Genomic DNA, 135,999 nt, shown 5'->3' with positions numbered 1-135,999 from the left:
AGTTATGGAGAGTATTATTGACCTCCAAGCTAGTGAAGTGTGGGTTAGTCAAACATTCTTCGGAGAACAGTGTACTGGACATTTGGATTTAGCAAAAATACATTCTCTTAGATGAGTTTATGTCACTTTCTCTGTTTATAGCCATGAGTATGATTTGTGCTTTTCTCCAAAGAGATTTAGAGTTTGGACTGAATTAATCTCTAAAGACTGTCCTCAAGGTGAACTGCATGATTGGAGACACTCGTAGTTTGCTGTTTCAGATTGAAGTAAAATAACCCCCTGATCTAGTGGCCACTCTCAGCAAGAGGCCAGCCCAGCCTTCTTGGTGCCCACACCTGAGGTGGTGAGTCTCTCAGACTACAGGGGGAAGTTGGAGAACTAACTCGGAGTGGACAGCAAGTGCCCAGTGACCTGGAAGAGCCCCAGCCCTGTAGATGGGCTGCCTTTGGAGAACAAGAAATTCTCTTATTCTCTCTTTGGAGAATAAGAAATTTGCAGCAGACATGGCCTACCACTGTACAAAGGATCTTAATTCTGGGTTGTGCTAAGCATGCTGCTAACAAGCACTAATGGATGCAATGGATATGGAATGGGAACCTGGTGATGCTCAGAATGCTCCCATGAATGCAACTGGTCACTCACTGCAGTGGCTGTCACAGCTGTGGGTGCTGAAAACAGGAATGACCATGAGCTGCTACCTGTCCTGAGACTCCTATGGCACTCCTGCCTTTTAGGAGACAGGTATCAGCATTTATGACTCATTTGGAGCTAAAATTTAGAGCTAAAATTCCTCATGACTTAATTCCCCTATGTCTGGGAGGCACTGTCTCAGTAACTTTGTGATTCTATGCTGTACAGAAACAGAGTATGGTGAGATAACATAATGAGTTTCCTTGCTGTTTGTGTAAGGGCAGCAATATGGACTGTAAATATTAAATGTTTCTCATTGCATTTCTGTTTTAATCAAAAATTTACAATATGGATGACAGGTTAGCAAAAAGTAATTTTGGATGTTTCTGTCACATAAACGTTAGCAAAAAGATTTCAAGCATCAGAGAGACCTTGATTAAAAAAAATAATAAAAAAACAAACAGTAGGATGAATTCACACTAGCTGGAAATGATATAGTGGAAAGGTGGGTAAGGCAGAATGAATGCTCCTGTCATTTATCTGCTTGGCTCTAGTGTGTTTGCTACCACTAAGTGCAGCAAAAGGAATTTGTGGGTAGAGATGGGTATTCTTCATTTTCCTGTTTCTGATCCAGTAATTAGGGCCATGGTGTATCAGATGCCAAAAGGTCACATCTGCACATCTTACTATCAGTTTTGTTCTACCTGCTTTAAGTAAGCATTATTCCCCACACCAGAGCTATCTTTAGGCTGCTAGACTGGACTGAACTTTCCTGCCACCCAACTCATTGGTATTGCATGGGAATCCCTGTTTGGAATCTCCTGAACTGTACTCCTGCTCCACCTGTGGGCAAGTGGGCAGGATCCTGACCAGCACTGGTCACAGCAAAGGGCTCTCTCTGGGGTCCCCAGCTTCCTGGGAGCCCCAGGTGACTACATCTGCTAGAGCTGTGAGAAATTTACAGGCTCTTCAATCCAACTACTTGGCTATTTCAATCCAGCTGCCTGGAACCAAGTAGATTTTTTGCTTCAGGATAGGATATGTCTGATAATTTATTTTTCAGAATATTGCATAAGTTTTATTTACTCTGTTTTCTTTTGCATGCATTACCCTTTACAAAAAAAGGGGTGCAAATCAGTCATCATTGTTGAGGATTATTCCCTTTCCCCTGTGATTCAAGAATACGCCAAGATTTCTGCTGGCTTTTGAAATGAGTTTTATAAAAAACCTCCAATTTATGCTCATTTCCATAACTAGGAAAATTCTCTAGCTAATCTATTATGTTACTAATTACATTTTTATCAGTGCTGGACAAGGAAAAAACAGTAATCTTCTTTTGCCAAAATTATTTCTGTTTCAAATCCTCACTTCCAGTTTCCTATTGATCTTGAAACAAATATTAATTTTACAAAGAAAATATTTATTATTTGTTATAAAGAATCTTTTGGAAGATTTTCAGAGATCTAGTAAATATAATGTATGATAAATATACCTAAAGTAAAAAGTAATATGTAAGCTTAGTCCAAGTACTTCCAATCCTATTGATTGTAGAAGTACAAAGATGCAAAACAAATTTAGTAGGAAGGAAAGAACTTCAACTTACATTTTAGAAAACAAATCCATGATGTTGATTACTTAAAGTATAAAAGAGGAGGCAAATAAAAAATAATTGTGGAATTGAAAACCATCAATATCATGCTGGTTTATGAAAATATGACAAAGGCATGTCCTCTCCTTAGGATGGGTAATGTTTCCAATAGTTTACACCCCTTTTAAAATTTTAGTTTCAAATCCAGGTAAAGCAAATGGTGTGATAACTGCATAATTTTTAACATAGCCAAAATTGGGATTTTAAATGGGCTGTGACTGGATAAAATGGATGCAAATGCAAATGGTTGCTGTATGCTAAGTGGGTGCCAAAGACATATCATATTTTGGTTATGAATTTCAGCTACTTTCATGACAGCAGAATGGCTACCTGCTTTAACCCTTCCTCATCAGCCTTTACTTAGGATGAAACAACTTTGCATCCTCTGGGATTCCAGTGCAACAGCACAATCCTCCAACACTGATGGCAAAAAGCTACATGAAAAAATGAATTCACACTTCTCTCAGTCATTGTCTTCTCATCCCCATCCCAAACACTATAATCCCAGTGGATGCAGAGAGGGAACAAGCAATAAGGTAAAGAAGGTGCAGGAGCCTCTTGGGTTTTTTTGGTCCAGACATGTGTATGACCAAATTGCAGAAAATTTGCTCTTCCTAAAGCAGTAAGTCCAGGTGAAGAACAGGAGATACTTCCTGACCCTCCCCAAAATTGTGCCGTGTTAGCTTGTTAGTAAAAAACCACATTTTCTGCTCCATCAATAAATGGAGCAGCATTTCACATATTTTGTTTCTCTGTGAATTGTTGAGTGTCACAAATGGACAATGTATCCTTGTACGTGAGCAGTGACACTTTTGACTCATTTATTCAGGCTTTGTCAATGTAAGTAATTTTAATCTGTAGCCAAAATAAATTTTTTAATCTACCTCCTTGGTTTCCACATGCAGCTTTTAAGCAAACCACGAACTTTGTAAGTGTTAATCCAGCTAGTAGATAATTAGTAATGCAACATGCTTTTCGAAGGGTGGTAGCCTCTTCAAATTCAACTTCTTTCATTGGTAGCTTAAATGTTAGTCCAAATAAGAAACTGACAGGGAAATTAGTTGATAGATGTTCAAGCAGATATATATCCTAGTAGTTGCTTTTACTTAAATGAAAGTTTTGTCCCTAGAAATGTTTGTGTGATAATTTCCTGTGTTTAAAATGGAGGAAAGGCTTCTCATTCTGCTTTCTCATCTATTTCAAATCACTCAGCTATGTGTCCTAAACCATCACTTATTCCTGTACTGCAGAGACCAAAAGTATTCTTATCACTATCACTGTACTTCCTGCTCCTGTTAAGCAATCTTCTTCTGGAAGAAAATAATGCATTTATTTCTAAACCTCTGGTATTTTCTGTACTTAATGCTTGTTTTCTGCCTAATGTTGACCTTTCTACCCTGAGTCAACATCTCTGTTTCTTCGTGAAGTGTGTATTGGTTGTTCTTCAATGCCCTTGCCTTATTTCAATGTAGGTGCAATAGCTGAGGAGAAGAGCTCTTTCTGTAGTAACCACAAATGGGGCTTGGGTACGGAAACACCTCTCTTCTTGATAAATACTTCAATTTTTATGAATAATACTTGTGGTTTTCTTCCTTTCTTCTGGAAATTGATTTTTCTAAATGAGTTGTTCTTTACACTGATCTTTCCTGATTACAAGTTTTAATCTTATAAAACTTGGATAATATTTTTGATTTTTATTGAACAACTAGGTTTCATTATTAAACTACACTTAGAAAGGATAACAATTATAGGATTTTAGAATTATAGAATGGTTTGTGTTGGAAGGCATCTCTAAAGATCACCTAGTCAAAACCTCTTACTGTGTGTGGCAGGGACACCCTTTGCTAGACTAGATTGCTCAAAGCCCTGTCCAACCTGGCCTTGAACACTTCCAGCAATGGGTCATCCACAGCTTCTCTGGGCAACTTGTTCCAGGGTCTTACCACTCCTACCGTAAGAAATTCCTTCCAGTTTAAACCTACTCTCAGTTTAAAACTGTTTGCCTTTATATTGTCTTTATAGGCTCTGCTGTAAAGTCTTTCTCTGCCTTTCTTATAAGCCTCCTTCAAGCATGGAAATGCCACAGTGAAATCTCCTTAGAGCCTTTTCTTCTCCAGACTGAAATACTCCAACCCTCTCAGACTTTCTTCATAAATTCAATGTTCCAGTCCTCTGATAATTTTATTGATTCTCCTTTGACCCTGCCCTAACAGGTACATATCTTGCAAAAAAATTCTTTATGGACTTGTTGTCACATAGACTTATTTTTTGTCAGCATTTTTCCTTGTAAGGAGTTCAAAGTTTTTATTCTGTTTGTTGGTTTTATTTTTTTTATTTTTTTTTCACATTTATATATGTAAAATAGACTACACAGTCATTCATGGAACATCATTCCTTCCTTCTGCTGTTGTTACAACCCAGATCTCCAATGCATTCCACTATAGGTACTCATTTTTATGCACAAAATTTTGTCCTGAAAGAGGAGAAATTTCTATGCATCTTTAATTTCACTGAGGCTGGTCCCTACTTATAAAAAACCTCAGCTTCATGGGACTGGAGGGTGAGATAACAATGTTTTCAGAATCCTATCTTTTGATCTTCCAGCCTTAGGAACCTGGTCAGTTTTAGTGATCTTGTGCTATGTACAGAGTGCCTACAGTTCAGTAGGTATCAAACTGCATCACTAGTTTTTTGACAAAATTAAGAAAACTAAATGTCACCTGTATCTTTCTTTCTGTTTCTTTTAATGGCTTTTAAAGTTATTGACCAATTTTAACCCAGTTTGTTAAAGGATTTATCAAAAGTACTTAATTAATGAGTTACATTTGGTAAAGTTGAGTGGTTGGATGGCAAAGAGAGGGAACATGAGGAGCCCCATAAGAGGCAGAGGCTAAAGAAGAGGGTTTAAAAAAGCACAGGAATTATTCAAGTACTTCTAGGACAGCTGACTTTATTTTTTAAGCATTTATGGTTCTTAAAAGTCTCCATGATGATCACTGACCTGGCTTGCTTTAGGTTAGCACTGGGGCACAGTGCACTATTTTATTATTTATATCAGGAAAGTAGAAACCAACAGAATTGATGTACACATAATTTCTTCTAACCAAGTACACTTAGAAATGTACTATACGATGAAGTGTTTCATAAATTTGTGTTTTCCAAATGCCAGTTTGAGCACCACTTGTCCACTAGGAACAGTGCATTTTTGACAATCTTTTAGTGTCTCTAAGTCTGGATTGAGTGGTTCTCTGGGAATAGCACACTGATTAACTTCAGAAACAACATATTCTTCTACATTTTTCTCTAGACTGAAAGAATGTAATCTCTGCAAAACATATTTAAACTAGATAAAATGTATACAAACTAGATAGACTGTATGTAAACTATGTAGACAATTATGTTAGATTATAGCTTTGCATTCCAGAGTAGCCATGAAGATTGTGTTGGTGTCATAGCAAAACCAGTATTTGTTACTTGTATATTTTCTCTAAAATTAAATATGCCTCTTGATATCCCTCCTTCATGACCCTTTCAAATATTAAATACTTTATTTAATTATGTTCATAATCAAAACCAGTTTGAAAAACTGCTTTCATACTAAATTACTATTATTTTTCTTAGACACTTATTTGTGGTAGTTTTATGTAGGTTTAATTAGAAGCACTCACATGAAAACATAACTGTTCTTTCAAGTAGGCTTTTTAAATTATTTAACAGCAAAGAGGCAGCTCAACAAATTTTTCTTACAAAAGCACATGCGAAGTTTTCCACATAAGAACTAAACAGAAATCTGCAGCTAGGAAGAATTCAGTGTACAAAAATTCCATCTTTCCTGCACCCAAAATTTACTTTACTATGTTTTCTAAAAGCCATAAACACTGTAAATGTCAGATGCAGTCATAATGATGAAGAAATCAGTGATTGTTATTCTGTAATTATTCTGGAAAATGCTCAGGATTTTCCCTCTATTTTTAGTTTAGCTTTTATTTCCTCAGATTTACAACTAGTCCTATCGGAAGTATCAAAGTGGTTTGTGAGATAGTGTCTCCTTTTTTTCTGTAAATACATTCTTGGATCAAAGACTACAGGATTTTGAAGGGGAAAGACTAGAATGCAAAGGCAGAGAAATGGGGAATAAGACTTCAACCCAGGGTAGATTTCCTGCTGTTTTGAACACATCTTTTGTTTTTTGGATTCCAAAAATAGAAGTTAATTTCACAGTGGTGGAGGTGAAGGCAACAAATATTTATCAGCTGATGGGCCTGCCTGAGTCTGCTCTCGTGGCTCTAGAAGGTTCTCTATATCAGACTACAGAACAGCAGGTAATAAAAGAGTCTAAAAAAGAATGACCTCACCACCTGCAGTGCTGAGTACCTGCAGACATCAAGCAGTGAAATCATAGAACTTCAGACAATCTGTTTTTTTTTTTTCCCAAGTCTAGCTTCAATTTATTTGGGTGATTAACTTCAAAGCATTTTTAAAAAACAAGCTTAAAGAATGTGATTGCAAAGGAGGTTAATTTTCACATCCACCTTTCAATTCCATGGAAAATAAGTAATTTTATGGTATTTCCTAGGGACTTCTGGAGTAAAAAGGCAACATGGAGGAATGCATGAACATAGTGACTGAATGTTGGAAGCTTGGAAGATGCTCTGCTGAACATGGCTTGTCAAAGAAAAGGATGAGCAGTAAAATAAACTGTAAAATGGTAACAGTAGTAATTCCCCCTGCACTAGTAATTCCCCTTAATCTGACTTGGAGAGCCTTAAGTTTTGTGTTTGCTGCAGGCCAGAAAAATCAAAGCTTCTGAATGTTACTGCTCTGTAGCTCTATTGTGGAAAAACATGCAGAGATATCACTCAAACCTTTGTATTTTCAGCTTCTTTTATTCTATGTCATTCAAAGATTTGTGTGCTGATGGGAAATGTTATGGAAAAAAATGTTAAAGTGGAACAGGTAGAAAAAAACTATTCAAGTGCTCAGAATTATGTTTACTGTCTCAGTTCAGAAGCTAAAAAATAATCACAGACTATTTTCTTAGACTGGACTCTCTCTACCTTATGATTTTTTTTTTCTATGTAGTTTCTACAGTTATTATGTTTTTGTCTAAAGGCAGAAGGCAAACAGCCATCTGCTTTTGTTTGTCTCTGCCTCTTTCTTTGTCCGGCCTCCCAGCCTTATAATATTCTTCTTTGTCCTTTCCCTCTGTGTATCCTTTTCTTTTCTTCTTTACCAATTTGTCTCAAAATCAATAAACTAAAAGCTGAAAATTAACATGAAGAAAAAAAATTCAAGCAGATCTAGTATTAAAAGTGTGCCTAAAAACTGAAAAATTGTGTCTCAGAGAGGACAACATTTGAGCATCCTCCTACTGCAGCAGTAACTTAAAGGCTGATTTTAAACCCTCTGGGGATAGTCCTTCACTTGAGAATATGAGAAGGGGCAGGGGAAGACTTTCTTTGCTTATTGTAGGTGGAGGTCACTCATTTTTCTCCAGGGATTGCTGGTGGTGCTTTTCTGTTTGGCTGCTGTGGGGCAAGGCAGTTGGGGCCACAATCTTTTTCTTATCTTGCTGAACTTGGTGATTTGACAAACTGGCTTACTCCCAACTACTTGTAGCCATCTAAGCCATTAGGAACATTTTTCAAAGGAAGCATATTTTCTTAATATTTATTCTGGTTTTACAGTTTTCAGTGGTAATATATTTAGGACAGGGTAGGTTAAGCAAGCTTTGCAAATATTATTCATTCTGGAACTGTTTTCCTTGTTAGTCAGGCATAACCTGTCTTTGTAGAGTCTGATGATTTTTGACTACTGGCAATTTGACTTTACATGAAAAGGGGAATGATAGTATTGGTAAAACTGTACAACTCTCAGAAGATGTTCAATACCATCTGTGATTTTCTTTCTTTTCATATAACTGTCTTTATGCTGCTTAAATGAAATACTTGATGGGTGTAGAACAATTTTTTTTTAAATTGAGGAAGAATCACTAAGCTCATCAGGATAGAACAAATTTGATACTTCAGAAGATAAAAAAGCCTAAATTTGAATGAGGGAAGCTGTCTTATTTTATCTTACATTGCATTATCTTACATGTATATGTCTGTGTCTCAAAATGCAAATAGGTATATAGTGAAAATGAAGTTTAGATCTCATAGTGAAGAGATCAATAGTTATGTATTCAGAATGTAGCTGCAGCAGATTTGACTGTAAAGGAAATATGTCTTTCCTGTTGAAGAAAAAAATTCTGAAAAATAACAATAAAAATATTGTTAAAAATAATAATGAGAAAGGTTTAGTACCTTAATTATTTTTCTAGGCGAATGTCCATGTATAGTATTTTAGAAGCAAAAATACATTCATATTCTATGGTAGAAAAATACTGTGGAGTCAAGTATTTAGTGGAATAAATTACTTTGGGGCTATTTCTGAAATGTAGTAGAATTTTAAAGCCCCCAAAATTGAAACCTCCACAAGAGGAGAAAATTATAACTTGGCAGATATATTTCATATCTATGGTGGCTGCACCTATAGATAAATTTGCATCAGAATTAAATAAATCATTGGAACAGGCTGCCAAGGAAGTGGTAGAATCACCAGCTTGGGAAGTGTTTTAAAAATGTGTAGATCAGGTTCTTAGGGATGTGGTTTAATGATTGATCTGGTGTTAGGTTAGTGTTAGGCTAATGGTTGGATTTAAAGTTCTCAGAAGTTTTTTCTAGCTTTAATGATACTATGTTCTATGACTTTCTATACTTTCTTATTTTTTCTTTTCCTTATTTCTCATTTGTATTTAAAAGATCATAATGCTACACCACTTTGAAGATCCATGTATCAATTCATACTTCTTAAGAGATCTTTTTCAAATCTCAGAGATGTACAAAGCTAACTGAAATTATAAGATCATGTGCAGTTCATTTACCTTCTGGATACATAATTATAATTCAAACTGTTTAAGTGTAGTGTACCCAAAAATCCATTTGTACATTACTCTAAAGCAACATGAGGCAAACACAGAGAGAAAAAGAAAGCAGTAGCTGTGAATATATATGGTACATGGGTTCAAAAATGTTGAACCTGGATCCTTTTTCAGGTGCACTTTCTCTCCAGGAAAAATTATTAATCTGGAAATGGTGAAGTCTTACTTACCCTTTCAAGTGTTCTGTAAAAGAACAATATTCATGAGCATAGTCTGCAAAATAATAAATAAAACTGGTGTTCAATTTGTTGAAATAAGTTGCTGCAGAAATGATGCCTGTAGAAAGCTCACAGGATTTAGACAAGGTTACTATTTCACATGATTAACACCATCTTAATAGTAATTGGGTTGCAAAAGTTGATCATTAAATATTTGCTCTATTTCTTTATGATTTTTTTCCTAATATATATTTGGTAAAATATACTAAACCATGGATTAAATGAGCAGCTATGGAGTAGGAATTGCAGGGAGAATGGGTGACCAGGAAAACCAGCAGTTTGAGTGGAGGTCTAACAATACGAGTGTCAGCTCAAACACATCACAGGTCTCAGATTAATCACAGTGCCAAGGGACTGGAGGCTCTCTGAGCCAAGCCACCAGCTGGTAATTGCACAGCACAGGCTTATCAGTGCCGAGTTACTAAGAAGGTTCCATGGCAACATCCCTGAAAGAGGACCTTCACATAAAAACCTGGTGTGCCTGCATGAAGCGCTTCCAGGAGCAGTGGGACTGATTTTTTTTTTGTGGGGTTTGGCTCAGCAGCAGGGATGCCCGTGAACTCTAAAGACACATCATTACTTTGTTGCCATGGACATTAAAGGAAGAGAAAATCTAATTATAGGGAGAGATTATCTGCTTTTTCCCCTCATGACACCTATAGAAAGCCAGGAATGTGACTCTTTGCAGCAGCCTTAGGATCATTCAATTTTTTGTTTCAGTGGCAACAAAGGTACAAGAGCAGTAGCCTCAAATGCTTCATTCTTCTGTTGTCCAGGCTACATATAAAATTCAGTGTTGCTTCTCCTGTAGAATAGCTTTTGTCTCTTTTATTCTCTTCAGTACCTAGAAGCATTCCTGATAATGGAGGGAAAGTTAATTGCCAGAGGTATCCTTCATTGTTATGAAGAATATAAAGAGGAACACCTCATCATGATTCTTTGCACTCAGTGGGCCTGTCTATATAAGCCAGAGCCTCAATTTCTTGGAATGAGAATTCATCCCTGAAAATGTCTAAGGTGATCTTTGAAACACTCCTCTGAGATGACATGTACCCTGTGGTTTATGAAACAATACTCTGTGGGTCACTGATAGGCATCATGAGAAGGTTTCAGCATTTGTCTAACTCTATTGCTGACTTGCTGAAAAAATAAATCTTGTCTGAATAGTTTTTGACACTTTCCTAACTCTTCATTAATTTAAGAGGTGTATCAAACATTCTACAAGTACCACATCACTTTAAAATATGCAGTGTTGTATAAACACTTGGTAAAATCAAGGTAAAAATAAATCAAAATCAACAGTTGAAAGTTCAGATTTGAACGAGCTAAGTAAGACACTCAGATTCACACCTAAAAATACAATGAGATGATTTTATCACTTACATTGAAATATGTAAGTTTTATTACTATAATTTGCAGCTTAAAATACTATTGGAAACTTATATATGAATATTCTGGATGAAATTAGAAACATTACAGTGGAACAGGCTCATTTGGTCAGTGTGGGGGAGATCAAGGCAGTAATAGTATCTGGTTTGGAGCAAGGAGGTGAGTCTGGGCTCTCCACCTGTATCGCAAGAGATTTGCTTAATAGTCTACAGCAGCAATCTGTCTGTCTCTGAATACTTGCTTTTCTAGAATGGGCTGGCTCCAAGAGAAAAGGCTCAAGCCCACAAATGCCATTTGCCAGCCTCAGCTGCTGGAGCTCCCTCTTCATCAATCTCCCTGTAAACGCGAATGCATCCATTTTCCATCTTTGGTAGCAAAAAGGTGCCATTGAAATAAATGGCTATTTTGTTCAGGGATGAGTTATTTGCAGATCTTAAAACCACAGAATACTTTGATTTCAAGAGACTTTTAAAGGTCATCTAGCCCTGCAATAAGCAAGGACATTCTGAACTAGATCAGAGTACTCAGAACCTTGTCCATCCTGAACTTGAATGTTTTCAGGGATGGGGAATTTATCATCTCTCTGGGCAACCTGGTTTTTTCTGGCTTGATGAAAACCTGCTGTACAAGACAGAGTTTTGCCAGCTGATCACAGAACAGTCTTAGGGAATTTGTCTGTTTTTTTTTTTGTGCAAAATTACTGAGAGGTGCACCTTTTAAAAAGTGTTTACATTCTGGTAAAATTTAGGCATGACATTGGTTTTAATTATGAAGCAGATTTTCTTAAAAATTGCATAAGAAACTGGCAGCCTGATTCAGTTCTGCTAAGGTGAGTATTTTCTAGGAGCATTTCTGTCTGTAGTATGAAAATAAAGCCATGGGTTACATGCCAGGAGCATGACTAGCTACATGCATGTCTTCTAAAGCTCATCAGTGACTGTTTTTTTCTTTTTTGTCATAGGACTTAAGCATTTTTATTAAGTATGTTTAATACATTGTCCTTCAATAGTGTTCATGGACAAGCCTCAGATTATTTCGCTTTCTTTAACAGCCATCTGTGTACGATGCCTGACTGCCCATCTCTCTCTACTGGTAGAAAGCAGCAGTTTCTGTCATTGTGCAGCAGAGCAAGTATGAACTCTCAGGCAGTTAAGACACACTTGTGTCTTCACTTAAGTCATACTATTAAAACAGTGAAAATAAAGTCATTGGGTAATAAAATACTTTCTATTTTTGAGACTTCAAAGGATGTACTAATTTTTTTGTTTCTGTACTAAAAATGTACTAAAAATATCCTTTGGCACATAGAGCATTTACCAACCTAAAGCATTTAGTAATCCTCTTTCACCACAATTGAACGGTACTTTGGAAAATTAGCTGGTATGAGATTCTAGTTTATTAAAATAAAAAGGGACTGCCTCGGTGCCATTTACTTTATGGATACATTGAAAATTTGTAATAATAGTCACTTGTATCAATAAAAGAGGTGAAATCACAAAAAAGGTCAAGACAACCCAGCTACAGGTCATACTTCAGTGTAATGATTAAGTCTTTGATGATTTTCTTTATTCTTCCAAATTGTTATTTCTCACTTGATATTTCTTCTTGATGCCACTTGGTTGCACTAGTCAACACTTTCTCCTGTAGGTTTTGTTCAGCCTGTGTTGCTTTTGTAATTTTCTCTTATACTTCTATTGATTTTCTTTTCCTTCCCCTCCTCCTTGTCTTTTAGAAATTAAATTTTTAGCCTAGTATTTTTATTCCATGAGCAGTATCACTGAATTTAATAGTGCTACACACAGCAAGTAATGACAATAAAATTTGACTTAGTATTTTATGCATCCCACTAAGTACCTTTCCAAGTGGAGCCTGAGTTTTCCAGCTTTACACACAGTTCAGATTTAAACAATTGACAAATTGATCCCAGGCTGATTTTGTGCTTGCATCACTTATTTAAACAAATGTCTCAAAAGGAGCACTTCCATATGCTGACAATGTTGGCAAGGGTTTTCAGATTCATTTTCACACTTTGTAATCTACGGTTTATTAACATCAAACAAGATAGCATAAAATGGCCATTTGTTCTCTTTGTGACATATATACATCAGTTTAAATGTTATTTTTTACTTTATCAAACATGTTGAAGCATAACTGCAAAAGGCTTAAATTATGTACCTTGCTTGACCCTACTAGGTAGTTGTGAACATGGCTGCTCATCTTGAATGAATCTACTCCTTGCTAAGTAAAATCTGGCCAGCCCCAGAGAGTGGTGGTGAATTACATCTACCTGGTCCCCAGTCACAAGTGGTGTTCCCCAGGGCATAGTTTTGGGAACATTCCTGTTCAATACCTTTATCAGTGATGTGGAAGAGGGGATTGAGTCCCCTCTGTCAGTTTGCAGCCGATACCAAAGTGGACAGGAGGGTTGGTCTGCTGGAGGGTAGGAATGCCCTGCAGAGGGATCCAGACAGGCTGGATCCATGAGCTGAGGCCAATTGCCTGAGGTTCAAAAAAGTGAAGTGCTGGATTCTGCATTCGAGTCGCAACAACCTCAGGCAGTGCTAAAGGCTTGGGGACAAGTGCCTAGGAAACTGCCTAGCAGAAAATGACCTGGGGATGCTGGTTGAAAGCTGGCTGAATGCAAGCCAGACTGTGCCCAGGTGGAAAAGAAGGTCAATGGCATCCTTGGCTTGGATCAGCAATGGGAACCAGCAGGACGAGGGCAGGGATTGTCCTCTGGACTTGGCACTGGTAAGGCCACACTTGGAATCCTGCATGCAGTTTTGGGCCCCTTGCTGAAATAAAGACTCTGAGTGGCTGGAGAATATCCAGAGAAGGGCAGTGGAAGTGATGAAGTAGCTGAGGGGTTGTTAAGCCTGGAGAAAAGAAGGCTCACAGGAGACCTTATCATTCCCTACTACTACCCAAAATAAGGCTGTAGCCAGGTGGGAGTCAGTATCTTCTCCCAGGTAACAAATGCAGAACCCAAGGAAATGTCCTCAAGCTGCACAAGGGGAGGTTTAGATTGGATATTAGGAAAAATTTCTAAAGGGTTATCAGACACTGGAACAGACTTCACAGAGAAGTGGTGGGGCCACTATCCCTGGAAGTATTTATAAAAGCATGTAGATGTGGCACCCGGGTACATAGTTTAATGATAGGCTTGGCAAAGCTCAGTTACCTGTTGGAATGCATAATCTTACAGGTCTTTCCCACCCTTAATCAAATTCTGTGAAATTCTATGAAATATATTCTATGAAAAATAACCAGGCAGAGTAGTGGGGAAGCTGGCTGTGCAAAGCTACCTCAGTCCCACTGCTGGGAGCCTCACTGGGGCTCATCCCCCATCATGTACAGGCCACATGTATTCTTTGTGGGTGTGCTGTGGCTAAATGGGCTTTCTGGGCAGTTTGACAAATTTTGGCCTTCACCCCAACCCTTGACTTAGAGTTTGAGCTTGCCAGTTTTTAGTCCTTTGTTCAGTGTGACTTAAATAAACCCAAACAAATTTAAGAATTTGAGGGCATCTTTTGGAAGCTTTACTGGTACATGTTTAAGTAAGATCAGTCCTCCTGTACTGAGGAAAACTGTGGCATCCACACCATCTTTTACTTGATACTCCCCACTCTTAGCATCACTGTTACTGCACTGTTCCGCAGTTCCAAGTTCTCTGTAATGTTCAGTGAGTTACTAAAAGGACTTGATTAGCTGAAAAAAGGGAAGGGGGAACGACTAAGTTCCCCCATCTTGGAGTCAGCAGCCACTCTGTCCCCGAGACAGCAGAGAATGTACTAGTCAGCTGGTGCAGTCACAACTCTTACTCAGAGAGCTAAATTCACCCATCTTCCATCACAATACTTGTCTTTAAGCCATTAATTATGTACAAATGAAGGTCCCAAAAACAGGAGGTAGAGGAGGTGGGACGGGCAAGGTTTAGGGGCTGTATGAAAAATTCACTTTTCTCTTCTTTCAGCTACATCATTTTTCACTCTTCTGGCAGGCACTAGAATAAGTCAACAAACCATTCTAAGTATGAAACAAAGAAGATTAAGATTTAGGTATCATTGGCATATAATCAACAGAGTTCTTACCCTTCCTGGAAATGAATCATCCTCCTTTTCTTGTTAAAAAGGTAAAGATTCTGCAGGATCTTGAGCTCTTTGGGGAAAAGTCGGTATTTTTTCCACACAATCCACTGGGATCATCCTAAAAAGAAACGACCAGGCTAATCTTAAAGTGGATTTTATTTATTCCCATAAATTTTTGAATCTCATTATCATCTCCTGTCTCAGAACCAAAGTTGGAGGGAAGTTCAGGTTTTGTTAGCTGATCCCCTTTCCCTCTCTGGAACTGTGTAACCACTTACCAACAGAGCTGTGCTTCCACATGTTGGGAAGTCAACTTGCTGTGAAAGATGGTTGAATGTTAATGCCCACAGAAGTAGTTGTAAATAATAGAGAGATGTAATTGTTTTGTTCTGTCATTGCTTCTATTTGTTTGCTTGGTTTGTGTGTTTTTTTTTTTTTTTTTTTGATAAAAAATTTGTCTCAGGTGAGGTGGCCTGTAGATCAGATATATGTATCTTTATATAGATATCTGAAGAATACCACAATTTTCTCTTTAAAGAGAAGTCTTAAAAGTTGTTCTGTAGCTCAAATTTATGGGCTTTAATCATCCTTCTGTTTCCTCTGGAGTCAGAGCTTTAGCCTGTTACATAAAAGTGAGAAGTTATAAAACTTCCAGCTGAGGATCTTGATGAAATGAAATGCAGGGAAGATGGCAAAGTGGTGACCTGTTTTGACAATTCTGCCTCTGATCCAGGGACCTGGCATGAGTGCCATGGCCAGCTGTGGACAGAAGGGCTGCTGGGGGGAGGCAGGGTGACAGCAGAACAAGGCAGATGATCTCCTGCTGGGGTTTTCTGAACTCCTTAAACCCAGCCACTGAGCTCTGCTCTGTCAGTTAGCTCTTCTCTGTGTAACTCCCCTTGTTTTTAAAGTCCTAGAGTCAGAAACCTTTCGACACCTGCTCCAGTCCCTCCCTGCAGCTGGCGGTTTGAGCATGGCTGGTCTCTCCATGACCACCCAGGGACTTTTCTGTGGAAGGAGGACTTGCCTTGGGACAGAAGCTATCCCAGTGCTCAGCACTTTATTGGGCTGGTGTCTGAAGGTCACAGTGGAGGTCTGTACCAGTAATTTATTTCTATATGTAACATGAACTTCTGTTATTGACAAGTAAAAGCAAAGCACAAATTTCATGATGAATGTTTAGTCTGCTGTGAGCAAAAAATGTGTACAAAAGCTGTTTGAGTAGCATTGCATATACTTTCTCATCTCTCTTTTGCCTGTTCCCCTCTCTTGCAGGTCTTTTGAAGAGCATAGAACACACCATCTCCCAGAAGCTGTGTTCACACAGAGAGCTAACATTTGTGGATGCAGAGAGACAAGAGAACTTTGTTTCCTTGGCAACTGGAGCCACCAGAAAGTGTTTCCAGCATCTCCTACCTTTACACAGGCTCACTAGCATTGTAACCTTTGGTTAATCGTGTAGTAAAAACAAATATTAGCTGAAGAAGCATCTTGATAGTGTGCTCCACTTAACTCATGTGTTCTCTTCTCCAGCCTCTAAAATAGGAGATGATCTCTGGAAATGATCTGTTCCAAAGTGTCCAGCATTACAGTTCATGGCTGAACCTTGAGGTCTGCCCTACCTGTGCATTTGACTGAAACCCATAAAGTGTCATGGTTTTCTAGAAAACAATGTCAGGAACTTAACAGCTTTCACTCAAAGCCTGAGTGTGCTGAGGTGATGGAGCTGGGTCTGTGCTGCAGCACACTGAGCAGATGGCACAGTGCTGCATAGAGTCATGCCTGTGATTCAAGGTGGTTCATTCTTACCTCTGAGTCAGGGCTGAATTAATGTCCCACCACATCTTTAAGGTTTTAAAACACTGTGCTGATGGGGGCAGCCTTTTAGCTTTTGGTAAGAAAAAAGACAGTGCTGAAGCTCTTCCTACCTGCTATTGTTAAATATCACATATTTCCCTCCCCCCAGGTTTCTTATTCATTCAAATAATTTCACTAGGATGGTAAAAGAATACAAAATTCCCAGTTTATGTTTTCCCTTCCACTTACATTAAGCAATATTGTGTAGCTGATTTTTGATTGAGGTAGAGAGCCTGGAGAAAGTAAAAATTTGTGTAAATGCACATGTTGTAGTTCCTAGGTATCAGGCAACTGAATGTGATATTTTTTTCACTTTGAGAGCTGGAATTTATAACTTAAATAATTTTCTATAATTATGGATTTTGATATATAGCTTTATATTCTTAATTTTAAAAGTCCAAGTGGTTTCTGTTGTGTTTCCCAAAGTCCAGTAAGGTGAACACTATCGGGTCTAAAGTATTACAGCAAAAAGTTGGGGAGCATGCAAGCCACGTGTTTCTAAGAACATTACTGGAGGAAAATGGCAGCTGAGCAGTGAGACAATGGGTTTTTTTATGCTGTCTTTCTTCTCTAAATATTTCCTTACTTTCCTTTGAAAGGAGGGCCTTTTGTCTGATGTAAGCCCTTAGAGGGAACAGGGGTTTCTGGCATTGGTGTGTGGGCAGTCTGGGTTAGGTCACCCTGCCTTTCTCTGCCCAGGACTCCGGGAGACTCTGCCCTTTTCCACAGGACTGCTGGGAAGGGTGCAGAGGCACTGTGCAGGCAGGTGTTGAAGGAGAGGAGGATGCACACTTGTTCCCCCTCTGCCTTTAATTTTCCTTTCTATATTGTGGCGGTTGTTCCTGGTACCTGCAGCGACACCAGTTGTTGCTGATAATCCTGATATTCAGGTTTTCATTTGCAAAGCCAACGCAAGAAAGGAAAATATTATTTTTTAACAGTGCATATGATTTTGATTTGACTTTCAGAAGACAACCCAACAACTTAGCTAAGTACTTTCTTTCTACTGTTTCACAAGGTCCTACAGCAACCAGGAGCCAAAACTGGGTCTCCAACATGGAACACACATAAACAAAAAGCATACAGCAAGTTAAACATTGCCTCTGTCTCAACCTGTGATTTGTAGTGTTGTGGTCAAACTCCACCTCCTTCCAGTCCCATGTAGTTACATGGCAAACTCCATGAAGGGCCAGTGACTATAACTGTAAGCACATCTTTTTTTGGTGCTAACTCTAAGATCCATGGAGAGTTTCAGCACAGAATTTACTTAGAGAATGAGCAGATTACTGTCCAATCATTGGTGCTTCAAAAAGCTGAGAGTTTGCTATTTATCTTACTTTTTTGTATTATCTGTGCTGTAGATTTACTCAGAGCAATAATAAGTTTCCTTCCGCATATAGAAGTTTTGGATCCACCTGTAGCAATTGCAGAGTGACAAAATGATTGCTCATAAGAGCTAAATTATCAATGTGTGCTGAAACATTGCTATTTTAAATCTGTCCTGTATATTTTAATTGCAGAATGTGGAAAATTCTGGGGAAGATGCTAATAAGAAGTTGAAAATCGACAGTAAAATTATTTATGAGATGACACAGCAACAGTAGCTTCCTTCAGTACATGGGCAGGAGACCATGGATTGCAGAGGATAAAGCCAGAATTGGAGTACATTTTATGTTAGCATCTACTTCATCTTCAAAAAAATGATTACTTCTTAGATTTGTGTCCCTGTTGCAGGGACATTTCTGTCACGCATTAGTTATTTTGCATTTTTATTCATCGCCATTAAAAGTGAAACTTTTAGACAGCTCTATACACATGATCATGAGAAGTTACTGAAGTTCTAGAGAAAACAGTGACCAGAGTCAAAGCCATTATCACATTTGAACAAGCCTTTTCCTCTAAGAGAGGGGGGGTTCTGTACCTTTTAAGCCTCCTACATGATTTCTCACTCAGCTGACATAATTTAGTCTCTTGATTATAGGTTTAGAAAGAAAATTGGTTTAGAATAGAAAACTCAATCTATCACAGACACTCAACAAGAAGGAGTGTGAAGTAAAGTTTCAAGACTGAAAAGCTTGAAGGAAACCCACAGCTTCTGTCTTTCTCCAGAGACTGGTTTTTCTGCTGCACACTTTGAGATGCAGCCAGTCTGGCTGTTCCCAGCCTCTTCCAAAGAACTAGGAATAACTCAGGGTCTTGCTTCTTCTCTTCCAATTTGCCATTTATAGAGAGTTCTGGTGGGGATTTCAAGGTCTGTGTGTAAGTTAAAGAACACACATATTGGTGCCTTGACAGCTCCTGCTTGAGAGAGTATATTAGGGATAAGCTCTGAGGGATGTGATTTCTGTACACACCGCTTCCCCATTTCTGGCTGCAGCTGGGAGAATGAAGTGCTACAGGGAATTCTGGGCTTCTCACATGGTCTGGGACAGATTGAAAAAATCTGTACAGTAATTAGGGTGCCCCTCTTTTCTTTGGTAGCCAGCTTCTGACTTTGGAGTTGCAGGTGCAAAGGAACAGGGGCACAGCTACCCAGTGAGAAATATTTTGGACACACAGTTGTGGAGTCAAGGTATGAAAGAGCTGATGGACCAGGCAAGATATCTAAACTTAAAATTCCTCTTTTATTCAGTGTCTACTAGTCTGAAATTCTGTGGGATTCAATAAAGCAAAGCAGATTATTTCTTGAGGCCTGGGAGTGTAGGAGAATTGAGGAAAGAAAACTTGGAGAAGTGTATTAAAATAAGCATTCGTTCATAACAGAACTTATTTCTTGCTTTTTAAAAAATTTATCTGCATCTCAGTGTTTAGAAAGAAGTCATGTGAGCGTCTGAGCTGCGGGGACAGAGACAGTGGAGAACGTGTGCATCAGTGCAGAGCGCTGCCGGAGCCCTGGCAGAGCGAGAGGGAGGCAGAGGGAGCCTGAGAGAGAAAAGGCGAAGTGGTGGGAGCTGGAACAGCAGCAGCTGCCGCTGCACGGTGCGGCTCCAGCCTGGAGCCGGCTCTGCTGCCAGCACGCCTCTCTGAGGGCGCAGCTGCCTCACACTCAAAAGTCCTAGGTGGTCAGTGGCACTCCCAGGAGCCAAGCGCAGCGGCTTTATTCTTTTCCTTTCCCGCAAAAGAGCACCTGTTTGAGGACTCCGCTTCTTTTCCTGGACTGAAAGGTATTTTTTGTCATTAATGTGTCTTTTCTATGAAAGCAGGTATGGGATCAGGGAAAAATAACTCAGGGCAGGATGATAAAGCAGATGCACAGAGGTTGTGGTTTCTCTGTCTCCTTCCCCTTTATAGCAGAGCTTAGGCAATGAGGAGCCCTTGTTAGGATAGAGTTTGACTTAAAATATGGAAGATGGGAAAGACAGGGTTAAAGTGTGGGAGTGGATCTGAGCTGTTCCCATCTGGTTTGTTTCTCTATGCAACCTTTGAAAGTAGAGGAAAACTTTCCTTGTGCACTTGGAGAAGCAGCATTACATAGCAAGATGTAAAACTTGAAATCATTTAATATGAATGTGATTTATTTAAAACTCTGCTTGGCAAATTACAGTCCCCATCATAGCAGAGCTCCCCTTAACACATAAAAGTTTCAGAGGTCTTAATGTTCTGTGTCTGTAAAAATACTTTCTTTCTCTCTCTTCCCTCTTTCCAGCATACTTGCTTCCTGCTGTGTGCACCCCTCCTGGTCTCCCTCCCTCCCTCCTGGGGACTGTACCCCTATGGATGCCCCCATACAGATTTTCCGTGAGGAGCCAGACTCCACCTGCTCCCCAGGGCCCTGCCGGCCGCCCAGCACCAGCAGCAGCTGGCTCCCGGGCTGGGCAGACTATGACAGCAATGCCACTGGGGTCTTTGGGGACGGCCAGCACAACCACACCAGCATCTCCCCCGCCATTCCCATCATCATCACTGCTGTCTACTCGGTGGTCTTCGTTGTCGGCTTGGTGGGAAACTCCCTGGTCATGTTTGTCATCATAAGGTAAGAGGTTTTGGGTACCGGTTGGAAGAGGTGCAAAAGACTGTCCCTAAGTTTGGTGGGGTGGGGGAGGGGGTGGATTATGCTTCCATACCCCTACCGTGAGGAGCTGGAAAAAAGCAACTGAAATGACCCAAAGTTTGTCAGTCACAGTGGTTTTCCTGCACCTGTGTTAGAGACAGAAGGGACAAGCTGGTTAAATGTGATAAATCCTGCAGCCTGAGAGAAAGCGCTTGTGCCTGGAGCTGTGTTCATTGGCTGCCCTCTAGGGATGAGACGCTGCTGGCATCCGAGGGAAAACAGCTCGAGTGAAAGAAGGAAACTTCTACAAGGCAGCTTTTATTTCTATTGTAAGGAGACCCCGAGGGACAGCTGATGTGTCATGTGGACACTGATATATCTCTGCCTGGGCACCTAATGTTTTCTTTAACAAGAGAGGAGGGAAAGCCAGGAAATTATAAAGAACAGCTTAATGTAAAGCAAGGGATGCTTTTTCTCTGTTCAGCAGTGTTTAACTCCAGTTGTTGGTGTTGAATTGAAAAAAAGTTAAGAAAGTGCTGAAATATCTTTTCCACTGTTTTTCAGGAAAGAGGAGAAAGCTCTGTGTCTGTGTTAGTGAAGGTTTCAAACTAAACCACTTGGTGAAATGCACTGATACTTATGCTTGCACTTACACTTGTGTATTGGTGAATATTTTAGTTTGCATTGTGCTTCCTCTCTCTCTTTGTTATTTTCATCTGCAATCTGTAAGCATGCTTGGACAGTGCTGTTTAGCAGGGTAATAATGAACAATCCAGGGCACTGAAATCATGCAACTTTTTGGACTATTTCTCCACAGCCTATTTGAATTCTGATAAAGTTTCTGGGAAAACAAAAATCCCAGAACTATGGAGTATTCATTGCTCCAATGAAATCAGCTTGCACGTGGAAAAGAATGGAGGTATTGGAAGGAATTCTCTTTTGTAAGGGATGCATCATAAGGGTCAAGCAATTGCAGAATGATGAAGTAACTGTCAGACTTGTTATGAGGGGAAATTATGAGAACTACTGAAGCTGTTGATGAGGTATTTCAAAAATTTGAGTTATAATCAGGTGAATACTCTTGAATAATGAAAGTAAAATTACTATTCAGTGCAATAAAAAAGAGATGACTGTAGTCAGTTTAGAAAAAGTGGTTTGCTCCAGTTTTGTAATGTTGTGATTTTTATACCCCTACATGCCCTTTTGTCCTTCATTCAGGGTAGAGATTTAATTTCTTTTTGTATTTCTCTTTCAAAAAAAGAGACTCCATACTTGACAGTCACACAGCTGCAAAGGCCGAGATTTTCTAAGCCATCAATCAGTAACAAAGACAGCTGATTAACTGGCCTGGGCAGTGGAAATAAATCCAAACTTAGCTCTAGAAGTTAGCATGTATGGATTATACTGGTGCATATATATTTGCTTTTTTCTCTCCTTCTGCTACCCTCCTAAGACTATTTTTGTAAGCCTTTAGATAGCTATTGCTCACTTTCCTTCTAGTTCCTACATTAGCCTTTCCTTGAATTTTCTCTTGGCCCATCTCTTGATTACATGGTAAAAAAATAAATAAATATGACAAATCACCCATTGGTATTTTATTTTTTTTCCTTTTATTTCTCTCCTAGGTTTTCTGTGTGGCAAATGCTTTAAACACTGATAGAATCATTAGCTGAAGTGCAGACATGCACAAGCCAACAGTTTTAAATTTTCTTATGGTCTTGAAATATTTCAAATGTTTGTGCAAGAGATTTATTTTCTTCATTCTTTCCAAACCTTTCATGTCCCTTAACTTTTTCTTCACATATACTCTCTGCATGATTGTGTCTCAGGACACAATGCATGAACAATGCACCCTGCAGTGATGTCCTTTTATGAGGAAAGACAAGGTCCATGGGAGGTTTGTGAAAGAAGATGGTAAGGGAGGGGCAGATCCTGTCCCCCAGCCATCCCACAATACCCTCCCTTCATGTGCCACAACTCTAAGTGGGATGGGGTTATACTGAGGCTCTTTTTTACCTTCCAGCTGAGTACAGGCTTTGTCTGAGGCCCTTTGCTGCTGCTTCTCAACTCAGAATTCCAGATCTGCTCTCCTCCTCCTAACCCCCTCTGGACAGGCAGGCAAGGCAGGCATGACTCCATATCCTTTTGGTCATTTTAGGTCAATTTTTGGGTCACAAAAAAAAGGGACTTCCCTGTGTTCTAAGACTTTCAATCAAAGTGTTGAAATGTCAATACTCTGGTAGATTTAGGAGACTTGAGAATATTGAAATGCCTCAGAGACAGGCTCAAATTCAGCCATAGCCTGTAGTATCAGCAGGCCTTGGCCAATTCTTTGCTTTAATACCACTACAGGACTGGTTTTGCCACTTCTGCATAAGGGCTGCTAAAGAAGCTCATGGACACCAGTGAGTCAGCAGCTCAGCAGCTTGTGCATGGAGTGCTGGGTGAATGAAATCTCTTACACGTCTGGTGGGGTGTTTTTCTGCTGAGAGGGAAAACTCAGAGTTTCCTCAGAGGAAAAAAATAACAAGAGAATGCCACTTCAATCACATGTACAACTCCTGACTCAGTATCTGAGTTTGATACAGCTCCTGTGAGGAGAGATTTGTGCTGAAGTCTGACTGGGAATGGTCCTTTAGTACAGTGTTGACAGCATGGCTTCTTAAACCATTTATCAGTAGAGCCGGATTCTTCTCTTGGTTTCACTATCAAGATTCAACATTTTTTCCTGTCCTGATGAGGTCACTTTATGGTTTTCTCACATGTGAAATAGAGATGCTGGCATTCTCTGTCTTTAAACACACAGCAAAAGCTAGATTTAAAAGCCAAGTCTAACCACTAAAGCTTACAACAGAGCAGGACCAGGTCTATTGTAAACACCCTGGGCTCCTCAGACACACTTGAGTGATCCTTTTTAATGTGCAGAAAAAGCTCTGTGTTAAGTAGACAGTGGACTGGCAGTCTGTTCCTGCCCATGGCACTTGGCTGTCCCAGTGTGGGTGGTTTGCAGGAAATCTCCCCGAGTTTGGATCAGCTGTGCAGCACGTGCCCCATCCCGAGGGGCTCTGCTGTCAGCTGGGAGGAGGGACACTCCCTGCCAAGCCATGGCACCTGGGCTGTAATGCTGGCCCGTGGCTGCTGCCTGTCCTGGGGAGACAGTAAGAGAAAAAGAAGAGGAAAAAAAGGTTCACATTGCCTCTTGTAGTGGTGGGAAATACAGGCACTGTGCGGGAAGAGCAGTCCTCCCCTACGGAGGAGGAGGGGAAACATGAAATGGGTTTGCAGATACCTGCTCAAGTTGTCTGGCCTCACCTGAGGAAAGCCCTACAGTTGTGTGGTTCTTGTCATTACCAGAATCTACCTCAACCCCAAAATTTTTCTTGTGAGACTATCTTTACCTTGGAGGTATCATAAGATATTTCTGGAGGTAAAATAGTTGGCTGAAGGGGATAAAAACCCCTGTTTATCCTTGGAAGTAAAAAGGCTTTTTTCTCCATTCCTCTCACCTCATGACTTTTTTCTTTCAAATGTAGTGCTGGCTGTAAGCAAGATGGTAGGTTCTTGTAACAGCTGCAGGGGAGAATATCTCCTGACTAAAATTACAGCTTTAACTAGGATTTGCACCTATCAAAACCATAAACATACTCTGACAAACCTCTGGGAGATGCTCTCTCTTACCCCCTCAAGATGCACTTTTTGCATGTATTTGTCTTACTGCCATTGTTCCTGAAGTAATTTACTGAGACCAGCTGATATCAGCAGGATCCCAAAAAGCCAATCCTGTATTTCTTTCAAAATTATCTTTCAAGCTTTCAGTGAACTGAATAATTTTCTACATTCAAGAATTTTTAAGAAGACGTTGTGTTACAGATATGTAGATTGATTCCTAAGGGGAAAGAGAAACCTTATAATTCTCTGCTTAGTCTAATGTTGAAGAAAATGTTTTACCACTGATACATTTTTGTTCTTATATTAATTGAACTGAACAGCATTTTACATAATGGGAAGAGTGTATTAAGAAATGCCATATAAAATTGACTCCTTTCCAGATTATTGTTAAAATTTCTTCATCATTCATTCCAAACAAAATGAAAATATATTTTTTATAAAGTACATAACAATGAAATTGATTAAATCCATTGGTTTAAACTAATAATAGATTTTGATACCATCAAAAGATCACTTGTTAAATTGCTTTAAATTATTGTCCGAATTTTATTAAATTATATTTGGAAAAAATATTGTTCTGAAATGAAAACTTAAGCTCCAGAAGAGTCGACCTAACTGAATTACCTGCTCCCTCTTGCTGGCAGTTTGAATGATTTCTTTCTTTTATGAAATCAAGGCTTTGGCTGCTAACGGCAAAGGGTGAACTGCACTATATTTTGTGAAGTTTAGGACTTTTAACCTTTCCTTTGCTAATCAAAAATCTGACAGCTTACTACTACCAGCAGAGAGACATCAAATGAATTGATAGCAATTCATCACAGATTTCAAAGAGCATTTAGCCTTACCCCACTGAATGGGGGGAATTTTGATCAGTTCTGCAGTGTTAGTTCAAACATGACATATCCATCATAACTTTGAAGAGTGATCATTACCAAAAGCTTTTGCAGATGGCACAGAGAACAAAGCAACAGGAAACATGAAAGAGCACAGGCTTATAGAAGAGTATCGATAGTTTTGAAAACACAGACCATTTAAACAAAATGTTACTATTTCTAATACTTTTAAAACCCAGCTAGACAGTGACTAAGTGAGACCTGGGATTTATAAGCTGACAAGAAACCAAATTCATGGTCATGCTGCAATAACAAGGTCTGATAATGAAAATAGGCAGGGAGAGCAGAGGAAAGGCTTGAAAGGAATATTTACCACAGACAGTATTAAAGAGAAGCTATAGCTTGTAGTGAATAATGTGTTTGGCTTCTGAAAAGTAATTTGGTATCCATCCAGACATTTCCGCTGGGCTAACAGCCAGGTAATCATTTAGTTCAGAGAAAGGCATAACTGGAATCAGTGTCTGGAAGCAAGATGAATTACAGAGAACCTTTTTGAACTGCAAGAAAGTGAAAACTTAGAAGAATTTTCAAGTTTGGCTGCTGACAAGGCAAAAAGCTTTAGATAACTTTCCTGTGTCAGATGGGAGAGTGATGGGTAGGCAGCTCCTGATCCTAGAGGAAGCACAAGGAGGAGGGTGCACAGTGAAGAGGTGGTGCTGGGGCCACAGACTGGCTAAGCCCCTCTGGTAAAGAAGAAGAAATGAGGGAAGAGCGGGGACCTTTCAGTTAGTTTTTTTTCTGAGAGAGGATTTTGAATTTTCTAAAAGAGTATTGTAACAGAAAATTTTTAACTGGGTGATTTGGATTCCGGAGACACATTAAGGACAAGGGAAGATAATTTTCCTGTCTTACCCACTCTCACTATCTAAGCTGTGATTAATTTGTCCCTTAAAGTTAAATTCTCTGAAGCAGATGGGTTTCCAAGATGAGTTATGATTCCAGGTATATTCATTTCTGAAGAAAAAGCAGCTACACTTAACTTCCAGGAAGTATACTTCAGGTCTCCATTTTGGTCCCCTCATCTCTAAATATCAGATAATTCTCTCAAAGTGAGGAATCTGTGCTCTTCTCCTTAAGGAAGACTTTGTGGACTTTGTGATTTGCTTATTGATATCTTCTTTTGTGAATTTAGAGAGATATGAGGAAAAGGCAGCAGGAATATAATTTTGTCTACAGACAGGCATGAGTGCACAAACTGGATTAGTTGTAGGGAAAGGGTGTGTACAGTACAAAAAGAATATTGGAAGAGGGATGTCTGATCATGCTGGCATTCCACAAAATGTAAAAATGATATAAACAAAGAATATGTAAAAGTGCAAAGCACTTTTTTAAAAAAAAGTACACAAAAATGAATTGATTTAAGATGTTGGTTGAACTTAATACTACATTTTGATAACATCAAAATATTACCTGTTTATTTGCTTTAAATTGGCATGGTTCTATTGGGAAATTGTCATGCCAGGCTTGAATTACCTTTGAAATATTTATTTCTCCCTAATCCAGAGGGTTCAGCTCATTAGATTCACCTTCTAATCATCATGGAAGTAAAAATTAATTTTAGGCAGTTTCCTGTTTTCAATTCTGATACATTATTTTCAATGAAACCTCTGTGTTATTTTCATGAGTATGAGAAGACAATTTTCTTCAGCCTATGAATTGCAGAATTCTAACCATGAATTCTGCAAATTCATGGTAAGAAAGTGAGAAGAACTTTCGTGTTTTCTTAATTTCTTATACCAATCCACCTTTGTAACATGCAGCTGCTCATCTCTGCTCCAGAAGTCAGAAACACATTAAAAGTGCATGTCTAGAGTTCCTAAATTTATCTGTGCTGCATGTGGAACACAGAGGATTTTATGTTTGCTAAATGCACTTCCCACTGCATTGTTGGTAGTCCAGCCACTGTGGCTATTGTTGGGCAACTGGCAAAAGCCTCCTTGAGTAGTGACAGATGAGAAGCTGCATGGTAGGATTAGTTCAGACAATCTGCTCAATGTTCATTTAATGTTCACACTCAGAAAAGTTTTGTTTTACCATGCCTCTGGATGATGGACTTCATCAGGACTTACTGTTAGACTCACCTTTCAGAATGACTGCTTTGTCAAAGTGGGCAGGAGAAGAATATTTTCACCATGGAAGATACAAGCTGTGCTCTTCTGTTGACGGTGACTTAAAGTTTTGTGCATTTCACTTGAATCATCTCCTTTGGGAATGTATGTGTTCAGCTGGTCAGTGCTGTGGGCTTCCCTAAGGCAGGTGAGGAAAACAGATAAATGGGAGGAGTCCAGAGAAAGCCTCTCAGCTGCCTCCTAAGAGGGACTGATGACTTTTCCCTGAGCTGGCTCACTACTGATATGTGCATTTGCTGCCTTACCACATAATGCTATACTTGTTATAGAGACAAGTCCCTTGTCTCCCATTGAACTTTATTATGGGACTGTTGACCAGAAATTTGGGTCTCCACACATCTGAGTGTGTAGTTGTCCTATAAAACACTCCCAGCTGTGTCAGTTGTTATTCATCCCTGTGGCAAGATGGACACCAGGTGCATTGTTTTGGGAAGTGGAGTGATATCCATACCCCAAGAGCCCCGACTGAATGGTTTCTGAGCTCTTTCCTTTTTTCTGTCCTGCAGAAACATCTAGGGGAAGCAAACATTCAATAACTGTTGTCTGCTTCCAACAAGGAAAGAAAAACACAGAAATCTTTTCCTGGGGCTATTATCCCTGTTACCTTTAGCAATGAGGTTTGTTCTCCTTGCCAGACAACCTCTGTTCTACTCGATTCCCTCTCCCATAAACCCATGGGAAGCACTTTGCATAAAGGAAGCATAAAGGAGCTCATGCCCTTTATTAAAAAAAAAAATTCTTCCAAGAAAAAAGAGTAACAGGAAAGGTGGATGTTACCAGAGACAGAGATTCAATGTTCACTACAGCAATGTACTTGTGACAACTAAAAAGGATTAGAACGTTCTGTATAACACCCTGGGAGCTCCCCATGGCATGACTGGTCACTGGGAAACATCTGCAGCAGCATGAAGTTTTTCAAGGGATAATAATCAATAAGTTTGTCAACAATAAGTTGACAATCAACTTATAGTCAAGCAATAAGTTGCTTGACAAGGTCAGTATTCATCTCTACTGACAAATAGAGAGCAAAAAAATCAGGTACATAGTCTAAGCTCATTGTCCGGGCTCTTTCATAATATTATTAAACATAATGGTTTTAGATAAAGTACCAGTTTTGTGAAATTTTGCACTCTCATGGATTCTTTTTAAGCCTCAGTGATTCACAGCACCTTGACCTCTGACCTCTCCTATCAAAGTCATGGAAGCAAAAATTTCACAGTATTTTTTTTTCTACCATTTTACAGTTTCTTGCAAGAGAGACTCTTGAGCTCACATAAAAATATTAAAAGCCTTTATCATAGAAGGAGAAAGATTAGTTCATTTTTGTTGAGTGAATTTTCTTCTATATTGACCACTATAGACTTGAAATAATTCAGAGCCTGGTTATTTAGCTAAGAAAAAACCAATCTAAATCGACAAGATCTTGTTCACATTCAGTTTATGGCTAGTGCAGAGAAGAAATGGTAGTGGAAAATGGTAAGGATTTTAACTATACCTTCTGACATTCACATAGATTATGCTCTCTGGGGGAAGAATAAAAGACAAATTTATGCTTTTCATTTTTGAGCTGCTTTAAAATTGGTGTCTTTAGATGCTTATTAGTAAAGAGAATTCCACTTTATGATATAGTTTTGTAGACAACAATTTTTTGTCATGTCTTAAAAGATTTGATGATTAAGACAGGTAACCATTAAATATGTGCAGTTACAAGGTTTTCCTTTATTTAATGTGTCATCTGAGGTTCTCTATTGCTAAAATGTGGCAATTTAAAATATGAAATTGTCATATAACCCAATACAAACATAAAAACTACAGCATATTCATTTTCATATTCTTTAAATTACCTTAGACTTAGTTTCATATTGGCATAAGATTTTATGTTGGATTACAAATATCCAAGAGAGAGCTGAGCCATCCTTTAGACATGGTAGGGGTTTGAAATAGATCCTCCTGGACTGTTTTTTTTTGTTTTTTTTTCTTCCTGTTCTGACGCAGTATTATAGTGAGTGTACTCAGAATATAGCCTTGAGATTTAGAGCTTTCCTGACTAAGCTTTCCAGCTGCTTGATCTCCATATACATCATTTAGAGGAACCTAGTGGAACAGAGCCTGCATCCTGCTGATAGGTATTTTTGCAATTTGCTTTAGGTGTGCTTTAGCTTTAATTTTCATTCACTTACCCAGGTATCTGTGAAAAACCTCTGTTTGCTATTTCTCATTGTATTTTATGCCTTTGTACTTTCCCTCTGCAACTGGAGAATGTTGTAGTATATTTGTTAGTTTTGCTCTCTCCTCCATCCCTCATTTCACACTTCAGGGAACATTTCATTACTTCATCCTATTACAGTTACATGAAAAAAGTTTGACCAGAGCCTCTTTCTCACCTTTTATCATCTTTTTTTAATGTTACAGTGTACTTTAGAATCACAATCCTCTCCTCTGTTTGAGATAATAACTATAAGGGGCATTACTTGCCGATTTTTTTCTGAAAGCACACCAGAATCTTAGTAGCATGCTTCCTTCTTCTGTTACCACAATTTCATTGATAGCATAGGCTGGAGGTGTGATTGCTTCTTATTTACTGTCTTAAAAGCTTGTCTTAAAAGCATGTTCTGCTCCAGAAGGAAAAGAACAGTAATGATGAGTCAACTGAAAGAAAGAAAATTTCTAGTGGTCAGTCTAATGTCAACCTCAAAGAACTTTCCATTTTTTGGAAAGTGAACAATGCCTAATATTTTCAGAATTTTACTTTTGACACGTAAATAGACATAATTTAAAACTTGCTCCTTAAAAATTTCATCACATACCCATAAAAAAAAAAAAATAGCATCCATATGAAAGTGTTGTGTTTCATCTTGACTGTTTTTCTGCAGTTTTGATATATCTTCTAGTTTTTAGTTTACAGAGGCTTGAGGCCTGCTTATAACTTTACAGTCTTGAGATCCACCAGCTGAAGTGATTAGAGTTTTTACTGCTGCTTGAAATTAGATTCTAGCACCTGGTTTAAAAGAGAGATTTTCCATTCCCATGTAGTATCAGAAATGTTCCCATTCTCTTAAGAAGTCCCTGTATTTAACAAGTCATTTTTTAGACATGGGATTTCCCATGAGCACTTTATACAGCCATAGGTTATAAATATTATAATAGTCTTTGAAACTTGTACTTCAGACACTAAGAAAATGTCACTAATTGCTACTGTGCCACCTATGCTGCAATTATGTCCAGGTTTACATTATCTGTCCTGCTAAACTAATTAAAGCAGATAGAATTTTTTTAACTTAAATGAATTCAGATATTTGATCAAGAATTTTAATTTTGCAAAGGAAGACAAGATTCCATTAGACAATCACTGTTTTGACCTTGTTCAAGTGAGTGGAGAGCATGGTGAGAAAACCCCAGACCACAAAAACATATTTCCTTCTATGTTTTGGTGCAATAGAATGAGTTGTAGGAAAGCAGGCAAATCCCTCATCTTGTGGACTTTATCAGGTCCACTTGAAAGGGTCTGAGCAACAGCAGTCACTCTGTTACGTTATCTGGACTTTTGATTGAATCTGAAAGCACATGTCTTCAGAAGCATGTAGGCATTTAATAATTTTTAGGTATTTAATTTAAAATATTCAAAGCAGTTTGGAAGATTGAGTCCAGATTCTCAAAGGCATTTCTGAATTTTATAAACTTCTAAATGTATGACTTTATCTATACTGCCTGATAACTTTAAGGGCCAATACCACATTTATACACAGGCCAATGTTTCCAGGCAAAAGTAATCAAGCTGTTTATGAGCCCTGCTTTACAGCATTTGTTTGCTACTCTTCCACTGTAAGGCTAGGAAGGAGAAAAGGGAAAGGGGTGCTGGGAAAATATGGCATATAGAGTTGTAATGGTACACATATTAAAGAATAGAATTAAGGTTGCAAGGAATGGGAAATGTGAGATATAAAGACTTTTGGATATTTGCTTTTTCAAGGCTAATAAAATCTTCTTAGATATTTTTTCCCAGTTTTCTGATTTTCTTAAAGGAAAAAAAGGTCAAGCTAATACTTTTGTATTTTACTTTGAAAGCAAACTTTCCTTATCCAAACCCTTGGTGAAGCTTTTAAAGATCTACAGATATAAGGATTCAGGAGAATGATTACTTGTGTCACCTCTGCTTATCAAAGGTCATTGCATTTCTTCTGAATGTTTCTGTGTTAAGTCTACTAACTTGTATTTGACTGAAGCAAACCCTTTGTAAAGCAACAGATCTTGATTTGCAGGCACCAGTGGATAGAAAAATTACTCCTTTCTTTTTCCCTATAATAATCACCTTAGCTGTTAAGAAACAGCTGTCATTGTTTCTAAGATGAATTTGTCTCAAGAGTTTTATGTATTTGTTTTTGCTATGCTTTTCTGTGTAGTCTGAAAGAACTCTTCAGTACCTGCTATTTTCTCCCTGTGAAGGTCTTAAGACACTGTAATCAAGTCACCTCTTGGTGTTCTTGTTGATAAACTAAATGTGCTCAGCTCTTTAATTTAGTCAAAGAATTTTCTCCAGTCCCTTCTTTTATTTTTAGTGCTTTTCATGCAACCATTCCAACTTTCCACAGTCTTTTTATTGCAATATGAACATGACAGCAATTCCAAATACCATCAGTGATGTCTGTAGATTTGTTCTTCTACTATTCTATGTAATTTAATGGAAAATAGTCCATTTTAGTAGAGAGTTTTGAGTGTTTAGTGAACTTTTGTTTGGTCTTACAGCTGAGATACACTTGAAGATGGTATTTTTTATTTTATTTTTTTTAACCAAGAGGGGAATTTTTGTCTGTTAATATGTCCTATATTTGCTTTTTTCCTAGATGTAAGGACTCATATTTGTGCTTAAACAGTGTCTTAAGGGCTATATTATGACGTACAGGACAAAATGCCTCTTCTCCTGAAGGTTCTGTTGAGGAGATTGATCTAGTGGGGGACAGAAGCCCATCTCTGACTTGTGGTTCAGTATGTGGGGGAGAAGGATGTATTCTCTCTTCCTTTGCAGTTTTTTTCTCATTGCTTCAAACCACCATTTGGCTTTATTTCCTTGATAAGTCTTGATTAGAATGTTTTAAAAAAAAAGCTATTTTTAACATTTCATATTGGTCATAAAATGAAATTCCTGCCCACTTTTTTTTAATAGCTAGTTTACATATTAGGTGCAACTTGAGAGCACCGCTTAATTTCTTTTTAAAATATTTTTTTATTCTACACATCAAAGTTTTGAAGGCAATACACACATTGTGCTATATGTTCATTGACTAAAGTGGTTGAATCTTATATTTCCACTGTAAATTATTAGCAACATATAGCAAAATGTAGCTATGTGTGTTTCTATGTGTGTTACATGTACACATTCTAGTTTGGACACGCACTCAAAATATGGGACTGAAGCAGTTTTGAGAAAGAGAATCTCATTAAATCCAATGATAAATTAAGAGCAATGAAGAAACACAAGTATTGGGGCGAAGCATTTCAGAAAGGAGTGATAAGTAAATTCCCATGTCAGCAGGCTCTCCAACATCCTTTGTGTCCATCACAAAGAGGGAGGCAGTCCTCCACAGGCTGTCTTCCAAAACTGTCATTGGGGTTGAACAAAGCAGGATGTCACCTCAAAAAACAGATCCTATTTTTCTATGTAGGCTGAGGTTCCTATTAGCTGGACAAAAAAAGGGCTTACTTTTGATGAAATTAAAGAATGCAGGAAAAAATACTGCTATGACAGTTTTTTCCCCCACTGTGGTATGCTACTTAAACAATTGTGATCTTTTACATTATCAGTCATAAAAGAGAGTACTGGGAAAAATTGATGGCAAGAAAGGAGAAGAAATTGGCAAGGCAGGTAAATGACTACAACTGTGTCAGCTGGCACTGTAGTGACTTCAAGGAAGACAAACTATCATATATGAAGCAGTCTGGCTCAGTAGACATAGCAATTAACTCATTTTCTTACTGAAGAATGGGATAAGAGTTTATTCCACAAACCTAACCCAGAAATACCACAATCACTGACAGAGCTATAAAAAAAGGAAACAAAAACCATGCTGATCAGTTCCAAATTTAAGAGTGATATTTTCTTGTAGCGGGATTTGAGAAAATAGAATTGAAATTTGTTTAACTGGATTAAATGTATTCATATACCTGTTTTGCCTGTGGGAAATAGCTCTAACTGCTAACATAGGGGCTGAGAGATTGAATAAACTATGTTAACTTTTAGCCCAAGGGTCTTGCATTTTTGTGCATTTCTATCACAGACGAGAAAAGACATTAAAAACCCCAACCATAGAAAAGCCTGACTGATGAACTGTTACTTATCTGCATGGATATAATCATATCTTGTAGTAATAAAGCCTTACTTTTTTGTTCTGCAGGTACACAAAGATGAAGACAGCGACCAACATCTACATCTTCAACCTGGCTATGGCAGATGCCCTTGTTACCACAACCATGCCTTTCCAAAGCACCGAGTACCTGATGAACTCCTGGCCCTTTGGTGATGTGCTGTGTAAAATAGTTATTTCTATTGACTATTATAACATGTTTACCAGCATTTTCACACTCACCATGATGAGTGTTGATCGATACATTGCTGTGTGCCACCCTGTGAAGGCTCTGGACTTTCGTACACCTCTCAAAGCGAAGATAATCAACATCTGTATCTGGCTGCTGTCCTCATCTGTTGGTATATCAGCAATAGTTCTTGGAGGCACCAAAGTCAGGGAAGGTGAGTATGAGCATTAAAAAGTCAGCCTTTTTATTTCTCAACTAACAATAGATTGTAGGTTCAAATATTGATCAAACCTTATTTATTCCTTCTTGAAAATTACATTCAAATTCCTGATATTTTGAAATATATAATGGAGCATTGCAGTACAACATATAAATCATTATAGGCCACATGCCCATACCAAAAAAAAACAAAATATACTTTGGAGCACTGCCTGTGCTAGAATGAGACCATCAAAAACTACAAGCAGACAGCAGGGGGAAATTATGAGGAGTTTAATCACAATGGACAAATCTAGAATCAGTTTAGGTTGAAACTTGAAATATGGGTTTAAGGTTCTTTTTGTAGGCGTTGTGAGAGTAATTCCAATGAAGTCCCAAGAGCAGAAACTAGAATTCTTGGAAGTTTATTGTCATCAGCCATTTCAAAGAACTTGAAGGCATGGTGAAGAAAGGAAAAATCAGTAGCTGGAGAGAGAAAATTAAGGTAAATTATATATGATAATATCTCAAGATCATATTTTAAAAAGAATGGGAATCTATATGGAAACCTGGAAAAGCTGAGAACAAGGATTGTCACAGGAAATGGAAATTCAGGCTATGGCTGGGAAAAAGCTACAAGAACACAAAGTCAATGAAAACTGTATGCAGGCCATGTATAGGCTTTGCTCGAAATGTCTGTTCCATGGACTGTGGATTTAGCCCCCATAGCCCCTGACTCATTACCCTGCTATGGGTTTAATCTGATTTTGAGATCCTCCTTGAGAAGGAAGAGGGAGAAGCATTTTCTCACACGTGTTTCATACTCACAGGTGTAAGTGCAGTGCAGGGGCATCTTGGTGTCTTCAAAAAGCTGGAGACTTCTAATAGTGTCCTTGGGTTGGGTTCATCCCATTACTAGATGGCTGGATAAAATACAAGACATTTATTTGGTAGGAGTCTTGTTTGAGATGTAAACAACCTTGGGAAAATGTATTCATAAATTCCTGCACTATCAATGTTTTCTATTTAGAAAGGTTTCTCTCCAGAGACAAATGTTTACCTAAGGGCACTGTTTCATCTGGCAGACAATAAATGCAGTAAGTTAAGCTGTTTGACATAGACCAATGTGAAAAATCATTTCCGTAACAGCTGCTCAAGGGTTGATAGATTTGGCTGAAGATATGTAGATTTTGTTCTTGCTGTTAGTCTTCTGTTATGCAGGTGACAGTGAAGTCCTCTGGAAGCTCTTCTTTCAGTGTTTTGGGGGGATCACATGTCTTGGTCTGCTGTGCTGTAGCTCTTCTCCCCAGTAAAGTTTTGACAGGCTCTATAAAACAAGGTCTACCTGGGGAAACATTAACTTCAGGCATATTTGGAAGAATGTCTTGCTACATACGAAATCTTGAAGGCCATGGGACACTGGCTCAGGCAGGTGTTTTGTTGGAGCATGCTCAACTAATGGAATATTCCTGTCATTCAGTGTCAGCAGCACGTTTAGATCAAGGGGATCCTCTGAGGCCAGCAATGATTATATGTCTTTTCCACATCATATAGAATGCAGCCCTTTTTATAAATTATGAAACAGAGACTGGTAATACAAAACACAGCTGGGCTAAATGAGGTTGGAAATATTGGCAGCTGCTTGTCAGCTGCTACTGTTCCTCCCTGCTTGTCTGATCTAAAGTTTCTCTTGAGCATTTAGTGTCAATTACCTTGTCTGGTGGGCTCATGAATTGCACTGATAACTGCTGAAGTGGAAAGGCGAGGATGCTCCCCTTGCCTGACAGCTGGAGCTCAGGCCTGAAACTTTATGTTATGTTGGTTAAAACAGTTGCTGTTTATAAGCTTCAGGGCCTCTGTTGGATTCACATTTAAGCAACAACTGAAGAGCAAATGGAAAGTGATTATACTTGAGGTTCCCTCACTGTGCTCAGTTAATCCATTTTGTTATCCAGCTCAGAATTGCTCCCAGGTGTGTCCTTTTAGATACATTTTTCCAGCAGAATAAATTTTACATCTGTGTAAATTTTCTTGCTCTGGCCTTAATGGAGCTTTTCTTGCTGAAGATTTGTTTAGCTACCAAAAAAAAAAAAAAAAAAAAAGGTATAAAATTAACTATTCATATTACCAGTAAGGATATGATGAAGGGTATGAAAGTGACACAATCAATATTATATATATAATATGTATGTTTCCTAGATCAATATTAAGATTAATCTTAAATGGTAGTTTATCAAGCACATTTAAAAATATACCAAATACCATATAGAACTCAGTGTTTTGCCTTAAATATATCAATGTATTTGGAATATTTGGCTTTCAAAGTGGAAAATGTCAGTACAAAATCTGAAGATTATGACACTATTCATAGGTTCTTCAACTTTTCAGGCAGTAAAAATAGAATATAAATTGGATTTTATTATGCTCCACTTCCAAAGTTCCAGAAAATTATTATAGTGTTGTGCATTATGATTAGATTTTCTACTAACTGTTTTCTACTTGTAAATGTAAATGGATTCCATAAAGTACTATGATATGGCATTACATGTATCAAATGCAATACATTAATATTAATGATTTTAGAATAAGATTTTCCATAGAAAGTAAACTGCAATGAGATGCAAGATAATAATTAAGTTTGTATTCGATAATTTGGAATTCTAAAATAACATTGCCAACCACAAATTATAGCAAAATACAGGGAGGATGACCTAATAATTTTGATAAATATGCGAAATTATGTCAGAAGCTCTGAAGAGGCCATTTCTTCTGGGAGTGGTTTTCATTGAGTAGCTGGATATAGTCTGGAGCAACTATCCCTGATCACACTTCATTTTCATCCCACACGTCTGGAAGAAGCTTTACTAATTTAGATAATACAGTTGCATCCTGATTTTATGTCATGGCTGCTAAGCTATGATCTACTACGAACAACAGTAATAATTGACAGGAAAACTTTGAAGATGATTATTGGCATTTATAGATTGAAATTAAATGAAAGCAAGTATGTTTATTAAAACCTCCATCACAAAGGATTTAGATGAGTTCACTGAGTGTCAAGTCACACTTGTGCTGTCATGTGACTATCCTGCATCAGCCTAGAAAAATATGCCTTTTCTATTTTCAGCTTTCAGAATCTAACATATTATTTAAAACAAAACCTCAAAATATTTAGCTTTTTTTCTGTAAATATTTTCTATTAAAATGTTTCCATATTCAATATTGCCCCATAACAGCTTTCTGATATCTAACCATGGAAATGTGTGTATGGACTAAATTATAATTTTCTCCCTTAATTGTTTTTCAAAACAAATTCTCTGCAATATCTTTTTTATTTGGGAAGCATTTTTACAGCAGGGAAATATGGCCTGATTTTTTTTTTCTGATGTGTCCTGATGGAGACAGATATGAAAAATGATGTGCAGGAGTATACTGAATCATTCCAGTCTTAGATCTGAATCAATGAAAAACAATACATAATAACTTGTAGACGACTGACAACTCAGTAGGGAAAATGATAAAAAATCCATAGAACTTTATAGGATAAAATCTAAGCTACAATTCAGAGTCAAAAATCCTTATGTTACTCTGACTTATCTTCAGCAGAGCTGAACTACTGACAGGAATTGTAAATTTACCTCTTCTCTTGCCTTATCATTTATCTTATTGCTTATTTTTCCATGTGTTTTATATTCTAGAAGGCTCTTATGAGGTCAGCAAATGAAACCTCAAGTATTTCATTCCTTAGCCGCCTCCTGTCAGATATATTTCTGCTAAATACATTGAAGTGACAGCCTGTGGCTCTGAATTCTGGCATGGGTGATGGGAAAGGGAGTGGGCAGATCTCTGTGCCCCAGATCCTGCAGTCGCTGCACAGGCTGCATTTTCAATGGCATGATCTGCAAAAAGAGTAGCTTCCATTTGATTCCATGCACACATGTATTTAATTTGCTTCTATTTAACATGAGAGTGAAAAGAAGATGTTTCCAGGGGTTTTTCTGAATGTAAGCATTTGTGTGTACTCTATTTGTGCTGTAAAAGGCATATGGGAAAAGATTATTACACAATTATCATATATTGGCAAAATTTTCTTAGTATCAAAACCACCTTCAACTTCTACCATACATGTTATCAAAAATCTTTCTCTACCCACAGACAAAAACATATATAGTTAGATAATAATGATGAGATTTCTACTTTGCTGAACATAGTATTCAATCTGGTTTTAAATCTCAGTGATATTCAAATAGAAACAACTTGGCAAATTTTGTTTTTGTGCTCTACTTTTTTAGATCCTCCCATGGGAAAGAAATTTCATGCAATATTTTGCATTTAAAAAAGCTCCAAACTCAGTAATTTCTAGACACAGCTGTATAAAACCAGTTTCAGTGCTAACTGAAAACTTCCTTGGAGTGATTTAATGATAACTCCATTTATTAATATTGTAGTACATGCTAATCACTTTTCCTAGGTTACGCTATGATAATGACATTGTTTAGATTATCTAATAACAAAGCAATTTTCTTCTTGCTTTTTTCATTTTTAGATACTGCTAGCACTGAATGCTCCTTGCAATTTCCAGACAGAGATTATGTGTGGTGGGACATCTTCATGAAAATCTGTGTCTTTGTTTTTGCGTTTGTTATTCCGGTTCTCATTATAATTGTTTGCTATACTCTGATGATTCTGCGCCTGAAAAGCGTACGGCTTCTCTCCGGGTCTCGAGAAAAAGATCGAAACCTGCGTCGCATCACCAGGTTGGTGCTTGTGGTTGTGGCAGTTTTTATCATCTGCTGGACTCCTATTCACATTTTTGTTTTGGTTGAGGCCTTAGGGGACGTGTCCCACAGCACTGCTGCCATATCCAGCTATTACTTCTGCATTGCTTTGGGTTACACCAACAGCAGCCTCAACCCAATCCTTTATGCCTTTTTGGATGAAAACTTCAAGAGATGCTTCAAAGACTTCTGCTTCCCCTTCAAGATGAGGATGGACAGGCAAAGCACCAGCAGAGTCAGAAACACTGTGCAAGACCCAGCTTACATGAGGGAAGCAGGTGGGGCAAACAAACCTGTATGACTAGTCGTGGAAATGTCATCTTACTGTCCTCAGGAGAGAGAGGAGTCCAATGACCTAGGACTTACACAGATTACGACTGCAGTTTGAAATTGATTCACCCAGACAGACATTTCTGGAATATTTCAGGAATCCTGGCAGTTTGAACTAAAGCAAGTTTATTATTGATAAACAAGAATCTCCTCAAAATCGGCTCAAATGAAAAGGACCTGGATGATGGTCAGGTTTTGGCACCATATCTGCTGTACTCGAGCCAGCACTAAAACACACTTTTGCAGAGCAAAGAGGTAGTGTGGCACCAGGTGATTCCGGATAAGCAGATAAGCAGACTCTTCTCTTTACAATATGTAACATTGTAAAAGGCAACATTTGGTCATAAAACTGAGCTGTGCCATAAACTTCTACCCCAACAGTGATTGATTCTAAAGTAAGGACTTTGACAACTTGATCCTCTTAAAAGTCAAGAGTGTTAGATTTCTGTGAACAATTCCAGAGCTATAATCAATATTATCCTCAATTAATAAATCTGTAACCCTTGTTTGTGCTGTGAAAAACCAATTTAAGCATGATCTGCCTACACACCAAAGTGATTTTATTGTGTCTATATATAGTAAAGCCTTTTGGCATTCAAAAATACTGGAATTTAATGGGAATTCTTATCACATGTTTCATCATCTATGTGTAATGTTTTGTATGTGTGATTTTCCAAGGTGGTTGTTTCTTTATTGAGTCTGAATAATATAGTATGCATTTTCAGAGTGTATATTGAACAAGAGGCTAGACAACTTCAAATGCTTCACTTGCTACAAAATTGATGAAAAGTCATGTTACATTCATTACATGGAGGAAACACTCTCATGTGTAACTTGTTTTCCTGGACAATATGTAATCAGACTGAAATAAATATTTGACAAGTTAGAATCAAGGGAAGTAGCACATGAACTAACTGGATTGATACAATGGAAATTAAATAATGGATGCTTTAATGGCATCTGATGGAAAAAATTTCTGGTTTATTGAGGCTGATATATTTTCTTTGATACAGTCTTATGACTTCAGTAATTTTCTCTGTTTTCCTGTGAAGACAGAGGTGTCAAGGCACAGATAAATAAGTCACTAGCTTGCTGAAGATAAGTTTATGGTAAAACGGAGCCTAACTTTCAGTTTGTAGACTTTTGTCTTCCTGATGTTATATATTACGACTCCCACTACTGCTGTTGCTGAAATTTGGAGGAATGCTCTCATTATCTTCACCCTGAATGCATACACCATATATCTTCTTGTTAATTTTGTTCTTTTATACAAAAGAATTACCTGGGTGCCTTCATTTCATGGAAAATTTTCTCAGAAACACAATCTGATTTGGTCCTATGAGACCAAAAATGCACACCAGTATAAAGAATGAGTTTTTTTCTTGGACTAGCTGGCAGTCCAGTTCCTGTGGAAGTGATGTAGAAAGTCAGCCTTTTGCAGGACTTCCATATGCTTTATTATTAATACAGTCATGTATGTCAAATATTTTTTATACCATGTTGATAAATGCTGTTGCTGCAATATTCAAGATAACTCTTTCTTGACAAGTCTAGCACTTTCTGATTGTTTCTACATGAAGAATGATTATCTGACCTCAGGATTCTTGCTTTACCTGGGGAAGTGAATTTAAGTTGCTCACACAACTGCTGAATCTCACCTCCCATTCTGTCATTCATTCGTTTTTTTAACATTCATCCATCTTTCAAAATTAAGTTCTGACCTTTAAATGGCCATAAAAAGAGAATGCTTAAGGCAAAAGTCGAAAATCCAATGTATTTTTCAAGTTAGGAGCAAGTGAAATAGGAAAGAACTAGAATCTAATGAACTAATTTAATTCAAAATAACCTATGTTCCTGTTCATGACTTACCATTTGCATATGTAAGTCTGTACTTGAATAGGGTTTTTGTTCTACACATTATGTGAAAAGCTTTGCTTTGTAATGAAAAATCAATGTTTTTAATTTGCAAAAAGGAGGCTTCTAATAATACTTTTGAGGTTTATGTTTTTCAGAAGATGATCATCATTCCCATCACAGTGGGAGGAAATTATAACTTCCTAACAATTAATCTTGCAAAATGTTATAAGAATGTGTCCTAAAGGTTTTTTTCTATCATGGAACATTAACAGCCAAATTAGTCTGAATGCAGTAGAAAGGTGTCTCGGAAGTTTTCTTGTCAAATTGAGCAGCTTGCTACACTTCACTGAAAAACAGCAGAAAACTGGCCAAGATATCTTTAACACATGAGAAAGTACATTAAAAATGATACTATGCTCACAGAATCTGCTTCTAGAAGACTGAATTCCCATTGCAAAGCGCTTCACTTTCTTTGTAGCTCCAGGCAATGACTTGCCCTCTCTCTTGTGCTGGCTCCAGGAGGCAGCAAGAGGTGAAGGCAGGGTAGGAGCTGCCTGGCCCAGGAGTAGGTCTGGATGGGGAATGGGGCAGCAGGGACAGGCTGTGCTGTCCCATGGGCCCTGGAGCATGGCAACGTGGGGCAGACACAGGCAGGCAGCCTGGGAATTGGTTGTACTTGCTGCAACCACTCTTACTTGCCTTTCTTTTTGGAGGTTCTGAAAATTCAATACTGCAAAAGCATGGTCACGGACCTGCTTGTGGGGCTAAATTCCAATCAATCAAGTGTGGATAGCTAATATGTCGCTTTCTGTGTTTCTGCTTTTAACTGTGAGAGATTTTATTTGGAAAATATACTTGGTGTTCTGGTTCAGGGCAGACCAACACATGGCAGAGAAATTATGTTCAGAGAAACCCCAAGTTTAGTTAATAAACAATACCTCAACATGATGAGAAATTCAGAGGAAAACTGAAAATGAAATTTTTGTCCTGTGAAAAGCAAAGGGAAAACACCATTCTGAGCCAGAATTCCTCTTGGTTCTGCTAAATTAATATAGTCTTTGCAAAGAAGAGAGAGAGTTTGTGCTGAGGTTTTTTTTCCTTAATTGCTTATCAATTCTTAATCAAACATAATAATTGTAAATATGGCTGTTTTCTTCCCACTTAAGTTTTTTCTTCAGAAAAAAATGTGGATTCAGCAAAATTGATTGAGTTTGTGATAACTTATGTGATCTGTCAGATAAAAAAATGAATTGTGCCTGGATAATTTTTAGCTGTATCTTACAGGTGTGCAATACAATATAGTGAGTACATCTATTCAATGCTAGAATGATAGACTGAAAGATATTTAATCTGACTGAATCAAAGTATTTTAGGTTGGGTTTTTCTTTTTGCTGGATTGCATATGGCTTGGGAACTGTTGATGCATAAAATCCTGACATGCAAAGTGGAATGATCTCAGTCTGCAGATTTTGATCACTTAGTTAAAAGTGTTTTTATGTCCAGCTGTGTGGCTAATGCAAGAGAGTGTGAAAGCACTGGGAGCTGCTTGCTGGAGGGAATCAGCTGAGAGCAAGATCTGCTTTTCTTGCTGTGTTGGGCAAAACCTGTCTCACACCGTGCAAGGGCTGCTCAGCTTTAGGTTACCTCACTGTGATTTAACCCCAGCTGGCAACAAAGAGCAATGGAGTTGCTTTCTCTCTGCCCCTCCAAAAAGCTTGTGGGTTAGGGTAAAAACAGTTTAATAATAGAAACAAAGTAAAATATACTAATATTAATACTAATGCTAATACTATTAGTAATAAAAAGAAGACAGAAAAATAAAACCCAAGACAGACACCTAAAAAGCCCAATCCAATCACTCAGCATCCACTGGCCAATGCCCAGCCCATCCCACACAGTGCCTGGCTCCTTTTGTCCAGCTCCTCCCATTTTATACACTGAACATGAAATCCTGTGGCATGGAATTCTCTTTTGGCAAGATTGGGTCAGCTGTTCTGACTGTGTTCCCTCCTGTCCTCTTGTGCACCTGCTTACCAGCAGAGCATGGGAAAATGGAAAGTTCTTGACTCAGGGTAAGCCTTGCTTTTTTAACTAAATCATCAGTGTGTTATCAACATATTCTCTTACTAAATCCAAAACACAGTACCTGCTGCTCGGAAGAAAATTAACAATAACCCAGCTGAAATCAGGACAAGCATTTCTGGAAAATAATTATGGACGTTACCAGCCTGTTCAGTCTGCTTTCCCTCCAGTGTTGATTTTTAGTTGGCAGCAAATACAAGTTCTCTTATTCAGTTTCCAAATCTGTTAATCCAAATGGCAACATCTCAGATAGGCTTAGGGATCTACAGAAGGGAAATACACATCTCCTTCATCAGTAAACAAGCCCTGGAACAGGGCTGTACTTTCCTGTTAAAAGGAATACCAAAAATAACTACAGCTTTGTACTCCACTCCAAATGTGCAGCAAACTCTCTAGTAAACCTCCTGGAGGTGTTATTGTCCATTAATTATTTAATGGTGTGAAGGCTTAATAGTGGGTACATAGTATGAGAAAATTGTATTGACAGTGAGAGCAGTTGCTTAGGAAAAGTGTATAGAAGCTAGGGGACATGAAAAATAGAGGTTGTGAGCACTTATGTACCTATGTATGGGTGTACAAGAGCTCTTTTTGCTTTTAATTGGTAAACTCGAATTTACTAAATTTAATTAGTAAACTCTAAAATGTTATATATTTATAATTCTATATATTATAAAGCAATCAATTTATTGTAAAATTGGCTGAAATGTGTTCTAAAGGCTTTGAAAACACAAACAAGATTTAGAAAATCTTGATATATAAAGTAGTCAACCCTGGTACTGAAGTACAAAATATTTGGCAGAGTGGGAGAATGATGCAAGGTAAAAGGAGAGTATGGAAACTACTGTGAAATACTGCAGACTCTCTTGGTAGAGGCCATCATGTCCTGAAGAAAAGTACTTATTAATGCTGATGCATTTCTTCCCAAACTGTCTCTCATTAAAGTAAATACTTAGCTGTCAGTTTCCAAAACAGCCACTATCATTTTTAAAATACTTTCCTGTACAAGAAGCTTTTCAGAAAGCAGCACCAGGAAGCAGTCATGAAGGCAGACTAATGATAGACCTGCAACTAAATCTTTCACTTCAATAAATGCTTGGTATGGGCAAAAAAATCAGTTGACTATATTTGTCTTTTTTCCAGATATCTGAAAGACAGCTTTGAAAGTCTGCATCTGTTGGAAAAATATTTGATTGATCAGTGAAAATACTCTTATACTGTGAAGTTGTAATTTACTTGGCAAAACCACTGTTAATTAGCCCTGGGAATGCACTTTAGGGATATGTACCTTCTTCTGTCTTCCTTGAACAAGAATTTTTTATGGCCAAAACTGCCCTGATTGAAAAATTCAGCAGAAAACTAGCATTAATATACCATTTGTTGCAGGTAAGCTGGTATTTTATGCTCTTGGAGCTATTTTTTCCTCAGTCTGATGTTTCTTACCTCTGTTTTGTGGACAGTTTTTTTTTTTCCTTCCATTTTATTAACTCCTATATATGCCTACAATTCAGAGATTACCTCCAGCTATACGAATCACATTAAAATATGGTGGTTTTGCCTTGTGGGAGCTGTCAGGTGTTACAATTCTGCCCCATATATAAGTATGCATATACAGTACTCCATGGTATGGAGTTTTTCTTTTCTTGTCTGACAGGGCAAAGTGACATTTAGCCACTGTACTGCACTTTGCAGTTAGTTCTTAATTGTGTTGTGCATTTTAAAAGTGCTTTGTTGCTGATAGTGCCATAACCCAGATGTACATACAAATTGGTTCCTCAGAGTGGCAGCCATAAAAGTGAGAAGTAATTATAATGATAATAATTATTTTCTTCACAAAATAAGACCTTTGTGTCATTTCATTCACTTAATGAAAATAAAAGCATGTACTGTCTCTGGGATCATGGGGAGGACAGAAGAATTCTCATCCCAGGAGAACACTTCAGTTACAGCCATGGGCTTTTTTTGGTTTTATACAGTGAAAAACAAAAGCCTTTCCATTTGAAACTGCAAATTCCATATTGAAAAAACCTACTGCAATACAGAGAATTTTCCATGTGCATTTTCACAGTGTTTTCAGCTGAGCATTTGATACAAATTTGAGATTTATGTTGTAGGACTCCACTCAGGATTTGAGCATGGTGTATGTGTACTGTGTCCTCAAGTTAATGCTTTTACTCCAATGCTATTTTCATCTGCTTGAACACCAAATGATAACAGCAGCAACTGGCTTGATGTTGAAGCCCAAGAAACTTATGGGAGAGGTTTCCAGACCACAACTCTCAGGCAAAAGAATGACCTAAGCAAGGAGTTGTTTGGGTTTGGCACAAGCTTGGCATAAAAAAAAGGCAACCAATTTGGGAATGTATAAGCCTATAGGTTTCTGTAGTACTGAATGTCACCTGGGCAAAACACAGAAAGTGTGCTACTGCTATAAAAGCTTTTGTTAAATTCTACCTATTCTTTAAAGAAAGCAGACCTTTCTCTCCACAGGCTTTGTACTAAGGGTAATTGTTCTATATATGACAGAAACCACATTTCTGATTTCACTCTGATAGATGGATTTTAAACAGAGAATAAAATACAGTTAAGTCACATAGGCCTAATGACAGCCCCATGAAGAACACAGCTGCAACTCAAATCCCATTAGCATCAGATGAGTAATACAGAGCTCTTTTCATGACCTCACCTGCTTAACTCTTCATATCAATTCTGGACAGAGCAAACAAATTTGGAATCCTACCTAGGATATATATGTAATGTACCAGAGTAGGTTCCTTCATACAAGCACTGTATAACACTATTTTTTGTTTCTTAATTTGTATAGGAAAATGTAGTATGGTTTTATAGCGTGATATTTCTCATCTATGTTGCTTAAAAAAAAATGGACAAGCATTATGTTGTTCTGTAGCAAATATTTCTCATTATCTTACTCAGATTTGATTGGTAATATAATTAATTCCCCTGAGTCAAATCTGTTTTGTCCATGCCAATAATTGCTGAGTGTTTTTTCCCTGTCCTTATCTTGACCCACAAGCCTTTTGTTATATTTTGTCTGCCCTGCCCAGTAGGTGAGAATGATAGAGTAGCTTTGGTGGACACCTGGTGTCCTGCCAGGGTCAACCCACCATGGGAGATTCGGCTGTTTGCTCTTGTTTGGGAGCACATGCCATGCCAGAAGATGCTATAAGAAAGTTTGGAATAGGACACTGACTTTGCATATCTCTTCTGTTGATGCATATCCACTATATGCTAGACTGTTTTTTTTTTTTTTTTTAGAAGAAAACACAAAATATGTTTTATTTTAGCTCTACAACCTACTTTTATTGCTCTTAAAGGCTTGGAAAAACCCCAGGCAAGGCCTGGAGTGTAATTTTTTTAAGGGATTGCTTGGGGAAAGAGGTCTTCATGAGATGAGCACTGTGGAATTAATTTCCTCTTCCCTACATATAGAAGCATGGGTCAAAATCTGTCAGAGACAAAAGTATTTATGGATTACTATGATATTAGCAGCTTGTTATGAATTAGTGAGCTGTCTTGTGTCTTGATTTGATATGAGCATTTCACACATCCTGGATGTTTCAGCCTTGCAAGAACCCTCTGAGTAATTGCTTTAACAAATGGAAGAAAGGAATGGAAATTTGCTGCTTAACTGTGAAGGAGTAGATAGCTGGGGAAACTTGTCCTGTTTATTAATAGAGCTGATCTGAATGTGGATTTCCTTCCAGAAAAACATTATGATGGATGGCGTGGAAAAAAAGAGGATAAGAAAACACAGTCTTTTTCTCTTATTTTTTGGAGGAAAATGGCATTTTGCTGGTGGCCTGACATACTGGCAGTCAGCCTCTGAGATGAGGATCCTTGATGTGGCTTCGGAAACCTCAATATTATCTGTCTCTTAAAAGATATATCTGAAAACCATTCAATCTAGCCTCTGAGGAATCACAATATTTTTTTGCAAGGACAGAGAAGAGCTCATATATTAGTAGGGTAAGATAACCAGTCTTTTCCCTGTTGGTGTTTTCCACAGATTGCATCCAAACTGCAAACTGAATGCACTACTTAGGACATTCCTGCTTTATGGTGTTAGTCTGGCATGAATTTGCCAGATGGTTCCTTCCTTACTTTCTGGCTGCATTTACAGCCCAGAAAGCCAGATGTACCCAGGGCTGCATCAGAAGGAGAGAGGTCAGCAGGTTGAGGGAGGTGACTCTCCCTCTCTGGAGAGTGGTTCTAACCCCTCTTCCCCACTTGGAGTGCTGCATCCTGCTCTAGGATCCCCAGCATAAGAAGGATATGGACCTGATGGAGCTACTCCAGAAGAGAGTCATGACTCTGATGAAGGGCTGGAACACCTTTCCTATGAGAAAAAGCTGAGAGAGCTGGGACTGTTCAGCCTGGGGAAAAGTCTCTGGGGCAGCTTTCCAGTACCTAAAGTGAGCCTACTAGAAAGCTGAGGAGGGATTTCTTACAAGGACGCGGGGAATGGCTACTGAAAGGGAGTTGGTTTATATTAGGTATTGGGAAGAAGTTCTCTGTGGGGGTGGTGAGGCATTGGAACATGTTGTTTAGAGAAACTGTGGATGCCCCATCCCTGGAAGTGTTCAAGGCCAGGTTGGATGGGGCTCTGAGCAACCTGGTCTAGTAGAAGGTGTCCTTGCCCATGGCAGAAGAGTTGAACCTAGATGATCTCTTAAGGTTCCTTCCAACCCTGATCATTCTAAGATACTGTGTTTCTATAAAATTAAAGGATTCATATGGAAATAAAATCATTTCTCCTTAAGTGGTCCTAGATTCCTTTAATCTGGATTGTCATTTGTAAACCTTGCATATATTCATAACATATCCTACGATTTCAGTGTGAAGGCTCTTTATATCTGTTTTCCTCAGTATGTGTTCCTGCTAGTTACCAGAGATAGTAAGCTATTATCTGATGTCATGCTTCAAAATGCACCTGGTGTTTAAGGTCAGTAAGAAGTTAGGAGGTTAAATGTGCTGTTTGAGATGCATGACGGGCTCAGAAGTGTGGTGATCTTCTGCAGTCACTGACTCTGTGGTAGAAAGACATTGATTTTGCTAGAGCAACACTCCAATTTGACATGATGAATACTACAAACTTTTGTGGGTTTTGATTAAATCTTTTTCAGCTCAACATTCTACATTGCCCTCAGTGGAGAAAAATACACTGGTGTAGCAAGTGTAAGATGAATTTCCTTGTAGATATGCAAAAAAAGGCAGATAAAAAAAGGGCTTTGACTGGGATCTATATCCAGAATTTCCCAACTTAATAAACAATTTAAACAATTTAGACCTTCTGCAAATTCCCTCAGCACTTCCTCCTTGTCAGCTAATCTCTTCCTTTTCTCCCAAGCAGATCCTAGTTTCTGTTTGCATCCACTCTACATAGAAGAGCTCAATGCAGTGAAACAAATCCTTCCATTAAGCATGTGCTTAAATGTTACACTTGTTTTTCACATCTGATAAATGTTCTCTTTCTGATTTTCAATTTTCTGGTTGACAGCTTGACAGAAACTTTCTTCACTGAAAACTAGCTTACTGCTAATTTTGACAGCTGACAGAAAAAAGCTCCTGCCTGTGTTTTTATTTTTGTAAACAGCAAACAGCTCACCACGTTCCAGTAACTAGGATATAATGATGCCCTAGGATGCCACTGTGAGAGTTGTACTCATGACTGGGAAGTATTGTTTTGTCAAAACTGAAATTCTTCTTCAATGACTTTGCTTTAATAAAACTTTTCCAAAGGGAGGTTCCTCAGGGTGGATTTTTAGTGGAAACAAACACAACAACCTCCAAAAGGGCTGCAGTGTGGGTGCTTACCACAGAAAGAGGAGGAGGAGAGAGAGTTTAGTATGGCTGAAAAGGGGTGTTCTCAGAGTGTAATGTGGGTCTCCCATGTTCTAGATAGTGGCTTCATCTCTAGTCGAAACAAAATATTTTGGCACTCACTTTTGAGTTGTACAGACCTCACCTCTAGAGAGATGTGAGACCCAGGAATGGCTCATGCCATGGTAGAGATGATCTGCATGGAGAGCTTGAGGCAAATATGCTATTGCAAGAGTCTGTGAAGGCAGGACAACCTCTGAGAAACCCAACCTTAGCTGGGTTCCTCAAAAAATGGGCCGAGCCCTGGCAGCATCAGAGCTGCTGTGTTAGATCCAAAACCTAGGGACAAATGGTACAAAGCAGGAGAGGGGCCATGACAGCCCTGCCAAAAAGTGTGCTACAGCTCTGCTGGAGGAGGAACTCAAGTAGGGAACCAGCTGGATGAGTGTCTCTCCAAGCATGAGAAGCTTTTCAAGTTTACATTTGAAGATTTTTCCTTACCTCCCTGAACATTTTCAAGTGGTCTTGGTTTTGTTGTTACAAATTGAATTATTGTTTTTCAGGTAGCGAGCAACTGCTCTCAGTTGAAAAGAGCTATCCTCTTTTTGCAGTTCTTCATTTCCTTACGCTCTGTTTTGTTAATAAGAGTTCATGTAGGCAATAGTTTGATTGATCTGAGGCTTGGTGTAAGAGTTCATGTTTCAACATATCATATGACAAACCTCAGGGTGTTAGGCATAAGTGAATGTGCAGATGCTAGCTCTGTTCCATACCATACTGTTAATTTGATTTAACAAATTTAAGTGAAGATGAATAGTATCCATGGGAAACTGCATTGGTGGAAACTGGATGTGAAAAGAATAAAAATCTGGTAAGCTTCTGCTCCCTGACAGAGTTTACAGTATAAATCTTCAATTAACAGCTCTGAGTAAAGATGGTCCTGCAGGTACCCTGAATAAGCATTTGGAAAACTGGAGCTTGCTCGCAGAAAGTATCCCAAGTATTTGTTTTGAGATCAAAGAGATCAGGTGGGCAAAATTTGCAAGGTAGTTTCAAGCAAGATTAATGTGGAAATGCTAAGGCAGCTGACTCCCTGAAGGAGTTGGGTGCTGGTATGTTTTAAAAGCAGCACTGAAGACATATCTGCTTCTTCAGATGCCTTTACAGAGAGGGTCTATAGGACTAAAGTAATTTCACAGCTGTAGTTGTGGCTGAAGAGGCTGCCTTAGTCTGGCAGGTCTGAGCAGGTTGGAGCCAGTAACAGAACCAGGACCTAATATGAGAGAGATGTAGAGAAAAAGTGTGATAAAGCTCCTTTCTACACATGACAATTGTGTGTGACTTAGGTACTGCAGTGATGGGGTGCAGGTAAGTGGGCTCCTAGAACACAGATCTGATGATTTAAAGTCTGATGGTTCTTTTGCAAGCAATCCAAGTAATTACTTTTGTTAGTGCTAGAAGTGAGTGTAAGGATATATCTATCATATGATGGGAGAAAATATGGTGAATGATGTGTTTACATAACCTTAATTCTGCTCAGAAATCTTATGGAGCATATATTTCTGTGTTGGACTGTGATACAAAAAAATTTGAAAAAAACAACTGAAATTCACTTCCATAATTCATGTTTGAGACTGAAATGGTGTTTGAAAATAACACGACATCTTATGCAATTTTGGTAATTGAGATAAACAAATATGGTTTTGTTAATTTAATAAATTTCTGAAATCAAATTGCAGTGTGTTTCTCATGCAAGTTACCTACCTTGATATTTGTTTAAAATGCAATAAGACAAATCTCCTTCAGGGCTCCTTCTGGTGTTTATGCTTCCAAATGCTGATGAGTTATTTACTTTGCCATACTCCTTTTTTCTTAAAGACCTTCAAAACTGCATAATTTTGTTGAGATTTTTGGCTCCTCTGCAGGCATTTCTGCCATATATTGCAGGTGCATGCAACAGTTTAGAAGGGCCATATGTGTGAGCTTTGACCTTTCTGAGCATTGAGGTGTCTGGAGAAATATGTTGGGCAACCCTGAAGTCTTCTGTTGGCAGGCTGTAGACCTTCATTTTTTAGTTTAATATCATCTCTCCCATGTGGCTTACACTTCATCCAGTATATGAGAATTCTGGGGGAAGAATTAGAAGGCAGCCATTAGAAATTGGACATTTTTGTTGAGAAATCTTCCTTAGGAATGCAGGACTTAAAACACATCTTTATTCCTTACCTCACTGTCAGATGGGCAGATGCAAATGTGGAGACAAGGATATAGGTAAGCTGATGGAAATCATAGTTTTGATGTATTGTAGATTATTGAAAATCACAGAAACACCTGTATTTGCAGTTGAATATAAATATTCTTTCCTTTAGAAGAATATTCTCTGTAGGCTCTATAGAACTTTATTGATCTTTATTGAACTTTAAGAGGATAGGGATGAATGCTTTTTAAACAAGGATACTGAGACTATATTGAAAATACTGAGGTTTATAATGAGCAGTTCAAAGTATCTCATGCAGAAACTATTCTGCCATCTTTTACATTGATCTCTTTGCTCTTGTGACCAGTGACAGGACTCAGGGAAATGGTGTGAAGCTGAGTAAGGAGAGGTTTAGGCTGGATATCTGGGAAAGGATTTTCACCCTGAGGGTGGCTGGGAACAGGCTCCCCAGGGAAGTGGTCACAGCACCAAACTGAACAGAGTTCAAGAAGCATTTGGACAATGCTCTCAGGCACGTGGTGTAATTCTTGGGGATGTCCTGGGCAGGGCAGGGAGCTGGAGTCAATGATCCTGTTGGGTCTCTTTCAACTCAGTATATTCTATGATTCTATGATTATTTGATCTTAAAAATTTACCTGATCAGGGAACCAAAAGATTATCAAAGAATGACTGACAAAGTCTCAGGAGCTCAACATAGCAAAACAAGAGCTAGTAAGAAACAGCTGCTGAGAAACATCTTAAACACAAACCTGGGGTTCAGTACCAGAACAGAGATATTGAGACTGAGGGTCTTCAATTTTTTCTGTACCCACTTAAACCATCATGAATCTCCAGTCATGAAACTATGTTAAAGTAGTATATGACATGTCAATAAACTAATTCAAAACCACTTTTAACTTTCTTGATTTTTTTTGGTGCTGGTTTTTATGTATGCCTGAGATGTAACAAAATTAAAGGTACCTCAAAAGTGACCTCAAGATAGTGACAAAATGGCTGTTTATTGTTTCAGTTTTGCCACCCAGATTTTACATTTGCCAATAGCTTATCCAGAACACTAGAAAAATAATTATCCTGTTTTTTTTTCCCCTGGCTTATATCTTTCAAATTATATTTCATGCTGAATTATAGGTATTATAACTGTAATGACATTGACTCATATCTTTATTCAGCTTCTATGCTAGAATGTTTTTTTCATTTTTATCCATTATGATAATTTCTATCTCCTGACAAGTATTTCTTGCTCAAACATTTATTTATACTTTGATGTAGGATTTTTTTCTGCTAAGGCTTGGCACTGTTAGCTACAACCTTTTCTGCCTGTTCCTTGCTCCTTACTTGAGCACTTCCATCCATGATCCACACCATCAGTGTTCTTGAGTTATTGGTTTCATGGAAGCAATAGTTAAGTTTCTCTTAACCCTTTCATGCTTTTTAATTATAAATTTCCTACTCTACTCAAGGACAAATGTAAAACCTCACCAAAGCCAAAATGAGGACTCCAAATGGGCAAAGAGAGTGGAATATGAGAGAGCACTATGATTGACATATTTTGAAGTCCTGGGCTGAAAAGAAAACAAATTCACAGACTTGTGAGAACATTTCCAATATAATTCAACCTCTAAAATGTTTCTTCAGGATTTGAAAACTTTGCTGATTTTTTTTTTCTAAGTAGAATATGGAATCTAGATGAATTTATGATTTCTCAAGTATAGTTGAATTTAATCTCTGTTCTACTGAGTAGTTCATCTTAGATTTCTCTAATTCAGTACTGTAAGTTGCTAATTTTGACTTATGTTGAATTTTTCTTGACTATTTGCAATGAATACTAAAGACAAACATAACTACTTATACTGGAGTTTCTTTTTCCATACTTATCTCTTGGTGTTTTTTATATCACACTTAAAATATTAGGATGCTACTTTTTCTTCTGGAAAAATTCTAAATATCCAAATGCACTACATTCCTACTGAAAAAAGGTTATGACTGTGCAACTAAAAAGACTTTTAAATCAAGGCCACACTGAAGACCAAGGTGTTTTGTCATTAAAATTGGTACCAGGGTGTGGTAAACCAGCCACTGCTCAAATCTACCTCTACCTGACCACACATGTGTGGCCTTTAATTCAACTTGACTCAGCTTCACTTGGGTGGCTATTTGTTTTTGTCAGCCACATGATTTTCAGGTAGATTAACTTTTGGAGTAGAATTTAAAATTTTGTTAAGAATTAGATGAAAACAAAACAAGTTGATTTATTTGTGCTTACATATAGGGCTAAAAATCAGAGGAATATAACTTGTCAAGTAACTAATCAATATGAAAAATATTGCATCATGGTAATGTCAATTTTCAGAAAGAAATATGTAATTTAAGGTTATACAAACAAACTAATCTGATGGTTTTCTTACCAGCAGTTTCCCTCAGAACAGACCTGGGGAAGGGCTTAATCTGGAAAGGAAAACTCCCAAATGCTTTCCCCATACTGAACAAGCCATTGAAGTAAGAGACACATACGGTGGGCTCGTCATAATTTGTTGGAGTGGAAGCTGGGGCATATTCATTCTGTTTGGGATCACTGGCTCAGATTTCCTCAGGGGGAAACAGAGGCAGAGGCACTCTCACCTATCCGTGGGAGGCTTGCATATCCCACCTCTGCCTGCAAGAGCAGCCTAAAGGGCCACAGCTCCTAAGGCCAGTACCAGCCTTGTGTACTGAAGCTGAAGCAGGGTACCACAGGGATGCAAGGATCTCTGCTGCTCATGCCTAAAGAAGTGATTATGTGCAAGCTGGCAGAGCCAGAGAACTTCTCACATCTTGCATAGTTATGCAGGTTGCCTAGGCAATTTGCAATTATTACATATGTAAGAACAGCTGGCACTTCAATGCAATAAAATGTTTCAGTTTAAATTATGTGGTTCCTTTTATTAATAGCATGAAATCATGGGTGAGAAAACGTGCATTTATGAAGGTCTAAGTAAAAATAGGATGTTATGAAAAAAATAAACATGAGAGGGAAAAATCTGAGTGCACCTTTTTCAGCCAAATTATTTAGCAATATGTTTTTGTGGGTTTTGCAATGAAGAACTTTGTAAGAAGAGAATGTAACAAGGGGAAAAGCTTCCTGTTCTTAAGATAAGGCAGACCTGAGTACCAAATAATTCTGAAAACTTCCAGCTGCCAGGTTGTAAAAATACCATGGTTTAACTTCTAAGGCTGACACATGGTACTGCAGATATGTCAAGAGAGGGATATGATTAAAAGGCCTTTAACAGAGATGTTAATGACTTTTTGATCCCTCTCATATCAGCAAAGATGATATCGATGTTACTGTGACTGAATTGCTGAAGTACTGCTTCACTCCTTGTGATAGAGTGAATGCAGTATATTTTGCTGGGAGGAAATATTTAATTTTTCAATTTTACAATTGTCACCTATGAATACAGGCTGAGAGAGTTGGGGTTTTTCAACTTGGAGGAGAGAAGCCTTCTGGGAGAGCTCAGAAGGGGTCTTACATGAAAGCTGGGAAGGGGCTTTTGATGAGGGTATTCTAGCCTATAACAGTAGGGAATGGCTTTAAACGCAAAGAAAGTAGGTTTAGGTTAGATATTAGGAAGGAATTCTACACTATGGGAGTGGTGAGGCACTGGAACAGGTTGCCAGAGAAGCTATGGATGCCTCCCTGGAAGTGCTCAAGACCAGATTAGATGGGACTCAGAACCTGTAGTGGAAGTCAGCTGCCTGTGACAAAGAGGTTGGAACTAGATGGTCTTGAAGATCCTTTTTAACCCAAACTATTCTATGATTTTATGATTCTATGGTCCTGACTTTTCCTGTGACAGTGAGGATATAAATAAGCTCATATTTTGCCTGCAAAAAAAAGTTTCATTTTCAGAACCATTGCAATATTATTCATAAAATATTAAAATATGAAGAGACTTTAATTAAGAAAAAAAGGACATACTTTAAACAGATTTTTTTTTGAGCTTGTGTACCAAAATGAAACACTTACATACATAAACATTTTCTATATACAAAACCACATGATTAATGAAATGCAAAATGGAAAACAATTCCTTAAGCAATTTAACTGAAGAAAATTCTAGAGCTACAACAAAGCACTCACTCCATTTCACTGAGTAATGTGAAAAAATCCAGGGAATATTTATAAGCAGAAGTTTTGCAAAATAAATATATTGAATTAATTTGGTTTCCCTACATTAGAGAAGAAACATTGAGAAGTTCAGAAGTCATTATTTGTGTGAGTGTACTTCAAAGAGAAAATGCAAAATTGTATGTGAATTTTATAACTGTAAAGGGAGTTTAGAAGCTGCTGTGGGATGCCTGAGGGGGACATGGTGGAGTTTTTAAACTATTTCTCTGCATATTGAATTTACTGAAGGGCTGCAAGTATCCGTAGCTTTTAAAAATGGATGTACATTAGAGTTGTAAAGAATTCCATGAGGAAATTACCTAAGGAATTTTGCTTTAAAAATATGAATTATTATTTAATGTAACTATTTTTGATAGGATATTGATTAAGCAGTGTGAGACTAGACTAGATCATGAATTTGCAATGTTTGGCAGTGATGCGCTCTTCTCTGTTCACTACTTATTTATGACACACAAAGGAAATGTAACTTCTAAATTTGTCTAGAAGTTAAGTTGGAAAGTTCTCTCAACTCCCATTTGAGAGACACATTTGTAGGTTTGTTTTCATTCAAACCTTTTGACTTGCAACAGCACTGCTTCTTTATTTACAAGTCATTCTGATCGCACATAAAGTGCTATAAACAAGCATTTTAGTTGTGCAATAATGTAAGAGAAGTAAAAATGGACCTTCCTTAAAGAGGTCAGTTGGATAGTTTTGTGTATTGGACGAACCTATTAATGTTCTCTAATTGAAAGAAAGCAGTAAATAAAAGGAAGGGAAAGAAGTTAATCCGTTTTTATTACAAGGAATTGCAACAAAAAAAATGTGTAGCTGATATTGAAGAAAAAGAAAAGCATAATAGCATAGAGAAAATAATAGCATAGAGAAAATTCAGATGAAAGATCAGTAGGACATATCATAATAGAAAAAAATGGGTGTGTCCCACCTGCTTTTAATTGAGAATGTATAAACAGATATTTGCCAGAACGGCCGCATAAACTTAAAGCTTCTGTTTTTAACTCAGTACTTTTCTTTGTTAGTTAATAATCTTTCTTTTATTTGTTAGTCTGAGGTGTAGTTGTTGGTAATTTGTTATCCTCTGGAAAACATATAAGTCAAATATTCCTTTTGCTTTATTAAGTTTCTGGGAGTTTGCCCTGTATAAAGAATATTGGATCTGACTTGAGATTTTTTATACATTATTAAAATTCTTTCTGGGTTAATTCAAAGAAGCCCAGAGAATAAATTACATAATAATAAGAAAGGAATGTGTGAAAATGACTGTTTAGATTAGAGTGAATACCTACAGGCATTTCTTTTTCTTAGAGCTAAGACAGTTTTAATTTGGATTTTCTTAACTGACTTTGAAAATTATGTCATACCATATTGATGTCACTTTAATTTTGAATGAAACTGAACCATTAGGGACTTAATTCTGTTTAATAAATGTATTAAAACTTGTAGCTAATTTATCTGATTCAAAATAAATTTCCTTACTAGTAATATGTAGTTCAGTTCTTTTTTAAAGCTGGCTGTGGAAAGTCAGCATTAGTTTCTGCTGAAATTACTATGTAAAATGCTTATTCAAAGAAGTTCTTTGATAACTTTGGAAATGCTTTTTTACGTCTGACACATACTGTGATATTTGCAAACTGCACTTTGTCAGCTTTCGTCCTTTTCCCTACTATGAATGTAATTAGTCTTGACATGAATCTGGAATATGAACTTTAATGCCAATATATTATGTTAACTTTATGTTATAAAGTATAACAAAGCATTTTCTGTAGTCCTTAACCTCCTCCGTAGAGGCAATGACTTGTAGCAAAATCAAAATGCATCCAATTCTACAGCCTGTAGGTCTTCTATACACTTATTTCAGCTACCTTCATTGTTAGCTCCTGCAGGCACTTTTTTTCCTGATGCTTATTGTTTTGTCTTGAGATAAGCAGAATATCATTCATTTAGATCTCTACCTTTATTTTGTGCCCTATACCGTGTCAATTCCAATCCATCTATAGGCTTCATAACTCCAAAATGCCCCTGCATAATCTGATTAAGATCAGTGTAACTTCCAGCCTGAGTTATTTATTGTGGAAACTCAGGGCACTGGGAATATTTCTGTCTGCTCCAGGGTGTCCTGACCCCCAGGGGAGCACTGACTTTGACCCTCATTCATGGAGAAAACTTCCAAAGCCTCAAGGTAAACCAGAAACCACGAAAGTGTGAAATAGATTGTAGAGATTGTAGAGAGTAGTGTAGTATGTCACATCGGTGAGAAATTTAGGTTTTAGGATTTCTAGTATGTTATAGCTGGATACAAGATGGAGGGTACAGGGTGTTGTCTCAAGTTCCTTTCTTCTTTCTTGTTTCTTCTTCTTGGGTTTAGGTGGTATCTTGTAATTGGGTAGAAAAATCCTCATTGTGGGTCTTTAAGAGTCAGTTATTGGGTTAGAAAGGAAAATAATTTAGGTGTCACTTCTTAATTGGGTAGCTTAGTTTTGGTGTTTGATTAAACTTAGAAGGCCTTGTAACAAGAGATTGTTAACCATTTTTGTGCTGTTTTTCCTGCACGCAGAGTCTGGTGCAGACAGTGTGCTGAAGTTTTAATAATATAACAATGAAAAAAAGCTGAAGACTGAAAAAGGCCAATGTGTCTCTTGTTCCTGACACAGAACTGCTCCAGGAGGGTCTTCCCTTGCCATGGCAGCCCTCAGGGAGCTGCCCAACTTGGGGCCTGCAAACTCACAATTTATGTTTACATTGGTACAGATGTAAAGGGAACAGGTTTGCACTGGAACAGCTCTATCAGAATTGTTATTAATTCTTGAGTTCACCTTTGTTTATATTTACAAATTACAGACAAACTTCAGTGCTTGCTCATGAGCTTGTCCTAAATATCACCAGTTTCTTTTCCTCCATGATCCCCAGAAGTCTTCAGTATTTTCAGATCATTCTGGCATCTCTACAGCTTGGCACTCAGGTCTCCCTGCCTGCCCTGGGCAGAAAGGTTTCCTTCAGGATTGCACTCACCACTTCAAGGTGATGGAAGGGGCTGAAGGAAACAGACCTTATGCTCTCCCTCTATCACATCTCCCATTAAGTAGAGCAGAACAGAGAGGCTCAGTGATATGCTCTCTGTACTCCATACTGAGCTAAAAAAGTATTACACTATTTGTGACATTCATTTATAAGCTCATTCAGTACAGACATTTTAAAGAATAATAACATTAACTCAGAAAAATACAGTTTTCAGGGTAGAAAAAATTATTTGTTGTGAGTATACGAAAAGATTATAATGCTAAGTGGGAGTCTAGAAGGGTTGAAAGCTTTCTTCTGTAGCAGAGCTATTAATTTCTCATATAATTTACATTTTTGTTAATGCTAGATCTGGCATGACTATAAATTGCTTGATTAAGTTAGAGTCAAATCCAAGATATGCATATACTAAAGCATGAAAATTTAGTTCCAAAATGCCACTTAGTTTAGTTTAAAACTGTTTATGGAAAATAATTGTTCTCATTGAAAAATTGACACTTCTTTCTTTGTGAGTTATGAAATTATTTCCATATTTAATTTCAAAATTTTTAAAATAAAATAAATTTGGGAATAAAACAGCTTTTTATTATTAAATATGCACCTCCTGGTTGTACATATTTAAATATAACTTTCCAAATTCAGATGGTACTTCTAAGATTCTTCAGTAAACAGTGGAGTAGACCTTTAGGGAGGTATTTATTCTAGCCTGTAACCAGTTCTGAGAACTGTAGGTTAAGTCACTTACTCAAGCATGAATTTCTGAAAGCAATATATCTTTTATATGGTTAAAAAAATAGTCTAAGACTTAGTTGCTATTTCTAACATATATAAAAAAGACCCCAGACTCTCATACAGAAAAATCCTTAACCAAACCCAACATAAAACATTTTATTTGGACAATTTTAAATGTAAATAGAAATTCAGTCAATGTATTTTAAAGTACCTAAATAGCATGGTTGATTTATGTGTTTGACATTCCACAGTGCTGGCTGCATGAGGAGTTAAGACACTGTAGTTATGGTTCCAGATATACAGACTTCTTTATTCTTGACACTGTTGCTGAAAATAACAAAATCACAGGAAATTTGAGCAGCTGAGAAGGGCTGTGCAGGTCTGTGAAAGTCCTTCCAAAGATGCCAGCAACCACCAGCTGTCCTCCAATAAACCACATATTATTGCATATAAATCTCTGTAAAGTGCAATTCATTAGCCCTTCTTTTCAAAATTGTGTCCCTCTCACATTTCTATGACAAAGACAAGTGATAAAATTGTTAGTTTTAAGAAACAGGTAGGTGTGTGTTTTTCTGGGATGTAAAACTTCATGCAATGATTAACAGAGAATGGACTGAGAATATATCAGATTCTCATTCTGAGAAAAGAGATTTGATTTTACCTATATTGTGAAGCATGAGAATGAGGGAACTGTTAGATCTCATTTCTAATTCCAGGAGTCAGCTTTACTGTGAAATCTTGTTTTCACCACCTCTGTGTTCACCAGTGACTGGTTTCAAGGGGAGTTTCTCAGTGCACAAGAAGCCGTCTCAATCCATCTGTTCCTCAGCTTCTCCATTTGCAGAACTAGAATAAAAACTCTTAGAGACTCTAGATCTCACTTTAAAAATCTGAATGCACTGAAATTGGCAAACTTTCCTTTCTACTTTGCTATGAACATTCCAAATGTAGGAGGTAAACTAATTCAGCAAATTAAACCACTACACTTTGCACAATTTTGGAAAAAACTGCTTCACAAAAGAAGAAAGATGCCTGTGTGTTTGCTATTCAACCATCTGTCATGTCTCTTGGCTACCAAGTTCTTAAAGATCTGGGTGATGTTCAGTTGATTTGTTGATTTGTCATGCTGTGTTATGACTATAGTTTGGGACTGTGGGCTTCTTGTAAAAAATTACTTTTAGTGATTTTTAGCATTGTCCTTGCATTAATTAAATTTAATTCAAATTGATTAATTTTCTACCTTCCCTTGGTACAAGTTACTTCTTTTAATTTTTATCATCGGCCCTCAAAGAAGCATGAATTAGCAAGCACAGATTTGTTCTTTTCCATTTTTCCTAGCCTTTCTCCTGCTGAGTAAAGTTTCTGAAGTTTTTAAAATTATTTATGAATTTTAGCTTACTTTATACAGAGAAATTTTAGGTTTCTGCAATAGCAAAATGGCAATTTCCTCAGAATATACTTTAAAAATTAGCTGGACAACATGTGAAGGACTATATTTCAAAACTTTTAAAATCAGTAAGTCTTCCCATAGGTTTAGTGGGTTTCATATCAGACTCCTTGTTGATCCCTTATTCAAATCCATATTGATTTTCCAAGTGTATCTCTGGAACAAAAAATCAAAATATGGAAGCTGGTTGGTCAGTCCTGACTATCTGCATTTACAGACATATATGCAGTTTTTCACTACAATCTGAAATGATTTGTTATCATACAAAATTAGGCTTGATCATTCCCTCAGTTAAAGATAACTGTGAAGTACAAAACAAAAGTACAATACTGAGCTGGGAGAACAAGATGGGAAACAAGAAATATGCTAGTGACTTTTGCAGATCAACTTCATTAGTGGAGAGAATGAGGGTTTGTGGAAGGGCTTGTGGATGGATAAAGATGCTAAATGGAGCAGGGGTATAATAGAGTAATGCATGAAAATTATAAAAAGGCTTGCTAAAGACAGGAGTGAAGTAACATGTCAAAAAATTGATGTGGATAATTGTACTCTACTGTGACTCAGTATACAGATTTATGTCTTCTTTTCTTTTTTTTTTTTTTTTGTTGTTGTTAAGATTGTAACATTTCATTAGAGACCTGCAGTTACTGTATGCACATATTGATGTTTGCTGTACAGTGTGATTTCTTCCTACTTAGTTATTAAAGCTGTCAGAAGGTTGTAGATTTTATAGGATTTGTTGAACACTGGATCTGTGATAAGAAACAAGTATTTCTTTACTGCTTTCTTCCTAAGGAAAACACACATTGAAAGTCCAAGTGAAAAAACATTTTGCATTTCCCTCCTGGAGGATCTTTTGGAAAAACAAAGTGTATTTTTGCTTCAAGCTCTGTGATCATCATTAATAGTTTCTGTGGGATTTGAAGAGGGAAACTCAGACTCAGGGACTTTTGGGAGTTACTTTTGGTTGTAAAAACCCAGCATTGGCCCTGCAGCACTGGTTCTGAGGCAGACAGGGTACTGAGGTGGAGAGGCCGCTGCTGACTGTCAGCTGGGGCATCCAGGTTTCATCAACATTGCCTGAAAACCTGTAAGTGCATTGGTGCTATAAAAACCCATTATGAACAATTCTTATTAAAAGAACAAAAAAAAAAAAGAACCAAAAAACCCTCCAAGTTCTCTTCTTTACATCTAGTGTTTAGTACACTGTGTTCTCAACAGTGTTAAAAGCTCGCTGTCATTCACAAGTGCTGTTCTTTCTTTAATACTGGAACAGAAGCTGAGATCTTAAAAAATTGACCATGATATTTTTTTTTCCTCAGATGATACAGGCTTAATTGTAGTGTGTTGAAAAATTGAATTGAAAACCCTTGAGAGCTGCTATGAGCAGATTTTAGACATTGGTCCCAAAGAAGGATATATTTCTATTTCTGTGTGCATTTGCATCCATTGTCTACTCTCTTGATATCTAATGTCACATAATTTGATATACTAAATTAAAACATTGTCTTGTCAGTGCTCATTATGACTCTTCATGAAGCTATATTCTGTATCGAAGTCATTCAGCACCTTTGCAATAGCATGAAAGTCCACCTCAGCAAGCCTAAATCATTGTCTCACCTGTAAAACTGACATCAGGAAAGGTTTAGCACATATTTTCTAAGTCTTTCTAGGACAAGGTTCTTTAATCAGAGTTACTGTGTGAGACCTTTGTTCATTCTTAGGAAAAGGCATCACAGGCTTCTCAAAATCCTGAGAGTACTTAGACATTATGTTGGATGTGGAAAGTAGGGAAAACCAGCCCTGAGAAAATTCTTTGATGTTGGGAATAAGTAGATGAACCTTGGCACCATGGAGTTGCATCGTCCTTCAGAAAACCTTTGGTAAAAGTTCACATCAATTCATTTTAAGGAAAAACTTGAAATATTTTTATCCCTTTTCTACACAGAATGTGGGATACGCAATTTTTTTTGTTTTGCCATTGCCTGAGAGGTCTGAAACTCTCAAGTCCAAGGCAAGAAGCAGTAAACTATTCACTGGAGATGCTTTAGGTGTGTTGTTACTCCAAGGACTGCATATTAGCTAATGACTGAATGACACAAGGCCAGAAACAGACTTTGAAAGGATAGAAAATGGGGCATGCCTTTTCCCATGAGAGCTGCCTAATCACTGATAATAGTTATGCTGCTATTCTTTTATTCTTACATGCTCTTCCTGACTGACATTTAAAAGATTTTATTTCTTTTAGGGTGAGAAGAAGTCCAAGTGCATCTTTGAGGTCTCTGATCAGAAGGTATTGAAGAAAAATTGTGGGAAAGGAGATATTTTGTGTGAAAACAGGCATTTCTACTCTCTTTGAAGACAATGGTCATAATAATCTTTAGATATTTGATCAGCAGGTTTAAGAGCTACTATGCAGAAATGACATTCAAAGGCATATGTACATACACAAGAATTTCATCCCTTTTCCTGTTTCCCTTGGCCTCTCTTGTAACAAATGAATCATGGCATGCCATAGAGTTGTGCAAAGTTACCAAAAGTCTTTCAACAGCAGGCACAAAGCTGACATTAGAAAGCCTTTGTAAATATGGAAGGTGCTTTGCAAAGACATAAAGACATCCATGACCGTTAAATGCAGCTTTTTTCAGATTCAGTGTTTTTCTTACAAAAAAAATAAAAATTAAGATATTTCAGCTAAATGCACTTGGATCTTTCAGTTGAGGTACTCAGTGACTAGTTGTATTAATTATGGCATTTAAGACCATCTAGGCTCCATATAAAATAGGATGATTGGCAGCTATTGAAGGGGAGAAGGCAGTAGGATAAGTCTATAGACAAAGGATAATGCAGGACTGAAATGAGCGATGTGTGACAGTAATAAAAAAGTAATGTTCCTCTCTTAATACAAGCACAAAAGAATGACTTCAGATCTGGAAAAAATTATTTCAGCTGCATTCTGACCTTGGCCTCATATCTTTTGTTTGGAAAATGTCTTCACTTAAGAATTGATTTAATAGCAATGAGAAAGGCTCCAGGCAGGAAGAAAATAGTTGCTTCTACATTAATGAATAGACAAAATTACAGTTAATAACTAAAACCATGGAGCTCTGAAATTAATAAAAATAATCACCTTGCAAGTTTCTAAGGTTTGGTCTCACTCAAAAAAACAGTTGTATTTCTGCTGTGATTTTTTAAAAAAATCACAATTTTATATAGATAACTCCTGCTGAAATGGGTTATTTGTCTGTAACTACTTCTCAGTTTGCATAAAAAAGGACAGAACATGATTATCAAGAACTTTTTCAAAGCTGTTAGCAAATTATGCTGTCATTTAGGGAAGTGCACACAAAAGAGAAATGTAAAAAAATTGATGATTTTATGTTGAAGGAGATTGTTACTCTGTTACACAAAACTTAATTAAAATAATCTTAATGGTTGTTTCAGTTGTTATTTACTGTTATGAATGTGTACTGTTCTGATTGGTACATAAAGATTGCACTACCTAATCAGAAATAAAATTCATCATTCAAATGGATGAATGTCTAAGCTATACACTGGAGGACAATACCCTTTCCAGCTTACCACAGTTTTGCATAGACCTTTGATACCTTGTGAAGGCTGACTTAGAACAGAGACTAGACAGAGCTAAAGAATAAAGTAGGTATTTATTAAAAGGCTTTAATGGATACACCTTGAGCCCAGCACAAGAGCCCAGCCAAGGCTACACCCAAGATGAACCCCAAATGGTCACAAAATGAACGACCAGTCACGGACCCTCACATATTTATAAGTTCTGGTCCATTAGCATATTTGAGTTAATAGCCTAATTATAGCTTTATCTTATGAAGTCCCATCCTTCTTGTTTTTTTTCTCCTCATTCCACTGTTGTTTATCCTCTTGGCTCTGAAATTTGGATCAGTTGTTCTTGGTCCCCACTGTCACTGTCGAGGCAGGACAGGAATGAATAGACTTAGAAGGCTGTGAAAGTAAGACTCCGATTTATTCAAAATACACCACTCTTTTATACAGAGCTTTGTGAGGACCAAATCCACTGGTTCTGAAGTGAAAAAAACCCACAGCATTGGTGCAAAGTGCTTGACGTACAGTGATAGAACTTAACTATAAACAATGTGAAAAACAAGAGAGATAAAGAATTATTTACATTCTTATCCAGCTCTTTCCCAGGTGTCTGCCTGGCTAGAAACTCTCAGTTTCTTTCTTTGACTGAATCTGGGTCCCACACCCCACCTAAAGAACGAAATTTTTTGTCTACCTACTCTGTAAAGAGAGCCTACTATCCCCTGATATGAAGCTCAGAAGTACACACTAAAGCAGTACAGAATCTGAAAATTATAAAAGCTAAAACCTGAGTCACCACCTTTACATTATGTGCTTTCTATTATGCAATCTAGTTGGCTTCAAGATCCTTTCCTTAAAACAAGCTGATGGAAGAGTAGCTGAGGTTGGGGATTGTGTGGACACAAACATGCACTTGTGCTACTTGTGGTGGTGGGAATAAACGTGGCAGGTCCCTGGAAGCATGGCCCAGATCTTTCGGGCTTTAAAGGCATTAAAATATTTGCTAAAGCCCCATCTTCTAAAGTATGCTTATTACATTTTCACAAAGAAACAGATCTTGCTTTATGGCCATATTTTGATTTTTGTTTTCTTCACAGTTTAATATCATCATGAACAAAGCACATGTCAGGATACACTTGATCAGCAGAAAACTACTACAGCTGGCTCTTGGTCTCTCTTGGGGTTGGAGTGAGGAGCAGATGATCACGGTCACATCAGCTCCAGGAGATAAAAGAGGTAAAGAGGGCAAAGAAGCCCAGAGGCAACTTTGTGGCTCAGTATTGATCCCACAGGTTTTGTCACTGCCATTTCTGCCTTCCTACTCGGAGCTGTTTGGGCCTACCCACACATCGCTGGCTACAATTAAATATAGACACCAGGCATGACAGAGACAGGGCTTGTCACACAGTGTGAGAAACAGATTTTGTGTACTCTCTCCAAGTGACTGAATTACTGGAGGAACAATGAGACATGCAATACTGTAGTCTAATGTCAATAAATAAAAGAGTCTCATGGAAAGCAAAAAAGATGGGGCAAGTTTTATACCTGTGAATCTCACAACCACTAATAAATGGAGTCCTGATATGTAAGCTGTCATGGATTGGGAATGAAAAACTGAATTTCTGAGGTGTTTCATAAAAATCATGATTTTCCAAGTTTTCAGGCTTAAGCCAGCCTCAAAATGCAGTTGAGTATCAGCTGAGCATCTGAGGAGGTTGGAAACTGTAGCATTTAATCATTTGGATGAAACAGACTGTTAAAAATCAGTGACATCCTTTTCATTTAATGCCAGCTTGGTGAAATCATGCTTAGAAATCAAATTTAGACTATATCCTTTCATAAGTCATACTGAATAAAACAACAACAACAAAAAAAGCCACCAAAAACAACAAAAAAGCCACCAAAACCAACAAAACAAACAAACAAACAAAACAACAACAACAACAACAAAAAAAAAAAAAAAAAAAACAAACCAAAAAACCCTCCAAAACCAGTTCAGAAAGAATTTATTTCTATAACCTCTATTTTGGAGTGAGATCTCTAGAGGTTCTAAAACTCCAAAGATATCAAACAGTTAACTGAGCTCTGAGGTAAGTGAATAATTTAGTCTCAAGCCCCCATAGCTGTTGTGTTTTATTGTCTGAGGTGAACCCAAAAGTGATGCAGAAGCAGAGACAAATGTTTTTCAAAAACCCATTCAAAGGTGTCAAGCTCTTTTTTTTGGAATGAGACTGAAAGAAGTATTCCAGCATGTAGCAGAAAATATGGCCAAGAAAAAATGTCCTTCCTGCTGCAAAATGATCTGCATCAAAAGGACATGAAGATAAAATAGATAAGATGCTACTTCCTTTCATTTTTTTCAGTGATATTATTTAAAAAAATGAAACTATCCAGAGTTAAACATTAACAGAGTTAATTTTATAAATAAAAATGGTTGCAGGTGATCATTTTCTGTAAGGGAAAACAATATAGAATTCACTTGGAATGACAAGGTTTGCACAGCAAGTTGTCCTAGCAATATGAAGTGATGTAGTTGATTTGATATTCTACCAAGTACCTCAAATGAAAATAAAATTTCTCCACAGATGTCTTATTTTTCTTTAGGCAAATCAATTCTGCAATGTGTGATCCTATTTTTGCACACCTTCTGTTTCCAATGATTTAAAGAGGTCTCACTAAAGCATATTTTTCTGTGAATTATAATATATATAATTATAATTGTCCTGCAGTTTATGTAATCCAACAGTTAACAGATCTCAATTTGTAGATTAAAGTCAATTTCCAAGTTAAAGCTGTGACAGTATGGAATGAGGACAGAAGAATAGAACAATCTTGCAAAAGCTGGGTGGTGTGTACCCACAACAGGTCTTAATCTCTTCTCTTTGAGGACAAACATTGTGTTAGCTTCAGGGTTTGGTTTTTTACCTTTTTTTTTTTTTTTTTTTTTTTTTGTGATTATTTGTGGTAGTCTGACTGAAAGGTGACTGAACCATAAGAATCTCTCTGAGTAATCCTGGATTTAACAGGAACAAGCTGCTTATCTGTAATGAGAAAATTATACCTGTTGATATGGTCTGACTTGTAATTTTTCTTGCTGTCCTTTAAGTTGCTGATATTAGTAAAGTGTTATTGTTTCTATACTGGTAACATGATTTTGTTTTCTCTAATTAGATTTCCATTCACAAACTCATCTCACCAACAAAATAGATAAAACATCATGTTTTTAGACTCTGAGGCATGACAAATATACTGAAATCAAAACAATAAATCTGCCTTAGGCTTGGGCAGAGTGAAATATTTTAATTTCTCACTTATTATTTATCTGCTTTTCAAAAGAGACTGGGAGTTTACTGGGAGAGATGACTTAATGGTTGCCCTGAAAGCTGTGGGGGGAAAAAACCCTCAAAAACCAAACAAACACAAACTGAAATTTTAAAACAGCATTGCCAGGAAAAAAAAAAAATTATGAGCAGAAGAGGAATGTCTTTGTATGTTTTACAAATATAAATTAAATACTGCTAAAATGAAAAAAAAAAAGCCAAACAGCTGTGACACCATTACATGACATTGAGATATCTTTTTACTGACATATGAAAACATATTTTTGCATGAATCACAGAAGGAAAACACTTAGAAGAGAATCCTTAATTCTCTGCATGGGAAATTATTAAATGAATTTTACTGATAGTGAAGGGATACCCAATGGGCCCTTAAATTATTAGTGGAAATTTATTAATAAATGCAATATTTATGATTCATACTGGTTGAATTCTTCTGCATTTCTTCCTTCATTGTATTATGTTATTAAGTAGAAATTCTTTATTTTCTTCCATTCCATTGTAAAGAATGTTGCATACAACTTATTGACTTTGAATCAAAAATATTAATCTGTAGAAACATCCTTAATATTTAAGATCTTTTGGTTTTCCATCTCAAAATCCAGCAGGATTTTGTGCCTGGAAGCAGTCAGCAAATTCTGTCAAAGGTTCATCTTCTACAATTGTAGGAAATGTTTTGCTGAAGTTCCTGGGAGCCTTCTAGGATAAAATTATATCACTGCAAGAGGTAGAGGAACCATTTGCCTTATATTCCATTAATTCTTATTCTGTCCTACTTCTCACTTTAGAAAAAAATTCAACTCCTACTGTGTTTTAAACCTGTCTACCTTGTTTCTCTTTTAGAAGTTCCTTTTCTTTGTTCTCTCTTATATTTTTTCTCAAAGCATTTTGATTTTTACTGGTCTCTCTCATTGGGTAGATGGTTCAGTTGACATTAATAGCAAGCTCTGTCTCTCTTCCTTTCAGGATCTCCATGTCCCGTGAGTGTTTGAGTATTCTTTCACTTATAACTTATTGCTCTCCAGGTCTCAGGTAAGGAAGACAAGTTGCTACTCTTTTGGGTAATTAAAACTTGTCACTATCTAACCCCCTTCCATGTTGTAATCCCAGATTCTTACACAGAAAGACATTTGCTGCAATGAAAACTTTCCACGACTGACTAAAAACTGCTGAGTAAGGAGTAGAGGAATGTAAGTGTACTGCAGATCTCTTCAAAAAAGCAAAACAAAATTTTGTTCAAATGCCGACAGACTGTCTGTTCCTAACAGACAGTTATTTTAAAACCTGTGTTCCTCTGATTTGGAATAGTACTTCCATTTTTTAAAAATCATAATGTGTTCTCTTCTACATTTTTATTGCAAGGGCAGCTAAGATAAACTGAAGGTAGTACAGATTATATAGGAGATAGATTTTTCTAGTATTGCTAGTATAAAAATCCATTCAGAAATTTCAGGATCACAGTTCATTAACCTAGCTTTTGGCACACTGAGGTGACACACTGCAATATGCTATTAATTTCAAAAGAATCAAGTAGAATATATAATTTGTTTAATTTGTTGAAATCTGGAAAGTCATTGCTTATCAGAGAGAATTTTTTTTTTTTTTTTGTGAGGAAGTAGTTATGATTATATAATTTACCAGGAGTTGAGAAATAATTATTTAAATCACATTATTCGCCCATATAGGTCTTCAGTGTAATTTTGCAACGCCAGTGGAAGATCTGAAATGCATTTGGCTATAATGTTCCATATTTCAATTTATTTGCAGAAAAATTTAGTTGTACACAGTTTTAAAGTAAATATTTTAAAATAAATATTTTGCTTAATTTCTATGCAACCTTCTAAATTAGATGTAGTCTAGGGGGCTTATTTATGAAGAGGTAGATTTCAGCTCTGTATTAAGACATCCTCAATCAACTTTGGAGCCTTATTGACCATATTAGTTCAACTACTGAAATTAATTTTCCTGATAGTCTCCTCCCTCCTTCTTATTCTCCTTTTCCTGCTATTGCATAATAATGCCTTTATTTTCCTTTAAGCCACTGCTCTTACCCCTTACCCTTAGTATAGTTCACCTATTCTACCAAAGCTCCTTTCTTTATAAGCTTTTTAAATAAAGGTAGAGAAAGATTAAAGAGATTAAACCTTTTTAATGTAAATATTTTGATATTCATTCAGCTCCCTGAAGGGAAAGCTGTTCTGACCCTCTTGGTTAATTTTGCAGTAACACCTTGTGGGCAGGAAGAAAAAGAAAAGAACTAAATGCCTAAAAACAGTTAAACCACTAATTTCAATCTTTATGAGCATCTGTCAAACAGTTATTAATTTTTTGACACTTTTGGAGGTCATAGTTGTTTTAAGAAGATGGTGAATGTTTGAGAAGATGTGTTGATATCTTCTGGGAGGGTTGATATCCATCCAGTTTCAGACTGTCTGTAACAAGGTCTTCCTTACTAGCTAAGAACAAGAAGGAAAATAATATTTTCTGCTCAGGATACTTATTTTAAGAAAAAAGAAGGACCACTGCATGATAGTGTAAAAATAAGCTTTTTCTATTTGTGCAAAAAAAGACAGTGTTAAAAATATACAGGCGAAAAACAGACCTTATGTAGCAAATACAAAAGTATTATGGCTTTTTTATTATTGTTGTTAAGATGAAGGTAAAATAAAAAATTATGGTGAACAGAAGGTGGCAATGGATACTGAAGATTGAAAATGTCATAGAAGAGCAGCTACAATTTGTTGGAAGTTCATATAGGTGATACTGGTTAGGATCAGTAATACAGGGATGCAGTAACTTACATCTGGATTTGTGGGAGGTGTTATGAATCTAATTCTCATTTAAATTCACTTGGAAAGGGATGTGTAACATTTGTATTCTCTTTTTTAGCACAGATCCTTTTAATCTTTGTAGCAAAGTAATGGAATTTATTTTCATTTTGTGGAAAACAACCTGGTGCACAAGAAAAGACCCAGCTTTTATTACAGTAAGCACTTATAAAGAAATTGTAAATAAGGACTTCCAGGTGCTATGCCAAATTTTCCCAGCTGTGGAAATATTGCTTCTATTAACTTCAAGTGATTGTTTTCATCACTGTGCAAAACACAGTAATCCTGAGTGACTGGGGTTTCTAAAGACTTTGTTCTCTTTTCCTTCATTACTTCTGCCAAGGAAACATTTTAAAAATGGGTGATATATGGCTTACAGAAAGGACAGGACATGAAATTCAGTCATGTCAAGTAGGTATTAAGGGAAACTGAATGTTCTAAATGAGAATAACTTTATTATGATTAATATTAGGTTGAGTAACTTCAACAGTTCATGTGAAATAGTATTTTTTGAGAGCAAAAAAATAGAATACTGACACAGGGAAATACCCAGTCTCTAAGATTTAAAAGATCTGGTAGAGCCAATTTCAAAGTAGTACCTCAAAATAAAAAGCTAAAATGGCACAAGCTATCTGTGTGTGTTACTGGGTTGGAGCATCTGGCTGATGTAGTAACTGAGCTGAAGTCTGTCACCTGCCCTGAGCTCCTGTGCTTGTGGAGGGTCTCCACTTCCTGCAGTGGCCATGGCTCAGGAGCTGTCTCACCTTCCCTGCCAGCAAGGTACCTTGTGCTGGTCTTGCTTTCCCCCCTGGCAATATCACCCAGGTAACAGAACTGCTCTGTAAGGGATATTGCAGCTTCTGCTGCCAAGGTGGAAGAAGTAAGGAATTTTAATGCACTTCAGATTACTGTTATGAGCATCTATTTATGATGAGGGACTTTGAAACATCAGCAGGGGTGGCTGAGTCAGTGGCTTCCAATTAGAAACCGCTATTCACTGAATAAATAAACCTTTCCAAAAGATCAAAGTCCTTGCCTTGTTTCTCCCTAACTCTCTGTGAACAAGCAACAGTGAGAAGGCAGGGCAGCAACACGCTCAGGCTGCATTTATGCAGGAATGGTAATGATGGCAGAGGTCAGAGAACAGAAAGTCCCAAGCCACAGCAAGGCTGCTTGTTTCTGTCGTGTAGTTTAAAATAGAAAAAAAAAATTACCCAAGGGCTCAGTTTTGCAGTGGTTCCTGATTCAATAATAAGAAGAAATGATTCCAGCAGTTTTGCTAATAGACTTCAGCAGTCTCCAGCCTCAAAAGAAAAATAAGAGGAATGGATGGATTTACCTGGGGAGAAGTTAAATTAAGGCCTTTAGGCTTCTCTGCCAGTTAGCAGGTGTGGCCATGCCTTGTCACTAGCCCCAAAAACCATTTTTCTCGCACTCAGGTAAAAACAGCATCTTCCTCTGAGAAAGAAGATAGGGTTTTGTTAAAGGAGATAGCTTCTTCCATCTAAATAAGTTAAAATAATTGTTAAATTTTTGTCTTCTAAACCTATCAGTTTGAGATAATGAATCAGCTTAAAAGTAAAAATTAGTGGAAAGGAAGCATCACAAAGGATTATTTCTTTAAAGCAGGGAAAAGCCAACAGTGTTATTCAAGATTCATATTGTCAAAAACTGAATTCTGTCTGCAATGAACTGTGAATTATGAATGTAATAATTTCAGTTGAGTTATAGTTTATTATCACCCCTAACAATGATTCTTCTTAGAAAAATAACAGAGAAAAGGGGGAATATAGCTTATTTGTTAACAAGCTGATTTATCTGGTGATCCCAAAGATTTTTTTCTTTTTTATTTCCCTTATAAAATATTTTCTTATTGGAATTATATAAAAATGTCAAATTTTGTGGTATTTCATAGTTGAAGAGGAGAAAAAATAAATGGGCTAAATATGTTGCCCTAAATTAAAATAAATACTATGATTAAATTCTGATTGAATAGATGCTGACAGTTTTAAAAAACCCCTGTTGGTATTTATGTTTATGTCAACACTCTTTGGAATTTAGATATTTTTTCTGTTTTCTATCAGCTGAAATTTTAGGAGACTGGCTGAGAAAGTCCCTTATGAGGCAGTCTTGAAGACCAAAATAGTCCAGGAATGCTGGATGCCCTTTAAGAAGGGAAATCTTAAAGGCACAGAAACAGATTGTCACCATGTGCCAAAAGATGAGCTGGTGGGCTTGAAGGGCAGCCTGACTGAACAGAAAGCTTTGTCTGGAAGTCAGGGAGAAAAAGAGAGATTTTCATCTTTAGAAAAATAGTCAGATAACTTAGGAGGGCTACAAGGATGTTGTGAGATCCTCCTGCAGGGAGAAAATGAGAAAGGTCAAAGCCCAGATGGAATTTAATCTAGCCATAGCTGTAAAAAAACATTAAAAAAAAATTCTTCATGAAAGGGTTTTTGAGCTGACCAGAGGGGTGGTGGAGCCACTGTCCCTGTAAATGTTCAAATAATATGTGGGTACAGCACTTGAGGGCAGGGTTTAGTGGTGAGCATGGTGGTGATGTTGGTTTGAGGGTTGGACTTGGTGATCTTAGAAGTCCTCTCCTTCATTAAAAATTCTCTGAATTTCTTTGATTAAGGCAGAGTGAATTTTTTATAATTTCTAGTAATTAGAATAAATACTGTTGGTGATTGTTTTTTCTTAGCAATAATTTTATACCAGTAAAATACCCATTATATAAAATGTTAAAGGAAAATTGAAACTGTCTGTTACCAGAAGGGTTGAATATCCTCAAAAACAGTGCAAAAGTAATTTGACAGAGTAGTTTTTCAAATGTAATTTTTCAGCTGGAGAAGGAGGATGGAAAAACCTGAACAACTCTGTGTGTTCCTGATAGAGTTAAACAAACAAACAAAAAAAAAATCAATGGAGAAAACCTGAGATGTGAACTTACCACAGTGTACTGCAGATTCTCAACATAGATATAGAGGTGTGTGACATATCCTGGCTTAAAAATACAAGCTATGCCCTCACAGCATGGAAAATATGAGGAGCACATTGAAAAACTCAGTAGGAAAAGTGTGTGAATGCTGAGAAGGTTGGAGAGAAACAACGTGCAGCAGAGGCAAGAGAGCACAGAAGGATAAAATTGTCATTGCACCTTCCTTCAGTCACCAGTGATGCTTCTCTGAGTCCCTGCTGTCGCATGGCAGAGCCAGCTACTGCTCCAAAGCAGGGATTTCACAGGTAGCAGGAGTTTCTAGGCATGGGGAAAGAAGAGATGCTCTTGCCCAAGAACAGGGAATAAGAGTTTTTCTGCCAAATTATAGTCAATTTTGGAATAAAGCTGTGGCAGAGATGAAAGAAAAATGTGTGTTTTACCATTGGCCAGCACTTTCAACAGATGCTTTAACAGTAGGCCAGAATATGTGAAGAATTATATAGAAAGATGAGTTTCTAAAACTTTTTTTTCACTGAAGTGGAGTTCAAAAAGTTGAGTGAGAAAACAAGTAGAATTAAAGAAGCACTGATGGGCTTTTATATAGATAGGAACATATCAATCTATCAGCATTGAGCCAGGAAATACAGTCTGTTCAGGACATCTCCTCATAAACTCTGAGTGCTAACATTAACTACTGACAAATATCTGTCTAGGAGATAAAGTATAACTGAGTTTTGAATGGAGAGATTATGGTATCCACTATGTGGATTACTGAGAATTTTATCCCAAAAGGATTTAGACTGATTTTAATGATATTTTTTCTCCAGAAGAGATGAAAGCTGTATTTTCATCTACATTAATAGAATTAATTTTACATTAGGACACTGTAAAACAATGATGTAATTGAAATATGGGTAAAATTGCAGTGAACTTCAGTTTTAATTAAATCAATATTTATTGAAATTAAATTAATCTGAATATTAACACTCTTAATAGGAAGCAAATAAATTTAGTGTTTTTGTTGAGGTAACTATATTGTTTCTAAATCAAAAATTAGATTACATTAGACAATACTTTTCAAGACTCTTCCTTAAATTAGAAGACAGTAAATAGAAGAAAGAACTTCTGCTCCTGGTTTTATGTCTAATCTTGGAGCTCCTTAATGATTTAGGGGTTTTTACTAAGCTTTACTTAAAAATTCATCAAGTATCTTTCTAGTATGCTGGAAGGCCTATTTCTTTTTGGTCTAGGTTCAGTTGCATGATCAGGGCCATAGGGGCTAACCAGGTAGAAATATGCATATGGTGGGGAAATAAACTTTATTCCTTCTTCCTTTTCCCATCTTCCTCTCCCATACCACAACCTTAACAAGCCTTAACAATTTTCTTTTACTCCTGTCTATAGCTATTAATTGCATTAAGTTTGTTATTGGCCAAATGAGGAACGATTTACCCTGAGATATTTTTCACTGTGCTTTGAGGATTAGATGTAAAATGATGCAATTTGTTTTAGACTGCACCAGCTGGTAAATGTTGCTTTCACTACCAAGAACTCTCTTCCCAGTCACTCATGAGGGAATAGACTTTTGCATGGCATCTGCTTTATTTGGGATCCACTTTCCTATTACTGCCGTACAAAGAAGAAAAATATGTGTAAAAACAACATGAGACAAGATCATGTTCACTTCTTCAAGACAAGATCACTTGTACTTTCATAACGTGTTCATTCTTTGTGAAAGGGAACAATTATTCCTTCTCTTATAAGGAGTTGACAGACAAATGTTTTCCTGGTTAAAAAACAAACTACAAAAACTTGAAACAATTTGAATTAAATTTTTAACTATTTTAGGCATTCCTGAAGTGTATGGCTAAGTCCTATTATTAAATCAAAATAAAACCAAAAGCTTTGTCAAGAACAACTTTCAATCCCCAGACTGGGAGGTCTGGTCCATCTGGTTGCTATTTCAGGTGCAAAATTCTCATGTCACCTACATGAAAACAGGTGTGTAGTTCTCCCTTTGGCATGAGAAAATATCTCAAAGGCACTCATGATGCCTGATGGGTTTTGAAGTGTTTGGCCACTAATTATGCAGAGAAAAGACCTTTTCCAGAGGGGACTACTTGTAAATAATGGATTCACAGTATATTAAATATACTGAGGTAAAATGAAATTTTGGGAGCCCAACCTGATATTCGATTTAAGAAGTTATAAAAGTTACATAGATTTGGAACAAAAATTAGAGAGAGAACAAAAATTATTCATTAATGATTAATTAAACCTTTATGCAGGGAAGGAAGCCTTCATATGCCTAATGTTTCTTTATAGTTCAAATTCTGCAGTCCTTTGGACAAACCCCCAGCTGAAATTGAAAATCTCATGGAAGGGTGCTCAGAATTTGTAGGCAAAAGACTCACTTGTTGAGTACTGTGGGCAGTGTTGAAACCTGTCAAGTTTTTATGACATGTCATAAACTGAATATACAGTAGTGGATAGCTTTGCTATTTTAGTCACAGAAAATCTGTTGTTCATTGCCATAAACTTGCAAAAAATGCTGAAGCTGTGGAAAATTTCCTTTAAAGCTCAGTGAAACTTGTAAGTCATGGATGAGACTTTTGATCCTGAATTTTCTGTACAGGTGACCAATAGAAGCACTTATATTTATTGTGAAATTTCAGCAAGCATGCAAAATTGTGGAGGTTTTGTGGTTAGGTGTTTTTTTTCTTGGCAATGTCAGGGATATTTTTCCAAAAGAGTGTAGCAGTTCACCATATGATAATCTATCACATCTGCTGTCTCATGTTGCTGACAAACTTTGTTGCTGTGAAAAAGGCCTTACAGTTACATATTTTTCTCTGTTAAATTTAATTTTTTATCTTTACTGATGCCTATAGGTAGTTCATACTTGAAAACAGATCAGTGAGTAGAAATGCTAGCTGTCTGTAACTCTGTCGTATTGCTTCTGTGATTATACTTTGTGGTATCAATGCAGCAAATGAGTTTTTATTTGGGATTAAAAGAGAGGTGACTTTGAGGTGCTTGCAGAGAAAGATTTAAAATGTGAAGCTTTAAAGAATTAAATTAGCTTTAAAGTATTAAATTTCCAACACTTCACATCGTAATTCTTGGTAGTCTATGAGGCACTCCTGTGAAGGCAGAATTCCTGGTTGCTCTCATATCAGGTTCACAGTTCTTGCATTGCACATTGTGACAGAAGTCCTTGCTGCTTGCCACAGAAGGCAGTTGAGGCCAGCCTTATGGATTTCCCTGGTGATGAGGAGGTGTGGAATCAAGCTGCCAGGACATACACCCTGATGTGGTGGCACTACCAGTCTTAGACTTTCAGAAAGGGATAAATCTAACATACAGCTGAACTGTGCATCATACCGTGTATCCCACTAATGGACATGAAGCTCAGGAGTGGCCATCTACACTATAAAGGGGGACAGCAGCTTTCCAGCTGAACAGCTTGGAATCAATATCAAAGCAGTCATCAATAATCATTGTAAATGTTTTCACCTTTTCTCCCTTTTCTCACAGCTGGAGAACTCAGAACTTGTATGAGCTGGGATGAAAGTTGCCAGCATATATGGAGCACATCCAGGGTATAAGGGGCCACAGTGTGGGACACAGGTTGTCTACAGAATGGCATAAAGACTCCCGTGGGTAACTTGTGCAGAACAAAACCTTAAGCTGAGCAAATATTGGGGGTTTTTTTGGAGCTAACATGATGCTATCTAACTCCACAGCAGAATGGTTTCAATGTGTGTGGCGTTCCTAGGAGGAACCTGGGAAAATGTGGAGTTCCTGGCAGCTGGGGGGCTTCTTGTTTTGGAAATGTGTGAAAAACTAGAGGGAGAAACATTTTCCTAGAACCCATTTTAATCTGACAACATGTGTCTCATTTCTTTGCTCCTTCAGAAAAGAGTTGTGCAAATGGATGTTAGAGGAGAAGCTTGACTTTGAATGACACATGTGCTCATGTATAACAATGAATTTACATATATCTGTCATAGAAAGGGATTGCACTGGCAATATCCAGCAATTCTAAAACCATCTTTCATGAAATGGAGGCTTGAAAATAAGCAATCAAAAATTCTCCAACCTCCTGTCTCTGACAAGTGTCTCTCCCTACTCTACAGTGAGACTGACCTACTAGCTTTCCAGCAAGGATGATATCAAGATTTTGGGCTTTATAGTGATTTTCTGGGAGTTTTTTTTTTTTTTTCCTGTGTGAGGGAAGGTTTGCTTTTGCCCTAGAACAAAGAGGGAAGGATATGGAGAAAAAACACAGGGAATAGATCCTTTTGGAATGACTATGTACAGGATCACCCAATGGTGAGATGTGGTATTAGGGTATCTCTCTCAGAGGTACCTCTCTAGTCTTCCCTGGCAATTCATGCAGCAAATATCAGAAGTAGCATGAGGTCTAGACTCTGGAAGTGCATCAAGCTTGGGGTGCCTTTGTCCAGCTGCATGTCCATATTTATTGGGATATGTGTCTTATGAGCAATGACATGCATCCAATGCCTGGAAGTAAAAGAGAACTGCAAAGAAAAATATCACCTGTGCCCAGGAAAAGACAGCAGTACTTCTAGAGATCTGGAGGTCATGTGTACCCCATCTTTTTATATTTCATTCATCGTAGTCCTTGGTAGATTTTATATAGTTTTAAAATGGTCAGTATGAAGAATTAAGACAATTGAACTCCTATATTTATTTGAGGCTTGTTTGCTAAATACCTAATAAAAAGCCCTAGGGCATTGACAAGCTGATTATGCAATTTTACTGTGAATTCTGACATGTGTGGGCCCTGGACTCTGATGCTGTTTTAATTAGTTCTTCCGCTCTTCTGCAGGAGGACATTCTTTCATTAAAGGAGAGAAATTTTCCCAAACTGATGAATTGGCACTCAATATTGATCCTCAGAGGAAATTATAATATTGCAGGAAATGGCATCCTGCTGAAGAATGTGTATGTGCTGGTGATAGTAAAAGGGTTTTAAAGTCATGGGGATTTAGGATTATAAGGAAAATTAAGCTTAGTAGGCCCTGAAAAAAATACCCTGGGTACATGTAGGTTTTGTACCTTGCTAGAACTGAACCTGTATAGCTAGTACATGATAAATTATATAATTGTTAGATGTGATGATTGTTTAGTAATTAAATATAATTACTGTTTAATCGTAAGAGTAATCATGAGAAACTCTGGTCAGGGGCCTAAAAAAGATCACGAGAAACTCATGCTTGAATAAAGTCAATGTATACAATAGAACAACATAAGTTTAATAATTAATATGTAAGTTATATAACTATAGAATATAAAATACGTTCAACTCGAAAGCCATGTCAGAGTCAGGTTTGGGTCTGTACCCCTGATTCCCAGAGCTCTTAATAAAAGAACCTGCATATAATCATATCCCGTGATTATGTGTTTCTGAATGCTAATACTGTCTTGTCCCTTTACTAGGGAACAAACATGCCAAGATGGATAACAGGTGTTTCATGGATTCCATGCGGGTGCTTGGTTTGGATCTTGACTTACCTGGACGTTCCATGCCCTCTGTGCTGCTGGAAGTGTAATTAGTGAAGGTGTGACCTGTGCAGGCCTTTGATGAGTCACATACAGGTTTGTCCTTTGCCTAGCCTGCCCTATTTTGTCACAACCATGTGCCTCCTTTGTTGGGAGCTTAGGTTGTTATTCCTCACTGAGCTGAACTAACAGGTTGTTCATTTGGCTAGGGCTGGCAGTCTCACATGGAACATCCTGGAAAGTGCCATCTTTTATCACTCCACAGGGAAGTGATGTGACTGGCATATTCTTTGATTTGAGGAGTTTCCCCAGAGGTATCTCTTAGATTCCAGTCTTTTGCAGAGACCTTAGTGTTTTTAGGAGAAACCATGACTCTTTTAGCTCCAGACTGAGCAAATATTCTAGCAGACGCCCTGCTGCACACCTCCTTACCACTGGTGAAGTGGATCTCTACCTGTCTTGTGCTCTGCTAAAATTGTAGACTCCTACAACTCCCAGGCAAAGTTGATCCCAGCATCACTTGTGCAGTGCAAGGCATGACCCAATCTTGTCCATTTTACTACACAAGCAAAGTATTCCTCGAGTCTGTGCAACAATTCCCACCCACAAGGGCTAACCTCCACCCAGCCAACATGTGAACATGGCAGACCTTCTGCCTGAGCTTGTGATCTGTGATCCTTTCTGTCCTCAGCTCCAGTCCTGCACACCATTTTTGTATGCCATGTATGTGTGGCAGTCTTTTGGACAACTCCCAAGTAGTGCTTGCAGCACATACTCTTCTGGCTCCATTATCTTTTTTTTTTTTTTTTTGATCTTGTGAGAGTATCTCTAATGTCCCACAAAGATGAAGAAATATGATGTCCCAGCTTGCACCTTGAACTAATTGCACTGCATGCTGGAAACATAAACTGGAAAATCTTTCATGTAACATTTAGCACCTATGCATTGGTCATGTGTTTCATGAAGTTCTCAGACTTGTAACACTGTTGTGATGACAAGAGGATCCTGGAGCATGTGATAATTGAACTTGACTGGTTGCACTTCATCTGCTTCCTCCTTAAACTCTTTCCAATAGGCTGCTGGACTGGGAGCAAATGGGTGTCACAGTCATCTTTGGAAGAAAGCATCTGCCTCCACGCTGATTTTGAAAAATATGAAAGATGTAGGTAGCATTAGCAGAGATTGCTGATTTGTGTGCTGTAAAGGGTGGAAGCTCCCTACCAGTGGGACAGATTAAGCATTCCCTTCTCAAAGGCTTATGCCAGCGTCCCCCATCCCACTCCTTTGCGTTGCCTGATCTGATGGTGAATGTGTCAGCAGACTTCCTGTAGGATGAGATATGTAAGGGCCAACTGAAGCAATAATAAAGTCCCTTAAAGACCCAGTTTAAGGTCTGCTCAAGTTCTCTGAAAAGACATCAGTAAGATTTGCTAAAAAGCTATTGAGGAGCCTCTTCAAATTTATGAGTGTGGTGGAAAAACAAAGTCCCACTGAGAAAAATTTATCACAAGATCAGGTAATTGGTATATGCAAAGGATGCAGGATTAGTTGCTTCTCTTTTAATGCTGTGGCAACACTGAAGCATCTCTGTTTATTAATCTCTATCTTTGCCTGGATTTCAGAAAACATACTAATGAATATATGAATATGTTATCTAAGCCACAAAAAGCTAAAAGGTATTTTATTATCTGACAGTTAAGCCTGTAAAAACTTTGAGTCTGGAAACATTAAATTCACTCATCTTCAATGCAGTTAGTTCAATTTGCCTGTCAAACTCGAACAATTATTTTTCTTGCAGAGTAAAACATCCTCTTTTATCCCTCCCTTGAATTTCAGTTAAAAAAAGATGAGATGCTCTCCTCTTTCTGTGATTTTTGTGTAAATGCATTAATGCAAATTAAACTGTAATTTTAACTCACAGCTGTCTTTCAGTGCCACTGAAATAGGTAACACTCAAATACTCCTCATGGATTTTAGTTGTTTTAAAATTTTTTATTATGCATAGAATCTGTTTTACTCTTCATAGCTTGTCTACATGTCTTATTTAGTGGAAAGTGAACTAAATGTAAATTGCATTAAAATTTGGTTTTTTTCAAGCTTTTATAAACAAAATGATACAATGCTTCACAATATCACCAGAGAGACTTTCAGGACAATTTTAATTACGATTTTAGCCTTATGTTCTGGTTTATAAACAGCTTTTCTAATCTCCCCAACTGCAAAAGATATATCTATCTATATGTATACATATGTAAATGTCACATTTAAAACCAGATTGTGTGCATTGGCTGGGACAGGCACATATTTAACATTTATCTATTGGCTTAAATCCAAGAGATCACTTAAATTACTCATGTGCTTATGACTGTTTAGTGGTTTGGGGCCTAAGAAGACAAGTCTTTCTTTTTCCAGTCCTAAACTTACAATGCTTCCCTAGTTTTTATAGCTGTGAAAGTTTTGTCATGAAATTTAATTTACCTTGTAATTTCTTCTTTTTTCTTTTCAGTGAAGCAGGACAGTGAGAGTGGTAAAAGAACTAGCATGGTAGAGAGAATTAAGAGGAAGGTAAAATAATTACAAAAAACATATCCTTTTTGTTGGTTAGAAAACATTTTTATCAGTTTGAAGGGGAAAAGAAGACAAAGAAGAAGTCATAGGTTCTGGTCAGATTCTGCCAACATCCCTGTATTGGACTGTTCATCCAACTTGGACAACTGCAGTGTAACACATCTTGAGTCTTCCAGTTCATCCATCTGTACACTGCCATTAAAATCTTTGAGTTCCAAAGGATTTCTGAAGCAGTTGTTCATCAAGTGTTAAGTGTATTTTAGTTTTAAGAAAGTAAGATAACAAGGAACAATTAATAGAGTCCCTTACTTCGTATTTTCTTCCTTTTACAGCCTTCCTTATATAAACAGTATTATATTTGATTTTCTTCAAATTTAGGAATATTTTGAACTCTCAGAGGGATGGGAGAAATGTAAAGGCTGGATAAGCCCCCTTGTTGCTATCTTTCCTCTCTAATTTCCTTTTCTGCATTGTTTCTTTCCAAATAGCTAAGTTTGAGGCAGAGAAATCTATGCCCAGTGCCTTCTTAGAGAGCTTGAAATGGTCCCCAAATATCTTTGTTTGCACATGGGAATAAATTTCTAATGCTATGTCAAGGTGCAAAACAGGAGGAAAGGAGTGATGTGGCTCTTCTATTGTCAGATTACACAAGTTCAACAAAACAAACAAATTAAAGTTGTTGATGGGCATCTTCCACTAGCTGTTCTCAGCTGAAGAGGGGCAGAGTGTGCTGATGTTCTTCTCCTCTGGGTGACCTGGGCCAAAGGGCTGATTGTCAGCTAAAATCCCTTCTGCAGAAGGTCCTTCCTTCCTCAGGGTGAAACTGTCTTACTAACAAGGCAGACTCGTACTATTTATCTTTCTTTGATGAAATTAAATAATGTATATATGGATGAGATCTATAATTCCTCCCTATTTTTGTAGCCATGCTGATAGTTTCCATAGCAACTTGTCTAGAATTTGGAAGGAGGTGCACTGCCTGCAGGAGGGAGAAGGCAGAAAGGTGATGTGGCTTGTACTTTTTATTTTTCCACATTTTTTCACTGTTTTGGTCATCTCCATCACCTGAAATACAGCAAGGGGAATACTGCTGACTGTCCTCAGACTCCTAATTCTTCCCTTTTCCCTCTAGTCTGTAGTGCATGAAAATGTCTTAGTCCTGTATCATTGTCACTTGGGTTAGGCTGTGGACACTCCACTGTCACCAGGGAGTGCTGGTGCCCCTTCCTGTCCCATTCCTGAACAAGCTCTGAAAGCTTTCAAGAGGTGGAACTCCAGCCACCAGCATGTCCAAATAATTTGGCAGCTGCTGGCACCAAAGCACCAATATTTGGGGGTTCATCTGTACTTAATAACAAGCTGGGTAAAGGGAGGAGTGAACGGCACAGTGGAGGGGAAAGAAGGGCAAGGTTTGAGAAGTGTGCATGAGTGCAAGTGTACACAAGTGCAAGTGTACACAAGCAAGATGGCAGAAAATATTTGACAGATAACAAGATGATTTTAATTCTTTGGTCTGACTTTATCCATACTGATTAGTCACTGAAGAAAAAAGTACATGTTAAAAGCCGGAGTTCAAAAACATGGTCCCCTAAAGAAGAGGAGACAACACCGCCATGCTAACTAAATAACTTATCACCTGCTGAAGTTCCCATCCTTTTTTAGGAAAGAACACCGGTTCCAAACAGTGATCACCTGGCAGTTCTGATACACAGGCTTTCCTCTCTCTATAAAATTTAATTAAGAAGGCTTTTTTTCCCTCCTGCTCATACTAGCTGGGTTTTAATACTGTTAATTTTGAACTGAAATATGATGGATTTTAATTTTTGTTTTTAGGTGGAAACTGCCAAGCAAATTCAGTACTGAAACTTTCAAAAGTGGGAGATTTTCTAACTTGGAAAACCAAACTAGAGAAAAAGAAAAAAATCCTCCCTGGGGGTAATTTGAGAAATAGCAATTTCTTTATGCCATGAAGAAGCTGTTGCTGATCATCACCTAGTACTTTTCAAAAAAAAAGAAATTATGAGCTTTGGAATGTTATATCCGTATCTTGCAGAACATGATCTGCTCAGTGCAATAGACAAGTTGGAAATACTCATGTGAGTGGAGACAGTGACTGTGTCTTTATCCATTTGCCTTGTTTGCCAGACTGATGTTTCAGGGTAGGCAACAAAATATAAAGTAGCCTGCACCCTTGTTGATGTTAAAAGTTTTAACTAGAGACTAATCATTATATCACAGTCTTAAAACTCATCAGTGGCACTGCCTGTGCTACAAGAAAAAGTTAGAATCAGCTTTTGTGGAGTAAAATGGATTTGAGGATCTGTGACTAGATAAATGTATGGCCTGAATCTCAAGTCATAAAAAATCCTTTAAAAATTATACTGTCCTCTTGAAACTGCTGTGAACTTAACACTATTGAGGAACTGAGTAAATGGCATTCCCCATTAACTCTTCAGTGTTTCTATTCACAGTTGAAAAAATTTTGTCTCAGAGCCTCATACTGATGTACCTGCATGGAGAGATTATTTTACACTTCTTCTAACTGAGATATTGCAAAGGACTGAGGTAGGACAAAAAGATGAAAATTCTAAAAGGTAGAAGAGCAGCTCAAAGGAAGTTTTTTTTTCTTTTAAGAATATGAGAGTGTACATGTGAAATGTCAGAGTGGACATGTGAAATTCATTAGCTGAAGTTATAGATCAATGTAATAGATATGATGGTTTGACTCCTGGCAAACTATTTCCATTTAAAATAAGGGCATTATTTTTTGTGTTTAGATAGTATCCTCTATTTCACTGAGATACTGTGCTATTACAGAACTATTGATAGGATTACTGATGTAATTTATAGGCCTGCATAACTGAGATGGTATACCTGGCTGAAATGAAATATATGTAATGCCTGTATCCTACATATCATTATTAGACTGTCAATAGTATTTACTTTGAATAAGGTAGAATTCATTTTTTCCTAAAGACAAACTCTTTCCAGAACCCGTCTGCTTGGATAAAATTCTGTCTCTTGGAAATTTCAATGAGAAAATATTTCTTCTTGAGGGTGAACATCTTGATATAAATTGTGATTTATCTGACTGTAGCAGTCATAAGGTGACCTGAAATGCCTTTCAGTGCAAAGATTATTTTTCCTTCTTAGGGGTTTTGATAACTAGATGGCACCTCAGCTTGTACTTCAAGAAAGTACAGTTAAAGATATTTCCATCTTCAGCTCAGATAAAGCAGGTTGCCAGAATCTGGTCATTGTATTTTCAGTTAGGCAGAATTCCCCCTTAAGGAGCTGGTTCACAGAGGACAGCAAAAGCAACCTCAAAATTTGGACAGACCTCAATCAATGCATGTTAGCAGACCTTTTCTATTTATTGATTCCCACTTTGCCAACCCTGAACAACACTTCTGGTTTGAAATATACTTAACAGTACTTATAATTTTACAACATATTCTGCATTTGATTTTTGGCATGCATGTCTCCATTCTGACCTCAATGAATTTTGAGTAGGTATCTCTCATAGGAGGAGAGGGATAATAAAAATGACTTCTTAGATCACATGCTCAGAATTATTTTTTGTTTGTGTTATTTCTCCAGTTTAACATATTTTAAAAGTTCCTGATCTGTGCAGAAGGAAAAAAAAATCCTTCACTGTTTGACAAGGATTTTAATGGAAAATGGAAAGGTGTGTAAGACAGGTTCAGATGGAGAAGGTTTTTTTACTATAGAGAGTTCAGCTGCTCTTTGCAGAAAGTTATTAAGGTGTTCCCAGCTGCGCCACATTATTGCATCCTGAAAGGGCTTTTGAGCAGACATTGCTTTGGAGACAGAAGCAGAAATGTGTGTGTGTGTGTGTATATATATCTACACAATACCAACACATGCCTCACTTTTATGAAAATTCCTGTTTATTACAATTTGTTTATTTTGGATACAGATGTCTCAGTAAGTTGTTAAATATATATACTCTTGAAGAGGAAAGGAATATTTGTGTGATCCCAGCATGAGCTGACCTGAGAGTGTTGCAGTCTCAGGAGTTTACTAAGGTAAATCTTTTTCAAAGCCTATGTTGCCCTTGATTACCATATGACTTCTGAAAAGACCTGGCTTCTGCTGTTATTTCATGAGAGCATTTGCAAAGTAGAGAAAATAACGTGCTCATTCTTGTATTTTTCCACAAAGAAATTATTCCGTCCCTGCAATGTGTCCTTGTATCCATTAGTGGTTCAAGCTTGTTGCTCAGACCAGGTGCTGCATGTCGTGCTCATGTTAATTAAGAGGTATTAGCAAACAATACATGAGGTATGATGTGCTACATGGCTCTTTTATCTCTGTTACCATGTAGGCAAACAATCAGAAAAAATTAAGTTACTTTTACAAAGTCCTTGTCAGAGGCAGTTGGAAATACTTTTGTTAAAGAACTTCCTAAAAAGTGCAGATTTGTTGAGAATGGGTTTCTGCATTCAGATATGGCAGCTGCAGTGAAAATAAGGAAGGTCCTGGATACAGATCAAACTCTGGTTAGATTGGAAAACATCCATATGCAACCCAGGAAATCATTAGTTTTGTGGTACACAAACACAATCTTTGGTGCTGAGGATGCTCAGGGAGGATTTTTTTTAGCACTTCCCTGCTACAGACCCCCTCTGCTTTAAACTGGCACAGAAGTAGAATTAGGCAGCCTTTGGACAGGTAACTGAATGAGAATGCAAAGAGCCTCTCAACTGCACGCCTCTCCCTGCAGTTAAGACTTTCTAAACAATGCATCATTTGTTCACTGAAAGGTACAAAGTGAGCATGAAAGGACAGAACCAAGGACTACTATTTTGGGTTTTGTCCTTGCTTTTTGCCTATGCTCATCATCCTTCCTACAGCAAACTTTCCTATTGCTCTCTGTTTCTCTGAAGAGTTGATTTTTTCCCCCTGATCTTAAGGTTAGTGATGGAAAGAGCAATCATCCTTATTCTGGCTGTGGTGAAGAAGCTGCTTACAGATAAATATTGCCAAGGTTTGCATGTATAATTTCAAAGACCTGGGGGGTTATTTTGTTTAGTTGTGATTTTCTTCCCATCCAAACTACATTTGATTTGAAACAGTTGAATATACTGAACATCTCTGATTTAATTTTCATTGAACCGAGGTGCTCTAGATTTTCATAAACTTACTTTATTTAACATAAAGTTGTTATGTAAGAGCTTATTGCTGAATATAAACAGTTTCTGGAAACTTATTCCCTTGCAAAACAAATAGAGAAATTCTATAAAAAATCCTCATTTTGGAAAACCTTCTCTTATGAAAGAAAGAAATAAATCATCTAAGATGAAGCAATATTTAAAATAAAAGGGAAGGAAATGAAAAGCTTATTAGCAAGTCTATAATTGTACTTCTAGCACCTTGTAATTACACAGTGCATAAATTTCTGACACTTGCAATTGCTTTTTATTTTTCTAAGCAGAGTTCCATATATGCAGAAAATTCATTTTTAGCCATAGCTTTCTACTTAGCATATTGTAGCTACAGTACTACACATACAACAAAAACATAAAACCTGACAATCATGTATTTTTGTTTAATAATAATAAAATATTGCCCAGTAAAATATTCTGTTAGAAAGTAAAAAAAAAACAAAAACAAAAGCTTTTAATTTAACTTTGGAGCAATTGAATTAACATACTATGTCATAATACATATATAATGTACTATGAACACTGTTGAAGACACGGTTTTTGGACCTATTAATTGTGATAAAATTGCTGGGAAAGTGGTTGGAAATTTTACATAAGATATGGATGATTCTCATTAGTTTAGTAAATTATTTAGATTGGCTGGTTCCTTGTACATATTAGTATTATAGCTTTTACTGCTTAGCCACATCTTTTGTTCATAATATTCATTTCTTTTCTCTGCAATCTCATAAAAAAATTAAGTCCATAAATTCTTCATCTAGTGTTGTAAATTGCTTCATTTATTTATGTGTTTAGCAATGATTTATACATATATGCAAGTATAACATCTGGTAATTTTACTATTGCATGTTAAGGAGGTTCATAACTCTTGTTTGAGAATTGCATTGGGCTCCTTAGTCAGTGTGCAGCATCCACAGCATGGGAGCATCTGAGAGCCATTCTCCTCCCCATTCCTATTAATATCAGCTAATTTGGGTCAGATTGTCTTTTAAAAACTTGCTGCAAGATTCTTTCTCAGTACAAACACATGATAACAACAAATGAAGCAGTTATTCACTCATGCCACAATTTCTTTTTCCATTCCCGAAAAATTAATGTTGCTGCTGCTGCCTTGCTTTGCTTTGCTTTTCTTCATGGCCCCTGACAGAAGTGAACTTACTAGCAGGTAGATTGCAATTCCTAAAAGTTTTGCAGCACACCATAAATGATAAATTACTCTTGCAGGAGCAGTGGGAAACATTGTGCAGAGTGTGCTGGTTTTCTCCTAAAAGTAGACAGGAGAGGAACAGAAAAGCAGTTGACATATCAATAATGAACATGCTACTTCATTCCATTTTAGTGGTAGCATAAACTTGGTTGAGGCAGTTTAGAAAACAAGAGTAAATGCCCAGTGAAGTTTGGGTCTGATAGGGACATGTTAAAGATCCTGGAAAAGCAGAAGAAATTATTTTTGCAGAGCACCTGTGAGCTTGTAAAGGGAGATTGATGGAATGACTGATGGGGCAGAGGTAAGCAGAGGAGGAAAATAAGGTCCTGACTTAACATCCTCAGTGAACAACATCTGAACTTGAATAAAACCAGCAGACCCTGGACTCCCCCAGAGTAGTGTTGTGAGATCTGTCTTAACTGTAGTGCTGTTTTGAAGAGTTAATTGAATGCAGATGTATGTGCTGATAAAAAAGTCACATATTGGATAAAAAATAGCATTGTATATAAGTCCATTTGTCTTTCAAATGCTATGATAAACTAGAATAGGTACTCATTCTTGCTTTAGGGATTTGCTTATTCTCCTTCTTTCAACCAGCTGGTGAATGGATGGAACACATTCCTTCCATGAGCAATTATAACTGATAAATTGAATTGGGCCCTGTGGACATGCAGCAAGTGGAGTCATCTGTTCACCTGTTCTACCTTACTAGAGAACTTCTGTTTTCTCTTTTATAATTTTTTGTCTCAATTTTCAGGCCATATTTTGGAAAGGAATCTGGGTTTATCCATAATTTCTGTATTTGCTTCACTTTTCCTAACCTTGAGATGCTTTAGAACCTCTGCCTTTGCCCACTCCTTGCCTTGTGTCTTGGTTTGACAAGACAGGACACCTTGTCTTAAAGAGACTAGATTTGATTATATTGACGATGAAAATCTTGTAGACAGTGTCTTGCAGAATGCCCAGTCCATGAGAAGCCTATTTGGCCCACTGTGTTCTCTGATTGTACAAATAACAGAAAAAAACCGTAAAAGTTTCTATTTCTGCCTTGCCAGATTTAATTCTGACAGGTAGCAATGTTTGCCACCTGCCCACACACATTATGTAATAATGTCCTTGAAAACAGCTGTACATCAAGAGACATAATTTAAGACCCATTAAAAATAGACTACTTGACATAAGAGACCATTGATTTGATGTAGAATGGTAAGTCTGAAATAGCGGATTTGTTCCAGCACTTTACAATGGATTTTTTTTTTTTCTGTGAATTCTTCTGACTGTAGTACTGTGACTCAGTGGTAGTAGTTCTTAAAAACATGGGAAAAAATGAAATGTGTAGTATAGCCACTGAGAGCCACTTAATTTAATGACTAGTCAGAGAGGATGGAAACTGGCCATCTCAGATTTAATCAACATTGAATAAGAGCCCAGTAATTGATATAAGGAAAAAATTCAAAATATGTTTGCTAACTATAGTAAGGTCTGCTAGAGAGATTTCTGCATTGGTTCTCCAGTCATATATTCTTGTTTGACTTGGTTTATTTAGCAGTATTCTAAGTTATTTCTACCAGGATTAATTTAGCTAGGGGACATTTCTTGCTGTATTTTTGATTTTAGTGTATTTTAAGTAAGAGTCAGCAGAACTCTTCATCACAAGAAAGTTAGTCAACAGAGTTGAAATTTGTTCTGAGTTTTATGGGAATAGCAGTTTTTGTGATGTTTAGCATTTAAGTATTCTCTTTATCACATACATCCTCTGTGAAAAAACAAGCATATCAGAGAAGTATCAAAACTTGGGAAGAAGGGAAAAATTACCATAATAATTTGAATATTTTTCTTTTAACACTTCAGTGATCCTTAGAAGATAGGTTTGGTGAGTTTTTTTTAGGTTTGGGTTTGGTTTTTTGAAATAGTCAAATATGATAGTCAAATATGTCCAAAGTTGCAGCACCACAAACCAGCAATGACCTATCACACTAGCTATTGCTGATGGCTTAGCCCATCACAGAGAACAAATGCCAAACTCAAAGGCTCATCAAATATGAAGACAATAGCTTCTATAGGTACCTAATATAAATTACATGATGGTTTTATATAGCATACTGTTGCTATGTCACTATGCTAACCAGAAACCAGCCTTGTTATTTTTTTAGCTGAAGATCCATTTTGTAACACAGGCTCAGTGAGTGAGGCATAAAAGCCCATGTGCAATTTTTCAGCTTCAGTTTTAAGGTGAATATAATGCAGAAGTGAAAAATATACCTTGGGAAGGACATGTCTCTCCTGAGACAAGGAGCGAAACAGGCTCATGATCCTCTCAGTGTTCCAGGAGACCAGTGTCCCCAGAAAAAGAAAATCTTTTGGTTTGCAAATTCTCTTGTGCAGCTCTTACTTTTATGTAGGTGGGTGAATGTCTACCACAATAACCCAGGCTAGTAAGGATCTCTGTCCTACCACAGAATCAGGAATAAATAGAAACAATCAACCAGCACCTCCACTGTTTTAACATTTTCCCACTGATTTGAGTTGGCCTCAGTAAGCAGGGATGTAGGAAGGAAAGAAGGAAAACTGGCAGAAGGAAAACACCTCAGAGGTAGAGCTGAGGAGTTCTTACCCAGCAGGAGCCAGGTGGTGTAGCCCAGATCTCCTCCCACAGGGATCTGCTGCCACACAGGCATGTTGTATGTCTTCCATCCAATAACAAACATAATTATACACTGCAGTATTGGAGAGGACTGTATCAACACCTGAGCCTGTAATATTCTGTAAAGACATCTTACCCTGTTGGCTATTCATTTATGAAAATCACACTAACTGTATCCAAGCCCATTGCACTACTTACAGCCCCTGAGAATTCTGTCAGATATTTAAATTATTAAGCTACTTGCTCCTTATTAGAATCATATAGCTTTTCTTTTCCTTAATAGACACCTTAAAAATTAAATATTTTGGACATATCTTCTCTAAAGAAAATCCCCAGTTTTGTTTAAGAACTTGAGAGTTTTAGTTGAAACTCTATTCCCTTACTTATCGGTCTAGTGTCTGAACTAAAAACTTTAATCTGGGAACATAAAGGAATTTTAATCTAAGTTTAACCCAAAGTACTCCTATAATTTCAAATGATACTTTATTCAATGAATACTGTTAAACAGTACTGATCTCCATTTAAAAAAATGTATAAGGATTCATGCTATTTTACATATATTTTACAATAAAATAAACAGTATTTTTCTGTTTCCCCTTGCTAATTTGTATTAACAAGTGTCCAAAGTAGCTCTTGGAAATATTTTTTTTCAGTCTTTAACTTTGGTACTTTGGCTTGTCAGTGAAGAACCAGTGCCATCTCGGGGCTGAAAGCTGAAAGGAGGGGAAGTGTCCAAAACATGAAATGCAGCCTGGGCATAATAGGAACCAGGAACAGGAAAAAGGCAAATCGGGAAAAATTTCCAGTTAATAAAAGTAGTGTGAAGCAGAGTACAGAGACACACAAATCCTTTCCTGGAGGCTGCTGGGGCTCCACAGGGCTGCCCTGGTTTGAAGAATGGTGTGGAGGAGAGCTGGCCTCTGCAAACTGACACACATTCTTTATGTCAGTGACAGCTGCCCAGTCCTCCCCCAGTCCAGTTCCCCTGGGACTGGAAGTGATTTCTGATTGACTGGAAGTGGGAATGTGCAGGACCTGCTGTGTCTTCAGCTGTATCCAGACATCATTCTTCTCAGTCAGAATTCTAACTACACTGGAAGTGGATGCTTAAAAAGAAACAGAAAAATGTCAAGCAGGTTCAGGATCACACCTCTAGAAAATTCTGACCTTTATTAAAGCTGTTTTATTATAATTCTGCTTATCATAGCATAGTGCATTTGAATAAAATTTGATGAAAAGACATCTTACATAGAAAACTGCATGCTTAGTGTCAGGCATAACAGCACAAGCTCGTTTCCACTCAATACATTTGCTGAATAATTTGTCTTTGAACTCCCTCTGGTGGTATAAAAGTTTAGTGAGTAGAAAAATAGAAGCATTTGTGGAGCTTCAAATTGCAATAATTTGGTGGTTTGTGTGTCTTTTTCATGCTTCCTAAAAGTGACTATGAATGAAGATGAGGAAAATGGAAAATGGATAAAACTTATGCAGAATTTAATTTATTTTTCTTTTACTTTGTGAAGCAGAAAAAGAGGTTGCCTTGTGTTGCAATCATGCTTTAAATTGGCAAAATAACATAAAAATCTTGCTCTGTTGAGAAAAAAAAATTTCTATTGTCCACAGTGGAACTATTTTGAAGCAGAAAGAGGCTAAAAAAGACGAGGTGTGTGGGGAGCACTGAAACAGGGATGCCATTTGTCAGTTTTCAGGGAAGGATCACAACCATGAGAGCACAATGGTGCTGCACGTGTCCTTTCTGAGAATAGAACTATTTGTATTATAAGCTGCATGTAGTCTTTTAGCAAATAATGTTGTTGTGAAGATGATGACTAAAGAATATAAGAGAGGTGGTGTGTGTAGCAGCAGCCTAAACAAAGAGAGATTTTGCTGCTTGGTTCATACAGACAAGTTCTTTCTCCATGGGATGTGACTGACCACCAGGCAGCTGGTGGGAAAAGCTAATGACCTTTTGTTCAGGCAGGAAGATAAAGTGTGGGTGACTGGTTCTTGAAGCACATTTTTTTTCTATGCAGTGTGGAAATGGGTATTCCAGCCATTTTGGGGTTGCTCTTTCAAACACCAGCTTCTGTGTCTTATGGAAGTCAGATCATTCAGCCCCCAGTGAAACAGAACAACACTGTCATTCCCCAAAAGAGTCCTCCCATTTCCATAACAGCTAGACTGGGTGTTGAATTTAGCACTTACTGTCTCAGGGAATATGAATGTCTTATAAGGAGAAATTATTTAATTATCAATCCAGTTATATATTATTATAAAGTATCAGGCGTGCATAATTGCTAAAATGAGTGAGTAAAATTTTTTGGAGTTTTTTGTGGGAGGATTTAGTGAAAGAAACTTTCATATGCCTATGGCAGAACCTTAAACTGCAGCAGTGGGAAAGAACCTGGTGCAAAGTCTCACGGGAGCAACCTCCTTGTGCCATACAAATCCTTATGCACCTCCTGAAAGCCATCATGACCTCCTGTGTAGGTGGAAATGCAAATCCTTAACCACACCTCCATATCGCTCTGTATTCAGTGAAGGGGAAAATATCTAACAAAAACTGTGTTACACTGATTTAGAATCTGCTGCAGGGAAGCACAGTGAAGACCACTAAGATGAGAAATATTAACTGATTGCAAATACTTTCTCAGTCCTCAACATATTTGCAGTTTTCCTTAGAGGACTAAAAGAGGAGATGAGACCAGAGGAAGAAATGTCCTTGTGCAGTGTTTGGACATGTGAATTCTAGTGAAACTTTCATTCACCCTCTCTCTCCTCCTTCAGGCAAAATTCACTTATCTTTTTGGGATTTAAAAAAAAAAAATATTTATTCCACTTCTCCTTCTTAAGAGAAATATTAATAAATCTTACCAAAAAGTGGAAGTATGTGTGAGAGAGTTTAAAAGTAGCCTAAACACTGCAAGTTATTTGTGATTTCTAAGGGAAGAAGTCAGGATATTCCTATGTTTCAGAAGGATATTTTTAAATCCTTAAAAGGTAACTGGTTCTGAAGATACCCTTTGATTCTGTTTTCTGGGACCACAAACTAAATATCCATAAGTGTAACAGCCCATAAACACATGACAAATAATAATCACCACTTCTGATACAAACAAAAGCTGCATTTTTTTTCAAATTACAATGACCAAGTACACTATTTAAATTAAGCTATTTTCTGCTTAAGTGGCTCCAAACTCATATCCGTGTTTTTTATTCACTAGGGAGGGCTTGTTTTTTTTTCTTTGTGTTCAGACTCTCTTGCATGTTATCATGGAGTTTGACTACCTTATCTTACCCTCCTGTAAAATGACATGAGCTCAATATCTTTGTTTATTTCTTATCTCCTTTGGAGTTATTTATTCTTTAACTCCTTTGGAGTTGTTAGTAAGTTCACAGGACTTTGGTAATCAGGTCCAGTAGGTAGGAAAGAGGCTGTGGTATTATTAAGCAAGACACTTGGTAGTACACTTTTATTGGACTTTACAAATCACTGATGACTGAGACAGTTGTGTGGCTTGAGTTCGCAAAGCAATGTTTTGAAAAGGGAAAAGGGACCTGTGGCAGCTCTGTGAGCTCCAAACCCAAGTCAGAAAGAGCATTAGAGAGAAGGAATTAAAAAAACAACAACAAATAAACTAACAAAAGAAAAAAAATGGGGCAAGGAAAAGTAGCACCAAGGAAATGAGTGCAGGATAGGTGAGATCTACCTTGCCCCAATTCATGTCTTGGGTAGTGAGACAACCTGAAACCCTGTGAGCCATCACAAGGAGACTGGAGAGAAGGTACTCTCTGGGTTGGAATCACCCAGGAAAAACAGGTGACTATGAGAGGGACACAGGACAGAGGACTGGGTTAGCTTTATGAGGTGGTTCTGCAATCTAGCAGTCTGCAAAAGCTCCTCTGGAAGCTTTCATCCAGAAAGGTGTACAGGAGAGGATTGAAGCAGCTGTTGGCATAGTTTAGGCTGGTGATGAAATAGGAAATCCCAATGACAAGTGGAGTTTGTGTGATGCCCATGATGACGGCCACCACCATGCTAAGGTGAAAGGGCATCCAGCAGAACAAGCACACACCCATGGTAGCAACCACCATCAGTGTCACCTTTTTTTTTTTTTTTTTTTTTTTTTTTTTTTTTGCTTTGTCCAGAGCTTTTGCATTGCAGTGGAGTTGCACATGTCTCAGTCTGTGCAGCATGGTGGTGTACAGAGTGCAGATGATGGACATTGAGATGACAAAGCCTAAAATAAGGGTGTAGATCTGACTGCCTTTCCACCACAAACTCTCAGGGTGGGGAAACACAAAGATGCAGTGGGAGCACCCCTGCTGCTTGTGTATCTTAGCAAAGACAGCGAAGGGCAGGATGATGACAGTGATGAAGGACCAGACACAGAGGCTCACAATCTTGGCTGTTTGGTAGGTTCAGTAGGACACCTTCCTGGACTTGGTGGTGGCTGCCACAGTGAGGTAGCAGTCAATGCTCATGACAGTGAGGATGTAGATGCTGGAGAAGATGTTGTATTGGTCTATGGAGATGACAAGCTCGCTCATCTTACTCCGAAGGGCCATTGCAGGAGCAGGTAGTCAGCAATGTTGATGGGCAGCATCAAGGTAAAGAGCTCATTAGCTATGGCCAGGTTGAGGATGAAGATGTTGGTTACCATCTTTGGTGCTTTGAGGATTACATAGATGACAGCAGTGTTGCCTGTCAGTCCCATGACACAGATGACTGAGTAGATGACAGGCATTGTGATGTAGTACCTGGGGCTTGCTGGAGTAGTGGACATATTCAAACTCCCATACCCTCTTCCAGAGCAGTCTGCACATGAGGAGTTGATTTCAGAGAGGGAGGAGTTCTCCATGGCTACAGGAGAGGATGGCTAAGCTCAGTGGTGGTGAGGATGACCTGGAAGTGGGGGAAAATAGATGAGACCTCTGCTCTTCGCAAGGCTTTCTCCTCTGGCATGTCCAACGCCGAAATCTCAAATACGCTTCCCACTGGCACCCTGATGGGAGCACAGGAAGATTACCAAGGGCTTAGCCAGTGGCCAGGTGTCGCAGCGGCTGCCCCTTCCGTCCTGCACACGGTGGGAGCGCGGCGGGGCACATCCAGCCATCCCCGGGTGGCAGCGCTGCCCTTCCTCGCCGGCGCCTCTGGGTCGGGAGCGCTCGGACTGCGAGGGTCCTGCTCTCGGGGGCAGCCGGTGCCCTCGGTGTGCTCCGCGAAAGCGAAACGCACCCCTTTCCCGACTGGGCAGAGCGCTGTGAAGGAGGAGCAAGGATGCACTGACCTCTTCCAGCCCGGCCGTGGCGGTCCGGCTCCCGGAGCGGCGGGATGCGCTGCTGGCTCCGTGTAGGAGGGATGCGCCGGCACCTCTCCTTTGCTCCATCCTGAGAGTTACAGCCCTGCCCGTCTCGATCCGGGCAGCAAAAAACAGGCACTGCGAGCAGCAGAGAGGATGGATGAAAAGTGGGAAGCTGGAGCACTGCAAAGAGAGATGTGAGATTAGCTGGAGTCACGCCTCTTCCCGCGGTCCGGCAGCGCAGCAGCGGGAGGGAGATCCCAGCTGCAGGTGGCACCTGCTGCCCGTGCTGGCTCGGAGAGCTCCGTGCTCAGCGCCTGCCGGGCCCCGGCACCGTCCCGGCGCGGGGCGCGGGCAGCGTGATGCTCTCCATCGGGCTCCGCGCAACATGGTCGAGTTGAAGGTGCCCCTGCTTATTGCGGGCAGGTTGGGCTTGATGGCCTTGAAGTTCCCTTCCGGCCCAAACTAATTTATGATTCTGGAATCTTGCCAGGAAAAAACATTTTTCACGGGATGTGGGATTCAGAAGCAGGAGAGATGTGCAGTAGTTCCTATGGTCCTGCCTGACACTTTGACTCCTTCACACTGTGCTAGCGATAAACTGGAATATAACTGTGGGAAGACAATCTTCAGAGCTCCTGATTATTTTCTTTTTCAAGAAGTATATGGTATAAAATCTATCCAACTTTAGTTTCATTTTTTGTTGCCGTTTCAATGGGAGAATTCTATGGGCTTCTATTTGACAAAACTTCTGCATCTCTAAAATCAGAAATGTAAACAATTTTTATTTTAATTCTTCAAGCAGGACTGACCACATACATTATCAATAATTACTAATAAATTACTAATGGCATAGTAAATTCATCTTTTGGCAAACTGGCATTACTGTTTATTATCTGTAAGCTAGTACACAGCCTGGCTCTGATTTTCCCATATAATGATGCATAATTGCCTATATCAGCAGGATATCACAAACCTTGAAATCCAAGAAAATAAATTAATAAGTAAATACATGAGAAAAGACATGCAAAGTACCTTTGCTTCATTATGGCTATGATTTATGTCTTACATTATTTCATATTACTAGCTACATTACATAGCAAAAGATACTTCACCATACAGAGAACATCCTCTTCTCTTCTCTTTTTTTACAGAAATATTTGAGATGAAAAGGTGTTCACACATTGTGTACTCCCATGCAAATGACATAAATACTATGCTGCAGGCTCATCATGGAGTTCTGCTTCCCTTTTTTTTTGCCTATAGTTGCACAATCCAAGTAAAGAAAATGTCACCTTTGCTATGGAGTTTATTAGAAGCTAGCATTTGGGTCAGGTTTTGTGACCTAATCTTAAGCACAGTTGTCTTAAAGTGAATGTAGCTTTGGAAACTCAATGTGCTTATTCCCCATATTGTAGCAGTAGTATGACAGAAGTGCCCCACTTCTGATTTTCTAGAAGGTTCTTGGGGAGTTCTTCAACACTGGTGCTTTGTAGGCATTTAATTACTTATATGCAAGTTCTGGGGGTGACATCATCTAAATGCTTTTGCCATGGAGTTTGTACCCACTCCCTTTCAATTTATCATTGGTTCAAGAAGAAACTTTCTTGTACCCAGAGAAAGTTTCCCTAACTTTAGCAATAACTTTATTCCATGGAGTGAATGTTGTCTTGCATTTTTTGACTGTGCAGGGTTAAAAATGTGATTCTAATAGAAATCTGACTAGGAGAAATTTGCATTTTTCCTCTCTCTTGGTAGCTGAAGAAATAGATTTTTGGCCTATTAAATCTCTGATGTATTTATGTGAACTGCTGTCATTACTGAGGAATTGTAGCTGTCTGTACAGCACATCTGTAAAAACTTGCCTCTATTATCAGATGTTCATTGCTGATATTGGTGTAGTGTTTGAAGGCATCAAAAGATATCAGGTCTCATATACAGCAATTAAAGTAATTATTTTCCCCTTTTATAACATCAATTTCCCAGAAAGGCAGTTAAAGGGCTTTATAAGTTTATAGCTGACTGCTGTAAACTTATAAATTCTGGTTTTGTGTGGATAGTTCCAAGCCACAGCATGCATCTCAATGTCTCAGCAGGTGCACAGAACATCTTCCTTTCAACTGAAAGCAAACAGAAATGAGAAGTGTTAGGAATAACCTGATAACTTCTACAAGGTGAGGCTGTCAGGATTGGAAAGTTTAGACTGACAACCCCAGCAGCTTCTCTGGGAGCCATTAAAGTCTGTAGGCCAAATCCAGCTCTTGGCCAAGGAAGCGTGACCCCATTACCTCTGGTACAACTGCGCCTGCTGACAAACACTTGTACCCATGGTCACTAGGCATGTTCACAGCTTATGAGAAGATACTGGTATGAAATCATTCTCTGTGTATACAGAATATTTCTGACTATGTTTCCTTCTGGATACTTCAAGCAGTTCATGCTGTCTAGGTTAGAAGAAGTCATATATCATTTTCTTTGAGCAGTTGAAGTCATAATTGGTTCTTTGCTATATTTCAGTATCATTATCTGGAGATCTAGATGAGCAACAAAGGAGAAAATTACTTCATGAATTGCCATTAAGAGCTGAGATTTCTCCATAATGAGCCTACAAGTCTTGTACCTTCTCTACTCAACTGATACATGTCTGAATTTCAGACTATATCCTTTCTTCCTGTGGGCTAAATCCATTTGAGAGAGATCCATTTTAGTGGAGAACTGGGTCTGTTTTGAAGAACTTCCATTATCTCAATTGGGGGAAAAAGTGCTACATAATTTGGTTTTCAGGACTGCCGCATCAATCAGTGCAGAAAATAGCTCAGCAGTGGAGCAAGGCTGCAGCTTCTGTGATGCACTAATTTTCTACCTTTGGCATTGTCTTATTTGCCAACACAATGTGCAGATGTGGAGGAGCTCAAAAATATTCAGTTGAGAGACTTCTGTGATGTTGGATTAATATATTTATTTATAAGGTGGAAAGAAATAAAATTACCAGGTGACATCCAGATCAGACTTCTCTATCTATACCAGTCTTCACAAATTCTGTTAATATTTTTAGTCTTGCGTGAATTCTTTCAAAAAACACCCAGTGAAGGTAGAACCACACCTTCTCCAGACAATTTGCTCAATAAAATCTGTTCTTCAAACCCTGACCTTTTGTCATAATCATAAACCCTTTGTTTATTATCCTGCCCTAAATGTGACAGAACATTTTCTGTCCCCTGTGATGATCTTTTCCATGTGTGAACATCTTTTCTCTAGAGCTGAAAAACACAGTTCTTACTCTCTTTCCTTTTGTCATATCTGTTTGAGGTCAGAGTAGCAGTTATTTTCATTCAGTCCCTTGTTTTGTTTTGGTTTTTTGTTGTATTCTGTGGTTTTTCTTTTTTTTTTTTTTTTTGTGGTGTCTTCTATCAGTTTTTTTGGTATTTATTATCTGTCCTTTGTTCGTGATAGTATCAAAGATGAGTTTCACATCAGTGAACAAAGCCTGTGGCAAAGCTTCAGACTGTTTTGATTTAGCCAGGGTTGTCAGGCTTCTGTGAACTCAGTATTTGGAGAAATAAAGAGTCCTGTGAGGTAGGACTGGAGCACTGGGAAGTTGCTATGAAAGGACAAGTGCATTGTGTCTTTTGCACTGCATTACTCAGCAAGAAATCAGCCTTGTCTATCACATCTTACTGCTTTCAATTCAAAATCACCCCAGTAAAATGAGCTTGTGTCCCACAGAGCGAACTAATCTCTCTGCCCTGTGCTCCCCAAGAGCAGCAGAGTTCTGGCACTGCATCAGTGTGAATAAGTGTTAGACCTCAGTGTGCTGGAAGGACAGCAGACCATGCAGGACTTAGAAATCAATTCTAAACCTTTAAAAAACATGATTGGTACCAGGAGCTTTTTTTTAAACAAAAGAAAAGACATCTTGTTCTAAACCCAATTTTATATATATTTGTGTGTGTGTGTTTGTGTGTAAAGTTAGTACATTATGAGAGAACTATAGCAAGGGTAATTGAATTGCAAAAGCAGTAGCTGAAAAATAATAAATAAAAAATCTAACAACAAGCCCTATGTGCGTGTTTTTGTTGTCTTCATGGTTTGGGGTTTTTGTTAATAGAAAATTCACTGAACTTCAATGTATTCATCACGTTTCTTGGTCTTTTTTTCCCATTTGTGAAAGAGACTGTCCAGCCTCGTCAGCTTGCTGTATTGGGAATTAGTTCCATAAATTCCTCATTTACTTTGCTATTCTAACATGAGATTTGGAAGGACATTTAAATTGTTAGGAAACAGGAAGCCACTTGCAAGACCAAAAATTATCATCAAGACAGAAGTAACTGCAATCCAAAATGCAGCTATCCAAACTTGCTCAAAATTTCTTTAAGACTTGAGTTCTCTTCAGCCTACAAATGCTGAAATAGAAATGTCTGCTTTTTATCTTTCCCATTAAGATCACTAAGTTATGGAATTGTTTTTCTCCAAGGCAGATCTTTAATAAAAACACAAAAAAACTCTAAGATATTCAAGATCTTCTTGGCAAGCTCCAAAAACTGGTTCCAATTTTTAGGTTTGCCATGGTGAGACATCATAGCCAATCCTAACTCTTACTGCTTTCAACACACAGTGAAGGCTTCCTGGGCAAGATCTCTGAGATTTAAAGAACATTGTAGGGCTTGATGAGGTTTCTTCTTACATACCTAGTCTATCATGGTGCATCACTCCTCCTCCTACCTGATAGAAACACACTCACATTATTTAGCTTTTTCCTTCTGCCAGATTTGACATTGCATGCAAGCTCACACTCTTATAGGGTTTCTCATCTGCTGGTGGTTTTCTTAGCTTTCTATTAAAGCTCTCAGATTACAGGACTGAATTAGTATATAACTGCCACTTATACTTTGCAATTCTCCTAAGAAAAATTTTGTGACAGAAATGTGGAGGCCATCTGCTAAAACTATACCAAAAAGGTGATAAAATTGTTAAAGATTCATCAGCAATTGCTGAAGTGCAGTCCAATAATTGATAGTACACCAGATCTTCTTTCTCAATAAGCTCTTTAAAATTCCATAGCATGTGCTTTGATTTGTCTATTATTATTCATAATACAATAATAGACTTTTCATTCTAGAGCTTCATATATATCTTCTTGATTTTTATATTGGCTTTTATTCCAAGCATGCCTATATTAACTGAGTATATAAGATGCAAGGACCAACAAAGTCAGTACATTGTATTAATGAAACCAATGTGGTTTGGTTTTGGATTAATCTTTTTAAAAGCAATCCGTAAAAGTGAGGGTAAAACGTAATAAAATATCCAGCTGTTAACCTTGGAATGATGATCAAACATAGAGGATGAGACAGCCATTTACATATGGTTGCTACTACTACAATGATTGCTCTAAGTTAATAAACCATAAAAAGGAATAAGAAAACATATGGGAGCAACCTCAGGTTTAAGAACACCCTTTCAAAGACAAAGCATCAAAGAATACATTCAGTGTAACCTTCAAAGTATTTGGAATTTGATTTTATTTATATTAATATACAGTAAGAAACAAAGCTCTTTGGACTGGAATGGGGAAAAATCCATATATATATATAAATAAGAATATATGTGTGTGTGTATGTATGCAAATTTTGCTATAAAATATAAATACAATTTTCTTTTCTCAAAAGGATACAAGTGTGTGAAATGCAAATATTGAACCAGAGCAGGGAGGGGAGTGGCTAATGGCTTTCTTTTTAGTGGGAGTACTGACCTGGGAAATACCATTCCTAAACCATGACATGTTATGGAATGAAGAACTAATTTGGTTTGCAATTACTGACCTTGTCCATGTATTTTGGAAACAGTTGTATTATTAGGTTTATCACCTGTGTAAGCCTCATATTTCTTGCTGCATTTATATCTGTTTGCTGCCTTTTATGTCTGTTTTCTTGATGACTCCCCAAGTAATCCAGTAGGTGCCACTTTCACCCTCTCTCAAGGTTTGCTTGCTGTTCCAAGCAGGATGTTTAAACCTCAGTTTCCTGTGGGACAAGTACAAAGCTGTCTATGAGGATAGCCCCTCATTCAAACTTCTAGAAACCACCCATAAGAGTCTAAACAGTGTTTTCCTCTTTATATAGGGCAGATTCCACTGATGTTCATACAGTCTAAGAAGTGGTGTGTTATCTCAAGGTTCACAGAGTGGGGATGCTGCCTGCAGCAGGAAAGCCAGCCTGGGAGGTCTGCAAGCTTCTCTTTGGTCCCTGTCGGTCCTGCAGCTGTGGCTGTTCCTTTATCTTTTGGTTTTCAAGTGAGTGAAGTTTTTCACAGGTTCCCACCACGGAGCTACATCATCTTTAAGGGCAAAACACCTAAATTAGGCCTTTGGCAGCTGTGGTGTCCAGCTGCACACCAAGCAGAACTGTTGGTGAGCCTTTGCTCTTAACCATTGACTCACTGCATTAAACATGACATAGGAGTAGGAAGACAGCAGTACTTCCTACCTCAATACGTAACTTTACAGGAAAACAATTTTGTTATTGCAGACATTTTTTTTTAAGAAATAGTGCAAATAATTAATAATATATTTTAAATATGCACATAACAAAGAGATTTAAATGGGGAAACAACATCAGTGGGACTTCTTGTGGCTGAAGGCGAAGAAAAGTTTCCTGCTGCAGAAAAGCTTGTTGAAATAAGAATCAGGGAGCTGGACAGAGTAGCATATATTGATTATTGGACATAACAATGAAACTACATGCTGTGGTTTTTTTTCCTTTACAATATTTATCTGGCCAAAGTTATCAGTCTCAGAGTCAGGTTTTCCTTCATACCTGTTCCACCCCACTGTTCTCCCTTTAGTTAAATGTTCAGATTAAATGCTTCCAAGCTTTTTTTAATCTGTGAACCACCAACATCTGGCACTTTGTGACTTGTTTTGTTCCCTTTCCAGAGGTAATCATCTGTGCTGGGGCAAAGCCAACTCTGGTCTTGGGTCTGCTGCTTAGCTTTCATCTCCCTTAATCATGATGTGTTTATCACCACATTCAGGCTACCAAAAGCTCCCCCAGAATGAGGAACATTGTCAGAAAGCCCATGCTATTCAAATCATCACAAAGCATGAAGAACAAGTTTTTGTACTTCTAAGGCAATGCCCTGGCAATACAGTGTAGGGACAGAAGACAAAAAGCTCATGTAGCCTTTTATCTAGAAAACCAACCTCAAAGATACTTAAAAGCAATGCATAGATAATTCATATGCAGAGAGGACTGGGAAAAAAAAGGAAGAAAAGAGCTCTATGAACATAAGTTATCACATACATTCTCCTTTCTGTGGGATGGGAAAGACAGAAGGTACATCTTGTAAAAGACACATACTAAGAAATCATTTAAAGAGTGAAATAAATGAAGCAGCACCACAAATGTAGAATAGGAAAATAAACAAGAAAGGAAACCATGATGCTTTACTATAGGGGGACATATGTACAGATATAGTCCCCATTTCCTCTGTAGTTTGCTGCTTAGATTTTGACTAATTACTAATTTCTGTATGTGAGCTGAAATACAAGGAATTTCTGGCACTTCACTCAGGAAACAAAAAGAATTTCTTCTAAACTCTTCATGTTACCTTTAAACTTTGTCCTACACAAATAACAAGCACAGTTCTTGTTTCATGTTTTGCTTGTGCATGAGCTATTGATCACCTATGTTTCCAAGACACTGAAGTTTTGGAAGACCATTACCTATTTTGTGATGAGTGCCCTTGACTGAAAATTTTTCATTGCTTCTTGACTATAATTGGTTCTATTTTCTGTCTGTGGTTTCCACAGGCAGTCATAAGCTTGATTGCTATGTAAGTGACTCGTATGTGTGGCCTGAGGCCACTTTGTAACTAGGGCCACAATAATTTTCACCTCTTTGACCAGTTCTAGATCTATGCCAAGCCTAGACACAAACTGTTCTTCAGTTTGCCATATATTCACAGGAACATTGTCATTCTCACTGGGGGCTAGGCCAACACAGCCTCATGTGCATGGCAATAATTTTAGGTAAACTGTGGTTTATATGAGATACATTATTCCAACTTGCTCTTGTTCCCACCTTGTATAAACACAGCAATATACCTGCTGATGGACCAATGCACCTAAATTGCCAGCTGGACTTCCCTATCCTACGAATCTTTCTATCTGCTCTGTCCTGGGATGTTACCTGTCCTGTCATTTGAGCAACATGGACGGTATCACTGCTCATGACTAGGGGGTTGGAACTACATGATCTTTAAGGTCCCTTCCAGCATAAACCATTCTATAATCTTGTGATTAAGTTGTCTTTCTTGTGTCATTTGTTTTAATGTTTAAATAAAACTTAATAATTTTCAAGGTGGAGAGGAGAGGCTTGCAGTTGGCTGCAAAAGCTAAAATAATGTAGAAAGCCAGAGGAGTAGATCTGGACCATCAGCATTTATCACAGCCAGCTTGAAGAGGAGGACATGCCTCAGTGCCCCAGTCAATCTCTTGATAAGAAACAGGAGTATGTTCAACCTTTCTGCTGATTACTCTTTTTATAGGTTGAGGAATGAGACAGTTCAAGCACTTCCATCTCTAATCATGGTAGCACTAACACAGATGGAGTTTCCCAAAATAGTTTGTTTCTTTCTTTCTCTCTTAGTAAAAAAAAGAGAAATTCATGACATCCTCAACTCAATCTGGATAGCACCAGGCAGCCAGCAATTCTCCTGTAAAGAATATATCTGGCTAGCAAGCAAAGAATAGATTTAAATATTTCCCTAGGACCCATAATTTTGCCAGTCAGTATAAAGAGGCAAAAAAGTCAGGCTTGTGGCCAAGACTGTGAAAAATGGATACATAATTTACTATTCTGACTTGCAGTAAAACCCAACATCCAGCTATTTTTGCCTCATATTGAATACTCAGGTATTGAATATTCATTTTTCCCCCCTAAGTACTAAAATATAAAACTTTATATTGCAAAATGCTGCAACTGGCATGCAAACAAAACTAATTTGAGATATGTAGTGTGTAATTTTTGTGTCTGCATGAGGACAATGATCTGTTATCTGGAGTTATTTATTACTTTTCAGACACATACTTTTCAATATGAGGCAAGTAGGTATGAACAGGACTAAGGTGCTAAATCTTGTCTTAGGATCCAGTCCTTACTGCTAAGTCCTTACTCCACATCACTGGCTTGAGGGGTGCTGCCCACTAAGAATGGTCCTTGGCCTCTCCTGAGGAGTGACAGAGAATTGCTTTGGAAAAGTGGCTGGTCCAAGTGGACAACACATCTGGGAAAGTTCAGATTAAAAAAAAAGTTATTGATAGAACTATTTCACCTTCTAAAAGGAATAGTTAATTTTGGTGAGATTACTGTTCTCCTGGGTGCAGTTTATCTCACGTGTGTACATGTGTGTGGAGTCATAGGCCTGGAGTCAATGTCTGTCAGCAATGAGCCCAAGTGGGAAATCTGACAGTTCTGCCTCCTTGCCAGCAGAACTTTTCCTTGCAAATACTGACCTGTCATGTATTTCACCCACGGGAAATGGGGTTCTTGTATGCCTGGAATATATCCATGTCATATTTGAGCATTTTAAAGTAGGTAATAACTTTTCTTCCTTTTTCTATAATGAACAGCATAATAATTATATAACTCTAGAGGTCATCAGTGCTGCATTTTTTAGTCAGCTGTAACAGCAGAAGTTTTTTTGAGGTTACTTGAAAATGCTTGTGTGAACAGCTTAAAAACAGCTTGAAAATTGTATAAGGAGTATCTAATGGGAGCAGCTTAAACTCTGAACACCCAGGCTGGTCACAGTGTGGGAAGAAGTTGGGATTGTGGAAGAGGTGGTCTGGAAAATTTCTCATGGCAAAAGCATCTGTTCTCAACTTTTTTTTTTTTTTTTTGTTGCAATTGAAGCAAGTTGAAGGCAGAAGAGGAGCCAGAGTGTCTCAGTGTGGGAGGTGGGGATACAGGCCAGAGAGGAATATGACTGAGCAGGAGTATTTATTCCAGGACCTTCTCTCCAACATGTCCATGGCTGTTCTTGGTCTCACCTTCTTAACCTATTGTATCAAACCTAGATAAAAAAGTCAGTGGGAAGAGTAAGCTGAATTTCTCTGTGAATCTTGGAAATGTTCCCTTCACTCTGACAGTCCTGGAAATCTGGTTATCTTCCTTTCTGATTCTCATTTTAGCACTTCCTTTTTCTTTTCCCCCCATGTGTTTTCATGTATTCTGTGTTATTGAGTCTCAAGTTTTTACATAATTTCTGAAACTTGGCTCCAGCCCCCTCCAAGTTATCCTAAGGAGGCTATTCCCTATTTCATGCCTTCAACATTGCCATAAGAAACTGCTCATTTTCTCTGGCAGCTATTTCTGACCAGTAAGATGTCCTTACAGTCTTCTGAGATTTGCAGACTGCTGAGATTTGTCTCAGCACAAGTGAAAGGATATAGTATATCTTCATAAATATTTTTAAAATTATTTTCTTTATTTCTGCCACTTTTAAGCCACATTTCCAATGAGCCAGAGTTTCACAGGCATGCTCAGCTTTCAGCTCTGATGGAATTTGATGTGAAAATTCATAAAGAAGCCCTTTGCTGCTTTGTAGCCTTGGAGCCATGGAAACAGTACCCTGCCCAGAAGGGGACTCGGGTTAAGGAGTGGAGGGAAAATGGGGAATGTGTTCCATTTTGCTAAAGCTGGGGATTTGTTTTTAGAATAAAATAGATCTTTGAAGGGGGAAATTAGGCGAAGGTAGTAAATGCCAAGAGTTCTCTTCATTCCAAGATTATGTCTTTTTTCCATGGTCAGGATGCCAGTTCTCAAGGAATCTTCAAAAAGTATTTCTACTTTACATGTCCACTGGGTCATCAAATCTATCACACAGAAACAGATGAAAAAAACCAGCATTTTTAAAAAATTTCAATATGAAAAGACATCTGTTCCATTAGTACCATTATCAGCCACTACACATTTCATATGTTCACATTTTCCAGCTGCAGAATGAAAATACCAGTGAAGAATTGTTTTTGTTGCCTGAGTGTGTCCATTGCATCTTAAGTTTTAGCTCCTTTGGAGTGTGTGAAGGTAGGGAGAAAAAAAATATGCTTTAATTTAGCCTAACAAAAAAAAAAATACTAATGTCTGTGACTTCAACTAGGCACAGATGAGCAGGTAAAAGTATTTTCTCTGATCTTCAGCAACTTGGAAAATTCATCATTTGTTTAATCTATCAACCAAACCAGGGTTTCCAACATAGGCTGGTAGTCACCTTAGGGCCAACATAGACTCTTCCAGAGGACTTGTTGATAATAAATTATTAGTAATGATAACAATTACAACAATAACAATAGCAATAATAAAAATATATCCAGTAGAAATAAACCCACAAACAGCTGAAAAAATATTAATGAGTACTGGCCAGTATGCGTTCACATAAAATGATTAATAATCTGTCTTTTGAAGCTTAGGCCTAATAGACTGCCATAGTTCAAAGCTGTTTAAAAAGCTTATCCTAAATCTATTCTTACCTTCCTCAATAACTCATCCCTATGCTTGACAATCTTTAGGGATAAATACTAGAATAGACTAATACAATCCTCAGGGAAGTGGCAAAAGGATGTAGCTTTTAATACTTGTGGGATTATTGACTGCTGGTTAAACATTGACATTCTGTTGTCTTATGATTTTGATTAAATAATGCTATGAAATGCAGCAAGACAGTGACTAAGAAATAAATCCACACAAATGTATCCATCTTTTTTAATAATATAATGTCTTTTGAGACAGAACTGTTAAAGATCTTATTTCTCTGGCTTTGAGGCTTCTACAGGTAGAAATATTAAACTGTGGGTCTATACATTGGCTGTCAGTTTCAGATATCACATTCATTTCAGATAAAAGTTAATTTTTCTTCTGCAGAAAAAATTATTATCCCAAATCTGTTTTGTTTGCATGCCAATTTCTGCATTCTGCAAGTCCTAAATTTTAGTGTTTCGGAGGAAAAAAGTAAGGTAAGTAGGAATAAGATATGTGCTGTGGACCCCCACTTTCATCAATGCCATTTCATGCTAGGGGACAGGGGAATGGAACAACAACAACAACAACAACCCTAACTGCACTAGGTGGTGAGCACGTTTAATTTGGACTAGAAAATCCATGTGATTTCAGGAAATATGGGAATCCTGAAGAACTGTGTAGTTGTGCAAATATTTCTACATCAGGAAACTAACATGCACTATACCATGCTGGCTCCTGTCAGTAAAATCGTGAAGGAAGGCTTTGGACCATTAGTAAAATACATCTCTTCTGAAGCTAGCCTTTCTGACTAATTAGACATTTCTTATTAGTTCTGAAGGTATTGATTTTCATTTCTTAACCAAATCAAACAAAAAAACCTTGACATATTCAAAAGAGAAACTATTTGAAAAATACCTTGCACAGTGACTGTGAGCACTTTGTCATTGTTCATCCTTATCACCTTGCATGTGGACTGATGGAGTGTTTCCACAGTTGTTTCCTAGCACACTATTAATTCAGGATGAGAACAGTCAGATGCAATGTCCCTCATGTCAAGTCATTGATAGTGACATTTGTTTACCACCTTACCAAGCCCTTTTTAATATTCTGCAATTTTATTTTCTGTGGGTTTTTATTGTCCTTCACTCTGATTTATTATTAATATTTTTATTTATGCTCCTTGATCATCTTCTGCAGAGAGAAATAAACAATAATGGAGACTTTAAGGGTTTCAGTGGGTATTGAGGAGGGTTAGCCTTAGATACAGAGTATCAGAGTGCCACTTTTTTGGATGGATTTCAGACTTCACCCCATTAATATCTCATTCACCTTGCACAGATGCTGCACAAGTACAGTGTCTTTTCTGCACTAGATGTGATGGAAATTAAGTTTGCCTGCCTTGGACTGCACTGTGATGTATACAGCTGGTAAAGCAGATAAGGTGGCCTGTGTAAATCTGTTTGAATGTCACAGCTGTCCATGCCATGTGTGCTGGATTCATATTTCCAGGATTGGAAACAGCAAAAGACCTGGAATTAGCTAAGTCAGTGTGTGGAAAAGCACATTGCGAAACTCGTCCTTGGCCCAAGGCAGCCTGAAACCAACATTTAAAAATTCACTTTACAGTGTGTTGTACTTCCTCTTATCTTTCATACATCTATTTTTCCCTTTTATGAATAAAATAAGGAGGGAATCATGGCATTAATCATGCCCAAACATAGTGGTGTTTCCTCATAAATAACAGATTCTACTTTTCCAGCTGGATAATTTATACTGGAAATAAATAATTATCTTGTCCTGAAAATATTGCAAAGGGAATTGTCAGGTGCTAAACCAAACATTATTCTTCAGCAAGAAGCATACTGTTGGATGAGACATGGCCAGGTTTGCTTTTATTCTTTTGGAATTCTCTTTTTTCTTGCTGAAAAAATTGCTGAAAAATTTGCTATCTCTCATGTCCAACTATTTAAACATAAAATCACCATTTTAAATGGAAAATATTATAGTCTATGAAAATCTAGAGCTCTTCATAGGAAGTGTTTCTGTTTCTAGAACATCTAGATTGACTTTACCCAAAAGAAGCAACACTTAGCATGCAGATAGAACCAGCAATGAGTACAGGGATGAAAAATAGATTCACAAATTTTGATAACTATAGAATAATATTTACAGAGAGATCAAATTGTGAGTGTATGGAGTGGCTACTAAAAAAGTAGTCAAATGTAACATTAACATATTTGCTATCAAATTCTTTTTTAAAGATATCTTCTTGAACTCAGGGAATGACATTTTGGTAGTCTAGATCCTTAGGTTAAGACCCTCCAAAACCATAAACAAACAAAAAAAACCCCAAACAAACAACAACAACAAAAACCCACAACCAAAACCAAAACCAAACCAGACCTAACTAAACAAAAAAAACCCCAAACTAAGAAAAAAACACCCCAAAATCAAACAACCCACCCCCCCAAAAAAACCCAAAAGAAAACCCAACAAAAAAAAACAACAAAAAGGAAATTGCAGTTGGCATTAATAGAGAGAAAAAAATTCCTGCTTCCATGAGCACCAAGACCTAACAAGTCAAGTTGTTCAGATACCAGAGAAAAAGAAAAGTTGATTGAACACATTAAAATGTTCTTTCCGTTGGCAGCAGTGTTTTAGAATTTCTTTTTCACTTCAAATACAGAGACACTGTGTTCATCTGGAACAGAGAAGTATCAGTGGAGTGTAATCAGATCCCCTGTTAATGTCACAGGCTTTTACTAGGAAGTCACCTGGGTTATGATGAGATTTTGCAAATCACACTGCAAGAATGTCTATTTTTAGTAAATACCTGCAAACTAACAGCAATAGTTTTGGCTAATGGAAATGTTTAACCTAAAAAAAAAAAAAGTCAAATGATTGAACAGCCTTGAATTTCTAGCCACCTGCACCATGCATTTCAGAATTTTGCCACTCGCCATGCTGTGAAAAATAATTTATTTTTGGTTTCTTGAGGTTTAGGGACATGTAAAAATTTTAGGGTTTTTTATTCCCCAAAGAACAGTGTCTTATCAGATAATTTATGCTTTTTCCTCAAAGTAAGTATCAAAAAAGTACCTGTATTATGAAAGGAGCAGGTATCCATGGTGATCAGCAATTTACCATCTTTTGTTCTCAGTTTTCACTTCAAAGAAAGTAAAATAGTGACTCACTATTTGGCCTAATGGCTAATTTAATAAGACAATATAAACTGTAAAATGTTAGAACAGGGTTATAAATTATTTGCTAAATTAGCTAAACTCATCTCTGTCAAACCTACATCTTTAATACAATCATGCTATCAATAATATATTTTCACTCTGAATGAAAACAAGATATTGCAAGACATTATACAAGGGGAGGTAAGTTACTGACATATTTATTTGGGCTTTTTTTGGTTTGTTTTAAATAAATAAATTAAAAATTAAAAATTAAGAGATCTGCCAAGACTGAATCTCACAATCTGCATAGGATTAACAAATAGATATATGAACATCTGTAGTTTCCTCCTTTTAGCTGCAGAGTGGTTGCAAATTCTGAAGATTACGGAGTTGAATCCTTCTTTCAAGTCCACATTAATGTTGTTGCCATATTGGAATTATATTACTGAAAAGATTATTTTAAGCAATTTTTTTTCTTGTTTGAGTACCACAAGACCTCATTTTCTCACTATAATTTTTATTAATCATTTTAATTCTCACACACGGTATTAAAAGGAAGAGATGGTCAGCAGCTGAAACCTTGACGGCTTTCCTCCATGTCGTACTAGAATGTAAAGAGAACCCTTTAGGTTTGATTAGTGAAATAAAGGGGGAAATAAGGAAAGCCCTTTTTGCTGTAAGGAATTGTGTGAGGCTGAAAGAGCTTGCCACTTGGCACAAACACAGAAACCTACTGAGTTAGATAGTTAGACTGGGGTAGATTGAGGAGGGACTCTGTGTCCTGAATGGTGAGGAGGGAGTAAACTCAACAAGATGTGCTGAATGGGTTTGTGTGAGTTGCTCACTTGTCTGCCTCTCCTGCTAAAGAGGTTAGTTCTCTAATTTCTGGCTAGGAATTACATCTAGAACTTGTGGCTATGGCCATAGCTGAGGACAGGCTACCAGGCTGAATGGGTCTCTGGCCAGACCCAAACTCAACTGCTCTTATCCCTCCTTGTTCCTCAAATATTCAGATATGCAAATGAATGTATTTCAGCAAAGCAATGGAAATGAGATATGCTTCAGAATTATATAACCCTATTAATGTTTTATTCATTCATCATAAATTGATGTTTAACTATGGGTTCGTAGCATGAAAATCTAAAAAAGATGATGGTGGTTGTGATGTTTATGTATTTTCAAGGAAAGAAAAACTTCTTTTACATTTTCTTACTCTTTATTATAAAATCAGAAATAAAATAGAGATTAGATAGAAAATAAGCTAGAGATTAGAATTTGAGTAGAAGATACCACTTAATGAGAAATAGTCAGTTTTACATCAGTGAATGTAGAGGAAATAAAGATATGGCTATACTTTTTGCTATTTTATTCTTCCAAAGCTACAGAAGTTGTTGCAAGTGAAACAGAGAAATTTTCAATACCAATTAAAATGTCCTTTTATTTGATTTATTAATCCAGAATTAAAACAATTTTTTCTGTAAACTAAAAATGAAAATGTGAGGAACAAATACTACTCCCCTTGATGAAGCCTAGACATTGTCTCATGTGTTTTTGAGTCCTTTTAGTCTTGCAGGCTGCATTCCATTCCAAATTAGTGAGACTCCAAAGTACAAAGGTAGGTTACTGGCAAGCAAAGGCTATTAAGTCTGTACTGTCTGGCTTGCAACTCTGAATTCAATATCTGCTTTTAGATAAATGGGGCTATTGGAACTTGAAAAATTTGTTACCACACAGAGACATATGTTTCTAGCAAAATGTATTGGCAAATAAAGCCCTTTTCAATTTCTTCTCAAATCAAATGAATGCTTTTCTATCTCTAAAAGATAAAAAGGGGAAGATTGGTAAAAGTCCAGACATCGGCCTTTTAGCATACAATCTCTCTGTCTGCACTTAGATTACATTTTTTCCAGCCTTTTGTTATAGGATATTTGAGTTTGGTTTTGTTTAAAAGTTGCTTCCTTGCTCATGCTATCTGTGCAGCAAATGAGTGGTCCTCTGAATCTTTTCATATGCTCTACAGCACAGTATTTCGCAGATATTCTCATATTCTTACTGTAGCTCTCAAACAGCTTTTCATGGAGAAGTTGTGATGCTGGAGATGCCCAAAATAGACAGCTGAGTAACAGTGGTTCTTCAGACTTTCAACTTTTTTCTCTCAAAGTGATATTCTCCAGTATCACTACAAATTATTTCCCAAACTATCATTTGTCACAGTTGTCTTTCCTGGCAGTACATACAGTTAGATTTTACTCAGATCATGCGAGAAGCAAGGAAAGCAAAGCTTTGCTTGAATGTTCTTTGTAGTGCCCATAGGGGTTCCACAGTTGTCAACACCACTGTGGAGCCATGTGGGAAATCAAACCTCTCTCATCCATAAGCCACAGAGAGCAATAGTCCAGCAATAAACTGTGGATAGTAAATATTTAAAATGGAATCCTGGTAAGTAAAAGGGAGTCTGCTCTATGGTTAAAAATAAAGGCTGACTTTTCCTTTCAGGCTATTGTGCTGTGATACAACTTAAGCCAAGAGCACTTTATACAAGGTGTCATGATTGCATCTTGGTTTGCTCTTTTCCAGACATGCAAAATGTCCTGAATCCAACAGCAGCACCCTGAGTAGGGCTGCTGGAAGAAGTTTTCTTCAACACCCTTACCTTCCTCACTGATGCAATGTCTAGGCATTCAAGTGATGCTGGAGCCCACTCTAGACTGCTTGGCCAACACTTTAAACAGTGTACTCATCCTTCCTCTCCCTCTTCATGGCCTCAGAGGGCAATAAAAAAGGAGTCATGATAAAATCACTAAGCGACCTTTTTTTCCAAGGTATGTTGACAAAAAAAATAGGTCTTTTATCTCATTTGATACTTCAGGGAAGAGTGTTTGGATGTCTATAGTAAATGAAAGGCCTCAGAACCAAAATAATAAAACAGTGACTAATTTTTAGAACAGCAGCTTGTCAGATCTAGCTTTCCTATTGTTGAAACAAAGTACTGTTTTGTTATATGATTTAAAATTAAGACCCAGGAAAGAATATTATTTTATCATACTGAATGCCAGATCTTTACAATGAGGAATTGTTCTGAGCCCTGTGAGGTGACCAGAAGCAGGTGTTTGCTAGCAGGAAGATGATGAATTTTTCCTTCAGCTTCATCAGATTAGTTACCTGAGTGTTTTGGTTTTTTTCTGGGGAGCATCATATCTGTAGCTAGATGAAAGTAGTACCCAGGTACTCATATGGGAGAAGAAGAGCCTGTCAGTCTGGATTTTCTACAAGCAGTTATCTTAACTCATGATGTTTTCAGGCAGTCAGTAAGTCTGTCTGCCTCGGTAGGAATTGCAGCCAGACTTATGTATTCTCATCCATGGAACCAGTCAATAAACCAGTGCTGCTGTTTTTAAGCTGGGATAGTTCATTGACATCTTCCTGGATGTCCTGAATTCTCAGCCAGTATCCATCACCAAAGCAGGAGCTCCTCTGTATGTTAACACTTATTTTCTCAGGGATCACCTGAGCTTTTCAGGATAAAATACTTGCAGTATTTTTGGCTGTGGCAAGAATATAACATCATAATTTATTTAAATACATATTGGTCTATTGCTACATTTATATGTCTATCTATTCGATGTATTGTTCATCTATAAACCTTTACATTTACACTTTTTATTTGCATCAAAAATTAAATTTAAAGGGACTTCCTGTGAAACAGAACACTTCACTGTAGGTGGGGTTTTCACAGACATTCTGCCCTTGCTGTGGAACAATTCCTATAAACAGATTTTCCAATATGACTTGCTGGAACCGGTTGGACTATGTTGTTTGAGGAAAACATAAATTCTTTAATTAGAAACTGAAGTAGTTCATGGGATGAATTTAAAGGTTCTGGTGAAAAAACATGGAGTGCTGTGTTAAGATCTATTGCACTCCCCTCAGCTAACCTGAAAGTTACTGTGAAGTGCTCATCTCTGCACTCAGAGCTCAGGCACCAAACCATCATTTGGTTTAATTTCACCAGAACCCCCATCCATCACAGCCCACTGTAAGGATGCACAGCACAGCCACACCATCTCTATAGGTCAATAAAGTTACTGCCTACAGGCAGTGATGTACCACGTTGTTATCCTTCAGGAATTCAGAAGAGTCAGTCATCTTTTCAAAGACAGATTTGTTGCCAGAGTTTGATATTGTTTTCTAAACCCTGTGCCCATGCAAAGTATAAACTCAGCTAAGCTTTAAATATTTACGCTTCAAGCCTTTCTCCCTTCTGGGACTGGAGTGTCACTGGGGAGAGACTTGCACAGTTTTGAAATGGCAGTATGATATAAATTGGCATAAATTGAGCTGGTCACTTGAAAAAAGTGTTTGCGAATAATGCAGCATAATTTTATCAGTATTTTGAAAGTTTTGGATTGTTTCTTATTCTGAAACAAGAAATAGAACTAGATACATAGATAATTATGTATCTATACATAGATACTAGATATCTATACATAGATACTAGATAATTTTCATGAGCCTCTATGTTGGGAGTTTCTGTTGTGGATGTAGTGGCATTAAATAAATACATATACTTTTGTTCAGTATATGTCAATATTAAAATCAAAGAATAAGAATTACAAGGTATCTAATGGGACAGGAATAACTAACGGAATCTAATGGAATAACTAATTGAATAACTAATTGAATCTAATGGAATAACTTTCTCATTATTTCTGTTTAATATTTTTTCCAATTTAATCAAAATTAAAATACAATAAATCTGTACAACCTGCACTAATATAATTTTCATTTTCTTACAATATTGTGTCTATCTTTGTATCTAATATAGTCATACATTAGACAATAAATACTTCGAGACTGTATATTACTGGTGATCTTTCGATCTAGGCTGTAGATGCAATATAACTTTATTGCCCATTTCCTTAAAATCTGAAATTTTGAATGTGTGTTAGCTTGCATGTTTGTTAGGAATAAATCCCAAATTTCTTGGGACTTGATTTTTATGGCTGGACATCAGGAGCCAAGGACTAGTTCTCAGTGATCTATGCTGCATCATTGGTTGTACACTAGTCTGAGAAAACAGTGTCACAGCAAAAAATTCTTTTACCATGTGTCAAATAATTACTTCACTATTAAAACTTAGAGATGTTAAAGGAGCTTCTCAGGACTTTTGTCTACTTCTGGGCTCAAAAAGCTGCAGGAGTTGACACAATGCCATGGTAAATAGATAACATAATCTCCTTGGAGTCAAACAGTCGACAACTGAAAAGCCTGTTTCATCTCACATCTCTCTGGATGGTAGCTATCCACTTGTGTTTGTATGATCCCACCAGGGAGCAAAAGAGGAAACATGCATTTATAATCTGTGCCCTCTAACCAGTTTTCTGGCTCTTTCTCTCAATTTTTGATAAAACCTTTCTCAACTGTTATGAAAGGTTTAGCAGCAGTAGAGCAGAGTGCCCTGAAGGATTTTTGAAGCTGGGACATCAGGAATTTCAGTCTCTTCAGTCACCATTTTCAGCAACAAAAATTTCTGATGTGTGCAAGAAAAATTTTTTGGCAATGGGAGAGGTAAATCATTGGAGCAGGTAACCAGAGAGATTGTACAACCTTCATCCATTGGGATGCTTAAATTCGGCTGGACTTGGCCCTGAGCAAGCTGATACAAATTGGAGGTTTGATTTTGTTATCCCTGTTTTGAATGGGGAGTTCTAGTGAAATCCTAATTTTTCTTTAAAGAGGTGATCAACTTCTGCAGTTCTCACTGCAAGTTTAGAAGAATGAAATAAATTATTGAGAAGTTTTGTAAAAAATGGCATGCTCCTTTTAGGTGCCTTTGTATTTATAGTGTACATTTAGAAACATTTCAGTTTTTTGTGCATCCCAGTTTCACCCCACAGTAGAGGAGTAAATGGTGGCAAATTGTCCTGTTATCCTTTTCAAAAAAACCAATATAAGGTCCAACTTTTTCATTAATGAATTGTCTGGAAAATTCTGGGGGTCCAGAAGTACAAAGTTAATTCCTGTACCTAATAACTGGGTCAGAGTTCTGTGGGATATCAGACTATGTCTGCCTGCTCTGAAATTCATGTGGTCTGGTTTGCTTTCTATTTTCCTCTGGGTTGATTTAATCACAGTGAAAATTCACTTACAAGTATAGCAGCACAAAACCAAAAGCAGAATTTAAAAACCTTACGTCAAATATTGATTCTTACTCCCACAACACTATTCAAGCATATAACTCACCCTTCTTTTAGTAACAATTAAGAATCTTCACTATACTGGCAGTACTTCATTTACAGAAAAAATATAGTATGAAACAGAATCAGGAACTTAACTGAAAATGGAAAATATGCATAAAGCATATATATACATAGTATACTCTATATATGTACAAAGTATGCTATAAAAGGGTTCTCACAAGTTCTTACAAGGTTTTTTTGGTTGGTTTTGTGTTTTTTAAAATAACAAATATAATACTTGATAAATACAATACATTAATCTGGAGACTGTGAGAACTGCAGACACAGACAAACTGATAATGGCAAATAGACTTGGCCATCTCTTGTGGCTCAAGTTGGAATATGTAAAGACCTAACAGATAGTAAGAAGTTGCTGATTACTTTTCTTTAGTTTTGACTGTAACTTTGAAGCAAAGTACATCCCTGGAGTCTTTACAAAGTTCTTTAGCTTCCTAAAAGGCCACTGGAGAGCCCACAGGAAGAATTTTGTATCTACACTATAACAGGCATTGATGAAAGCCTTGAATTAAGATCATTGACAGCAAAAAGGGGCATAACTGGCTTTGATTTATCCTTTTCTGGATAGAGGGTAATAACTTTTACTTTTATGCAGTTTCCTTACAGACTGAAATTCCATAAACCAGAGAGGTCTCCATGGTAAAAGCAAGCAGGACTGCAGCTCTCACCTACTGTTTGTGGAACCACTGTAGAATGGAAAAAAAAAATATTTCAATGCTTTGGCCAAGGGATAATTAGCAAGAAAAAATTTTAACAATGAAAAATATAGGAACGTACTGAGGAAAAAAGTACAGATCCTGTGACTTGTCATGTTTTTAAATAGCTGGCTTTATGATTCAGCCTCTTAAGCTGCAGGTGCTGCAGAAACAATGCCAGTATACCAACAGCATTGAATTAATAGAGGCAGAATAATGAGGCCAAGCTTTATTATGCTGATTAAAAAAATGGTTTCTGAGTTCTCTTCCTGGTCCTGGGAGAGCAATTGTTTGCATCTGAACAAATTGCAAAACTATTCATTATTGATTTTGCCCCTCTCTTTTTTTCTTCTCCCACATAAGAGTAGGTACACAGTGCAGAAAAGAATGTGAGCTTTTCATTTTCCTGTTGTGCAAGCCAGCTGTTGAGGCAATCAGTCATGGGTCTCAGCCTCAGAGTAGGACCATATCCAGGGAGAAGGATTATTTCTAGGAGAAGCAGGGATAACGGTACTTTTGAAGGCTAATCAAACACATTGGAAGGGACAGAGTTCAGAAGAGGGAAAAATGCAAAAAAAAAAAAAAATCTGGAATACATAGAAGACTTTGTCTAATCTTTATGAAGTGAGGTTTGAGAGCTTCTCCTAGGAGTGAGAGAAGGTTAAAAAAAAGGTTAAAAAACTGGTTAAAAAAGAGATGCAGCATAAAATAAGCCATTGAATTTTGTGACTGCATACAAATAAGGAAACAGATAAGGACATACATAATAATAAACAAATAAGGACATGCATAATAATGGATGTAGAGATAGATAACCTTTCTGTAGAAGATGTAATTAGTTTCAACACTTTGGATGATGCTCTTCACCTTTTCTCTCCTTCACTGACTTTGAACATACTTTGTTACAAAGAAGTGCATCCCCTACAGCTCAGTCATCCTATGCCATCTTTAGACATTTTCAGTCTGGTTTCACATTTGTTACTGTAATAATCTGTCATCTAAGTAAAACAAGGAGGCTCTCATTCTGTCTGTACTATGTCCAGAAGTGGAGGTGGTTTCAGACACAGAAAATCACAAACTTAGATAACATTATTTTTCTCTTTTCTTTATTTATCCAAAGCATTTCCTAGGAAAATATCAGAAGAAATATTTTGAAGATATCCTTATTGCTGCTTACAGCTGTTATTAATGTACATATGATTTATTTCAGCTATGTCAGTTTAATCATTCCTATAGAAGAAAAAAAAGAAGTGTAGTGATTCCATGAAGGAATAAATATTGTCTGAAAGTGCAATGTATTCAGTATAAAATGAACCAGGTCACATTCTGGGGATTATAAGTAGAATTTCTGGGTTTGCCTGTGTGTTACCCTGCAGTGATTCACTTTGCTACTCATTTTCCATTTCATATTAAAGTAAATACTTGTGTGTTCTTCTACCTTAGCCTTACCTCTTCAACTACATGTTTCTTGGTATTTGAAGGGACAATTCTAACTCTTAAGCAGAAAGCTGCAGAAAGGAAGTAAAAGATAGAATCTTGTTTTGAGTAGATCTCAGATAACTACTCTATTTTTGCCTTTCAGGACCTCTTTGCCATGTGTCATTAACGAAAAGAAAGACTTCTTGATGCTAGTAGTTATAATCACCAAATATATTATTATATTATTATTATATTATATTATATTATATTATATTATATTATATTATATTATTGGTTGTAAAATGCTTATACTATTTAACCATTTTATTGTTGATTTTTCTTGGCAGATTTTTATTTTCAGAATTCTCGTCACCTTAATGTTCCCATTAGAGATAGTGAGATGGTTTCCACACAACAGCCATTCCTTCCAGATCCCAATTTTTCACAACAGTGTCTTCTTACATAAAATTTCTCCAAATTATTTCAATGAGCATGTTACAAATGTTTAGAAATGCAGGTGTCTCCTGCTGTCAGCTGTTTTCCTTTCTAATGTCCTTAGTCAAGGCATCTTAGTGGTGGTGGGAAATGGCACTATGGCAATGAATCAATTTAAAGTTGAAAGTTAAAGCACAATAATTGTATTTGTTTTCAGAAAGCAATAGCAGGATGTAAAAGAAATGTAATTGACACTGGAATATAGTGATTTTTTAGTTGTTAAAAGGAATATCTTTATCCTGAATTTATTACTGCAGAAAATAAAAATATTAAACGAAACGTTAAAAAATTGCTAACTCACCTAAAACCAGCTAGATTATACTGTGGCCCTGTTGTACTGCTTTATACTTTCTGCTGAACCATCTGGTCCTGGAACAAGATTGGACTAAACAGTTAGTGGGATTAATCTCAAGCAGATTAAAGCTAGGAGAGTAAATATCTCTCTGATACTTTGCTATTGCTTGAGCATAAACTAGTAAAGCTTTCTAGATTCTTTGAAATCTTCCTTTTCCTCTTCACGTTTGAGACCCTAGTCCTCTGTCCCAAGGTCTTGCACTGTCTGCTCCAACTCAAGATAAAAATCCTCTTTCTCCTCTACCCTATCCAGCAAGGTGTTGTCCATAATACCCACAACTGAAGATGATTGAAGATCCTTTATTCTTCTCTCTGGATGACCAGGGGATGAGAAAATTTGAATGATGCTTTGGTAGTGAAATACTACAGGGTAAGATCTGAACATATCTTCTAGTTTCATACAGCTGAAAAACTAGTTTGAAGTGGATTCAGCTCATCTAAAAATTGTGAATTTTACTACTACCTTGGTTTCTGTTGATCAGACTATGGTGAAAGAAAATATTTTGAAAATACTATTTCTAGACACATAAAAAAGAAGAAATGTGAAAGGCAAGAAAAAGAGTCATTTATTCTGACTCAGATGTTGAATATAGGTTCAGATTCCTTGGCAATAAATTAATTAACTCAAATTGTCTGAAAAATTGCATGGGAGTATTAGAGAAATCAATAAAATATTTGTAAGCAGGTGTATTTAGAACTGTTTTTAGTTTCAGAAAAAAATGTTTTCAAAGCTGAGGACTGCCACTAAACTTCATCAACACTTTACCTTCAGTACACAGCCAGAAGTCCCACCGTCCTATGTTTAAATTGAGATAGACTTGGGGATTCAAGCATTACAAAGAAACAATAAAAACCAGAGGATTTGACTGAACTAGTGCTTGACGTTTATTAGAGAGGCACAGATTTTAAAGTGATCATGGTGAAATGAGAGTAGTGAAGGAGAGGAGCCCAAGAATATAAACTAGGTTAGTGTGTAACAACTGGAGGAAGAATTGCCTCATATTTTCTCTGATATCCAAGATACATCCCACCTATTCTGGGATGACATTAGATGTCCATTAGATGTGACTTTAGGTCAGAAGTGGGCAAATTGCCAAGTTCAAATCGGTTGCAAAAATTGTTCCACATGGTACTTTTCTAAAAAATGCTTAAAATCAAATTGATTTTGCTTTAATGAGTTTCCTTTGCTTATTTTAAAATGGTGGGAATAGATGCGTTGGATTAGATGATATCTGGGAATCTTTGTATTTCAGTGGCTCAGTGAAGCTATTGCACAGTGAAATCCAGTTTCTTGATTTTCACAGTGTAGCTCTGAACTCAGATCCATTCCTGCCTCAAAGGTTTTGTTCCCCACCTGATATTACTGAATATTAGAAGAATTTCTGACAGAATGTTCCCCAAAGGCAACAAATTTCTATAATATACCATTGTTCAGAAAACATGTAATGCCTTAGTTTCCTTTTCTCATATAACTACAAATAACCTAATAATTTCCAGGGAATGTAATTTGGCAATACTGTGGACAACAATAAAATCCAAACATGCAATGTTCTGTATAGTAACTGATCTTAGGAAATGGTTTCTTAACTGTCACTAAGTCGCATTTCATTTTTCCTACAGTCTCTGCTTCCAAACAACAATACCCCCCCCACACCACTAATAAATAAAAAAATCCCCCAGAAAAATCTGACTTTGCTTTGCTTGTGATTCTTTTTTTTTTTTTTTTCCAGCTTAATCCTGTTCAAGGGTGGCCTGAACTGTAACTGGAAGATTTTCCTCAGAAGTGTTTCCAAAATTTTTCTGAGAGTTATGTATTAAAAATAGTATCTTCAGTATATTAGCTTCTCACTCTACATTTGGCAGTTTTTATTTCTCATCATTTGGCCACAAAAATTATGAGAGTTTTGTGGCATTTAGTAGGTCTCATTGTATTTTAAAATTTTAATTAATTAAATAATTTGAATTTATATTATCTCATTGTATATAGCTATTTGAATGCACATGACAGGTTAAACTTCAAGAGTCTCTGACTCTTTGGAAGGAGCTGGGAATGATATCTGTCTTTTTTCACAGGTTGATCAAAATACTGACTTGTTGTTGGAAATTGCCTGCCATATCCAGGTCATTCTCAGTTACCTCAAACTTGTGAGCATTTATAGCAGTAACAAAAATTTAATTAAGTATCCAGTGGCCTTAATTTTTCCTACAGAATATTTCCCTCTCTACTAACAGTGCTCCTAGCATAGGTTTGTCAGCAAATATCGCTGACATCAAAATAACACAGTGCATGCCTTGTTGAAAATGCAGGTTTAAAATAGTCAGAACCGTCCCAATTCCCACTTTCCAGAAATTCTGGTAGGGAAGTCTCTACAGGCAAATATTTTTCTTTCCAGTGTTCTCCTTCATCCCACCAAAGAATTCACCTTTAGTTACCAGCCCAATCCATACTTTTGCTGGTTTCCTACAAATTTTACATTTCTTCCACATCTTATTATCTTTATTTTTCTTTAGGAAATCCATCTTTCATTTAAGATATGTATTCTCCTCCAGAAAACAAATAAAACATTTTCCATTGGAAAGAAGGCCATGGTTTTCCAGTTGGGTCCTGTTATTACTGTTAAGTCACTACACCTTTTGGGAACTCTGAAAATGCACACAACTCTTTGAAATAAGCTTGAATGAGAGACGTCGTATTCATTTTAACACCAAATGTAAATATTACTGTTTCATTTTTTAGCATATATTTATTTTGAGTAGTAAACTATGTCAAAGATTTTGAGCTAGTAAATTTTCTGTCTCTGTTCCCAGAAAAGTTAAGATATTGAGTAAATACTGGAAAGCTTGAATGGTGTCACAGGTAAATATTGACAGAAAAAAATAAATTACTTGTGAAAAGTGGCATAATGCTGTAATCTGAAAACAGTGAGTTGGTTAAGAGGTCTGCTTGATGGAAAACAAATATGCAGACATTCTAATGGGAAGACACATCTGCTCATAGATGAACCTCCCTCTCAATATCTGAATACAACATGTAATATCTGAAGGACAACATTTATTTTATGCTTTGAAGTACAGAATCAAGTTTAAAGGTTTGAGTTTAAGCAATGTGTAGTGTACTCAGATTAATCTTGAAAGAAATAATTTTCAGAAACAACTGTGTGGGAGACATATGTCTACAGGACAGATGGAGAGATATTGCAGCTTGTCATTCTTAGATGAAGGAATGTGTTCAAATATTTTATTCTAATTGTATTTTTATGCTTGCTACAGTAGATAATTTATAAAGGCACCATCTATAATTTGTCAGTCTAGCACAGCTTGCTTTTATTGAGAAAAGTAGAGAAGGCATGAAGAAAGCTGTGATATCCTTTAATATTTGTTGAATAAAGTGCCAGAAGGAAGATTTAACATTCTTCCCTGTCTCTGTTTAAAAATGCAAAATCATTTTGCTAGACATTGATTTCCAGAGGAGTTAAGAAGGTTGATTAAAGAATATAAGATTGGTTACTTAAAGTAGAATGGGATGTGAAAGTAAGAGCATAATAGGATAAAAATACACATTATTTGAAGTTTTGAAGAATGTCTGTGCCAGGCTGTCTCTGACTACATGATAACAAAATTCTGGCCTACAGGCAAAAAACAGATATATTTTTTTCCTTCAGTCACCTCTTTTCTGACCACTGGGATCTCAGTTGCACATCTATGTTTTTTTCTTCTAAGACTGTTGTGAAGTTGTCAAATGCCTAATGCAGCTGTGGCACACTAGAGTGATTCCATACTGATCACAAATTTTGAAAGGTGGATCAAATTTTCGATACACTTGGTTCCAAATGTGGATTGATCGCTTGACTTTCTTTTTTTTTTTTTCTAAGAGGTGGTGAGAGGACATGTTACAGCTGCTGTCAGTGTGAGAACTGAATTTCAGGACTGGGTTTTGAAGGAAACTTAGAGAAATGTTTTCTTTTTTTTTTTTTTAATTTGCACTATTTTTGTAACATTTCATCTAGAACAGAATTCTCTTAGCAAGTTGTAGGACCTACAGCTTCACTGGTTTTTAAAGGCAAGAAAGAATTCTTTAGCTTCTTTCCCTAAAATATACAAGATGGATGGGATTTCTTCATCAGAGGAGTGTCTTTCAAGTGGAAAACTGTGTCGTGTATACATATTTCAGGTCATACATATCTAATTGTTCACCTCCTTGAATAATGAGTAAGCATTATTGGGACCCCTGCTTGTGAGAGATAATTATCTCCATTTTGCTCTACTGCCTTGGTAGCATGGCTGTTCCTTAGATACTGACTTGCTAGAAATGGTTTGTCTGAAAATTTAATTTGACTTTGGCTACAGCTCAAAAAAAAAATTCAGCACTCATTAAGGTTACTAATGATGAAGTTTTGATTTTATAAATTTCTCAATACTGTCTTATTAAATGGAAGTGCCATTTTTCTGGTGTAAATTAATTCATATCATCTTGTAGGTGATTTTAGCCTATAAGCTCACTGCTTGCTAGATAGATGAGATTTATTACCTTGTGAAGTTTTTCTCAGGTAACAGACAAAAGATTTCTTGAGTTGACTTTCAGTGATGCTTTTTAAATGGGTTGTTAAAGTTCTGCTTTCTTTCTGTGTATGGCAAATCCTAGTATAGTTTTTTCATAATTCTATCTGTAGAGTATAAAGGGTGCCTTTGTTAAAAATTATTGTTGTCTTTTTTCTTTTAAATGATTTAACATTCTGTGATGTTTGAGGGATTTTCTTTATCATTCTTAATGTAAATATTTTTACAAATAAAATAGCTATTGTTGTTTTATACAATAGTTTTTTACTTCAGTTAGGCATATCAAAAAAGATTTAATGAGTTTTCAGTAGCATCTGATATAAAAAACATCCATTAAATTCAGAATATAATTACACATATGCACAGCACAGGTCTGAGGCCTGATTAAACTTATGTTGAATCTTCAATTATTTAGATTTTAAGCATATGGACTGTCAATTAAATTACATTAATTACATTGCTTAAAATATTTTCCCCAACTATTGTGAATGTTAAAGTCATAATACCTAACTGTTGGATAGCAACCATTATTTCCAGACCAGGCTAATAGGGTATCAGTAGCAGCATTTGACACAAAACTTAAATCTGCTTCAGGACTCCAAAGTGGAAAACTGCTACATGCAGCAGCAGTTTATCAAGGACTTCTAAACCTCATGCTGTTTACTTAGAAGCTGATAAATGTGGCACTTCAGCTTTCTCTTCAGAATGGTGTCCACCTTATTCTCCTCATCTTCCCTGCCTTGTTCACCTTCATTCAACTACAAGATAAAACTCCTGCACACTTGATCCCAAAATGAGCCACTCTAAATTAATTCCCATTATTGAAATGCAGTTCCTGAACATTTTGGTATTAAGAGTGAATGTCATGATGGAAGATTTGGTTCAATAATTACAGCCTGTTGAAGTCAGTGGGATTTCTGATGGAGCAAAATCTTTCTGAGCATTATGCAAATGAGCCCAAATCATTATACAGTTATTAAATGACTGTGTGCACAGGAAGGAAGAAAAACAGTTGGTGGCTAAAAATGCTTATAATTAAAAGTGGTGGAAAGAAGTGGAGCAAAGGGTAATCTAGACTGAATGCTAGAAAAAATGCTTAATGGTAAGGTGTATGAAACTGTATAAAAGTTCACTGACTAATGGAAGCAATTTTCAGTTATTACACTGAACTGGACAAAGAACTGAAATCTGTTCTAGGAACTTTTTCTGACATAGTGAGCTGAATAGTGACTTTTCAGAATATGTGAATAATTATTTTCTCTAAAAATCTTGTTAGCCAGGCTGTGGGTTCAGTCAGTAACTTCATTCCTGCTTGAAGATTTTGTATTCTGAGTTGCAGGTGTAGGGAAACATGTAACTTTCAAAATATAATTCTGGTTGTGTGACAGGTACAAATTTCCCAGTTGCCTTTATAAAACAAAAACAAGGGGAGTTCAGGACTTTGAGAAGAAGTGTTTTGTGCAGAATTGAGAAATGGGAGAATGACTACAGGCTAGGCAAAATTGTATTTAATTCTTTAATGGTTCCCACAATCACAGACTTGTTGAGGTTCGAAAGGACCTCTAGAGAGTATCTGGTCCAATCTTTGACTCAAGCAGGATGACCTAGAACTGGGACTTTGTCCAGTCAGCTTTTGACTCTCTCCAGAGATGGACTCTCCAAAACCTCCCTGAGCAATCTGTGACTCATTAGTCATCCTCACAGTCAAAAGGTGGTTTTTGGTCTTTGGAAGGAACCTCCCGAGGTTCAGTTTATGTCCATTGTCTCTAGCCCCATCATTAGGAAAGAAAATTACCTGGTCACTAGCCAATGTAAGTTTTTGGCTTTTGGATGATATTTACTAAAATGGCCAAGACCTACATGCTCCATTTCCTCCCCCCCACACCCCTTAATTAATTCCAATTCCAGTTTCCAGCAGAGAACTCCTTAAAAAGAAAATTAACCCTGTAGTTGTGTTTTCAAAATTTAATTCATCATCTGATTTGTGAGAAGTGAGAAAATGTAGATCGTGTATGGATTTCATATCATCTGTGTAAGGTGATGCAGTGAAGCTTGAAGAGGACTCTGAAAAAGCTCAATTTGTAGGCCTGGAGTTGTTCAATCATGTGTTGTTCAGTGCTTAAGAAGCTGCAGAATACAATTCACCCCACCTTAAAAAATAGACTGGTAATACTCATACCTTCTGCATTTATCATTAATGCTTAAATTGGAAGCATCCAATATTCCTCTTGTAGATGGTGATGAAAAGAACAAAAGGTTGGGATAAGAAATTTGCTACTACCCTAAGAAAATGCATCTTAGAAGAAGGTTTCACATGACACTGTTATTAGTATAGACCTGTCAACACCTTGTCTTAAATTTTTACATCTACATAGATATGTTAGTGCACAAGAGGCCTTACAGACATACTTTATCTCTACCATAATTATGAAGAGAAAAATTAATCACCACAGAAATACCCAGAGAAATTCAGTAAGCAATAATTTCATAGCAAGTATTTAATATATAAAAATAAATACTTATTTATAATAATAATATGCATAAATATGAAGAAATATGCAGAAACAATTTCTTATAAGCTGGTTTATTATTCATAACAAATAAAAGGACTTGACAGTAATTCAAATATAGATTAATACAGAAGAATTTTTTTTCAATATCAGTGACAGATGATTTTTATCTTAAGGTGATATAAAGCATTGGAACTTGACTTCGGTACCTAGCATATAGCTGCTAAGATTTAATGTTGCTGAACAGCTTGCTTGGATGCCTTTCCAATGATTCGCAAAGTTCTGATGATTTCACAGTGATTAACTCTACCATATGTTTTTTTTTTTTCTTAAAGGCCAATTTTGCCAGGCCATCAGTTTATATGTAGATTAAACTGGCAAGTGTGACCAAACTTTTAAAATCAAGCAAAGGAAATGTTAATTGTAGCTACTTCTAGTTTTCTTATTATGATTGGAAAGCTACAAAATAAAGAAGATAGGTAATAAATTAAATTCCCATTAGGGATGACAACTGGAGTAACAGAAAATTCTCCTGTTGTCATGGGCTATAGCTACCAGTAATTTTACATATAAATCATTTCACTCATCTCTGGTTGGCAGGATTTCTTGGCACCACCAATATTTACAGTGGCTGATTCTCTTAGAGAAGGCTGAGAAATATTTTCCTTTCTCACTGCTTATGAATGACTTGTATTTGGTACCAGAAAGAAGGCAGATTTCTAAGTACACAAGAGAGGTTTTGGGTCCTGGAAATGGACAGAAACCAGCTGGTATGAATTACCATGTTTATTACACCATGAGATTAACTCAGTTGGTTAGAGCACAGAAATAGCAGCAGGATCCTGGGATTGATCCCTGTATGGACCTATCACTTAGGAGTAAGACATGATGATCCTTGCAGATCCCTTCCATCTCGAATATTCTGTGATTTAACTAGCAAGGAATGTGGTTAGAGAAATTCTGCTTTTCTGCAGCACCCCATTGTCCAATGAGAGGATAATAAGTGTTGCCTCTCTGACACAGACAATAAAGTGAAAGGGAATAGATACTGGTTTGTAAGAAAATGTGAGGTGTCTGCAGGTTGGTGGTTAATCGGATAATCTCCTGTTTTTGTCTTGAGACCTCAATCTCTTTCTGCCAGGAAGGAAAGAACATTTTGCTCTCAGAAAACTGATGAACTGTTTATATCTGGTTATAGATGGCTTCACTTAGACAATAATGTTTTCTTAATTTATATGAGGAAATTTTCCCAAGAAAAAAAGCTAAATTCAAAATCCTGACTGATTTCTGCTCTCAGAAATCTTGATGCTATGGAAAGGGACAAGTCTGACAAAAAATGCAAGGAGAAATTTAGGTTTAGAATTTACCTGTGTCCTTGGATTGCAGAACCCTTCTAGTGTGTCAGTCCTAAGGTTTATGTAAGAGCAGGCACACAGCTGAGCTTGTGGTTCGATGTCAAGGGAGATAACTGCTAGGTTACAAGAAGGGAGAGATCTGACACTGATATGGATGAAAGCCTGCAGCTTGTTTTATTTCTGTGAACTTAATTCATTAAACCTTTGTAACTTTATAGTCTAATTCTAGATGTGGAAATGAATTAGTAATATTAGTAATAGTAATCCTATGTTCTTTGCAAACACTAAAGCATGTAGATAAATACTTAATAATAACTTCTAAGGATCTTAAGGGAGAACAGGGGCATATTCTTGTTTAAAGGAGCTAAAATATCCAGTATTTTTAATACAGCTTCTCTGTGGTGGGAATTCTTTCATGTAAAAAGACTCTACAGTGACTTCCTGATGATGCGAGAAGCCACCAGAAATTCAAGGGTCTACAGTATGTTTGTAGATAGCTTCCTGCTCCTTTAGACTGGAGGCACCTAGAAGTACTGAAAGCTAGGTACTGAAAGCAATCCTGGTTTACATTAGTTTTATGCACTAGGAAAAGGTTTCTATGCTGAACAGGTAACACACATTCAAAATTAGGGAAAGAATAATTTTATTCCCCTCAACCATATTACTAACTACCATGGTGAAAAAAGTTAGCAGGCACAACAGGTATTCAGAAGGTAAAATTTTTTCTGGAGGGGAGAGATGGGAGGTTCAAAGACTAAAATAGATATCAAACCTTAAAGGGGTCAAAAATTTAAATTAGGGGAGCAAATGAGCTCAGAATAAGAAAGAGGAAATGAAGACCACAATTTAATGGATTGCAAGGAAGTGGAAATATTAGCTATAATTAAACACTTATCAGGGGGAGACAGAAAATTAAGAAAGGATGAAGTGAGGAAATAAGTGATTTACTAATCAAATAATCTAGGAGAAATCAATAAATGCATCCAGGCAGTATATCCTAGAAAAAAGAAACTGCACCACTATGAATATAAATTACTCAATAAAAAGAAGACTATGCATAAATATTGAAAGTCTAAATAAACAGGAGGTAAACTATCTCATTAAAGGGCAGGTGTAGGAGTACTTGGAAATGCTGCCCATATTGATCATTTGAGACAATATACACTTCCCATGATACTGGTAAACAAAATCCATTAAGGAATGAAATTTGACATAGGGATTAACATTTCTCAAATTTTAAACCAGGTTAAATAATGAAATTAGAATAAGTTAGATGTCAGGCCACATTTAGATGCACATATCTTAAAGAGGTAAATAACTTGGTTAAAGTTGTAAACTTCATTTTGTTTTAAGAAAACATGCTATAAAGTATAAGAATTTGCCATACCTCAAGAACCTTTAGAGGACTGCCCTTTTTAATTTTAAAGATTTTTTTTTCTTTGAGACCAATCCTAGAAAAAAAATAGATTATGAATAAATAATAAGAATAGAATAGAATAAAATGAATAAAATATGTCAGCAATTCTTTCTTTGTTGGACCACAGAAGCTTTCTTGGTGTGACGAGAAGGTAGAGGAGGAAGGTCACTAACTCTGAAGAAACCTTTATTGTATGAAGGAATTGACCAACAGAGAAGAATTTTTCTCTTTTGTGAGGACAGTATAGAAGAAAGCATGAGGGATGTGGGAAACTGAATTGCTGACCTCAAGATTTCCATTTTACTTGTGATATCTGACAAGGAAAATTGAAAATTATAAATCCTTTGGAAAGCTTTTTCCTTCCTACTCTGTGTACACATGTACACAAAGAGAAGATATGACACTTGGAAATACAGCAGCAAAGAGTAAAGGAAGAAGTGGCAATAAAGAAGAAAAATACAAGTAACAGAATGCCAAGGCTCATGGACATAGTAAGGAAATAGTTGAAATGTATTTCATCAGTATCATAATGTTAGCCCTTGTGTTAAAAAATATGTTTTAATGATTGTCCTGAACTACTGCCTTTATTTTTGGTTGTCATCTTCAGAATAAGGGTTAGAAAACTCTTTGTTCCCCCTTTCTCTCTCTCTGCATGACACAGGAGAGGCAACCTAAAAGCACAAGCTAATGTTTACTGTGTCCTTTTAAAGGGACACACAGGAGAAAATCTTTCATTCACACTGTAACCCACTTTGGTGGAAAATGAGTAATGAATATAAAGCCTAGTGTAGCCCACACTAAATTGATCATCTGCACAGTGTTGCAAATTAACCTTAAACTAATCAGCTGGCATCTTGAAAAAGGGGATATGTCAGAAATAAAATTCATGTAATACATTGATTGTAGACTAAATCACAGAAAGTCATTTAGAGAGCCACAAATGCTTAGGTGAAAGGGTCATGCTAACTCTACAAAGACAAGACAGGTGAGTTTGTTACAAAAAGAAGAAAAATTTTGATTCACTTTAACATTGACTCTAAAATATTTGGTGATCTGGAGGTATATGTATGAAAAAGTGGCATGGCAGGTGTGTCTTGATGTAGAAGTTAAAACCATATCTTCCTACTGCAAAGCATGGAGATGATCTTCAAACCAGAAGCATGAATCTAGGTCTTCGGTCTTTTGCAAGCCCCAAATGGCTGAGGTTGGGAGGCAGGTCTGGAAAAATACTCCAGCCCCCAGTTCAAAACCAGGCCAGCGTGAGCAGGATGCTCAGTGCTACAGGTGGATCCCTAAATGTAGACGTTATAAAGAATGTTCAATTTCTTTCTTTGAAGCTTCATAGCTGGAGAAAGAATAGGGTTGTGTTTTAGAGAAACAACATATCATGTAACCACTTTGTTAATGTGCACGCTGGGAATCTGGGAGGTGTAACAATAATCAAGTACAGGAGATAAATAAACATTTTTTGGACTAGTGCTCCAACAAATATGTTACAGCTTGAGACAGGCTATTCTGGACAGAACCCTTGTGGGAGAGAAAAGATCCTTTTGTGGCTCTCCAACTTGTTTAAATATGCTAGTTACTTTTCAGCAATGTTATTGGTGGGTAATTCTGCACATATAGCAGAAAGGTATTTGCTGAACTTAGGAGGCAGACCCCCTCCTCCACTTCCAGCTTATTTTTATGGAATCAGAGATTCCCCAGGGTGAGAGAGCAAGTGGATGGAGGTTTCTGGGGTCATTTTTGATTCAGAGAGAATGTTAAGTCACTCCCTCTCACTTTCAGTGCATTTTTAATTTGAGCTGGTTGCTGAAATACAGTTAGGTAGATGGCAACATAATCATCTGTAAAGTTGTTCTTTCTGCCCTTTATGAGGAAATTAAAAACAGCAGATAAACTGAATTCATAAGTAATTAGAATGAGCTGTTAATTGCCACAGTGCAGCTTGCCACTCCAGCTGATTTGCACATGATTTGCCCAGAAACGACCTTCTGTCATTTTCTGACGGCCCTGGGGAATGTGTGGCTGAGCACCCGGCTGACCTCCCTGCTGCACTGGGTAACCTACAGATTGCCTCAGTGATTTGTGATCCCACATCTCACTGCGCCTTTTAAATGCCTGCTCAATTAGATTGGCCACTGATGAAGGTGAATGAAATGAAGCTGCTGTGCCATCAACTAGGAAAGTAAAATAGATGCATCCCGCTTCTTGTCTCACTACAAGGGTATTTCCTCAGGGATGGGACAGAGAAGATTGTTGTCATTTCTGAGCTGCTGAAAGATATCTCTAATCACATACATGGGTGCAGAATAAGAACAAGAATCAACTAGTAAACATTTTAGAAGTAAAGGGATATTACTACTGAAGGAATGGAGTCTACCTGTTAGTGTATCGGGTCTGAAACGGAAAGATTCAGAAGTGTGAGTCCTTTGCTGCTGTTTTCTAGACAGAGTTAAGAGCCTTTGTTAGGGAAGAGGATGTGATGGCCTGCCGACTGCTGCAGACCAAAGTGATAGGTGACCATCACACTGAGGTCAAAGTAAGCAAGGATCAGGGTTAGATTTGTTCAAGCCCCTGGTTTCAAAGCCCAGGGTGACTGTGGTAGCTCAGTAAGAGTGAGTGGTGCCTTTTGTTATGCACTATCCTATCAGACAATGGGCTGGAGGTGAGGTAAGATAAAGAGCCGATTGATCTGATTGTCCTAAAATCTCAGTGTTCTGGGAGGAAAGACATAAAATATTCCTCTTGTCAGGTATTCCTCTTTACTCAAAGTAGGAGACTGAATAATATAAATGGAATATATATTTTTTTCTACTTTGCCACTGCTATAGGATGAAAAGAATGGAAACTGTAGAGCAACAGTCAAAGAGAAAGTATGGAAATAGCACAAGGATGGAATGATTTTAGCAGCAAAAGGAGAGATTTAGATTAGATGTTAGGAAGAAATTCTTTACTGTGAGGGTGGTGAAACACTGGTACAGGTTGCCCAGGAAAGTTGTGGATGCCCCAGCCCTGGAACTGTTGGATGGGGTTTTAAGCAATCTGGTTTAGTGGTATTACTACCCATTGCAGGGCAGGTGGAACTGGATGATTGCTCAAGTCCCTTCCAACCCAAACAATTCATTATGACATTTTATGAAATATTTTGATTCAGGCTGAAAAGAAATTTCAACACAATTTGGGAGGAGGAGAGGAAAGAAAAGAAAATCATTGATTTTGGATAAATATTTGTTTGGTTTAGGTATATTTGATGGAATCTGCTGTCTTTTTAACTTGATATTTTGAAATTGAATTTTGAAGATTTTTCAGTTTGGAAAACTACTTCTAAACCCACTTTCAAATAGCCTTTTCAGAAAAGCAGAATTCTGGTTTGATGAACAAGTGATATTCCAACTCTTGGTTTTCCTCCACAAGAAGAAGAGTAAAATCAAGAATAGACTTCATCCAAAAGCAGCCAAAAGTCTGTTATTTAGACAAAGGTTAAGATCCCAAGATCTTGCTCTCAAATTCTGCATTCTGAACTAGAGTAAACATCTTTCAGTGCTGTTATTATTTAAGTGATAGACTTTCACAAGAAGTCTTTTTAGAAATTTGATTTTTTCAATTACTCAAACATCCATCAGATAAGTGCCACTGTAATATAACATATGTTTTATTGGAAATCCTGATTATACCAGTTATTTATGGAAATTAAATTTCCTTTTTATTGGTCTATTTCTTACACACATACATAACATATTTCAGAACACAGCAGGACTGCATAAAATAAAAGGGATGGATACTGGTTAATATGAAAGGATATTATTAGTGAAAATTAAATTAATTGTATTATGCCTTATGTGCTATTGTTTTTAATGAAAATACTAAAACAAAACAGCAGGATTTCTTGAGAAGGGAAAAATTCTGTAAACAAAGCATCAAATACCTCACCAGGAAGCATTAAATTTCTGAAAACTAGAAAGAAATCAACCATAATTTCTAACCTAATGGGGAAGTTAGAACCACAGTCTCTAAAATATTGTCTGTACTTTCAATTCACATCAATGACTTTTCTTAGTCTTTTTAGACCATTGCTGGTAAATTCAGGTAGTTTTCAGAGTAACTTGTTCCACACCACAGAAAGATTCTACAGACTCTGGTCAACTGGATAGGACTGGATCATATTTAAACACAATGTCCATATTTGTAGTTTACTTCATTGTGCTTGAGAAATTATTGGAATATACTTTTAAAAATTTCCTTTTGGTCTCTCTGTGTGTAATTTTGTATTGATTACAGATATATTGAATTGATGCATGGACTTTTAGCAAAATAATTGCTGTGATAATGTCCATTAAATAAACAGAGGTTAGTAAATCTTGCTGTTATCCACCAAAATATCCACAGATTTTGAATCACATCCCAGTTGAGTTTTTCAGTGTAAGGGCATAGATTTTGTGGATTACATTTGTGCATTGCCAAACTGGAGCTATTCAAAATCTTTTTAATTCATCACAAGACCTATTCTAATCTGGAGCCTGAAAGCTACAAACACCACACATCTCTTCCGAGTATTTACAAAAAAGTCATCAGAAGGAAAATTACCCCATCTGAACACTTTTCCAAAGACAGGAGAGCCTGAAGCATCTATTAAAATTTATCATTTTTTTGGTGAAACCTTTAATCCACTATTGATACGTAATATTCACTAAAATGTAAAAGTGTAAATACTAGGCTGTATACATGTTTAAATCAAATGGGCATTAAGAAAATTAAAGTACTGTGTTACTGCAGGAAGCTGTAACTGTTGCTTGGTTGCTTAGCTAATTTCCTTTTTCTTTACAGGTGAAAATTTACATAAACCATACATTTTATTTTAGTATTTTTTCACGGGTATTTAATTAGTTGCTTTACCATATTAGCTCTTCAGCTGCAAATTCCACTGCAGATCATTATGACACAAAACAATATATTTTAATGGAATAACAAGATGACCAAGAGTTGTCCAAGTGGAAAAACAAGAAATTAGTTGGAGCAGAAACAGACAAGGACTCTGAGGAGTGGTAGTGATGCAGACAAGAAAGAGGAATCTGTAAAACAAACCTTTTGACTTGCATCTGTGTGGTGAACTTGGAGTTAGAGCACTATCCAAGACACACTGCCTATCATGATGAAAAGTAGGACAGCTGGCCAAGGGCTTAGCTTCATGTGGGGACTGATATTTCAAAGAAAGGGAAAAAAAAAACCAAAAAAAGAGCCTTTTATAGAAACAGAAAAATCACTGACAAAATGTAGTTAGAAAGCTTTAAATCCTACAGAATTCAATGAAATGTTTTGATTTCTTTTTTTTTTTTCCCAAGTGAGTAAACTGGAATGACAAAAACAAAACTTCTAAAAGTAAAATGAAAAGTATTTATTTTCTAGAATTGATGATCAGCAAAAGAGGTATAACATAAAATAATTTTAAAAGTTTTTGAGGATTATTAGGTCTCTGGTGTTTGTGGGAATGCTTTTAAAACTGTTTTGAAGCTGATATATCAGTGACTAACACAGAAAAGTGGAGATAGGACACTGTTCCACTAGGTTTTCAGTGATATCACAACTAAAAAAAAGGAAAAAAACACAAGACCTGACAAATCTTTTAACTGTTTTTTATGAGCCTTTATAGGGAAAAAAAGAATTCAAACTAAAGAATTCAATTCCTGCAATATCTGTTTCCTTCTGTTTTCCTTAGATTTTGTTGCTCAGGATCAAGAGACTTTTTTTTTTCTTTTTTTTTCTTTTTTTTTTTTTTTGCTTTCAGACCACTGCTAATAAAAACTTAAAAGATTATTTAAATCAGGCTTGAAAAGCTACATCTATGCATTTGCTATTATTTCCAATATTGTTCATCATATGGGAACAAACCTTTAAAAATGTGGTAGGTAGGTGCTAAAGAAGGGTTAATTAAGAGACTCCTCATATAATGACCCTTAATTTTAAAATTAAAGCAATGCTGTAATATCTCAGGTCTATAAGCATTTATATAAGTGGTGGCTACGACTTTCTCATAGGAAGTGTTGTGTCTAAATGCTCTCTGTAAATTACCAGCCAACATGCCTAAAGGAAGCATCTGGGTGAAACAGATGAGTAATATATATCATTTTTAAGGTCAGAATTAAAACTGGTCTGTGGGTATGGAACTGCTGGGGCATTTTCAACATTTTCATATGAACAGTAGCTTACTTCAAGAATATAAGCTCAGACCCAGTCGCACCATTCCTTGTGGCAGATTTCAGGACATTCTTGTGCACAGAAGCACGGACCCCTCAGACACCTTTGGTATTTTTCTCTCCATTTTTTACCATTGTAACTCTGATATTTTTTCAGTATCTCTTATCCTATTTTGAATTTCATTAAGCTTTTGTGTTCAGTACTATTTGTGACAGTTAATGACAGCATACAGG

The 135,999-nt window shown here is 37.2% G+C and overlaps 2 protein-coding genes across 2 annotated transcripts; one reads left to right on the top strand and one right to left on the bottom strand.

The window, feature by feature from the left end:
• The first annotated feature begins 18,857 nt into the window (after positions 1-18,857).
• OPRK1 (opioid receptor kappa 1) lies at positions 18,858-64,220 on the top strand. Its single transcript, XM_021555698.4, has 4 exons — positions 18,858-19,976; positions 20,459-20,785; positions 33,884-34,236; positions 38,767-64,220. Exons 2-4 carry the CDS (start codon positions 20,526-20,528, stop codon positions 39,297-39,299), a joined length of 1,146 nt encoding a protein of 381 aa, XP_021411373.1. The 5' UTR covers positions 18,858-19,976; positions 20,459-20,525; the 3' UTR covers positions 39,300-64,220.
• A 15,468-nt stretch (positions 64,221-79,688) lies between these two features.
• Positions 79,689-134,367, bottom strand: NPBWR1 (neuropeptides B and W receptor 1). The gene is given in 2 exon segments (XM_085573815.1): positions 79,689-95,061; positions 95,064-134,367. Coding segments are annotated over 2 exon segments (999 nt in total). The 5' UTR covers positions 95,371-134,367; the 3' UTR covers positions 79,689-94,369.
• Positions 134,368-135,999: the final 1,632 nt, after the last annotated feature.

The sequence above is a fragment of the Lonchura striata genome, chromosome 2 (genome assembly GCF_050655825.1).
Source record: "Lonchura striata isolate lonStrDom1 chromosome 2, ASM5065582v1, whole genome shotgun sequence".
In the NCBI taxonomy this organism is placed as follows: Eukaryota; Metazoa; Chordata; class Aves; order Passeriformes; family Estrildidae; genus Lonchura; species Lonchura striata.
Note: the sequence above shows the minus strand (reverse complement) of the source record. Positions and strands in the feature narration are given on the sequence as shown.

What these genes read in the sequence shown, in the direction of transcription:
- OPRK1 (XM_021555698.4), top strand. Translation starts at nt 20,526, where the DNA reads ATGGATGCCCCCATACAGATTTTCCGTGAGGAGCCAGACTCCACCTGC. An exon ending in GTCATGTTTGTCATCATAAG is followed by an intron (nt 20,786 to 33,883) that starts GTAAGAGGTTTT and finishes TTTGTTCTGCAG; the next exon opens with GTACACAAAGATGAAGACAG. An exon ending in AGGCACCAAAGTCAGGGAAG is followed by an intron (nt 34,237 to 38,766) that starts GTGAGTATGAGC and finishes TTTCATTTTTAG; the next exon opens with ATACTGCTAGCACTGAATGC.